This window comes from Natator depressus, chromosome 6 (genome assembly GCF_965152275.1).
Source record: "Natator depressus isolate rNatDep1 chromosome 6, rNatDep2.hap1, whole genome shotgun sequence".
Classification (NCBI taxonomy): Eukaryota; Metazoa; Chordata; order Testudines; family Cheloniidae; genus Natator; species Natator depressus.
Genome location: NC_134239.1, coordinates 122491791 through 122604697, shown reverse-complemented (window position 1 = coordinate 122604697; position 112907 = coordinate 122491791). Strand labels below are relative to the sequence as shown.

At 42.6% G+C, this 112907-nt stretch overlaps 2 protein-coding genes across 6 annotated transcripts; one reads left to right on the top strand and one right to left on the bottom strand.

Moving 5' to 3' along the window:
• Nucleotides 1-28081: 28081 nt before the first annotated feature.
• Nucleotides 28082-78276, bottom strand: WDHD1 (WD repeat and HMG-box DNA binding protein 1). The gene is made up of 26 exons (XM_074956482.1): nt 78212-78276; nt 75515-75601; nt 72147-72258; nt 66384-66535; nt 63157-63268; nt 62516-62566; nt 61469-61564; nt 59757-59849; nt 58684-58790; nt 52231-52372; nt 51846-52047; nt 51467-51651; nt 50336-50520; nt 48602-48843; nt 47621-47758; nt 45534-45690; nt 42944-43058; nt 38351-38482; nt 37284-37498; nt 35246-35376; nt 33762-33818; nt 33450-33493; nt 33152-33310; nt 32582-32715; nt 30906-31041; nt 28082-29585 (listed from the first exon to the last, which is right to left on the bottom strand). Exons 2-26 carry the CDS (start codon nt 75589-75591, stop codon nt 29382-29384), a joined length of 3378 nt encoding a protein of 1125 aa, XP_074812583.1. The 5' UTR covers nt 75592-75601; nt 78212-78276; the 3' UTR covers nt 28082-29381.
• A 25-nt stretch (nt 78277-78301) lies between these two features.
• On the top strand, nt 78302-89297 carry SOCS4 (suppressor of cytokine signaling 4). Of its 5 annotated transcripts, none has more exons than XM_074957211.1 (2): nt 78302-78431; nt 86752-89296. In XM_074957211.1, the coding sequence occupies exon 2, from the start codon at nt 86851-86853 to the stop codon at nt 88159-88161; it is 1311 nt and encodes a 436-aa protein (XP_074813312.1). In that variant the 5' UTR covers nt 78302-78431; nt 86752-86850; the 3' UTR covers nt 88162-89296. The 5 variants fall into 5 exon arrangements, with proteins under 5 accessions (XP_074813312.1, XP_074813313.1, XP_074813314.1 ...); XM_074957212.1 differs by having other exon boundaries at nt 78309-78427; XM_074957213.1 differs by having other exon boundaries at nt 78384-78502; nt 86752-89297.
• Nucleotides 89298-112907: the final 23610 nt, after the last annotated feature.

The following is a 112907-nucleotide window of genomic DNA, read 5'->3' as shown; positions in this document are numbered from 1 at the left end:
ATTAATACTTGGTGGCATGGGCCCCTGGGTGAGGGCCTTACATGCTAATTGTACTTCCTCCTCTCTCCACTGTGGCATATCAGAGCTAATTTTGATTCTATTAGGAGTCTAGTTACAGGCTGCTGAGCTCACTTTGGGCTAATGATACATCAGCACTGAGGCTCCCCTACTACAAGCTGAATTCACCTAAAAGCTGAAATCACTGAGCATTGTGTTAAGTAGTGGGGGAGCCTGAAGATATATTGTGGAGCAGTTTGTGGGACGGCTGGAGTGCCTTGTGGACAGGCTGGTGGAGCAGTTCATAGGATGGCGGGAGCTGCTTGTGGGAAGTGGAGCAGAGCAGTTCGTGGACCGGCTGGCGGAGCGGAGCTGAGCGAAGCAGTTCGTGGACCGGCTGGTGGAGCGGCAGAGCGGAGCTGAGCGAAGCAGTTCGTGGGGCGGCTGGCGGAGCGAAGGCCTATAGAGCTGTGGGGCGGTCAGCTTCAGATCATGTAAGGTGCCCCTTACCTTCCCCTCCCCCCCCCATCTCCACCCAGGTTGGGAGGTAAAGCTCTGCAGATAAACTTTCGAACTCTGGGGCTGCCCTGACCAGGGACAGAGACTTTTGGGTCATTGGACTTTTGGGACTTTGGGTGATTTGGGGTTGCTGGACTCAAGAACCAAAGGGAAAGGACATGCCCCAATTTGCTTGGGGTGGTTTTTTTCTTTTGCTCATGGGTTGTGTTACGAATCCTGTTGGTGGTGTTTCAAATCCTGTTGGTGGTGTTTCCCCAACATAATGCCACATTGTTTCTCTCTGTTATTAAAAGACTTTTTGCTACACTCAGCCTCTGTGCTTGCAAGAGGGGAAGTATTGCCTCTTAGAGGCGCCCAGCGGGAGTGGTATATATTTGTCCCAGGTCACTGGGTGGGAGCTCGAGCCAGTTTTGTATTGTGGTGTTGGAATGGAACCCCTAGATATTGAACCTGGCCCTTGTTGCTGCCAACTCTGACGGGCAGAAGGGTTACATGTGTTACATGTGTTACAGAAGGGTTACCCTTCTGCCCGTCGGAGTTGGCAGCAACAAGGGCCAGGTTCAGTGTCTAGGGGTTCCATTCCAACACCACAATGCAAAACTGGCTCGAGCTCCCACCCAGTGACCTGGGACAAATATATACCACTCCCGCTGGGCGCCTCTAAGAGGCAATACTTCCCCTCTTGCAAGCACAGAGGCTGAGTGTAGCAAAAGCCTTTTAATAATAGAGAGAAACAACGTGGCTTTATGTTGCGGAAATACTACCAACGGGATTCATAACACAACCCATGAGCAAAAATCCACCCCGAGCAAAAATCCACCCGAAGCAAATTGGGCCATGTCCTTTCTCTTTGGTTCTTGAGTCCAGCAACCCAAAAGTCACCCAAAGTCCCAAAAGTCTCTGTCCCTGGTCAGTGCAGCTCCAAAGTTTGAAAGCTTATCTGCAAAGTTTTACCTCCCAGCCTCTGTGGAAATCGGGGGGGGGGGGGAGTGTTAAGGGGCACCTTACATGGTCCAAAGCCAACTGCCCCGCCTCTCCATGGGGCTCCACTCTGCTCTGCTCCACTAGCCGTCCCCATGAATTGCTCCGCTCCACCAGCTATCCCGTGAACTGCTGCAGCCGTCCCGCAAACTACTCTGCCAGCTGCTCTGCTCTACCAGCCGTTCCGCGAACTGCTCTGTTCTGCCAGGCATCCCGCAAACTGGTCCACCAGCCATCCCATGAGCCGCTCTGCAATATATCTTCAGCCCCCCCCTTAACACAGCACTCAGTGATTTTAGCTCTTTAGTGATTTCAGCTTGTAGTAGGGGAGCCTCAGTGCTGGTGCACCACTGACCCAAAGTGAATTCAGCTCAGCAGCCTGTAACTAGACTCCTAATGGAATCAAAATTAGCTCTGATATTCCACAGTGGAGGGAGGAGAAGGTGCAATTGGCATTTAGGGCCCTCACCAGGGGCCCATATCATCAAGTGTAAGTTGGCCTATCAAAGGCTGTGATCAAGGGTCTTGATGTTTTTGGTCTTTTGGCCTCAAGATGAAAACCTTGTCTGTGTCTCTTGGACCTTGAAATGAAACAGTTATTTAAGTTATAGCTGTCCCCAACCTCTCTCAATTCACTGGGTTTTGGAACCCATGACCCTGGCCTAGCGAGTGCTTCTTAGTTGATGGTGAGTCCCTCCATCGTAACAAAATGCCAAGTACAGTTCCACTGTCCTTGATTCACATAATCAGGATAAGTTTATTCTTCCTGCCCCAATAACAGAGAAACTGGGGCTCCTACAGCAGCCAAAGTGACCATCTAGGCAGGGTGGGTGTGCCTATGCAAATAAGATCAGCTGCTGAAGTTCATTTCCAAAACCCGCCACAACTTGCCACCAGATGTCAGGGTAGAGCTCATCCTGACTCTGCTTACACATGTAAGTGAAGTTGGGGGAGGTCCGATTGCAAGTAGTTGACACTAGGTTTCTCTGCCATGTTGAAGGAGAGTTGTGTGAATGGATGCTCTGTAGTAGTGATTGTTCACATTCGGCAGTTTTAGGAAGACGTTAGTACTGAAGTCTGCATGTGTGGGCAAGGTCATATTTAGGGGCAGGATTAAGGATGTGGGTTGGTTGTTCAAAGTGAAAATGTGGGCTGAATGGTCTAGTTCAGTGGTTTTCAACCTTTTTTCAGTTGCCCACCCCTAAAAAATTTCAAATGGAGGTGCGGACCCCTTTGGAAATTGGAGACATAGTTTGTGGACCCCCACTCCCCGAGATCCATGGACCACAGGCTGAAAAGAGAAGGTTACTTACCTGTAACTGGAGGTTCTTTAAGATCTGTGGTCCCTATTTAGATTCTAAACTTGGGCATGCATGCCATGCGCCGGAATGATTCATAGCAGTGTCCATTGACATGCATGTGTGTTGTCCTCGTGTCTCCAGCCGAGGCTATAAGAGGCCGTGCAGGGTGACACAGCTCCAGTATCCCTCTTTACCACTAAGCAGTGTAGTCCCAGCAAAGGGGATGGAGGGAGGTATTGGAATCCAAATAGGGATCACACATCTTGAAGAACTCCAGTTACAGGTAAGTAACCTCCTTCTCTTCTTCAAGTGATGGTCCCTATATGCATTCAAAATGTGGGTGAGTAGGAAGCAGTGATCAGTGTGGAGTGCAAAGACTCGCAAGAAGTCAGTCTGTAGTACGGCACTTCCTATGTCTGCATCCGCAGCTGCTGCTGGGGCAATGGCGTACTGAGAAGGGAAAGATTGGACGGAGCTCCGCATGGCTCCCCGGCAAATGTCCTCCATCTGCACCCGCGTGGAGTTAGCAGTGACTCTAGGAGGTGGAGTGACAGAGAGAGTGTAGCATTTGTGAATGAAATGGGATATCCATTTGGAGATGTGCTGCGAGGAAAGGGCTTGTCCCTTGCAACGTTAGGCAATGGCAACGAAGAGTTTGGGCGAAACCCGGAAGGCATGGGTGCGTTGGAGGTAGAAAGCTAGTGCATATTGGATTTCGAGAGAGTGCAGTGTTCTGTCCCTGTGGGAGGTCTGGGGTTTGGGATAGAAGACTGGGAGGCGGATGCACTGGATGAGGTGGAATGCAGACACCACCTTAGGAATGAACTTGGGGTGCAGGTGTAAGGAGACCTTGTCCTTGTGGAAGATGGAGTGTAGGGGTCAGCCATCATGGCCGCCAGTTTGCTAATTCATCATGCCGATGTGATGGCCACCAAGAAGATCATGTTCATTGAAAAATGGGAGAGAGCACGCATGGTGAGGGGTTCAAAGAATGGCCTGGTGGGGGCAGAGAGAGCAATATAAAGGTCCCAAGAAGGGGTAGGTATGAGCACCAAAGGAAAGGTGTTGAGCAGAACTTTGAGGAAGCAAACGGTAGCCAGGAGTGTGACAACAGAGGCACTGTCCATCAGGGGGAGGAATGCATGAGCACAGTCAGGTGGACCCAGATGGAGTTGTGGGCAAGGCCCAACATTCTGAGTTGCAGAAGGTAGTCTAGTAGGATAGGAATGGATATGGAGTCCAGTGAGGCCAGGCAGTGAATTGTTTCCATTTCGCCTGACAGCAAACCCTAGTGGATGACCTCCTGCTGTGTGTGAGGACATCGCATGTTGGGGTGGAACACACCCTGTCTACATGCAAGCTCCATCCAAATACCAAGCCATGAGGTGGAGCAGGCTGAAAGGCGCCTTCGCACTCCGGGGTCCAAACCATATGCTGGGGGCTGTCTTTGGTCAAAAGCCCAGTCAAGGGGGCTGCGATCAACGTGAATCAGGGAATAATGTGCCAATAGTAGCCAACGAGTCCCAGGAACTGGCGCACTTGATGCTTTGTGGTGGGCAGTGGGCAGGCCGCCAGGGCCTGAACCTTTCCCACAAGGGGCTTCACTTGTCCTCTCCCTTTGGTGTACCCGAGATATGTGGTCTCTTGCCATCCAATGCAGCATTTTTTTGGATTGGCCATCAACTCGGCTACCCGCAGGAACCTCAGGACCGCAGCTACCCGCTCTAGGTGGTCTTCCCAATGGCAGCTATAGACAACCACATTATCCAGGTATGCAGCAGGGTAGTCTCGGTGGGGTTGGAGGATGCAGTCCATCAGCCGTTGAAACGTTGCTGGTGTCCCATGGAGGCTGAAGGGCATCCGAGTAAATTGATACAGACCCTTTGGGGTGGCAAATGCGGTCTTTTCCCTGGAGGCAGGGTCGAGGGGGATCCCTTTGCTCAGACTGAGTGTGGTGAGGAAGTAGGCCTCCCCTAAACAGCCCAGCAGTTCATCTACACGGGGCATCGGATATGCATCGAATTTTGAAATGGTATTGATGTGTCGGAAGTCGATACAGAAGTGCCATGTTCCATCAGGCTTGGGTACCAGCACTACCGGCTGCGCCATTCGCTCTGCGATGGTTCAATGACTCCCAGGTCGAGCATAGCCTGTACTTCCTCCTCAACGACTTGCTGCATGAGGTGCGGCAAGGGCCTGGTCAGCTTCCGGATCACCACTCCGGGCTCCGTCTGAATGGTATGATGAACTAGGGTCATGTTGTCCGGTTGGACTGTGAAGGTTCGCAGGAACGCCTGCAGGAGGCACTGGGTCTGCTTACATTGCTCCTCAGTAAGTGTTTCCGAGCTGGGGTCCCGCAGGGTCCTCTGTCAGGGTGCACAGGGGCCCAGCTCTGGGTCTGGCGGGTAAGGGTTAATTAATAGGCCCTCTTGCTTCCACCAGGGCTTCAGGAGGTTGACATGGTATCGCTGAGTTTTCTTGTGCCGGTAGGTCTGGTTGATCTCATTAGTGACATACCCGACCTTTCAGATCACCTCATAGCGCCCTTGCCAATGGGCCAGTAGCTTTCACTCACTCCAGGGCAGGAGGAGCAGGACCCGATCGCCGGATTTGAAGCCGTGGATCCGTGTGCCCCGGTTATAGGTTTGGGCCTGCACGGCCTTTAAGTTTTCCTGAGCTAGGGCTCCTGCCTATACGAGATGTTCCTGGAGTGGGAGGACGTACTTCAGGAGGCCCTGGGTAGGAGATGGGGCTTGCTCCCATGTCTCGCGCATGAGGTCCAGCAGCCCCCCTGGGTGACATCCATACAATAGCTCAAAGGGGGGAAAATTTAGTGGAGGATTGGGGCACCTCGCGGATTGCCAGAAGCAAGGGTGGAAGTAGCTGGGGGAAACTTGCGCAGCATGTCCTTCAGGGTACGGTTAAACCGTTCAATCAAGCCGTCAGTTTGTGGGTAGTAGGTAGAGGTGCGCAGCTCCTTAATCCCCAGGACATCGCACACCTGCCACAGCAGCTGGGAGGTGAAGTTGGAGCCCTGGTCAGTAAGCATTTCCCGGGGCAGGCCCACACGGGTGAAGAGCTTAATGAGTTCATCAGCGATGGTTCGGGCGGTGAGGCTCTGTAGCGGTACTGCTTTGGGGAAATGGGTGGCATAGTCAATGACCAGCACATACTGAAATCCAGCAATGCTTTTTGGAAGGGGGCCCACCAAGTCCATGGCCGCTCACTCGAATGGCGTTTCTACAACAGGCATGAAAATCAGTGGGGCCTTGGGCATCCATGGGGGAGCAGCTAGCTGACATTCTGGACAGGAACTACAATAGTTCTTCATCTCCTGGTGCTCACTGGCCCAGAACAACTGTGTCAGAATTCGGGTGAGGGTCTTTTCATGGCCCAAGTGCCCTGCAGCCAGGATGTCGTGGGTGAGTTTCATTACAGCTCACCGGTGACATCGAGGCACGAGCAGTTGGGTCCGGAGCTGTCCGGTGTGGGGGTCTTGTTCCACCCGATAGAGATGGTCATGGCGCAACTCAAAATGGGGCCACACCTTTGCCCGGATAGATCAGGGTCCCATCAATGGCTGCTAGCTGCTCATACGCTTGACTGAGGGTGGGGTCCTCCCTTTGGTCCTGGCAAAAGTGGGTGCTAAGCATGGATTCAATGGCAGGCCCCGGCGGGGGTCCTCAGGCTCTCCTCCCTGTCCGTTGGAGTCTGGTTGCTCCCCCTCCTCTGAGTGGGTCTTGGGGCAGTCCCCTTCCAGTGCTAGGGTGACCTCAGGGCCTTCCTCAGCATTCCAACGAAGGACCCCTGGGAAGTCTGTTCAATCATGTCCCAGGATCACTGGGTAGGCTAGTCGAGGAGCCAGGCCAACCACCATCAGCCACATGACCCCATCCACGGTTAGCTGGACTCGGGCACTGGGGTAGGGCTGTACATCACCATGGATGCATTGCAGATCGTTCCCAGGTGCGGATCAGCTGGGAGGCCTAAGTTTTAGCAGATTGATTGAGGCTGTGGCCAAATGCTAAACAGGGCCAGGGTTGGGCAATCCCTGACAACTACTGGCACCATAATCTTGATGGCCTGCAGCCATGGGGCACAGGTTTCTCCCACGCAAACGTGACTGAAGCTGCAGTCCATTTCGGTGCAGTCACGTTGCAGGTGTCCATACTTCCCGCAGGAGAAACAGGTCTGAGCTCTGGGTGCCCAGGCCAGGCGGACACTCCCACTGGGCCCCTTGGGGGGCTTCGATTGGTCCCCCTGACCTCTGGCTCAGGGGCGCTGGGGCTTGTCGAACCGGCACCTCGGGACGTCTACACCGGGGCTCCTGGCTCTGCGAAGGGTTTCGCAGTTCTGTCTGGGCTCTCCTCTTCTTCTCTAGGTTAGGGCGCTTGGGCTCTGGTGAGTGAGGTCGAATAGCCGGTCCCACCGGGGCCTCAGCCACAAGGAAATCCTCCATCAGAATGACGGCGGTGGCTAGAGTTGCAGACCGATGGCAGAGGACCCAGGCCCTTCCTTGCAGCAGGAGGATGTGGACAAATTGTTCCAGGATAACTTGCTCAATGAGCTCATCTGGGGGAACTCTCAGGCTGTAGCCACCGCTTGCATGCCTCCCTCATCTCCTGGGCCACCAACTGGGGTGCTCGTAGGATAGGTCAGGTGCCCATAGGATAGGTCAGACTCCGGAACTGCTGATGGAAGGTTTCCGGGCTATCATCCAAGGCATCTAGGATTGCTGCCTTTACTCGGGTGTAGTCCCATGCTTTCTCCGTAGATAGCCCTCGGTACACGGTTTGGGCGGTCCCAGTCAGATACGGGGCCAGGAGGGTGGCCCATTGATCTCAGACCCACCCTGCGACTAATGACACCCTTTCAAAGGTCACGAGGAAGGCCTCGGGGTCATTGTTGGGGCCCATCTTGGTCAGCTGGATTGGTGGGGCTACGCTGGATGGCCCAGCAGCGTCTCCCGGCTGGTGTTCCGCAGGACGGGGTAGCAGAGTCGCCAACTGCTGCAGACATTGTTCCTAGTGGTCCGGTTCTGGCATCCCAGCTCCAAAATCAGCTGTTGCTGCTGTGCCCCTAACTGCTGGACTAGCTGCTGCTGCTGTTGGAGCGGGGCTGCCTGCTGCTTGCTCTGGGCCAAGAACTTAATAAAGCTTGTCCATGGTCATCCTGGACATGTTCCTCCTCAGACCCCTTCTCACAGGGATCGGGGGACTGCTGCCCATGTTCTCCGTCACGTGTAGAGAGGTTTGGCCGGGGCTCATCCCTCTCCGGGACAGTGGGGAACCACACCGCCTCGCTACTTCCTTCCAGTCGCTGACGGGGAATTAGCTTGTCCACAGGAGTCTCTCGCAGCGGGAGCAAAAGAGGCAAACACAGACAGTCATTTGCGCCCGGCCCATGGCTGACGGGCAATAGTGAGGCAAGGGCTCAGGTCCTGAGGCAGGAGCTGAGCAACAGTTCATGCCATTAGCAGGCCCAGGCCCTGGGTCAGGGCAGGACAGCAGAGAGTCAATGGCTCAGGCCCTCAGGCAGGGGGTGGCAGGAGGGATGCAGGCCCACCCACTCCACTGTGTCCCAGCCCGGGGCCCTAGCAGCGGCGGAAGGCCTGCTGCCGAGTCAGTGGGGATCCTGGCCGCAATACACTGACATAGGCTCTGGCAGTGCTGCAGCCAGACTCAGGTCGGCTGCCCCCGGTCTACTTCTGAACTCCCCCTCGGGAGGTACCTGGGTCTGGATGGTGTCCTCCGGGGGGTCCAGCACTATCGGGTTCTCTGGGTAACTGGTGAGGGGCAAGCCGGGCAGCTCCTCTGGGGCGTCAAGCACCATGAAGTCCTCTGGGTAACTGGCGAGGGGCAGGCTGGGCAGCTCCTCTGGGCTCTGGTCGGCATCAGGCGTTGGCAGGTCAGCCCAGTCCTCGGGTCTGCCGTATGTCGCTGGGGTCTCCCAACCGGGAGCTAGGCCAGAGGCATCTGGCCTCTCCCGTGGCTGCCCTCAAGTGAGCTCTGGGGTTGGGCTTTTATACTTCCTGTCCTGTGCCTTGACCTCTTGAACCCGGCAGGGCTCATCCCTCTCTGGGGCAGCGGGGAACCAGACCGCCTCGCTACAGCGGGGCTTGTTGCACCTTGGTGGTACCGACAGACCCAGTGCCCGGGAGGTAGATGGAGGGGTGCTCCGCTCCTCTCTGGTAGTTACGCCAGTCATGGATCCAATTGCGCAAGTGGGCGCATAGCCTCTTCCGTGAGGAACTTGCGGAGATGAAGTTCCCCAGCTTCCCACGTGTGGGACAGGAACGAATGGCAGATGGTGCAGCTAGCGACCACGTGAGCTTCGCCAAGGCAGTACAGAAACCACTGGTGCTCACCGCTCACTGAGAAGAAGTGCAGGCACAATGCACAGTTTTTGAAGCCGACTTGATGGGGCATAATCCCTGGGATGGGAGACCTCTCCAACAGGGGATGAACTCTGGTAGAGAGCGAACCCAACTAACTACACTACAAAAAACAAGAAAAGCACTATTGAGAACAATTTACAAGGAAGAAGAATGGACAAAGCACTCTCTTAGCTAGGCTAAGAGTGTGGGGGAACAGGGGTTCTGACTCAGGCCATGTGACAGTAAGAGGGAACTGGAGGAACATTATCCTGCATGGCCTCTTATAGCCTCAGCTGCAGACATGAGGATGATGAACGACACACGTGCACATCAACCGACCCTGCTACGAATCGCTCTGACTCCAGAGCATGGCGCACATGTGCAGCTATGTTTGGAATCCATATAGAATCCATCACTTGAAGAAGAATCACTGTTCTATGGTAATGACAACCTGTCGCAGACCCCTTAGACATAGTCTGAGGGCCCCTCGGACCACAGGTTGAAAACCACTGATCTACTTCATCAGACCAGGGACCCAAGACTGATGTACAATATCCCTTAGAAGAATGTTACAGTTTAACTCCAGAAACTTGACAAAGCCAGAAAATGTAATGTTAAGGTAACAAATCCATTACTTCCGGACAACCATAACTCTGTCCTCTTTGGGATGCCATGAGAAACTTGAGTATCAATACTTTATGCTTCCATAATAGACACTACCATTATATCAGTGTCCAGCACAAACAGACAGGACTCTGATTTCACATAATCCAAAAAGTCCCTCCATAAGGCCCACTAGATACTTATTACTGTTCCCGTAGAGACCTAAATGGATGCACTGAGCTGACTTTATTACTTGTGTTCTGTACAATGAAAGACTAACAGAACTTGGGAGTTCATGGGCTTGGTCTACACACAAGTTTTGTACCAGTATAACTATGCCAGTAGTGTGATATTTTTTAAAAACCACGAACAGTTAAACCAAAAGAAGCATTCTTATATTGGATATCAATCTCCTTCCTGTATAGGAATAAGCTATACCTGTATAAGCACACACATACTAGATGAACTGTTCACATTAAGCAGTATAGCTTCTATGTTTAAACAAGGCACTAAAGTTGCCTTTCCTGGAGCTTCCATAAGGAAATTATCCAATTAAGAACAGGAAAGGGGATTGTAAGAAGCTGGGAATGAGTCCTATGGCTGTCTAATACTAAATGAGAAATGGGACAGTGCTTTCAATCCTTAGTCACCATTTCTATATAATTAGCTACATCACACTGAAGAAAAATATCGTACAAAGCGTAACTGCCAGGTGGCGGAAACAGTCACTTACTGCTGGGGCTCAACATTCTGGAGGAACAAACCCACTGATACACTTCAGCAGGCAATTTTCCATGTATTATTAGATACAGACTTACCAAGTCTGTTACTGTCATCCCTAAAAGGGCAGAGTTAAGGTTATCCAAATATATTGTGTGGAAAGTATCACCTTCTCTCTGCATGTCCTGGTTCTCAAGTTCAGGGCAAGGGGGATACTTGTTAAATTAACTTTCTTTTAAGGGAAGCACGTGTGTAAGCTAAGTTGGCACTTCCTGGTTTACATGTAAATTTGGAGATTTAAAAAGGTTAATATTCAAGAGGTACAGGGAAGAGATGATGCTGTTGTGCAGCTGCAAACTTAACAAAACTATGTGGAAATTTAACCCTAACTCGGTTTTGGAGTTTGGGGGTGTGTATGAGTGATTGGGAGAGAACTGGCAGGAGAGGAGGAGGAGAATATTTAAAGTTCTCCTTATTCGTATATGCAATACTAGAGTCTATTTACAATGTTACTGCAACTGCATAATTATAGTTTTGAATCTCACCGAGGCAGTGATAGTATGATACATAACATTCACCAGAAAGGTCCTGGACACAGATTTTCCTCCTCTATAATCATGGCTAGTTTTTATGCACTTCAGCATGAAGGACTAACAGTGCCAGCTGCTGTGTAAATTTGCTCACACTGCTCAGCCAGTGAAGTCAATCCTTTGTTATTCCACTACTGCAGCTCAGAGTTTACTGAGGGGCCTGCCTGTTGTGCAGATTTCCACCAAACCTCCCTTAGGGCTAAGAGGGATCTCCAAGAGTATAATGTGGGGGGTTTTTTAATCTAAACCAGCAGTTCTCAAACTGTGGGTTGGGACCCCAAAGTTGGTCATGACCCCATTTTAATGGGGTCGCCAGGGCTAGCTTAGACTTGCTGGTGCCTGAGGCCAAAGCCTGAGGGCTTCATCCCTGGGCATAGGGACTCAGGTTACAGGCCCCCAGCCTGGGGCTGAAGCCTTTGGACTTCGGCTTTGCATCTCCCCCACGCTCCCACCGGGGGCTCAGGCTGGCTCAGGCTTCAGTCCCCCCTCCTGGTGTCACATAATAATTTTTGGTTTCAGAGTAGCAGCCGTGTTAGTCTGTATTCGCAAAAAGAAAAGGAGTACTTGTGGCACCTTAGAGACTAACAAATTTATTTGAGCATGCATCCGATGAAGTGAGCTGTAGTGAGCTGAAGTGAGCTCATGAAAGCTTACGCTCAGATAAATTTGTTAGTCTCTAAGGTCCCACAAGTACTCCTTTTCTTTTTATAGTAATTTTTATTATCCAAAAGGGGTCACGGTGCAATGACGTTTGAGACCCCCTGATCTAAACTATGATTTAAGCTGGTCTCTGGGAAGGGAAGCTCTGCTAGTTAATCTCACCACAGTGCACTGATTTAATTTTCCATTTCTCATGGATGTGCAGTTACCATGTTAAAACATCATTTGGCCACAGCAGAGGTATCAAGGGGGATACAGCTGGGTGGTGCTGGAAAAACAACTCCCTCCTTACTTAAGAGGTAAACAAGACAGTCAGCAGGATACCATTGCTCAAATTGGGTACAGGATAGAATTAGGTCTGGGGAGGGGAGATGGCGGCAAACTCACTTAATCTCTAGAGCCTCACTTTCCCCAGGGAGACCAGGACAACCCCCCTACTCCCAGCATGGTCATTAAGTCTGTAGTTGAAGAAAAAGCCCATATGTAGCTTGTGCCCAGACTGCCTCACTGAGGCAGACTTCAGAGTAGCAGCTGTGTTAGTCTGTATTGGCAAAAAGAAAAGGAGTACTTGTGGCACCTTAGAGACTAACAAATTTATTTGAGCATAAGCTTTCGTGAGCTACAGCTCACTTCATCGGACTGTGGCTCTCTGGTCCGTCTGAGCATGGAAGACAAATCTTAGCACCAGCAAGTTAACCCCTCTCCAAACTCTGCTTCCTCCCTTTAATTTCCTGTTCTCCTGCTTATTTCCTCCAGCTGAAGGATCTATCCTCTCAACTTGATATTTATAGCTGATGTTGCAGGGGTGGAGTCTGCTAGCCATCTCATTAACCCCTTCCTGCCCTGGCCCTATGGGAGTGGGGGACAACTCCATTGTGCAAATAAGAAAAGAAGGGACCATTTACTGAACCTGGTTTTTGTAAGCACAGAGTAAAACGTGGAACAGGGATCTGCAGTGTGCAGTGAAATGAAAATGTGCTCTTACGGGATGGTAAAGTACACAGAGTGTACACTCCATCATATATTATCATAACCATTCATTGATTATTTATTTGTTTTGTGACATCACCCAAACCCCCCAGCACCCAAACTCTAGGGCTGTGGTTTTCAACCTGGGGGACCGCAGACTATGTCTAAGGGGTGCACAAAAGGTTGTCATTAGCATAGAATAATGGTTTTCAACCTGTGGTCTGCAGACTATGTCTAAGGTTTACAAAGGGGTCCGCACTTCCATTCAAAATTTTTTAGGGGTCCACAAATGAAAAAAAGGTTGAAAACCAATGGTCTAGTAGATTAGACGCTAGGCTATATCTCAGGAGACCTGGGTTAGATTCCCAGCTCTACCACCGACTGACTATGGGCAAGCCGCTTCACTTCTGTTTCCCATCCCTGCTGCAGTGTTTCCAGCTCTCCTGATACTCGGTCTTTTCCTTAAAGCGCCAGATCTTGGAGTCAGGGGATTACATGATAATAATCAGTTTTCATTTTTTTTAAAAGTAAGTTTCTAGCCTTTATGCTTATGGAAAAAAGCCTGAAAACATTGCTCATGTGTATCCTAAAGGAATAAAAAAAAAGAGCACCCCAATGTGTTATAAAATCTCATGGTTTTTAAAGTAATTTCATGACATTTGAGGTCCTGACTCACGATTTTTTAACATCTGGTAATACTGTATCTGTCTTATTTATTTAGACTGAAAGCTTTTCAGAGCAGGGGCCATTCTCTGATCACATGTTTGTGCAGGATTTAGCACACCAGGGCCCAGATCCAGGGCCCTAGGCACTACTGAAATACAAATAACTAATAATTGTGCTGTACAAATACACCACGTAGGAACACATGATCCCTTCCCTGGGAGCTTAGTGGAGATGGGGCTAAACTGTAAAATGCCAAACCAGATTTTGAGCTCTCCAATGTTTGCATCTATAGATTTGGTTCAGCCCCATCATATATATATATATATATATAAAAAACTTAAGGTCAGTCCCGAAATTCAGACCTATATCATGGCTTAGATACCATAACCATAATAAACAAATCAGTGTGCTAGTACCCGTGATGTGGTAGGAGCCTTCTAGATATTCAAGAAAGGATGGTTCTTCCCCAAGGAGCTCAAAGGCTAAGGACAGACAGATGGGGAGGCAGATCAGGGGAAAAGGTTAAATAGTTAAAAAACTATTAATTTTTTTTATACAAGTCATAGATATATTAGTTCAGCAGTTCTCAAATTTCATTGCACCGTGACCCCCTTCTGACAACAAAAATTACTACACGACCCCAGGAGGGGGGGACCAAAGACCAAGACCGCCCAAGCTCCATTGCCCCAGGTGGGTGTGGGTGGGAGGGGCAAAGCTGAAGTCCAAGGGCTTCTACCCTAGGCGGGGGGCATGTAATCTTAGCCCTGGGCAGTGGGGCTTGGGCTTTGGCCCTTGGCCCCAGCAAGTCTAAGTCTAAGTTAGGGTTCCTGACCCACAGTTTGAGAACCCCTGTATTAGATGAGTTTCAGAGTAGCAGCCCTGTTAGTCTGTATCCGCAAAAAGAAAAGGAGGACTTGTGGCACCTTAGAGACTAACAAATTTATTTGAGCATAAGCTTTCGTGAGCTACAGCTCATTTCATCCACTGAATGCATCCGATGAAGTGAGCTGTAGCTCACGAAAGCTTATGCTCAAATAAATTTGTTAGTCTCTAAGGTGCCACAAGTACTCCTTTTCTTTTTTTTGTATTAGATGAAAAGATTAGAGTAGATAACGTACATACACACTCTCCACCCTAAGTTTGGGGGTAGTTGGAGCTGCTGAGAATTTGCTTCAGGCCCATTTCTAAATTCCAGGTGGCTATTGTTTAGCTGTAACCTCTCCTGTCTCTCTCTATTTCTGCAAGCAATGGCCAGCCTGTGCCTTACCAGCAGTCCAGGTAAGTTTAGACCTTTCCCCGGCTTTATACTCATGCTATTAGCTTCTTTTGTCCTTTCTCACATGGGGTCTGTCTGCCTACATTCTCAGTATCAAGTACTGTAGTTGCCACGTGGCACCTAGGAAATGGTAAAAGGGTCAAAGAGACAAGAACAGGGCAGGGAAATGTGTCATAGAACATGACTCATTTACCCTCATCTCCCTGCTAGCACCAAAGCTACGTTCACTAAAAACAAGGTTGGAAACAGAAACACCCAAATATCGTAGCTCTGATTTTGACCTCAGTTTGCTCCAGTGTAAACACAGAGTGGCTGGTGAAGTAAGTGGAGTTACACTGACACAGAGACAATATGGGAGCAAAAATCAGAGCTTCTGTTTTCATTGTTCATGACACCGGATCAGGAATAGACACTACTGACTAATGGACACAGGGAATCAAAACCTGAACATGGGTGTATAACCCAATCCTGGGGGAAGATACATACCTCCGCAGATACTTGACGGGGGTCTATCTTGGTTTTACATTTGGCAACATTTTCGTAGCTTGTCATACCAATATCTCATTGAATTGAACTGATTCAAATTCTAGAACATCTGTCTATGTAGGCTGTGCCAGTGCCCTTAGTGCAGATGTGCAGATTAAGGGCCTAATCCAAAACTCATTGAAGTCAATGACAAGACTACCACTGATCACAGTGCCTATTTCACAGGTTAAAGATTTGCTCAGTAGGCCCTGCTTTATTTCCTCCAAGATACATAACTATATGATAAGCATTTGAAAGACTATTTTAATCAAACAAAAGATGCAAGTAAATGGGGATAGGAATGAAGAAGAGTTTATTAAACCATCACCATGTACCCACTGTGACATGCCTAATCTTTTTCATTTATTTCTTAGAAAACATGAGAACAAAGTTGTGCATGAGTCACACTATTATATGCTTAGGGATTCTAGGGTCTGGTTTCCATTTTTACTCATGGTGATTGTTCCTTTTTCAAGTTACTGCAAGTGCCTTGTGAATTCCTAGAAGAACCCATTTCTATTGGTGTTTGAGTTGCATCTACAGAAGTCTGAGCAGGATCTTGCACTGCCTTCTGAACCATCAAAGTTTTAGTGTTAAGTGTATTTTTAGTGATCTGGGTGTAAGCCATGTGCTGCCCATAGTGATATGTAGTGTCATAAGATGACCTACTGTATAGAAAACTTTACCTATATACACCTAAGTGCCTCAAGAAACCAATCACTCTGCAGCGCAGTACTACTACTGGATTGGTGAGTACCTGACTACTATTTTATACTTTATTCATTTTATTGTATTCCAATTCTTTGAAAATTGGTATTCCATTGGTAAGTGTAACTCTTAGTTAAGTGGAATATTTGATTACCTGGCACCCCGCATTTCCCCAACACGCCGGATAACAAAGCATTTACTGTATATTGTTTGCAGGGTTGTTGTAGCTGTGTGGGTCCCAGGATATGAGAGAGACAAGGTGGGTGAGGTAATATTTTTTATTTGACCAACTTCTGTTGGTGCAAGAAACAAGCTTTCAAGCTTCACAGAGCTCTTCTTCAGGTCTGAAGAAAGTGTGTCTCTTCCACCAACAGAAGTTGGTCCAATAAAAAAATATTACCTCACCCATCTTGTCTCTCTAATATATAGTTTGCATCCTACATTCTCACATGGCGTGTAATCACACCAAAGAAAGCTGCTTTGCATGATGTTATGCATATCCGAAAGGCGAAGCACAGAAACCATGGAAAGGAAGTGATAGACTGAACTTTACAATGGACAGCATTAAAGCACAGGGTAAGCGCTCATGAAGGAATCTTGCCCTTTTCTGATTGCTTTCTGCAATGTTTAATTTTTAAAAGTGATTCTTGAAAAATCTGACATAGGAAAGGGATGTAAACCTGCAAAGAATGTAACCTGGATTGTATGCAAGAATAGGAGAGAATCATCATCACTTCTTTCCTCCTCTCTGTTATAAAACAGCTCCTTAGTCAAACTATTCCCGGCAAGAGTTATTCCTGTCTTGGGGACTGAACGTCCCCTGCCTCTAACTCACAGTGTTTCTTTCTAAGGCGACATCTTCACTACAGCACTTGCAGCTGCGCTGCTGTAGTGCTTGTGGTAGAAACGCTCTAAGCCGATAGGATAGAGTTCTCCCTTCGGCTTAATAACTCTTGCCTCCAGGAGAGGCGGTAGTTATGTTGGCTGGAGAAGCTCTCCTGCTGACATAGCGCTGTCTACACTGGCACTTTGATCAGCACAGTTTATATCGCTCAGGGGAGGTGGATTATTCACACCACTGAGCGACATAAATTATACTGAAGTAACCTGCAGTGTAGACAAGGTCTAAGAGTTCTTTGGTTGCCCCTATAGAATGGGAAAGGAGTTCAGACCTAGACACCTGAAGATCACCCAATATCTTTGCAACATCCATGAGGAGTCCTTGTGTTTTCACACTGGCTCCTCCCTAGGCCCCCGCCCCCACATAAACACAGCTCCTGGAGGAGGCATGCCCCATAGGATTCTCACACCTCCAGTCAGGATTTCCCTTCATGATGGGTGGACAGGGAAAGAAGGACTCCATACATCAGGGGAGGGCAAACTACGGGCCGCAGGCTATATGTGGCCCAACAGGCTTTCAATCCAGCCCGTGGGATTGCCAGCCCTGTGGCGCAGCAGGGTTAAGGCAGGTTCCCTGCCTGCCCTGGCCCCGCACTGCTCCCGGAAGTGGCCGGCACCACGTCCCTGCGGCCCCTGGGGGAAGGGGAGCAGAGGGCTCCGTGTGCTGCCTTCGCCAGCAGACAATGCCCCCCACAGCTCCCATTGGCCAGGAACAGGGAACTGTGGCCAATGGGCGCTTCAGGGGGCGTACCCGCCGGCAAGGGCAGCACGCAGCAGAGCTGCCTGTCCCGCTCCACAGCCAGGAGCCACTGCCAGACATGCTGGCCGCTTCCAGGAGCGGTGCAGGGCCAGGGCAGGCAGGGAGCCTGCTTTAGCCCCACTGTGCGCCACTGCCACCCTGGGGCCACTCTAGGTAAGCTGCGCTGGGCCGGAGCCAGCACCCCAATCCCCTCCTGTACCCCGAACCCCAGCCCCCTGCCCTGAGCTCCCTAACCCCCTGCCGCACCCCAATCCCCTGCTGCACCCCAACCCCGGGCCCTGAGCTCCTTCCTGCACACCGCACCCTCTCCCACACCCCACACTCCCTCCCACACCCCAACCCCCAGCCCCAGCTCTAGCCCTACATTCTTGGCCCTGCATACAACTTCCCCACCCAGATGTGGCCCTTGGGCCAAAAAGTTTGCCCACCCCTGCCATACATTGATACAGGCCACTTCAATGTTCACTCACTTGGGTATTCTGCATAGTAGGGAAGGTGAGTGCAGCCATCCTCCCAGCCTCACCTCTTTCCATCTGCCTTTCCCTGTCCATCTGTAAAGTCCAGTCTCCTTAGCATTTGGGTCTGATGGGGTCACGGAGAACACCGTAGCATGCTGTGGAGCCAGCACTCCCTCCTCTCATCCTCACATTCCCACCCCTGTCATTTTTTTGGCTCTCCTCCTCTCCTGGAAGAGGAGAAGCATTGGCTTTTTGCCGCAACGTTAATAATTACAGTAGCAATAAGTGGTTGCTTTCACAGCTACATCAGTTTGTAGTCACCCTGCTGCTGCATGCTGTGCCGCTGCCTGTTTTGAAAGGATAATCAAGAGGAATGGCTGGACCAATTAGCCTTATCTGGCACAACAATAAGTCTATAATCAAACACCAGTATGAGAGCAGAGTCAGCTGACAGAATGCCAACTACAACTTTGTAGCACAAAAGGACAAGACATGCTCAATGTCACATTGGCTAGACATAGTCCTTGCTGATTTGTTAAGTTTTTAAGGAGTGGCTAGAAGGTACTGTGGGTGTGGGAATAAAGGGGGTCTCAGCACTGGATCTGGCTTACGGGATCTGGCCTGCCTTCATAATTCTCCACAGAAACTCCAGCTTGGAAGCAAGACGACCCTCAGCTGCATGGGGGGCCCCTGTCTAACAGGAAAGAGAGCAATACAAGTATTGCCTCAGGAGTAGTGTTCTCTCGTAAATTAAGCCACAAAGTTCCCTAATTTGGGGCCTTACCATAAACTAGGCTCTTCAATTACCCAATCTGCCAGTAAAATAGGGATTCAAAATGCACCATATAAGGAATCGAATAGGTAGGGTCCAGGGAAAGGTAACCTCTCCATATTAGGAAGCAAACAGGTCGGATCTGGGAAGGAGTAATCCTCACCATATTAGGAAACAAAAGGATGATTTGGAGGGTAAGGGCTAGGGCGGGTACCAAGAAAAGGGTAAGGGTAAAAGATGCTGTAACCATAACTTGGGGCTCACTTCGTTGGGCGTGAGACTGAGGGGAATGAGCAGTCTGGATGCTGTAACCGAATAAATCGCTTCTTACCACTCCACCCGGCTTCATCCATCATTCGGCCCTGCAACAGGTACCTCCTTAAGATATTTGCCCCCAAAAGTTGCCAAACTTGGTGGATTACACAAAGCAGAGAGAAGAGGCATCACAGTGGCAAAGACAACGCAGTGACTTGCAAGCGCAGACCATTTTGAACAGCACAAAACAAAATGAGACCTACAGCATTCCAAGTTCTTGGCTGATAAGGTGCTGAAAAGATGCACCTCTGTCTTCAAAGAGTATAGAATGCAAATGAGAGGAGATGTTCATTTTTGGAGAAGCGAGGCAAATCTGCCAAAAGCATTATTGCTCATTTAGGACTTGATCCTAAGCCATTGATGTCAATAAGAGTCTTTCCGTTTACTTCAGTGGACTTTGGGGCTCAATCTTGTGAGGTAAGGAGCACCCCGAATTCTGATTAAAGTCCTGGGGAGCTGAGGGGTCTCAACACCTTTCAGGATTCAAGCTCTTAAAAGAACCAAATTGTGCAATGTTTGCTAATAAAGAGACTCTCTAACTGTCCGCTGTAGTCTCTATTGCGATAATATACCATTAACAGCTCAGACGAGAATAGGATGGTTCAAATAAATGCCGCTAATAGCATTTAAGCAGAATTTAACCGGAACGTGTAAGGTGAATAACGATATACACAGGTGTACATGTTGAATACAGCAATAATCAGTGACGATGTCACAAAGTACTTACTTATTTCCTATAGACTATTAAATACACACGGAACATTTCACTCAGTGCTATGATTCATCAGTCATTTGGATCTGGATCTGTCAGTTTAAAGAAACATTGAGTTAAATGTAGTAGAATTCCAGCATCTAGAATAAAAAAACAAAACAGATGAGTATTTAAGGCACCATACCCTTATGTGGCCTTCTTCTCCCTAGGGGACAGGAAACACTGCAAGTTTCCACTCACAGTTTTCCTATAATGCACCCTCTAAATTAACTTACCTGCAAAAGTCCTCTGGTGTTAGAGGAGAAAATGATGCTGCAAAGAGCAATTTTGCTCAGCCCCATATGCTCCAAACCATACCACAGAGCTTTGGAGCAGGGACCATCTCTTTGTCCTGTGTTTGAAAAGCACCTAGCACAATGGGGTCCTGGTAAATACTTATCATAATAAAGAAATGAGAACCTCTCCGCAAAGGAGCTGCTGTGGGGATGGTGGAAGGATTGGGGGTGAAGCTATAGAGGCATACCTTCCGTCTTAGCTATTTCCCCACACCGATCTTCTGATATATAAACAAACAACAAATATAAAATACATTAAAATTAAACCACCTGGTGTTATAAACATTTCCAGCTGATTACAAGGTATAAAAATTGTAATCTGAAAACAAATATAATAAGGCAACTCTATTTACACCAAAGATTATAACTGCTCTTCCCTTAAAAGCAGCAGTCTTCTATAAACCTTCATCTAAAACAAGATCAAGCCTTTGATTAAAGGAAACTAATTTAGTAGTTGTGTCCCTGCATCTCTCTGCTCGTTTACTTTGTGGCATTATCATCCTGGGATCAATAATGTGATTTGTACACTGGACACAGTTTCCAGGCAACACACATCTTGCAACGATTCTTGTGAATTTCCTCTGTCATTCATGTCCAATTGAATCTCGCATCAAGTGGCTCATTTCACAACCTTGGTGGATATTAGTTTTGCGTGGCTTTGGTGAATGGGGGAGCATAAGATTCTCCTCTTTGCTACTGCAGTTAGTTTTCTGCAAAACTGTGTTAACAAGGTAGTAGCCTATCTTTTTACAGAATGGCAGTTTATTCTTCCAGTGGAAAAAGATATTAATTTTTTTAAAAGAAAGTTTAGTATTTTGCATAATGTAGAATGCAGCAAAAAATGTGGAGACCTTAACTTTGCGGGATACACACTTCCTTCTTTCATTCCTGTAGTTTTCTCCCATCTCTTAAGTTGTCAGGTTGAGGGGATGATTTTGCTGTATGTGTTTCCTTGAGAGCCTTAGTCTCCCTTGTATGAATTGCAGTGAAATGCAAGACCTGTCTTGTCCTTGCCTGGCCCTTTGGCCTGGATTAGGCCAACATGAGAAAATGTGGAGTGATATAAAACGGTCCAGGGACTTCATTAAAGGAACATTTTCAAAATCATGAGCCACGTCTTCTGCTTCTATCAGCTCAGGATCTGCCCCTATGTATTGTTAACAAGCCAGGGTCTTTTAAATAATCAAGAACATTATTAGTAAATACCTACAGAGACAGAGAGAGAGAGATTCATTTGTACTGGGCAAATATGATGCCAGGATGTGCAGCAATTGTATGGGTACTTGCAAAACCTTTAAGATGGGATTTTCAAAAGCACTTGTCATTCATCTATTTTAATTTAAATCAGGAGTTTTACCACTGGCATTTACCAAAGCAAATGCTAAGCGCTTTTGAAAAGTCACTCTTAAGTTAAAAATAATGTTCCTGGTGTGGTTTTGCAGTAGGCAGGCAGGAAGCTGATTAGCCTGCTTCACTAAATTTCTACCAGTCCAGTTCATTGTCCTACGTTTTCCATCATTTCACGTATCCGTTTTACTCCTTGGTAGACTGCCAAGCACAATGTTGGTACCTGGCACGCTAGGAATGAACATGTGTCAAGTCAGTGCTTCTGTAGCAGGGTTTGCGCCAATATAGAGCAGCAACACTGCTGTGCTTGGTCTTCATTTATTTCATTCTGGGACCTCTAAACACTTTACCAGCAGTATACAACTGAGCTGAAGTGGGAGAAACAAAGTGCAGCTACCTCTGAAATGGATTATCACTTTCATATACATACATACACCAGCAAAAACCACAGAATGGCAGGTATTACTACACACACACACACACACACACACACACACACACACCCCTTTGTTTTTTTTATTTCTGTGGCAAGAGGATGTCACAAGTAGGTAAAATAAGGTTCTGTTGCTCTCAGTCTAATCGCTCGAGGCCAGAATTGAGCCCAGTGCCTTGGAAATACTATAGATAGGAGCGGTAAAACAGGAATTTTTTTGCCATCCATTATATTTCATCAGAAAAGTTTCAAACATTCTTCATGAAGTGTATTTCACAACATGGAGATTATATGGCCTAATGTGAAATAGCTCTGACTAGCAAACAGAATGTGCGTTGTTGAGCCACCTCATGAGGGGTCACATTTCTTGCTCCTTTTAGGACATGCTACTACGGTGCTATAATCCACATGCACAGGAAGGGGCATGCTCATGGAGACTGGATTTGGGACACATTTCACACTGGAAAAAAGATTAAACAAGAAACATCATGTCAGAATCTGCTGTCTCAAAGCTCTGAATCCATCCCCAGCCAGTGGGCTGATAAGAGTTACGCAGCCCACAACAGCCTTAACTGGCAAATCCAGACATTTCACTTAAATAACCACTCTGCTTCTGCCATCTAGTAATAAGAACACATCCCAAACTAGTTAACCAAGCTGTCCAAGCCCAAGCAGATTGTTACAGGCTACTGAAATGCCAACATTGGCCAACGCCAGAGCAGCCACTTCTTTGAAACAACTTACAGCCCTGTAAGTTGAACTTACATCTCAGTCATGTTGCACTACTCATTCTTGCAGCAACAAAAAGGGGAAGGTAAGATTTACCCAATAGTTACTTATTTTTCTAATCAGTAAACAGAAATGCAAACGAAATCACAAGTGTGCAGGGAAGGAGCATGTGGCTTGTTGGAGTGCCTCAGTGAGTAACTATTGCAGCAGAACATAAGAACAGCCATACTGGGTCAGACCAAACGTCCATCTAGCCCAGTATCCTGTCTTCCAACAGTGGACAATGCCAGGTGTCCAAGAGGGATTGAACAGAACAGGTAATCAAGTGATCCATCCCCTGTCGCCCATTCCCAGCTTCTGGCAAACAGTGGCGAGGGACACCATCCCTGCTCATCCTGGCTAATAGCCATTGATGGACCTATCATCCAGAATCCTTTAAGAACTGATAGATTTTCAGAAACCCAATCTAGGGATGGTCTATTTTAGTTAGACACAACATGTAATGTTAAGACAGTATTTAAATGCACAGAACCAAGTTTATCCTTTATGTACAATACTAGAACACGAGTAGGTGCCCTAAGCAACCCAAACGACATAGGCAGTGGAGAGTCATTTTTCTTCACCTAATGGAGATGAGTATCTTAATTAAAAATTACATTGCTAATTCACTGATACAAGATGATGACATAAACTTCTCAGTCAAATGTTATTCCACAAAAGAACCTTCTCATTTGAACTCCCATGCCAGTTAGGAAAGAAAATTAAGAGGGCTTAAAAATCCTTGTATTAAAAGGCATTGTGACATTACCCCAGGGTACAAATTGCACTGTTGAACAGCTGTGTCCCCTCAGTTTTCCAGCCTGGGGTGCCTTTCACACTGCTTTGCTGTGAGAACAACCACTCCTGATCTGCTCTCACACTGCCTCCAGCATGTAAATTACTCCCAGCTATACTGTATGAGAGCTATGTCAAACCACTCTTGAATTACACTGCAGAGCAACACCAGCAAATTCCCAGTCCCAGACTTTCCCCCAGAAATGTGCATCTTGTACCGCCCAGCCCTCTCCTGGACAACACAAGCTCATATACAGACTAGCATTTTATTAATAGAAAATGATATGCACAAATCCTGTTATCTCAAATGGAGTTTCCCAAACACTTCAGGTGCCACAAGTACTCCTTTTCTTTTTGCGAATACAGACTAACACGGCTGTTACTCTGAATCCAAACACACTGGTTTAAATAAAACAAACGTATTTACTACAGAAAGATAGATTTTAAGTGATCACAAGTAGTGAGGCATAAAAGTCAGAATTAGTTACAAGAAAATAAAAGATAAAACACAACTAATATACAACTTAACAAGCTAAATGAATTCAAAGCAAATGTCTCTCTCACCACATGCTTCAGCAATCTTACTGGCTGGTTTCCATCCAGCCAAGATGCCTCCCCTAGTTCAGTGTTACTTTCCTTGTCCTTCAGGTGTTGTTGATGCTGTGGGCAGAGAGAAATGGGGTATTTTGGGGCATCTGTTCCCCTTTCTTATAGTTCTCTTTTCCTTCTGAAAATCATCCCCAGCTGGGGTTCAGGAGACAAAGTCAGTGGGGATGGGAACCTCCAGCTGTTTGTTTGACAAGATGTAAATTTCTCGCTCAAACCCTTTTTCCTGTCAAAGAATGGCTACTTAACCAGGTGATAGTCCATTTGATTTTGACGACACCTGCTGAGGCTTCAGTTTGCCTTTTGTCTCTGAGAAACTGGTTTGGAACCTGTCTGAGTAGTATCATACAGTAGAATCTTATAACTTTACATACAATGTTGCCACAATAGTTTACCAGGACAGTAATGATCAGCAAATTATGAGTTTTCAAATGATACCTCACAAGGTATATTTTGAACAAAATTTATCTTAGTCTTGTAAAAGGGGTGAACATAGTGATACAGACTGTCACAGGTATAAACTCTACAGTATTTTATTTGACTATATCTTGTCTAAACACCATGGATACTTAACATCCAGGACATGGGATTGATTATTGCTGTTATTTAAAGGGCAGTGAAAGAAAACAATGTGGACAAATCCAATATTCTGAGGACTACAGATACTATTTTATGCTCAGGAGTCTTCAGATTCCAAAAAAATTAATCATCACAGACTTATGTAAAACAAGTGGCTAAGAAACTGGGGAGGGAGAGAGTGAGGAAGAAGGAAGAAATACCAGGCTTTATTTTTGCAAGTACCTTGGCAGTACAGGCCAGAGAAAATTAGACAAGGCAAGCTATGCAAAGTACATTTCAACAATTCTTTGTGAGCCCAAGCATCATCCTTGGTGCCCTCAGGCAGCCCACCTACCAGATCATTAAACAGATCTATGAACCAAGTGCAGAGGCTGTGTGAGTCTGGCAGTCATGAATTTGTGCCAATGGGGAAAAAGCACATTTTTCTTCACTTGGAAGACAACACACAGACCTTCGAAGCCTCACTTCTCTGGGTTGGAAGCTCCCTCAGTTTGTGTTAAACTTCCTTAAAATTAACTCTTTCCTCTGATGAAGGATTTTGCTCTGTGTCTGAATGAGGCACTTAAAATTTAACCTTTAAAAAAAAAATTAAAAATCCCTCATTCCAGTTGGCACAGCTTGAAAGCCTTGCATAATTGTCTTGTTTTGGACTCAAATATTATGGAGCAAGTGCATGGAAGGCCAAAGAAAATGTTCCTTAGTAGGATGATTGGTGTATTTTACTTATTTATAGCACAAATGTTTCTCTCTTGAAGAGGTGTGTAGGTTATGAAATGCAATATGCCTGGTATTCAGGTATATTTTACCTGTGTTCAATTTAATCTGATCTTTAGGGTGGCTGAGTACTGTAACTCCCATTTGAAGTCAATGGGTCTCAGCATGTCTTAGGCTCAAACCTCAAGTGTTGCACTTATAAAACCCTTCTTTAAGATGGGACCTCAGTGTGTTTCTTTTAGGGATGTAAATATTGTTTAAAAAGTTAACCGTTTAATCGGTTAACTGATTAAAGGGAGAGGGGCTGGGGCCGCTCCAGCTGGTGTTGCTCTAGCCAGCCCAGGGCTGGGGTCAGCCGGCCGATGCGGCTAGAGTTGGCCGGCCGGCCCAGGGCTGCTCCAGCTGGTGGGCAGCTGGGGCTGCTCCGCCCAGCACAGCTGGGGTCAGCCAGTTGGCGCGGCTGGGGCTGGGATTTGCTGGCCTGGGGTTGAAGGTTAACAGTTAGGGTGGGTTAACCGATAAGACTAATGCTTACCTGTTAACCGTTTAAAATTTACCTCCCTAGTTTCTTTATGTAACTAAGTGGATGTGCAACCACTGAAACACATCAGCCATTAAAAGCCACCAGACAACTTTCATTTTGTGACCATTGCAGCATGATGTGTGCATCCTTACAGACTACATGGTTTTTTTTAGATCACTGGGCAAATTGTAGCAGTCACAGCTTCTCAGCAAGAAGCATCTCTGACCTAGGCATTGACAGTATGAGACAGATATATATGGTCTAATTGCAACGATTTTCCATTGCGGAAAATTGTTGTACTGAGTCATAGCTGAGACTTCACAATGCTATCAGCGGTGAAATTTTATGGCGCTCTTGCTATGAGTTACTGTGGCAACCAAAATGACATCAAAAGCAGATGCCAAGTAAACTAAAACACCTAAGGGGGTTCAGCGAAAATGGTAAAGATGTTCTTTTAGTGTGAACACTATAGTAACTGTTATCCATTTTGTCCATACAACTTCATTTTGTACATCATCTTTCTGATATAATGCACGAGAAAACAGCTTTCTGGGGTCACATGCAATGAGATGGTTGAGCAAAACAAAATCCTTTCCCCCAAAGAAATAAAGTTAAACTGACCAAAAAGATTCTTTCTTCAGCGGGGATTTGAAAAGAGGTGAAAGCAGTGAGGATAAGAGGTAGTTCACTCCAAATGACAGGAGCCACGGCAAAGACTCTCTCACCAATACTAAGGAGAAGACAGTCGCTCCTTGACCGGAGCGGTTGGCCAATATTCAGAGCCTTGCTGGGCTGTTCCCATTAGGAAGAGAAATTGATTATGTGAATCAGCTGTTTCCTCAATGCGATCCTGTTTACTTCAAAAGAATGTACACAAAGCCCTGTTTCCCTGAACACTGAATGAACAAACAGCAGGCAGTTTCCTTGCTCATGATTTCCAAGGCAGGCTTTGCAGACAGTCCTGTGCCAGACATGCCAAACCCGCGGGGAAAAATGCAGAAATTGGCCTTGTTTTTGGCTTAATTGGCTTGTGAGTTGCTTGTTGGCTAGTTTTTGGCTTGTAGCTTCTTGCAGCTTGTTGCTGCCGCTTTTTTTTTTTATTGGCTCCCGGCAAGCAGGGTCAAGGGGCAAGCCAGGGGAAGAGGGAGAGTGTGTCAGGGGTGCACAGCGGGCCCACCATAGTCCCAGACTGCACTTCGGAGGGATCTAGTCATATAGAGTGTTGGGGTTCTTAGGGATTGGCTTGTTTTGAAATGGGATTAGCTTGATTTTTGGCTTATTGTGAAAGTCGGGGTGCTTATTTACCATGTGAAAGTTGGCAACTGTGTCCTGTGCCCCAAGAAGCTCTCTCTCAGGGCCATGCTCACAAATGCTACTCTGACTTTCTGCATATGACTCCAGATCAATGCCCCAGCAATTGCAATCAGTCCCAGGGAAATCCCTCTTATTCTCCCTTCCCATGAGATCTAGTACCTTGGATGGTGGTTTCTTCTGTTTTAGCTATCTCACTCCATCAAGGAGCTCAATTATTTCTTCCATTTAACCTGAATGAAGGGTGGCTAGCACAAGGTCTGTGCAGCCATAAACACCTTCTAGAATAACAGTACACAGATAGTGCTAGAGAAGCAGACTGAGGGTATCTCTATATTGCAATCATAGGGTCTGATTGCAGCTTAAGTAGACATACCCAAGCTAGCTTAGACGGAGCTAGCTCGAGTCCTGGTAGTAGTAAAGCAGCAGCAGCAGCAGCAGCATGCGCTTCAGTACAGACTGGAGAAGCCCACCACAAACCCTGGGTAATTACTTGCCGGTCTAGCCTGTGTTGAAGCATGCACTGCCACAGTGTCACTGCTTCGGTACTCGAGCTAGCTAGATTAAAGCTAGCTCACGTATGTCTACATGTGCTGCAACCGCACCCTGTGATTTCAAGATAGACAGACCCTGAAGACAGACCCTGAGGACAGACTATGGTTGGAGATGAGATGTGGAGTGAGGTCATTGAAGGCTCCAGCCTCCTGCACTTGTCATGCTGCCATGACCAGACATGTGAGATAGGTGTATGCCTCAGTGTTTTATAGTATATACACATATAAAATGTATTATGTAAATCTTAGGAATTCAGTCAGTATTTTCTAAAATAGCAGCATTTGCATAATGATCCCAGAATGGTTTAATCTGTTTTCTCTCTTTTTACTTACTGATGTGTACAGTGCCTTATATCATTTGTTTAAAAGCATGTAAGAGTAAAAACAGTATGCAAAAGTTTGTGTTTATCAAATACAGATAGATTATTTAAGCTTTATATTAACTGGGTTAATACATCTTCAGATTTTCTTCCATTTGCTTGCTCTTACACCAATAGCTGCCAAGATCACCTCCACTTTTCCACATATAATGAAAATTGCCATGATACACTGAAATCTCAAGGTCAAGCTTTTCAAAATGAAAAACGTTAAAACGTACAAAAATTCTCACTTTATCACTAACCTTTGAAATTTAAATTCTCTAGGATTTAAGAGGTTTTTGCTTAAAATCTGTTACTCCTAGATTTTAAAATGAAAATCAATGTGTGCTTGACTTCCAGTCATCAGACACTGTATTTTATCCATCTGCAAGAATGGTGTATATAACTGGCTTCTGACTATGAGGTGCAAGTCTACTTCCTAGTGCAACATGAAAAAATTGAAAAGGAGACTTCCACCAACCTAAACACAGAAATGTTCACATTTTATTTTAAACAAATATTACATACAAAACCCACAAATTCTAAAGTTAAGAGCGCTTTATGGACCAAATCCTGGGGTAGAGCTCTTCTGCAGAGTGTAGATCAGGGGAGGAGCATACGCATGTACACACAAGACGGCTTAAACCTCTCCTCTGTACACCCACTGTTTCCAGTACAGCTTCGGTACATGGCTGGACCCTCATTACTAAATTAGGCTGCTGGAGCTCAACGGCTGGAAATCACCACAAGGAGTTGAAACTGCAGCCAAAGATCAGTATGGTACAGGGGCATCTTTCTCTCCCCCCATAGCTTCTTGTCCTTTCTACATTGACAGGAGGAAGAGTAAGTGACATAAGAGCCCCTACTTTGGCTCGACAACACCATGAGATCATCCTTACACTTTGCTGATTCTCCATGGGCTAACTAGCTGGCTTTAGGATCAAATATCACAACCAGTACGGCACACAAAGGCAATGAGGCATCACAGAATCTGGCTCCATATCTAGAAAATAATCAGTGAATTATGACTATTTGTATTAACTATACACACTTTATATAAAAACTTATTTGCATCAAGGATCTCAGGGATGCTGCATCACTTCCATCATTCCACTTTGTAAAGGAATGTTTAGGACAAAACACTTACTCTTTTTTGCAAGTGCACTTAGAGTATGTTGGCAAAATTTCTCAATACTGGAGAATCTAATGTCTTGAGACAAGAAAACAGTGGAAAGGTACCAATTTTGATTTAGCTCTGCTTGAATGCAAAGGCTGACAATCTGACATTTGTAGATGGATCTAACGGCTTCCGCTTTTTGGGCAAACTGGAGTCCTCCTTTGATTCTTCTTCAAGTTTCTCTTTCTCCTCATTCTTTGCATCTGCTGGGCGCTTCCGCTTTTTTGCCTCAGCTGAATTACTAGCTGCTCCTCCTTTGGCTTTCTCTGTCCAGATCTTAAAAAAGCAGGTACGTTAAAAAACTAAAAACCAAGCATATTATCGTGAATTCTACTACCCTACCATATAATCACAGAAAGAAAACATCTGCAGAATAGTCAGCACTGGAATAGTGACTACACTGACCACCGCTAAAGTTTGAGACACATTGGTAAGGTTGAAAATTACTTCCCGAGTCCAGCTTGTGCTACTGTGGGACTCTTCTTCACATCAATATCTTAACTAGTCTAGTTGTGAACACTAATGGTAGTATTTTAATGATCATTCTTGACAAATTATTCAATGGTCCTTTGTTCTAAATGCACACACACACACACCATGTTAAGGTTGTGTTTAAGTAATTTTGACAACAAAAAGAAATATTAGTGATACAACAATATCGCTTAATATTGTTAATTCCATATTAAGATATGTACCTATACATGTCAAGACAATGTAATTGGATGTCTTAATGTGAATGACCCAAATATCAATAAATAAAAACCCCCTCACCCGCCAAAAAAATTTATTATGTTTCTCTCAATTTAGCATGATGGATATTTAATGCCCCAGGCTTTAGAGCACAGTTATAGTCCCTTTGTTGATTTCTCTAGCCTATACATTTTAAAAGCCAGGTTTTATTCAGGCCTTGGTACGTGTGTTTTTGCAGGTGAAATTTGGACATCTAATCACTAATATTTGCACCATGAGATCACTACAGGTCCAAAATAGCAAAGTTTTCTTGCCTTCCTTCACATGTCTTTTCTGTAACAAATAAGGAAGTGCTGCACACACTATTTCACGTAAAGATGGTCTAACCAAGGCATTGTGAAGAACTATTATCTCTTTACTCTTACATGCCACAGCTTATTTATACATACCATTATGGCATTTGCTATAACTTCAAACTGTAAGTGCTTGTCTAATTTGCTGCTCATGATCACATCTAGGTCTTCTCAATATTTCTCCTTTGTAACAAGTATTCTTCCATTTTGAACTTCCGTTTGGTGTTTTCACCTCTTTCTCTCACCTTACTAATTCTTGACCACTTCTCTGCTTCCTTTACTAGTCTCTGCATCCTTTCCAAATCTGATTTCATGTCTGCAATTTACTATTGCAAACATTACTACTTCCTCTAAATCATTATGAAAATAAACAATTTATAAAGATCTGGCTGATAATTAAAGCATGTATTTTGGGTTTTGGCCTGGTATAATATTTTGAGTCCAGATGGAGAGCAGCAGCATTTAAGGAAATTTCAAAACTGGAATTTCCACAGGATTCAGTGGTAAAAGAGAAACAATTCTTGAAAAATATAGCACAACACGGCTTTCTTACCATCCTTTCATCAGATGACAGCACTCTAAATTGACTCATGCCTTCTTTTATTATTTCTGCTTCCTCCAAATCAGGATTATCTGCCAAAATACTCTCTCTGTTTTCTTCTAGCCACATCTGGAATCCTGTCTTTGGTCTAAAATTGTCACAAAAAATAATTTCCAGTGTATAAGCCTATAGAACAACTTTACAAAAATAGCATTTGCAACAAGAACCGATTGGAGTGTTTTTTATTGCCACAGAGATCCTGTCTAGAAAAGCAAGTCAGCATATTCAGCAGTTTCTATTCTCTCTTCAGAACAGTTCACCAGTAGGCTGCAGCAACAGATCAAATCTGAGTGTTTTTAAAACAGAGTACTTGACTTTAAAACAGTGGTGGGCAACCTGCGGCCCATGGTCAATGTAAACAAATTGTCTCGCGGCCCACCAGCGGATTACCCTGATGGGCCACACGCAGCAGGTTGCCCACCACTGCTTTAAAATGTCTCCAAAGATCTCTGCTAAAAAGTTCTCTTTTCAAATTGGAGACTTTCATGCAAGTCCCTTATGAATCTGGAACCACTTGTGAAGCCTTTAGATTTAGATTTTAGATGTCAGGAAATGTTTCAAATTTAAATACTTCCAGTACTTCCATCTAGCATAGCAGCATGGCTTAACCTATTGTTCAACGATCAATATCAGATGCATAAATAATACCCAGGCAGAAATCATGGCTGAGGGCCTAAAACTTACATTACACGTCGTACATGACTATCAGTCACATACGAATGCACCTCTCTCAAAGTGACACAAAATCATCTGTGAATGGATTTTCTGTAACTATCGGGAGACATGCAACGTTCTATGCTTTCACTGTGTTTTCCTTACAATCGCACGATTTGTTTTATGCAGAGACAGGTTTGACAATACATATACTATAAATAGCAGCCAGCTAAGATCATAAAAGTGGCTTCACAACTGCGAAAACTTATTAATGAATGCTCTTATCATGGTTTTATACAGCTTTGTCTCATTCCAATGCCATCAGAAATCGTTCCCACAATCTTGGTGTGTAAGGACTACCTCTAGAGGCGAGGCAGCTAAGTCTTCATACTCAATTAGCTAGTGAGACTCAGAAGATGAATATAACAGAAGTGTTGATGCACCACTTTTATAGCTCATGTTCCAAAATGTTCAAACCAAACTTTAAAAAAAAAAAAATGTGACACTTCTAGGGTACATCAACATTGCAGCCTGGGGAGCGAATGGCAGCTCATGTAGATGTAATCTAGCTAGCTCGCGAAAAACAGAAGTGAGGATGCTACAGCACAGGCTTCAGTGCGGGCTGCACAAGTCCACCTGACCCTTCTGGGTATGTACTCACTTGTGCAGCAACTGCTGAAGCCCATGCGGCTGCATCCTCACTTCTATTTTTAGTAAACTAGCTAGAGCACAGCTAGCATGGGTACATCTCTGAGAGTTACCATTCACACCCCTGGTTGCAAAGCAGACATACCCTGAGACTAGCCAGATCTAAAGCATTGAAGAACATTAATGTACAGATGAGAAAAATGAAATAGCAACAATTAATGAGCCTTATATTAGAAATGCAGACATTTCTGAAATTGTGTCAAGTGTATACATCAAAATTAAAATTAAGTGTTATGTGAGAAACAAAATCCCTTGTATTCACTCACTTTTTGTTTTCAGTGTTTTCAGTGGCAGCATCTTGGATTTCAGGCAATATATTTTCAGCTTTTTCTTCTCTTTCTTCTACTGTTTTGTCACCAGCATGGGGTGTACGGGGCTGGAAAAAAGTGGCTGCTAAAGCCTATAAAAATTTATAGAGATTTAGAAAAATCCACTGGTGATATTTACACATTGTGAATACGTCTACATCTGACAATACAAACCACATCATCCCAAGGAAAAGCGATTTGACTGAGGGTTTCTGTTGTTAAACTGATGGTTTAAAACCTTAAGATGGTACATATTTATTATTAATACGCTATTATTAAAAAAGAATAACTACTGAAGTCACTGCAAGGACATGCTTTCTACAGCTTGACAAAAAAAATCTCATATTGCTTTTTAGTCTGCACATGGTGTAGTTCTACACATTTCTGTACTCTGCTTGGACAGAGTTTACCATCTGGGTTGTTTCATTCAATCAACAGTGTTTCCTATATGCAATAAGAGCAGGGAAAATTCAATTTTACTCACTAACTTTTTGCTCACTGAACTAGTGTAAAGACCGGAAATATTACCTGCTTGGACTTGGGCTTGGGGATCAGAGGCTTTATAACTGGAGACTTTTGTTTGTTTACAGCCCGGCTGTTAGGTGTTGGGGTATTCTTGCAGAACTTGCTCATATTATCTAGAATGTTAGCTGAGTGAGCTGTTGGGTCTTTTTGATTAGCCAATACCTAAAGTAACAAACAGTTGGGAGCATTTTATTTTCAGTGACAAAAGGGAGTCTTCTTTTCCAAAGAATTTCTTTTATATGAAAATCTTAACTTTTAAAAAAAAAAAAAATCACTATCAGATGAACTGCAAAATTCTTACCTTGAAGGGATTGACTCGTCCTTGGCTGCTTGATGTAATTACAGCTTTTGTTACAGAAAAGGGAAAAAAACAACACATGAAAATCTGAGAAGTATTGTGCGTGTTCCATAAGATTAAATGGAACATTTTTCATTTTATTTCCTTAATTAGACAAATAAAAGTATTCCAGCCTTGTTAAATCAAAACTGAAAGTTCTGCACTTTTACTAGGATGTTAGGAAACAGGAGGCGAGGCAGGTGGGTAGATACTGACAACAAAATGATAGACCTGACAACAACATTTTCTTATTGGAATAAAATGAGATTTACTCACCAGATTTAGGAGTAGACATTTCTGGCAATCCTACAGTTTTGCAGAATGGATTCTGTCCTTCAGAATAAAAAGATGCATTTTAAACTCATAACAATATGCAAATATTAAAACAGCACAACTCATTTTAAAAAACTCCTAGTGAACTCATATGTAACTTTCATCATTACTTTACATTTTAGTATTTGTATAAGTGCTTTAACAGACACATTTAAATCATTATATCCCTATTTGGGCTCACCTTTTCTAAGAAGAAGGAAAGAGCTGAATATTTACTTTGCTAAGCTAAGCTTTACTTTGCCACTTTTATGGATAACCCCACTTAAACTTCCTCTTTTTGAGCAGTAGAAGCAACAGCATTTATTTAAAAGAATTTCTAGTACTTAAAGTGTTACCATAATACAGAAAAGAGCATGCTAAGAAAAAATGAACTTATAATTGCATGTCTTCAAAGCAAGTTTCAGTGTTCGCACTCTTCACTCCTTCAAACAATATGGTAAGCACGTGCTAGACTGTAGTTCAGTGATTATTTCCCCTCCAACCCCTCCATCTTAGAGTCCAAAGCATTCATATTACTATATATGTATTAACACACAGAAGGCGGGAAATGGAAAGCGCACAAGGAGATGCGTGCTAGAAAGTCTGTCTGGAGGTGATAGTGAAGATATAGCAGAGCATCACAAGCTCCCTATAACCCTTTTCCTTCAGGTGCCCCAGAAAATGGGCATTGGCAGCCAGGGAGAGGGCACAGCCAGGGTGTGCCTTCATTCTGTTAATTCAGCCCATGTAAGAGCTGAAATGAAACCAAGAAAACAGTTCCATCAGATAAGACAGAAGTCAGCAGGTGCTATTGTTAAAAATGAAACCACCAAAAAAAAAAAATGCAATGATAGTAACGTAGTTAAGTGGGATGTTCAAACCAGACAGAACATGTCTAATGGTTAGTGTCCTAACTGGAGTCAAGAATACTTATTTCTTTCCATTGACTTAAGTGGGCTTTGGATCAGGCCCTATGTGTAGAGCCCTACAAATCCACTGATATCTGCTTTGCATCCGCAGATATGGATATCCACGGACCATTTTTGCAGATTGAGGATGGATGCGGATCCAAATTTTATATCTAAAGCCTTGCAAATCTGCAGATATCAGCTTTATATCTGCGGATCATTTTTGTGTATCGCAGCTCAGATGCGGATACAAATTTTGTATCCGTGCAGGGCTCTACCTACGTGTCTGACCTGCTGTGTCACTTAACATCTGTGCCTCACTTTCCTTGTAAGATGGAGATGATACTTACCTACCTCACATTGGTGTCCTGAAAATTAATTCTTTAAAAACGTTAAACGCTATATAAATTGTTGTGTTATCATCCAATCCATTTTATAAAGTTATGAGGGGAATTTCCACAATGAAAAATTAATTCCTATTAAATCTGTAAAACAAAGGTCTGTGTAAACTTCCCAACCTGTCCCAAAAGTGTTTCTTACTAAATTTTTGCATTTCTGGCATTTTTTCCACTTCCTCAACTGCATCAGCTTCCTTGCTGTCTTCCATATCTTGTTCATGCAGAAGGTTTCTGACTCGAGGCTGGCTCCACTCTGTACCAGAGTTGCTATAACTAAGTGGAAATAATTAATTTTAATGAGGTTGTGCATGAAACTCCACCTCATCCAAAGGGAAAGAGGAACGCTCATTAACAGAAAGGAATAAAGTAAGACCAAGTTACATTTCTGTATTAATTTTATAAAATGAAAACAGTCTGGGCTTTTTTTTTTTTTGATTATGCTGTTGATTAATCTGTGGTAAGACAGTCAAAACAATTCAAGAGTTTAATAAATTAAATATCAATAACCACTTCAGTGCCACCACCACATAAAATACGTTCAGCACCACCACCACAGTACTCCTATGACACTAAGGGGGATCACAAGTGCCTGTGTTTTCTCTTAAAGTCCACAACACTGAATTAAAACAGCCTGCACTGACCTCCAATGTATTCAGAACTCAAAGGCTCAAAGACAGACCACACAATTTTACCTTACTCCCCAAGATGGGCAAGAGTAAGGTGGGCTCTGAATAAGAAGAACCTTGCAACCTTTCTGGAGGAAGAGTTAAGGAGAAAGGTGCTAACTATTGAGGAAAGGGATAAAACATCCGAGATCTCCTGCTATATAGTGTTGACAATTTGCAAAAATATAAATTGGCCAAGTTTTCAAGACTAATAATTTAATTATGCACACATGCCAATTACATACACAAACTACTCATTTAAATACAAAGCCAAATAACTGGATGCATATATTTTCAAACTGCAATTTAGGCAGAAAATGTTGAAAATATGATTTTGTATTTTACTGAAATCCCATTAAATAACCAAGTACATTTTCTATATTTATCTCTCAATCTTTGCTGATTACTAAGATGTGCGTATATGTAAACAGAAGCTCTCATTTTCCAACAAGACTCTTACAGCAATGACTGAATCTGGCAATAAGAACAATCTAGTTTTCGTGATATAATCCAACCCTAGAAGAGACTGAAATCACCAACATTAGACTGTGGCTTCCATTCATGAACCAGGAAATTGGAGCAGACTACTTGGAAGGGAGTTATCAACCTGTTTGCAGCCACATATTCCAAAGGAAACCTGCAGACATTTTTACGTATGGGCCTTGCACTTGTTGCAAAATTAAACTTCTTTCTATCAAAATAAGCTCCCTAACTTTATGCACTGTACTGTGATGCCATTATCTCAGTGCTGGTGAAAGGCTGTGAAAGCTTTTCTATCACTGGATTAGTGATACTGTTTAATACCAGCTCTAATCCTCTGTCTGTTCCTAGGGGGGACAGGTGCTGTGAGGAACATCCACTTTGGCTGTAAATCGCAACTAAGGGCTGTTCTACCACATTCTTGCACTGAAATAACTAAATTGGTTTTAAGTCACAATTTTTGTTATTTTGGTGCAAGTCTGCGTGTGGACACTAATAACAAAAGGTGTGCATTAAAACTGATCTAGTTATTTCAGGATCAGTTTGTGTGTAGACCAGCCTTAAGTCCCTGCACTGCCAACTCAGCCTAGAATCTCGAGAAATCAATCTGAGTTCCTTCAGCCTCATGCATCACTAACAGTAGTTTGCAATCAGAAATTAGTTCTATTCTATATAGGTTCATATGCCACCCTCATTACCGTGGTATTTGAGTGACTTAGATAAAAATTCTTCCAACACCACATAAGCAGGAAATGAACCAACCCACTCTCTCTAGCTTTGCTGGCTCTTCAGAGCTAATTTATTAAAATGAATCCCCAGGAGTAGAGCTATTGAACAACACAGCTCTACTTTTATATAGACCATTGTTAGAGTAGAATCACACTAGGATTAGAGCCAATTGTCACACACTAATGAATATATTGCATGTTTATAGCATCGGACAATAAAACTGTATTGACTGCACCATAATTTTGAATATATCCGTATTAACAAAAAAATCTGCAGGTTTCTTTATCATGTTGAAATTATTTTTACCCAGCATTCAGATGGTTTCGGAAATCCTCCTCCTCCTCATTTTCTTCAGGTGCTGCCATCTCTGTCGCTTTCTCTACAGCCATCTCACTAAGCCGCTGGGCTAGTATTAGTTTTCTAGAGCGAGATGCATACTTGATAGCTAAATTGACAGCATTTTGGGTCATGAAGTCAGCAAGCTCCACACAACGAAATTCACGTTCCAGTTTACAAGAAAGCTAAGAAAGAAAAACAATCCTTTAGTTACACACTCCACAAGCATGCTTCCTAGAATAACCGAAAGAGAATAATTAATCATAGTAATGGCACTAAGCACCACCAACTTAATTTCTCATAAGGGGTATAGGTTAGCCAGACACCTGTATATACACCTTATAGCGCCCTTATTTTGTAAGGACAGTAACTTTTCTTAGGCAACACAGACCTATTGGCCAATTATGTGTGTGTATATATATATATACACACACATACACATACACACACACATAAAAGCCTGGAAATTCAAAATAGTTTTTTAATAGGAGCATGCATGGGTATGCAAGCCCATCAATTAAGGCTTTCGTTTATTAAAAAAATGCTGGAAATTTAGTAATCATGACAGTGAAAATTTAACAACACACCCTTGAACAACGAACGATAGACCTAATCCTGCTCTCCTGGCTCTCTTGATTAGTGTTACTGATTTCAGTGTGCCTACTTGCATAAGAGAATTTAACAGGATTTGCACAATGTGGGCAGGAACTACGCAAACATTTCACATAGCACTGCCAACACAATTCAATTCTGACCCTGCAATACCTATAGTATTCTGGTGCTAGACATATTAGGCAGAGAGTGCCAACAATACTTAATGGTATAGCAAAAAAAGTAGTTCTCTCTGTACAACTCCTTTTCCACGATTGAGAAGCAATACTGTGGCTAAAATCATACAGTGTGTTGGGTGGATAACTGTACACATGGAAGAAAATGACAAAGTAGCTATCCATAATTAAACTGCATCAAATACCATCTACTGAAAATTAATGCTCAACAATAAGCTTTAATTTCTTTTGCATTTAAATTTTACTTACAGCAAACAATTTCATTAAAAGCTCCTGCTGTTCTTTTGCTGCCTCATTTTTAGCATTTTCATCGTATTCATATCCATTTTTGGATAAATAATCCAAGTGATTGTGAAACACTACTGAACGCCAAAATTGTTCCTGAATAAGAGAGAGAGGGAAAAAAGCATACTGAAGGCCAGGAAAAAAAAAGTGCTTAGTACTTTCCACCAACTTGTATCAAATTATTCTCTAATGTTCCTTTTCACATCCTATTGGGGCAAGAGATAGATATTTGTCCTTAAGCCTTTATCTGCAAAAGAAAAACATATCACACTAAGAACTTGGACAAATTGGGGAGAGTCTAGAGAAGAGCAACAGAAATGATTAAAGGTCTAGAAAACATGACCTGTGTTGGAAGACTGAAAAAACTGGGTTTGTTTAGTCTGGAAAAGAGAAGACAGAGAGGACATGATAACAGTTTTCAAGTACATAAAAGGTTGTTACAAGGAGGAGGGAAAAAAATTGTTTTTCTTAACCTCTGAGGATAAGACAAGAAGGAATGGGCTTAAACTGCAGCAAGGGCGGTTTAGATTGGACATTAGGAAAAACTTCCTAACTGTCAGGGTGGTTAAGCACTGGAATAAATTGCCATGGGAGGTTGTGGAATCTCCATCATTGGAGATTTTTAAGAGCAGGTTAAACAAACACCTGTCAGGAATGGTCTAGATAATACTTAGTCCTGCCATGAGTGCAGGGGACTGGACTAGATGACCTCTCAAAGTCCCTTGCAGTCCTATGATTCGAACTTTATGGCATGCTTGTAAACCACATCATATCCACACACAAAAGTGCTCCAAATAGTGTTGTCAATGTTGGTTGTATGTATTTCTGGAGGTTTCATCACATGACATAAAGATTAATCTTTAATTAAAGATTAATTCCTGGAGACTCCAGGACAATCCTGGAGGGTTGGCAACCCTAGCTCCAAACAGCTTACATGCACAACAAATGCCATTTATATTATACTTGTTCACAGCTGGATTGAATCTGGTCTAATCGGAACTATCTGAGCCTTCATCAGTTTAGTGCTAGAGTGGACAATGCTAAACCATTCAGACAAAACAGTTCAAACAGTCCTACTACTACTGTTCTACAGTGCATTGGCAGCCTTTCAAAATCCCCAGAATCCACTGCTTCTGGGAGCTGTAACAGAAACTGTAGGATAGAATACCAGAAGGCATTTTAAGCGAAACAGTATAAAACAGCACTAGCATGGACACTGGCCAAAACTGCAGTGGTCTGCAACACAAACAAACAGGGCTAACGTGCACAGTCAGAACCATTTGTGTTTAAGCTAGTCCATGCTCATTGGATCAATTGGGAACCGTTCAGTCCTGTAGTGTGTAGACCAGTGATTCTCAAACTTTTGTACTGGTAACCCCTTTCACACAGCAAGCCTCTGACTGCGACCCCCCTTATAAATTAAAAACACTTTTTTATATATTTAACACCATTATAAATGCTGGAGGCAAAGTGGGGTTTGGGGTGGAGGCTGACAGCTCGTGACCCCGCATGTAATAACCTTGGGACCCCCTGAGAGGTCCCGACCCCCAGTTTGAAAACCCCTGTAGACACTACCTAAAATACAAGCTCCCTCCAGCCAAATTAACACTTCAGGAAGTCCTTTTTCCACTGCTTGGCAAGGACAATGAGACACACATTCAGTCAGTACTGTTGAAAAATGGAGAAAAACCATTGAACACTTCACAAAAGAATACAGTATTTTTTACTGAAGCTTCTTCTGTATACATCAGGGGTCTCAAACACGGCGCTATTTCCTGCGGCCCGCCATAGGTGCCGACTCCACCGGCAGCCAAGCTCCCCTTCCCCCCGCCAGCCCCTCCTCCTCCGAGTGCGCCACATCCCCGCTTCTCCACCTATCTCCCAGCGCTTCCTGCCGCCAAACAGCTGTTTGGCGGCATTTAGGACTTTCCAGGAGGGAGGGGGGAGGAGCGGGGATGCGGTGCACTGGGGGGGGCAGAGTGGAGGCGGGGACTTTGGGGAAGGGGTTGGAATGGGGGCGGGGAAGGGATGGGAAGAGGCGGGGCAGGAAGAAGCAGGGCAGGGGCGGGGCGGAGCCTCATGGACTAGACGAGCAGTCTGAGGTATGACATTCATCATGGATGATTCTTTGCTGTGAGTAGCTGGGAAGAATGTTTGTTAAAAGTGGCAACGTATTTTGTATGAATAGTTACTTTAAAAAGTTCCTGCCATTACAGCTATGTTGATAGACTGTTAGTATAGATCATCATCAGTGTTACTGACCACATAAGGAATAGTTACAGGTATTTATATTTTATTAAAACCCCTCTTCGCATTACAGTTTTAAAAAAGTTAATACATTGACTTTTAATAGCATACTATATTACTCCTCATTTTTTTCATTTTTGACTCTACTTTTGTATCATTATATGAAAAGGTTTCAGTGATGTGGCCCTCGGGCCAATGTACTAGTCCTCATGTAGGCCTCATGGTGATTTGAGTTTGAGATCCCTGGTATACATAGATCAGTGAGCACAGATTTCAAAACATATGAACAGGTTTCAGAGTAACAGCCGTGTTAAAATAACAGAACGCCACTAGCCGTCACCTTCAGCTCCCTACTAAAACCTCTCCAATGCATTATCAAGGATCTACAACCTATCCTGAAGGATGACCCAACACTCTCACAAGTCTTGGGAGACAGGCCAGTCCTTGCCTACAGACAGCCCCCCAACCTGAAGCGAATACTCACCAGCAACCACATACCACACAACAGAACCACTAACCCAGGAACCTATCCTTGCAACAAAGCCTGTTGCCAACTGTGCCCACATATCTATTCAGGGGACACCATCACAGGGCCTAATCACATCAGCCACACTATCAGAGGCTCGTTCACTTGCACATCCACCAATGTGATATATGCCATCATGTGCCAGCAATGCCCCTCTGCCATGTACATTGGTCAAACTGGACAGTCTCTACGTAAAAGAGTAAATGGACACAAATCAGATGTCAAGAATTATAACATTCATAAACCAGTCGGAGAACACTTCAATCTCTCTGGTCACGCGATTACAGACATGAAAGTTGCAATATTACAACAGAAAAACTTCAAATCCAGACTCCAGCGAGAGACTGCTGAATTGGAATTCATTTGCAAATTGGATACAATTAACTTAGGCTTGAATAGAGACTGGGAGTGGCTAAGTCATCATGCAAGGTAACCTATTTCCCCTTGTTTTCCTAATCCCCCCCCCCCCCCCCAGACATTCTTGTTAAACCCTGGATTTGTGCTGGAAATGGCCCACCTTGATTATCATACACATTGTAAGGAGACTCATCACTTTAGATAAGCTATTATCAACAGGAGAGTGGGTTTGTTTGGGGGGAGGGGTGTGTGGGGGGGAGAAAACCTGGATTTGTGCTGGAAATGGCCCACCTTGATCATCATACACATTGTAAGGAGAGTGATCACTTTACATAAGCTATTACCAGCAGGAGAGTGGGGTGGGGGGAGAGAAAACCTTTTGTAGTGATAAACACCCATTTTTTCATAATTTGTGTGTATAAAAACAAACATCTTCTGTATTTTCCACAGTATGCATCCGATGAAGTGAGCTGTAGCTCACGAAAGCCTATGCTCAAATAAATTGGTTAGTTTCTAAGGTGCCACAAGTACTCCTTTTCTTTTTGCGAAAACATATGAAATTGCCCCTGAGATGGAGATTAAAACTCAGTGCCAATTTACACCATGTGCACCCCAACTGAAATGAGGTTTAAATCAAATCAGAATTTGGAGCAAAGTACAGATCTTTTGCAGAGATACCAAAGAATATTCTACATTTGCATCTTTTTTCAACTAGTCTCTACTTTAAGAGACAAATTAAACCTGAAGACCAAAACTTTCAGAACGACTAATAATTTTGCGTGCTTAATTAAATACTTTAAAAGAGCCTGATTTTTAAAAGTTGGGTGCTCAGCAGTGCCTGAAACTCAGACACCTATAATGGGTTTCAAGTTGGGCCCCAAACACTAAGGCAGCCAAAAAATGTTAATCACTTTTGAAAAGCAGACAGATTAGATTTTGATGATCAAAGGGAGATAGCATTTCTTAATGTGTAATCTTACATTGATTCTATCAACTTTGTTCTATATTTATTCTCCTTGGTACATACAATTATTTTAACAATAAAAAACTTGCATGAACTACCAAACCTGAACAAACTCCACACCTAGATCTCTTCTGCAGACTCTATGCTGCCTCTTTGTAGTACAGTTCCCAAATTGTTTATTGGGGTTAGATATTTTGCAATAAATTTAGTGAAAGATGCCAGACTGACAGCTCTGGAGACTGAAGACCCCTATTTATGTACAGATGGACTTCAGAAGTGGAAGCTTCCCTATACTATCCTACCAATGTGCCTCAACCTTGACCTAGGAGCAGAACACTAATTCAGTGCTGTCATGTATTCAATAGTTTGCCTCTTTGCAGTGGGGGTTTTAATAATGTGGACCCCTGTTCACTAGGAACACTTAAGATAATCTCATCCCAATTTGTTGGTAAAGTCTACATACCTCCATCTGTCCTTTTTCTGTTGTAATTTGACAGTAAGGAAGTTTAAAGGATAAAATTGCTACAGCAGGACGTGGAAGTGTAGGAGGGAACCGAGCTCCTTTACAAGGAATGCACCTGTCCAAGGAAAACAAAACACATACAAACCACTCAAAATCTACAGAAAAGCCAAACTGCAAGTCAGGTCTCCCAAGAATATAGAAGGAACGAGGTATTTTAACAGGGTTTGTCATTTACAAAAACTGTATTTTTACATCTGTACAACTGGTGAGACAAATAAAAGCTCATGGAAAGACCAGAACATATGCTCCACAATGTCAGCTACACCAGAGTTGTCTATTCCATTCTCTTGTTCACTTTAGATACTTTAAATACGGCAAACAATAAAAACATTATAGCAAATTTCTAACACACGATTTAGTATATTCTAGAAACTGTAAATTCCAATTTATCCAAATCACGGTCCACAGAAAAACAGAAGATAACTGCAAAATTTAAGCTGGCTTTCTTATTGTTTGTTTTATTTTTGGCTGAGGAGTGGCGTGTGTGATGAAAAGGGACGGGGACACACACACACTCTCTCTCTCTCTCTCTCTCGAAAGACAGTCTTGTAGCACGTTCTGCTTTTTGGCATACTGGATTACACATACAGTCCTGAATAAAGTGACTCTAGTGTTATTGTAGCACTATAATGGCATTTAAGTTGGTACTCTCTAGCAGGGTTCAGCTAAGTAAAATGTCAGTTTGGGAAAGGTGATCTATAGAGCTGCATCACTGCAGCATTAACAAAATTTCTCCTTAACACTGCATAAAAAAAAGAGGAAGCATTACTGGTCTGGTTAGGTGTGTCAGTTATTGCATAAGGTTTGATAAATGAAACACCAAACAATGAGCCTCCCCTGCTTTCTTATCTTTAGCAGTTGTAGTGGCTTTGAATAAAACGTTCTTTGCAATTCATAGAGGAGCACCCTTTTTCTTAGAGGAGCAGGAGGAAAAAACTCATGATGACTCTGACTCAGTCATCCCACCAGTTTGATACACATTTTAATGAGTTTCCTGGAGACCAGGGTTATTTAAAGATCTGGAAGAGGAAGTGGACAGCGAATTGAAGTCTGCCAGTGACACAAAATACTTTCACTTAATAAAAAACTACAGAGGAGTGTAAAAAGCTCAATTTTGAATTACAGGAGAACCTCAGAGTTACAGATACCTTGGGAATGGAGGTTGTTTGCAATTCTGAAATGTTCTGTAACTCCGAACAAGATGTTACGGACTTCAACTATGGGGGCGTTGGCGCTGCAGCCATGGGGTGGGGGTGGTGTCAAGGCTCCAGGTGTGTGTGGGGGCCCCCCCCTCAGGTCCCAGGGCTTTAAACCTGGAGGGAGTGCTGGGACTCAGGGCTTCAGCCCCATGGCTCTGCTCCCTGTTTCAGCCTCACAGGGGGAACTGGGGCTCAGAGCTCTCCACGGCTTCATTCCCGGTTTCAGCCGGGGGGGTGGGGGGGAACATGCCAGGGCTTGGGGCTTTAGCTACGGGGGAGCACTGAAGCTGAAACCTGAGGGTCAGAAGCCTCGAGCCCCCTTCCCGGAGGCCTGACCCTCCCCCACCCTGCGGCTGCAGCCCCAACCCGTTGTGGCTGAAGCCCTGAGCTGGTTGTTTTTTGGTTCTTTTTTTTGTCTCCGCTGCTGCCTGATTGATTACTTCCAGTTCCACATGGTGTATGGTTGACCAGTAAGTCCGTAACTCTGGTGTTCGTACCTTTGAGGTTCTACTGTACATTTTTTCTAAATTTATCTGCCAGCAGTCTGTAGGGTAGTGCACCACTGAAAAAACAAGCTGACGGGTTCTGAACTGGCAGGAACCTTTCTGGAAAAGGATGTAGGAGAAGTCATAGATAGCTGAACAAAGAGGCCAACCTAGTGTGGATCAGCAATTAAACAGATAGGATGCTTGGATACATTAAAAAAAGGGATAGAAAACTATCAATCCCTTAAAACAATGTTATTGTCATATATTGCTCTACAAAATGACAGTTCGCTCACAGCTCCTCACAGTCATAGGCTAAGTATTATCACACAAATAACCAGCTACGACTGGATCTGCACAGGGGTCAACCCATGTGGATGCCACTGCAGGATCTGGCAATTATTGAGGGGATATGAGGAGGAAAAGTATACAAAGCGATCAAGGTATTAAAAAAGCAATGTAGGACTGGACCAAATGGAATTGGGAGCTTATGATGCTGTTTTAGGAACCCCATAGAAGAAAGATTACAAACTTATTTGCTTTAGAAAACTGTAATTTTAGTAAGGTTTGTAATTCACGATAAAATGTAAGATGCCTGTTAGCCACACATTAGAAATTTCTTTATCAAATTATTACTGACAATTTTATTCAAGGTCAATTTAGTAATTAAATGTCCATTTTAAAAATTACATATATAATTGGATCACTTTCTGAGCATATTTATTAGCTATTTACCCTTTAAAAATCATGTTAGTTAAAGTTTCTTTACAGTTTCTATTATTCTAAAGGGGAAATGTAACATTTATACCATGACCAAGACAAACAACTCTCTTTGCAAAATCCCACCTCAGCTGCTGGGGGTTTTCATGGATGCCAATTACCCAATAATGATCAGATTTTCCTTTGCAGTATTCTCGTGTGTCACATACTGGAATCCAGGTGTTCCCAAGTCCTCTGTTCAACATCTTCACAATTCCCTCCGAATCCACATAACATGGGGTACCTATTTATAACAAACACAAGCATTGTTCTGGCAGCCCACTCAATCTAAGACCGCAATATGACTGAGGATTTATGGGCAGATGCTGCTAGACAGCAGTACATGGTTAGGATGCCCAAATATTAAGTAATGTCCTCCAGCCCAAAAGTACAAACTGTTTGGGAGAAGCTACTGTTTGATTAGAAAGCTGCACCACCTGCTAGCCAGATTATTCAAACTGACATTTAAACATGGAGATACGTAAGAGATTGAAATTCCTGAAAGATTTCAAGAATTTGACAGAAAATAAGCTACGTTAGGAAAAACCACAACTTTGGGAATAAGCACTTTTTCCTACTATAAATCTCAGAAGTTAGAAATTCAACAGAAAAAAGGTTTCTCTCTTCAACCCGAGGCACAGCAGTATTTACAGTTTATCCTGAAACTCCCAAGCAGGTAGTTCCCAAATTCAGCTACTTAGCAGCTGACAGGTTTCAGAGTAGCAGCCGTGTTAGTCTGTATTCGCAGAAAGAAAAGGAGTACTAGTGGCACCTTAGAGACTAACCAATTTATTTGAGCATAAGCTTTCGTGAGCTACAGCTCACTTCTTTGGATGCATTCAGTGGAAAATACAGTGAGGAGATTTATATACACACCCATTTTTTCATGTTCCGTGTGTATATAAATCTCCTCACTGTATTTTCCACTGAATGCATCCGATGAAGTGAGCTGTAGCTCACGAAAGCTTATGCTCAAATAAATTGGTTAGTCTCTAAGGTGCCACTAGTACTCCTTTTCTTTCTACTTAGCAGCTGTAATCATAATCTATATTTGATTCAGATGGTGCAGTCTCTCTGCTCTCTCACTATCCAACCAAAATTGGGGCCTGGATGAAGGTTAGATGGTGGAGACTCAATCCACAGAAGAAAGAGGTAATACTGGTTGGCACAGAAAATATTCAGAAGAGATGTTAGGGTTGATACCTGTCCTTGGACTCGAGGGTGTTTATCTGCGTTTAGTCAATAAGGTGTGCAAGCCAGAACCCCAGTATTTTTTAGCACTCAAGTAGCATTAATAGCCAAGAAGGGTTCTTCTCATCTGTGTATAACTAGCAGATTGGAACCTCTCTTTCTGGATGCAGAGCTGCCCAGCTATCTGGTCTTTGTTACCTCAAGCTGCAATTATTATTGCACACAAAGCTGTTGTTGAAGACCACTCACATTTCAGGTAGTGCAGAATGCAGTTTCTGAATATTTAGTGGTGCTTCTCGCTGGGAGAATGACATCTGTAGTCCACAGTGTGCTCTTGTGTCTAATTTGTGTCCAGGTGCAAGTCAAGGTGTTGGCTACAACCTATAAAATAACTTTCTAATTTTGTTCCTGACTATTGCAGAGAACACCTCTCCTCATGCTATACTGTAGCAGTTGAGGTTAGCTGAAGAACTGACTTAAAAGCCTGCATATGTAAAGTGGGAGTGGTTGGTGGCATAGGGTTCCCAGCTACGGGCCCTCAGTTCTAGAACTCACTCCACACATTGATCTGACAGAGGAGACTTTGTTGACCTTCTTAGAAGGCTACAGGGCTTATCTATTTTTCCTCACAGGCTTTTCCCTAAGCAGATATTTGGGACAGATCTCAAGTTTTTTCTATTTCAGTAGAAAGGCAGAGATGTAGCTTTTTTGGGGGGAGGCAGGAGGGAAGCCAATTGGCTCAAGGTTTTTTGGTAACATTTTAAAGTATTTTTTTAATACTGTAAATACACTAAGATTTCCAATTACCACATTTATATCAGAGGAAGATGGCTGAATCGGTGGTCAAGAGACTTTAAAAACAAATTTGAGTTACAGGAACATCTTATTTTTTAAAAATTAGGTGAACGATTCTGCAAAATTCTCCATCTAAAAAAGCCAAGATTGCTCACTGGAACTCTCATCACATAGCTGCATCATCTTACCTTCTGCTGAAAATCCTACCCACATCAGGTAGGATTTCCTTGTAAGAGGAAGTGGGTCTCCATGTAAAACCTGTCTCTTCTTTTTTCCTAACTCTATCAGCTGTACTCCAAGGCACTGGTCCCCATCAAAGCCAGTACCTAGTAAGAAAAGAAGGTCAACCCAATGACTGTGTTGCATAACAATATAATTTTATACTTGATTAGACAGAATCTGAAGGTAAAATGCATCTTCCTCTGAGTAATTCTATTTCAGGTCTATGCCTGAACTCGTAGGTCAAATAACTGAGAGCCCAATTCTGATCTCAGATATGTGGGTACATGTTGTGTGTATCTTATAAGCTCAGCTACAGCTCTTACAAACACATGCGTAATATTTGTTTTTACAAACTACAAGTTTCTACAAACTTCCTCCTGTGTATCTGAAATCCAAGTTGGATCATGGCTATCTTACAGTTACAATCCTCTCCCCACAAACTCAGCCAATTATCAAAGCATTCATTTGTTCCTGCCTAGCAATTAAATGTCTATTGCACATTCTTCTTCAGAATTCATGCTATTTTAAGTGACAGATGTGTATAAATATGCAATGAGGCCAACATTTGCAAACTTGAGTGCCTAAAATTTCAAGCAAAATTTTTTTTTGCTGATTTTCATAAGTGTTGAGCACCTACAACTCCTACTGAAGTCACTGGGAGCTGTGCATCCTTAGCACCTCTCAAAATTAGGCTACTTATTTTTAGGTGCCTAATTTAAGGCACTCAAGTTTGAATATGTAGGCTTTATTGTTTAATGACATTTGTGGGTTTGCTGCAATAAAAGGAGTTACTGGTGGAGAGGGAGAGAGGAAGCACAGAGCGAGGAAAAGAAAAGAAGAATTGGTGACCATGCACATTAACCAATACCTGAAACCACTAACAAGAGATGGTAGGGATTTAAAACAAACCAAAAAAAAAAAAAAAAGCATGAGAGGAAGAAGAGTACCTCTGTGATAAATAACCACAAGCTGCTCTCCATGTCCCGCCATTGACACCACTGGACCAGGGAGACTGAAGATCTCTTTCTGAACTCCACCAATTGTAAACACACGAGTTAGCATTGCACTAGTGGCACAAGCAGCCCAGCCCTGACCCAGACAAATAGCTTCAATATCTTCATCCTTTGGCATATCTACTGTCCATTCCTTATTGGAATCCCAGGAGCTAAAATGAACGCAATGAAGCTTGCTAAAAAATGAGAGGAACAAAAGGAAAACATTTAAACATTTAAGTCTGAAATAGACGGCATGACTTAAAATACACCATCGACTTACCTGTGCTCTGTAAAGTTTTATTATTTTCTGAGACTTGAGGGATTACCTAGAATCTGCAACTATCAGACAAGTGAAATGGCATGATACGTGCAGATTACCATTTGTAACCCTATTGCTCAGTGACTGATCATCCAATTCAACTTGCAGCTTCAGAAAGCCAGATTCTTCAAAAGCATGATGTTGAATCTGATTGGAGTCTATGGGTGGGATCTTCAGATGTGCTGAGCAACTCCAACTCCAATTAAAATTAATGTGATTTGAGGGCGCTAAGCACACCTGAAAATCAGGCCCTACAAATCTTGTCACATTTTCCTGACAAATTCAGGGTTTTTTTTATTAAAACTTTTAGTTTTTAAAATTTAAACTTTAAGAGACAGACATAAGCAAATTGCTTTTAAAATTTCAATTTGATGAGTTTATTTGCATGAATAGTTCTATTCAGTGCTGCAAGGACATAAAAAGAAATAAAAAAGACAAACTCCCACAGATATCGGTCAGAGGTAAGTAAGATCTACCCAGGGATAGGGCTACATGCTTAGGGCTTGATCCCTGTGTCCATTGGTCATTACTGTCCATTATATTCCTGTTTGTCATTTGAAAGTGGAATTCCAAGTGCAACATCTTTCATATGGCAAATTTAAAAATACAGCCGCTTTAGAGTCCTGTTACATTCAAACACCAGAAGGCAAAAAAGGCAGACTCCCAAGTATTTGACACACTTTTGAAAAAGCTTTGAAAAACGTACAAGTTTTTCAGAGCTCCTATAACTAGTAGATGCTGATCACATTTTATAAATGAAGATCTACATTTTGGCTAGTTGTACATGGATGAACTGGGTGAGGAAATGGGTGAAGATCTTTCTCGCCCCTGAACATTCCCCAGCTGCTGTTGGAAAGCATGTACTGCACATTTCATCAGCAGGTTCTAAGAAGCACTATACGGTGCACACACTTAAGTCATTCTGTCAGTGTGTGCCCTGCAGCTAAAATGCATCTACGCATCAATGCTCAGACACAATAGCTTTCTATTATCACTCCTACTACTGCAGAGGGAAGTAACAATCTTCCCAACAATGCCTTATCATGCATTATTGACTAGAGGGGACTGAAATTCTGTCATTAATATGTAGAGTTTCGTTTGAGACATCAATGCATTAAAATCTTCCAATATACACCTGGAAAGACAGAAGAACTTCAAACAACAAGAAACAAAGAAAAACTACCTGCACGACATAAAGTATTAGGATACTCCTTAAATCTACATAGCGGAAGGATGTGAAAATCTACCACCATTTTTTTTTTTTAAATTAAGATCAAGAACCAAAAAGTGATAACTTCAAAGAGCTCTTTGAACATGCTGAATTTAATTCCACAATACAGGTTCCATGCAGATGCACTATAGATTACCTTGCAAGTTCCTCTGTGCTCTCACATGCCAACAGGATAGCTTCACTGGAGAGATCAGCCATTGTGTGATTCAGAGAATTTGGCAAGTGCGTTGCATGATGTATAGAGGTATCGTGAAATTCTACATCTATAGCGTTGTCTTGCTCATCATTATAACAACGAATAATACCAATAGAGTTCCACACCTATAAGACAAAAGGTGAAGAATATTAGCAATTCCAAAGAAGCCAGTTAAATTATTCACACCTATGATCAGTTTAAAAGTGGCTGTGGCTGTCAGCTGCTGGGGCCGGAGCTGTCCCCACAGTTCCCCCTCATGGCCGGAGCTGTTCTCCCTCCCCCTGCCTCCCAGCGGCCACAGCTGGAGCTGTCAGCAGCCAGGGCTGGAGTTGGTACTGTCTCCCCCACCCCACTCCCCGCAGCAGCAGGAACTGTCAGTCCCCACCTTCCTCCCACAGTGGGACTCGGGCTGTCAGTCCCCCCAGCAGTCAGCCCCTCCTCCCGCCCCAGTTATTTTTAGTAAAAGTCATGGAAAGGTCACAGGCTTCCATGAATTTTTGTTTATTGCCCGAAACCTGTCCGTGACTTTTACTAAAAATAACAGTGACAAAATCTTGATCTCAGTCATAGTTGAAGATAAACGATTTAAAAGAGTATTTTATCTAGAATGCAATAGCACAGGTATAAAATGTCATATTCTAATTTTCCCTTAAAACAAAATATTGTGTCTACATGAAAATAAATAAAAATAGGAACTTCTAACTCATGTGTGATTTAGGCAAGTTACTTAACCTCTCTACAGCCCACTTTCTCCATGTGTAAAATGGCGATATATAGATATATAGATATAGATATATAAATATATATAACGCTTACCCATCTTTTTAGAAGTACTTTGAGATTTACAGGTAAAAGGTGCTAAGTGCAAAGTATACCATTAAGAGCTCTGGGTATTAACAGAAGGCTACTTTTATTATTTAGCTTTAGAGTTATGTCAAATTTTACAGTTTTTCAAGATAACAGTAAAAGAATTGATTTTAGTCTTAGGCAAGTCAAACAAGAAGTAGTGTCAGTAATTACAGAAAAAGTTATCATATCAATCAACACAGCCATAGATAAAATTAGACTTACCATGAAGCGGTGCGTGAGGTGTGAAGGGGTAGAACCAGACTGGAATGGCTTTTGCTGGGGAGTTGGCATTGGTCCATCATAGAAAGGTCTTTGGGTGGTTGATACTGGCAGAACTGGAATGCTACCATCTTGGTCATTGTCATCATCTTTTTCAAGATCGGAATTAACTTTCATCAGTGCAGTATCTAGAAGGTAAAACTTTAATATCAGAGGATTACCATGGCAGATGAGATAGAAAACAATTAAAGAAAACACTAAAAACTGTGCAGTGTGATAAAACAGAGGCCATATTTGGACAGAGGATGTAGGTAAGACTCAATAAAATGCTATCAGAGCCCGAAAAAACACTAAGAGCTGTAGAATCCAGTTCATTCTGTACCTAGTGAGTTCTCATCGTCCTCTATTATTGCCCCTCGTTGTCTAGGATGGCCTGAAGCTAGCATGAGGTCGTCATCATCATCATCATCTTCCTCATTAGATAGGACCTTTGGAGATGACCGTGGCTCAATCAGGTCTGTGTTTAAAAAGTCATCATCTTCATCAAAAAGATTGTTATAGTCCTTTGTCACTGCACTGGAGACCTAAAGTGAAAAAACAATCCTCAAAGAGCATTTTTCTGAACCTTGCATTCACAAATTGGATTAGCTAATAATCAAACCATACAGGGGCTGAGGCTGCTAGAGCTTTGAGTTTTTATGTACTCAGTCAAAATAAGCGTGATTGCTTAACCAATACAGATAAGGGTTAAGTAATATTTTTATTACCTTCCCACTTGATTTCTTTCCATCTCTATTACAAACATTCTCAAGCAGTCCCAGATTTCCTTCAGTGTCTGTATATGCTATTTGCCCACCTTTGGGGTGCCATGCCAGCCCACAAATTGTGTAACTTTTCTCATGTTTCATCCTAAAAACAAAAAAAAAATGTTTTTAAGCTTCTTAAGGTAGGAACCTTCATAAGTGTATTCTGCAAAGTTCTAGTGCTCCTTGTACTATAAAACAACATATAGATAAATGTAGCAACAACAAAATTACAAGGTGCAGAGAAGGGCTACTATGATGATCAGAGAAATGAAGAAACTGCCTTATGACAGGAGACTTAAGGAGCTTGGCTTGTTTAGCTAAAAAAAACAAAGGCTGAGGGAAGATATGATTGCTCTCTATAAATACATTAGAGGGATAAACAACAGGGAGGGGAAAGAGTTACTTAAGTAAAGGGCCAATGTTGGCATAAGAACATATGGATATAAACTGGCCATCAACAAGTTTAGGCTTGAAATTAGACAAAGATTTCTAACCATCAGAGGAGTGATATTATGGAACAGCCTTTTAAGGGGAGTAGTGTGGGTAAAAAAACCTAACTTGTTTCAAGACTGAGCTTGAGAAATTTATGGAGGAGATGGTATGATGAGGTTGCCTCCAATGGCATACAGCACATCCACGACTGCTATTAGCAAATATCTCCAAGGGCCACAGATGAGACTCTAGATGGGGAGAGTTCTGGGGAGAGGGAATTTTTTCCCATGTGTCTGGCTGGTGAGACTCGCTCACATGCTCAGGGTCTAACTGATCCCCATATTTGGGATTGGGAAGGAACTATTCCCCCAGGTCAGATTGGTAGAGATCCACAAGGGGGTTCACCTTCCTCTGCAGCATGGGTCACTTGCTGGTTTGAACTAGAGTAAATGGTGGATCTGTAACTTGAAGTCTTTAAAATCAAGAGTTGAGGACTTCAGTAACTCAGCCAGAGGTTATGAGCCTATTGCAGGAGTGGGCGGGGGAGAGGGTCTGTGGCCTGCGATGCGCAGGAAGTCAGTCTAGATCAGTGATACTCAATTAGATCTACCCATGGGCCGATTTGAGTATTTTATGACGAGAGGCGGGCCATTAGTGCAGAAGGCTGACAAAATAAAACACAAAACAAAACTTCAGCTGCCAATAAAGACCTTGACTGCAACATAACTATTAGTGTTTTTTTTAACAAAGTTTATAAATCAACATTATTACGTGTTTCATAGTTGTAGCCATGTTAGTCTGTATCAGCAAAAAGAATGAGGAGTACTTGTGGCACCTTAGAGACTAACAAATTTATTTGAGCATAAGCTTTCGTGGGTTAAAACCCACTTCATCGGATGTATGCAGTGGAAAATACAGTAGGAAGAGACACACACACACACACACAGAGAACATGAAAAAATGGGTGTTGCCATACTCACTATAATGAGAGTGATCAGTTAAGGTGAGCTATTATCAGCAGGAGAAAAAAAACCTTTCGTAGTGATAATGTAGCGCAAGAACAACGCTTCCTCAGCTCTCGTCCCCTAATGCCCCTACTCTACTTGCACTACATTGATGATATCTTCATCATCTGGACCCATGGAAAAGAAGCCCTTGAAGAATTCCACCATGATTTCAACAATTTCCATCCCACCATCAACCTCAGCCTGGACCAGCCCACACAAGAGATCCACTTCCTGGACACTACAGTGCTAATAAGCGATAGTCACATAAACGCCACCCTCTACCGGAAACCTACTGACCGCTATACTTAGCTACATATCTCCAGCTTTCATCCAGACCATGCCACACGATCCATTGTCTACAGCCAAGCTCTAAGATACAACAGCATTTGCTCCAACCCCTCAGACAGAGACAAACGCCTACAAGATCTCTATCAAGCATTCTTACAACTACAATACCCACCTGCTGAAGTGAAGAAACAGATTGACAGAGCCAGAAGAGTACCCAGAAGTCACCTACTACAGGACAGGCCCAACAAAGAAAATAACAGAACGCCACTAGCCATCACCTTCAGCCCCCAACTAAAACCTCTCCAGCGCATCAAGGATCTACAACCTATCCTGAAGGACGATCCCTCACTCTCACAGATCTTGGGAAACAGGCCAGTCCTTGCTTACAGACAGCCCCCCAGTCTGAAGCAAATACTCACCAGCAACCATACACCACACAACAAAACCACTAACCCAGGAACCTATCCTTGCAACAAAGCCCACTGCCAACTCTGCCCACATATCTATTCGGGGACACCATCATAGGACCTAATCACATCAGCCACACTATCAGAGGCTTGTTCACCTGCACATCTATCAATGTGATATATGCCATCATGTGCCAGCAATGCCCCTCTGCCATGTACATTGGCCAAACCGGACAGTCTCTATGTAAAAGAATAAATGGACAGAAATCAGACGTCACAAATTATAACATTCAAAAACCAGTCGGAGAACACTTCAGTCTCCCTGGTCACCCGATTACAGACCTAAAACTCACAATACTACAACAAAAAAACTTCAAAAACAGACTCCAACGAGAAACAGCTGAATCGGAATTAATTTGCAAACTGGACACCATTAAACTGCATGCAGCCAATGAAGTGGGTTTTAGCCCACGAAAGCTTATGCTCAAATAAATTTGTTAGTCTCTAAGGTGCCACAAGTACTCCTCATTCTTTTTGATTATTACCTGTGTTTCTGGCAATCTCTAATGGGAGAAGTGATATTGATGATCTCTGGCAAGCTTTATGAAGTGTGTTTTGTAGGAGGTCAGGGCAAGGCACATGCACTGTTGAAGATGCTCATCTGTCAGGCAATTGCAGCATTGTTTTTTTATAATGTTCATGGTAGAAAACCCAGATTCGCAGAGGTACATTGATCCGAACATTGTTAAAAGATAGATGAATAGATTCTGGCTATTCTGAAACTGCTCAGCATATTAAGTCCAGAAATCACAAAGTCCCACTTCTCTGAATTTTGCCTTCAAGACATCTGAGCTCTGGAGCCTTACAATTTCTAATTGAAGGGCACCTTCATCAATTAAATCAAGAATGTTCTTTGCTTTAGAAGGGCAAGGACCGCAGAAACAACAAACAGATAAAAAATAAATAAAAGCAAATCCTTTGGAATTTTAAAATTTTCAAATCACATTTTAAAATTTTCAGTCAGATTGTTTAGGAATTCTTGGATCGTTTTCATTGAAGTTTCATCTGTAACAACAACATACAATGTGGGAAAATGCAGCATCTTTCCTGTAAAGTCTGTCTGAAAGACTTCACGATTCACACACTTTTTCAAACAGATCCCCAACACTGCTTGCATGGCCTTGGAGCTGCAAGCTGAGGGAATTCAAGTGACCAATAATATCGCACAGAAAAGTTACCTGTGACATAGAGGAGACATCATTTATAAATTCCAGGAACTCACAAGCCTTGGTCTTGTGGTTTGAAAGAAATTCGATTATTTCTTTTTGAAGTGCACAAAACTTCTTTAACATGCACCTCCTACTTAACCAGTGAATGTCGTTGTTCTGCAACAGGTCACTGTATGCAGCTGAAACGTCTTGTAAAAAAGGTTTAAAAAGACGATGTTGCAAGCTGGAAGTTGAGTGTATATGTAGTTCACTAATGTCATCACAATACCCGCTGTTTTTTTCAAGTCCCCAGACAATTTACTGCATAGGACAGTCTGGTGAATGATGCAATGAAGCATATTTAATGAAGGGTGTGTCGCTGCCAAACAGGAAGCAAAGCCCTTCTCTTTCCCAGTCATGGAGGGACCTCAATCTGTAACAAGCAAATTTCCTTTCTGCAGATCTAAACCATTTTTTTCAAAAAAGCCTTTTACCTTTTCAAAAATGATCTCTCCTGTGGAGTAGGATTTTAATGGTTTTAAGCACAAAAATTCTTCCTTGAAAATGTCACCATCATAAAATCTAACAAACAGCAATAGCTGAACAGTGTCACTCAAATCGCTTGATTTGTCCACTGCAAGAGACATGTATTTGGCATTTTTTAAATCAGAAAGAAGCGCTGACAAACAACCCTCGTAAATTACCTCCAATCTTTGCATTGCCATGGAATCAGACAGGGGAATTTGCTTCACATGGTTCACATTGTCATCTTTGTTTTTATCTCCAGCAAAAAGCTCCTCCAGCATTTCCAATGGCACTCCTTCACAAGCTCGGCACCCAAGAAAGGCTTTTTCTTTTTAGCTAGTACCAACATTATCCGAAGAGAAGCAGCTGTTGCTTTTTCTTGTAGTCGCTGATGTTGTGAGAATGACATTTGAAGTGTGATACGAAGACTTCAGATTTTCAATTTTGTCACGTCTTGCAACACTGCCAGGAGGCTAGGCCATGCTGAAGTTATTGTGCTTTGATTCGAAGTGTCACCTCACATTGATGACCTTGTAGATGGATACAGTGGTTTGGCATATTAAGTGCAAAGGTTTTGCGTTTAAATGAGGTGGCGTAATAAAAGGAAAATCTGCTGTCCAGTTTGGGTTAAAAGCTTGGTTTTTGCTGTCGACTTTGCGATGTTTACTCCCACTAGCATTCATTTTTGGCTCCATTTCCATTCCTAATGAAAAAATGGGCGGCATTCTAGCTCAATCATAGCCAACGCTATCACGAGAACTTAAGATCCAGTCAGCAGTGCTTAATTTGTGCGGGGGCTCAGCCTTCGCACCTCTGGACTCCCAGCCAGCAGCTGCCGCTCTCCGGCTGCCCAGCTCTTAAGGCACCGCCATCGTCAGCAGCAGCGCAGAGGAGTGACACTACCATACCACCCTTACCTCTGTGCTGCTGCTGGTTGCAGCGCTGCCTTCAGAGCTGGGCACCCACCCAGGAGCTGCCCCTCTCCAGTCGCTTAATTTGTGTTTAATTTGTGCCAGGACTTGCTGGGGCTGAGTCCCCGGCACCTCTTTCATGACAAATTAAGCACTGCAAGTAAATTACTTACTAAGGAAATCATAGGCAAATGATAGGCAGCGGAACATTTTTTTAAGGTGAGCTGGCGGGTTATACAGGAAGCTTTTTCGGGCCTGCGGGCCCCCTACTGAGTATCACTCGTCTAGATAATCATGATGGTACCGTCTGGCCTCAAAGTCTATGAACTGAAGTGAAGTTAGCAGAAATTCGTAATATAGCACCTAGAAGTTCTTCCTTTCATATGAAAAAAATCAATTTGAGTTTTAAAACAATTAATAAATCAGAATTATATTCATGAAATGATAATTTCCCACTATAGGTGGAAAAAGAAAAGTAATTCCCCAGCAGACATGTCCTGCTGAATTGTCCAGTTACAATAGCACACATGGCTGCTCTCGTGAATCACATTTGACTAATTAGCCCTTTGCCTCTAATGTCAAATGGATTAAGTCTCTTCTCTCCCTTTGTTCTCACATAAGTGTCCTCCTACGAATCATCGGCATATAATCTTCCTGGGCTCCTAACATGTATTTTAAAAGTAATAAATCATGTTTCTTATCTGACTTATTCACATGCAAAAACCCTCCCTCCTCCTCACTTCATCAGACTTATGGAACAGAGATACTTTACTAACAAGACAGTAGCACAATCAGGTTCTGCCTTTTCTCCTTTGGGGCAAAGGTGAAAGAGTGGTTGGCTCCCTGATGAATCTTTATTTCCCCTCCTCCTGATTTAAGTATCCCATTCTTGAAGAAATGCATCACAAGAGCCACTGTTCTTGCCCTTTCGGGAGGCTCAAAGCCATATTCCCCTTACAGCCTGTCACAACACTACTCTTTATAAACTAACCAAAGGATGAAGGTGAGTAATAAAATGCATCACGTTATCCACTGTGGGCTAGATAGTGGTATTTAGTCATAAACCCACACTCAGGTCCCTGCCCCACAAGAATCACCAGGAGGCATTCTGACTCAAAGTGAGCTAGAGAATACCTCCCAGAGCTCCCTGGTTGCCCTGAGACGAAAGCATGGTGCACACTATGTGTACATATGTGATGATGATGATGATGCCATGGCTTTGCCTACTTCCCACCCTCTGTCTGGGAAGTTGCTCCTGGTGAGGGGAAGAGGTAAAGCATCTCAGGCAGCCCCTGAGCTCCCTTGAGTGCAAGGCCTGCAGTTCTGACCATCCCTTTCACAGGCTGTACAACAGTGAGGAGACTCCATGTTCCCTCGTCCCACCCACTGTGGGGCCATATAAAGGGAGTCACTAATCTAACCATGAGTGGGCCGCCTCTCTACTGCTCCCAGCTCAGGGAGCAAGAGAAAGTGGATTTTTTTATAAATCTAAATATATATCTTTTTAAGAGCTTTCTATAAGCAAATTATGTATCTATTTACATGGACAAAGTCTAAAAATAAGGGATAAGAAAAAACTCCCCTTTGTGAAAACAATAGATAAACATTTATATATTTTATGGAAAGCAATGAATACCTCTCCATGCACTCCTGAGTGTCCACATTCCAAACTGCTATACAACCATCGACACTTCCAGCTGCTACATACTGTCCGCAGGGAGACCAGGTCACAATACTCAGAGTCTAGGGAAAGTAGACATTACTATTAGTTGAGCGCTAACAATGTTCTTGGTCCCGTATAGTAAAATAGACATCTATGAAAAAGATCAAGAACTTTTAGCAAACTATATCCAGCTGTCTGTGGGAGGATTTTTTGCTACCCTCTTATAAGAGCCACTTTTTAAAAATCAGCATGTTTTTTATTCCTTTTCCTTCAGAGTACTTATTTTCAGTCACTGCATGCTATAAAGAAGTGCAACAAAGTCTGAATTTTTCAAATGTCCTGCAACACGTGGACAGGAGCAAAATGCATTTTGCAACTGCAGAAAGCAACCATTTTAGGTGGAGTTATGTACGCATAAAAGACTGTTTTATATTTTAATATTTGAAAGACTATTAAGAACTGTTCCACTGACGATACGCCCAGTGATTTACACGCGTACCATAACAAGACTCTTGTAGGCCTAGGTACACATATATCTAAATTACCATGTAGGTGAATTTGCATTCTCCTACCCAGCGATCTCCAAAGACGGGATGTTATAAGACAGGAGATCGCAAAGTTGCTATTTCCCTACTATGTAGGCAGATTTTAATTAATCAAAATATAGAGTAGAATAATGAAATCTCTATTATGCAAGCAAGCAAAGAAATATTTCTAACAGTTCTCTTTGTATTAAATCTATTTGGAACAAACATCTGGAACAGATGTTCCCAAACTCAGACCCACAGAGATCTGGCTGGTTACATGGTGCTGTCTCTCCTCTTCATTTTCTACCACATTGCATCCAAGGATACTTCAAAACACTTCAGATACTTTCCTAATATTACTATTCTATATAAACTACTGCTGTAGATTCCACAGGACTATAACAAGATTGCAAATGAGAGGGAAGTTGACCTGGAGGGTACATGTCCATGAGACAATTTCTAAGGGGATGTGTTTCACGCTATGACAAAGTTTACAAACCTATGATTTAGGGCACTTACCTGAGTAACGAAATTATCTGAAAGATCAAATTGATTATCCCAAGTTTCTCTTCTGTACAGTTTAACAACTTTCTCAACTGGAACTGCTAGTAACTATTCAGGGGGAAAAAATCTGTTAATTTAGGACAAATCAAATTTTGTTAAACAGCTTTAGTTTTATTTCACATGTCCCTTCCCATTCAAATAAGGCTAATTACAGCAGCCAACAAGCAGTATAGTTCCTTTATTCAGAAGTGACATTATAGTTGTAACTGTCACAACAGCCAATCTGACACAGTATCTTAATTAGCATCCCAACATTGTTGATTGATAAAATAAAGACAGACAAAACATTGTGAATTGTATTGGAAATTTCAAGAAACCATAAGTAAGCATAGTTGAGCACAGCAGTTTGTATTTTAATCTGCATTTATTGCTGGCAGAAGGGTGAAGAGGCTGACAGCTGCCCTTGAAAATTACAGAAATTCTGACCTTTGGAACTGCTAGCAAAATTTATAAATAGTTTTCAACAGCTTATAAATAAAACTTCCCCCAATGGACCCCTTCAAAAGTTGATATCTATAAAACCTTTTGATAGGATGTATTAATATTTTATATATAAATCTTTGAATATTTGACACCTAAACAAGATAATTTCACCTAATTCAAAGAGTATAAAAAAATAAGGAAAAAAACAAAGTTACTGCCAGTCACCCCATAGACCACTGCAGTTCAAAGTACTTCTTACATTATGTCTAAATAAGAAAAATAATATATTTGTTTAAATTTCAAGATATGAATGCAATATAGATTGTTCTGCCAATCAAAACTGTTACTGTTTTAGAACTGTATATAAAGTGCATACCTGTAAAGTAACATGCAAATCTAATGGACTGTAAGTGACATTCAAGCAGCACAAAAAAGTGATACATGGTCTTCTGCACAACTTAAGCCTCCTGGTACCAGTGATAGTGGACATGGGCAAAGAGACTCCACATAAAGCCTCAGAACAAGATGGCCTGAAATGGATTATTCAGGCAAGCTTTGTGAGGGGACAATGGAAATACATTTATGCAGATCCAGTGGATGGGAACCCCACATGGCATTTAAAAGTTGCAACCATTTTTTCAGATCATAAGTTGGAAGAGGGGTTTTGCCATGTCTCCCACTTTCACTTAGCTCCCCGTCCAAAGCTCCTTTACTATGGCTGTGTGCATGGCTGGGTAAGTTTCACATTGTATATACATTTTATTTGTAATGTAACAATCAACACTTCTTCATTCACACTAAAATCAATTTTATTCTTCTGTTGAAAATACAATAACTTATTATTTAAAAGGCTTGTTTATTTATACAATAGAAATTATTCACAGTATAAAGTTTACTTACATGAAAGAATGACTGAACCACTTTGATACCTAGTAGTGTACAAAGATGTTATTTCCCCACCAACAGGGTTCCTTCCTGTTCAGCATAACTTGAATATATAATACTGTATCAGGCTGACAGCTGGAGTATTGCCAACCTCACTTTGGCACTGACTATACAGTACTTTAACAAGTATCCATTTCCAGGGTTTGTTTGTTTTTTTAAATAATTTAATCAAAAACACTTTTCTTATTTTTTGGTGTTGGGATATGGATTGGCGTGGCTTAAATTCCGTTGTTAACAATGTGCTAAGTACTCGCAGAGAGAGAGGACTAATACAGACAGCAAAACAATGTGTCACTTACCTTCCCACTTTTAGGCTGCCAGGCAAGCCTACATATTGATTTAGCATTTATCACATCATTACACTTCTGCAGCAATGGCCAGCTTGTCACGCATGTCTGAAAACAGAATATTTAGGGACTAGGTTCTCTAGATTGCAACTGCAAAAATCCTTTTGTATTATAAAAAATAGAAAGTCTTAAAAGTGGAGTGTAGGGAAAAGAGGTAATTATACTAGAATTGTGGAAGTGAAGTAATATATCTCACCCAAATATGATATTAAGTCTGTCTTCTTCTTATTATTATTATAAAAAAACATGTCCAGGTTTTATAACTTAGTGAAAATATTTCTATAAAAATATAGCTACTTATAAAATATAAGTCTCAGACCAAGCACAAACCTTTCATTTTTATTAAATATGGTACAAATCAGATTGGTTATTCTACCCTACTAATACTTTGTAAAACCACAGTGATTTTAATAGGGTTGGACAGGGTGTGTGTCAAGGCAGGATCTGACCACAGTGATACAAAAAGGGTTGTATTGTTGTGCCCCATATTACTGCTTATACATTGAAATGCAAATCACAGCTATAATCTCAAAACATTGTATACGAAAAGTTACAGTGCCAGGATTGCTATACAAAAGGCATCCATGATCATAACTTCTAATGCTAGGTCTGACAATTTAGGTGTGTATTTGTCTTAAAAACTAGCAAGTCACAAGGATACTACTCAATCCTGCAATCAGCCCATGTATAAATTACTCCCATTTGGAGTCCCATTGTAGAGTCAATGGGATTTAAGCAAAAGTAATTCTAGACACAACTCTGCAGGACTGGGCCCTAACTCTGGAGAACTACATTATTATGAGCTATTGTTAGCATTAAATCTGCAAATTAGATTTCACCTGTATTAGGATTTTTAAAATATTTATCTTTTCCATTTATTGCCAATACACCAATTCTGACACATCAAAAGACAAAATGCATTATTTTAGTTAAGATCATTCTTTTGTAAAATACACACAGTAAAATCTAAAGTTTAACTCCAGAAGATTAGCATTTTACCTGATCTGAGATTTTCCATACTCTGACAGACCCATCACAGCTTGCTGATGTCTATATAAGAAAAAGTAGTTTTTAAAATGTCATCAACAATTCGCAGTAAAAGTAGCAAAAGTCATGCTACAATTAGAAGTTTAAGAGGTGTACAGCCAGCAATATAGACATACACTATATGAACAGCCTTTAAACAAACTCACAATAAATTTTATATGATTTATATTTTTGATATTAAATAAAATATAAATCATCTTGTTTGAAAATATATGAAACCCTTGTTCATTCCAACCCTTCTGTGTTTACAAATTCTTCACAATGAAATACTTAAAATTAGATGTAATTTTTTTTTTAAATCAACAGTTTGTTTTAAATTATGTTAGTGGATCAACTTCTCCCCTCAGCAGTAAGGACAATATAAAAATTTCACATTGAGAATGTACGTGTAGGAAAATAAAGCTAAGGTTATTGGAGACAGTTTGATATTCACATGACCCTTTTGATAGGCCGTACTCAGTAGACAAATGAAATAAAAACCATGTCCTCTGTGCCTGTGGACCATTTTATGATTTAAGATCCCATAAGAAACATAAAATATGAACTGCTGGAGGAAAAAGTACAAAGTAGAAAGTGACAGGAAAATTTTTTACCAGAAAAGCATCTTGGGGATCAAAAGACAGACTTAGGACAGGGGCATCATGTCCTCGGAATGTTTTCTGTTGGCTGCTATCGGTCACCTCCACAACTTTGACCATAAAATCACTGTGGATGAGAGCAATATACTTAATTAACCATATTACTTTAATACTGACAGGCAGTATTCTGCTTTGATTGAAGTAAATGTGAGTTCTATCTTATTGATCATTGATGGATAGGGTGCTTTTTTAATCACACTTATCACTGTAGAATCTATGTGAAAATGGAAGTCTTGCCATTTACTTCAACAGGAGCAGGCCATCAATAGCAGAATAGAATAACTTTCCCCCTAAATTAAAGAGGAAATGGAATGCTTTAGTAAGAAATCATATATGTGTCATAATCACACCCATCCACCCCATATTAATAACTATATTATTATGTAATTTTAGATTAATATCACCTAAATCTGTACTTTGGCTGTTGAAAGGTAGAGATTTATATTTTATCAGTACCACAACTGATTGACTTATCTTGTTAAATAGCTGCTACATATGCATATTAAGCTTGTTTGCTAAAAATCATTATGAAACTTTAAAATATTTCATGTAAATAATGCATTAGCTAATTTTCAAATATTTGGATTTTTTCAATATTATGACTCAATTTAGTCCATAATTAAGAATACTATCAACTTTTAAGCCATACTAGGCCCCACAATAGCATCTTCACCCAGCACTCTCCCACACACTTAAAAAATAATGTAAAATTTAAAAGTACTTGAATTGAGGTTTCTGATGTGTGAAAAAATAGAATACTAGTTAGAGACATCTGAGGCTCAAATTCAGTTTGGAATACATTTTTATGGTTGACATATGAACCACTTAAGATCAGGATTATAATGCACTTCCCTAAAAATATCTTAATAGCACTAGAGAGTTGCAATCTACATATTCATTAAATAAATCTAACCTTGGGCCTCAATCCTGCAGTTTTAAGCATAATCAACTCTTTTCAGGATCACAGCCACAGTTTCTGCAAGATACTAAGGGCTTGTCTACACTGTATGGCAAGCACTTTAACGGGTGTGATTTGTAGAATGTTCTAAGGTGTTGAGCCCTAGCTGCCCAGCATAGACCCCACTGGCACACTCTAAAAGGTACCTAGTTTGCATTAAAGGGGACAAAGTAGTCCCTGTTATCGCAAACTAGGTACCCTTTAGAGCAGTGGTTCTCAAAGCCGGTCTGTCACTTGTACAGGGAAAGCCCCTGGCAGGCCGGACCGGTTTGTTTAACCTGCTGCGAATGGGGGCTGCGGGAAGGGCGGCCAGCACATCCCTCAGCCCGCACCGCTTCCTGCAGCCCCCATTGGCCTGGAGCGGCGAACCGCGGCCAGTGGGAGCCGCGATCGGCTGAACCTGCGGACACGGCAGGTAAACAAACCGGCTCGGCACTCCAGGGGCTTTCCTGGAACAAGAAGCAGCCCTAGTTTGAGAACCACTGCAAAGTATACACAGGGCAGTTAGGGCCTAACATGTTACAGAGCTCATCAGATCACACCCCTCTGGAGCGCTTTGCCACGTTATGTAGACAAGCCCTGAATATTTTAGTCTAACACAAAAAATAGCCATAGCAAGAAGTGTATAAATTGTATTCATTCATTTCCATATTACTACTATTTTAGTATCTTTATAACATGCCTTGCAACTTTAAAACAGAACAGTTGACGAAATTTACCTTTTAAACAAACTACATAAATATTTCCAAATAGATAAGGTAAGCCTTTGAAACAGTCCATATGTAGAGCTCTGTGTGGATACACAAGTGTGTATCCACATCTGATCTGCGAACCGCAAAAATTATCTGTGGATATCTGCAGATATCCATGGATTTGCAGGGCTCTACACGGGGGCGCAGACTGAGGCTCCAAGGTGAACCACCCTCCTCCAGAGCTCGATCGGGAAGAGATGCACTGGCGGCTGTAGGGAGTCACGGTGGACCCTCCACCTGCCCTGGGTGGGGGGCCTGAGCAGATCCTGACCCCTGTCCCTGCCCCCAGGTCTCCCGACCAGGGCAGGTGGAAGATCCACGCTGCAGTTCCTCACAGCTGCTCGCCCGTCCTTAAGGTCAGAGCCCTACACGGATACAAAATTTGTATCTGCATCCACGCTGGTATCCACAGAAATGGTCCAAGGATATAAAGCAGATACCCGCGGATTTGCCAGGCTCTATCCATATGTTCTGCATTTAAGTGGAATGTACTGTCAACTCACAAAGTCCTAGACTTCAAGTAATACTTGAGAGACTTGTGACAATTAAAATAAAAACAATTTATTTGCATTCCCTTTTTTTTGTATGTCACCCTCTCTTTCAACACTATTATGGCAGAAATCTCCAGGTGGCACTGTTAAAGTCTTACAAGTTCTTAGTGTGGAAGGACTGCTCGGTCTGAAAAAATACTGTATTTTTGTTAGATCTGTGATAATTTTCTTTTCAGGAAAGCTGTTGCAAGCAGCAGGAAAATGTTCTCTGCTTTAATCTAACTAGAGTCAATTATTGGGGCAGAGCTGCTCTCTGGAAACTGGGAATTGGCATTTTGTCTAAAATTAATGAATAAGAGGACTGTTTTACCACCTCTGTTAAAGAACTGGTGTCTATAGTGTAAAATAAACAAGTTGCCCGAGATATTAACTAGACTTTGCATCGCTCCTTTCTCCTCCTCAGGGGCCGGGGGTATAATCCTGCACCCAACATTTACTACTGCTCTGCAGAGGGGTGACAATATATTATGTTAGAAAATAATGTCCCAATCCAACAAACATGCACATGCTTAATTTATTCATGGGCATTAGCGTTTGCAGTACTGGGGCCCTAAACTGTTAACAATACTGTGATTCTTAATACAAAGTTAATAACTAAAGCCCTGATCCTGAAATGAGCTCCATATGGGTGAACCCTTGTGCCGTCACAAAGTAAGTGCCTGAAGAATATAAATTACATTTGGAAACTTGATGTTGTGGGGCTGTTATTTATGTGGCCCCAACCTCTCCCATAAAAGTTTTTCTCAATGGCCTCCTCCATTTGACTTTTTTCTTCTATGATGACCTTTTGAGGCATTATAAAACCTTCACAAAATGCAGATTAGTTAGATGGCATTGCGAACAAAAGTCACATCCCAGGAAGTCGCTAATGTTCCACATTTAGTGTGGCTATTGACTTCTCCTGCATCAAGATCAAATTACCTGGATCCAGCAGCAATTTTAGTACCATCCCTGTTAAAGACAACATGGTTTGCATTCGTGGTGAAACGAGTCAGGATGCCATCAGGAGCTCCTTCAGGGAACGTATGAATCTGGACGGTATTGTTAGATACTGCAGTAACCAGTCTTCCATTCTACAAATGAAACAAATAAACTCTGGAATTGGTGGATTAAAGAAAAATATTTTGGTCCAAGGAACAGGAAGCCAGTTCTTTCCATATATAATCTTGAGTAGTTCCACAAGAGCTTCTGGTTTTAAAAAGGAGCAGCAGCTGGGAAATGTTCTTCCAGCTACATTTCTTCCTCTTCCCTCTCTCCCCCCCCGCCACAAAAAAAATTAACAGAAACCAAGAAGAAAATTTTTAATTAACAAGTACAACCCTCCACACTTTTAATTTAATAATATTACTTAACCATCTTCCTTAAACCAGTGGTTCTCAACCAGGGGTACACATGCCCCTTGGGGTACGCAGGGGTCTTCTGGGGGTACATCAACTCTCGACATTTGCCTAGTTTTACAACAGGCTACATAAAAAGCACTAGAGCAGTCAGTACAAACTAAAATTTCATATAAACAAATGAGAAAGTAAGCAATTTTTCAGTAATAGTGTGCTGTGTTGTGACACTTTTGTAGTTTTTAAGTGAGGTGAAGACAAATTAGACTCCTGAAAGGCATGCAGTAGTCTGGAAAGGTTGAGAATCACTGCCTTAAGCTATTTAAACAACTTACTCCTTTAGGCCCCAATCCTGTAAAGATGTATTCACATGCTTAAATATTTGCTCTGTGAGCAGCCCCACTGGCTTCAATGGGACTAATCACAATGCATAGTTACGCATGTGAATAGGTCTTTACAGGATCAGGGCCTTAGAGCCTTGTGTCTTTCCTAAAATAATGAGCGTGAGAGTCCAGGAATGGCACTAATGAAGTCTAATGAGATCCATTCAATCTTCTTCACCAGGAAGAAGGGGATTATGAGGCCTTAACTGTGGAGAGTATGAAGCAGGAAAACAAGGAGGATTCTCAGGGTTTTGATAGAGAGGAAAAAAGCGCACTTCCCAACATAAAAAGTTTAATCAAAATATACAGGCAGTCCTTGGACTTACGACACAATCAGATCCTGAAAATCGTGTCTTAAATTGAAAACATCTTAACTCGAATTTCCCATAGGAACAGTGTCCGATCGAGCGTCGTAAAGTCGAAACACAATGACAATTTATAAACATCATAAGTGCCGTTCGTCATAAAGTCGAGAACTGCCTGTATTTGGTTTTTATGTGCCACATGATCATGAGAGGGCGCCCTTGTCCCAAATATCACAGACTAAATGCCATTAAGGAAAGCTTGATGGTTTGTCAGCCATAGTTTAACAAATGGCCAGTTTGCAGAAATACAAACCAGAAGACCGTCACATTAATCTTTCCAATATTCCCTATTCAGAATTCCAAATTAATATATGGTCAAGTGCCATGGCAATCTTTTATGTTTATAGAAAAGATCTATTGTTAAGGTGAAAATGTATCATCCCTCTTCACGTATGTGTGGCAGCAGGTTTGACAAATAATGTAAGTTACAGGCTATATAAAATACATAATTACAGCTGCCATGCATATTTTTCTCCAAAAGCAGAGTTACATAAAGTTTATGTTCACAAATATAAATATTACAAAAAATATACATGCAGCAACACTCAGACTAGATAATCTAATGTGTGTTAAGAGATATCAATCAGACTGTACTTAACTGATTCAGACCTACTTCAATTTAAAAACTTTTTTTCCTTAAAGATAAATTATTTATGAGTGAATTAAGAATTATATCTAATTTTTAAAACAAAATTACTGGAATTAAGTCTTGGAAAACGTTTTTGAAACTCATGCTAAGAAACTCAGACATACATCTTTGAAAGCAGTGGGCTATTTAATCCAAAAAAATAAAATCAGTATTCCTCAAAATTTTCCTGTTTTAGTGAATTTTTCTTTATAACATTGAGTTTTTGCTTATATATTCAAATGTAGTCATTTTTTTAAGTACACATCAATAATTGCTTATTCATTCCCCCCCAAAAGTTACCAAAATTTAATAGCAGATTTATTTTTTAAAAATGCATGTATCACTGCAAACTTGTATGCCACAAACACTGTTTTCTATTTGAAGATTAATTACAAACTCCTGGGATCATTTTCTCATTTTCAAAAGGTGCTGTAAAATGAGAGGACATTTCAGATTTTATACAAAAACAAACAAAACTCCAAGTATTTATGTAATACATTTTAATGTAGCATAAGAATAGCTTCATAAGAAAGGAATTACTATGAAAATTGTCAACACTAATATGTGAAGTTTTCAAAAGATGCATTAATGATGTACAGTTGACCCCTGTTATAAGAAGTGATGTAACTCATCCTTATTTTCATGATCATATCCAAATAATCATTCCATCCATATTTATAAAAAATGTGAACTTCCTGCATGAGGGATAGATACAGCAAGTTATATTAGGCACTTTAATGCTAGAGCAGATCAGTTAGATTACTAGAATAGGTTCTAATCATCACTCCCACAAACTACTATTATTTGCAGTGGAAGAAGGATTCAAGACTCAATTTCTCTCTTACCTTTGAAAAGGTCAGAGAATCATCTTCTGGATACCCAAAAACCTTTAAAGCCAGACACCCACTGATTAGCAAGGGCAGAGTTATCTGTACCACTAGGAAATGACTTCTGGAATGTAATTTTTGATCCAGATAGCCAAATGACCACTACGAAGTCTGAGCATCATAATTAAATTACACTGTAGATTAAAAATAAAAATAATTTGCTGTTTCAGTTTCTCTAAGAGAGTTTAAAATCATGAAGTCAGAATATCCTGATGGGAAGTGATAGATATGTACATTAGAGAAACTCAGCATGAGGAAAACTTCTGTACTTCTTTACCCCACTGAATGGGGTAAGGAATAAATGGTCAAATCAATATACTCTAAAGCATTTTAAAGTTCTTGAATGATTTATCTAAACTATAAACCAGATAGACATGTTCAACCAATTAGATGTTTCTAGTGATTCAACATTAATCTCTCTTTTGGGAACAGATGTCAGTAGATGTGGGGGTAAAATGATATTTAAAGTAAATTGATCAATTTTTAATGGCTTTAATACCTTCACCTAAACACATTGGTGGAGGTCAGTCACTTTTGCAGTTTATGCAAGGCACAACTGCAAACTATTCTAAAGCAAAGAAAAGATAGGAAGAATAGTAAGACACCAATATGGCTCCATCAGGAGTTCTTTAATTACCTGAAAATCAAAAAGGAATTCTACAAAAAGTGGAAACATGAATGAATTGCTAAGGAGGAGTACAAAAGTATAGCACAAGCACGTGGGGACAAAATCAGAAAGTCTAAGGCACAAAATGAGTTACACCTAGCAAGGGACATAAAACACAATAAAGAAAGGTTCTTTAAAAGGAGCAAAAGAAAGACAAGGGAAAGCGTAGGTCCTCTACTTAGTAGGGAAGGAGAGCTAATAAGTGACAACGTCAAGAAGGCTGAGCTGTTTAATGCCTATTTTGCTTCAGGCTTCACTAAAAAGGTGAATGGTGACAAGATACTCAGAATTAATAAAAATAGAAGGGGGGAAAGAATGCAAGCCAAAAAGGGAAAGAACAGGTTAAAGAATATTTAGATAAGTTAAATGTATTCAAGTCGGCAGAGCCTGATTAAATTCATCCTAGGGTAATTGGGGAACTAGCTGAAGCAATCTTGGAACCATTAGCAATTATCTTTGACAACTCATGGATGACGGGTGAGGTCCCACAGGACTGGAGAAGGGCAAACATAATACCTATCTTTAAAAATGGGAACAAAGTGGACCCAGAGAATTATAGACTAGTCAGCCTAACTTTGACACCTGGAGAGATACTGGAACAAATTATTAAACAATCAATTTGTAAGCACTTAGAGAATAATAGGGTTATAAAGCATAGCCACATGGATTTGTCAAAAACAAATCATTCCAAACCAATCTAATTTCCTTCTTTGACAATCTTAGTGGCCTAGTGGATGGGGGGGAAGCAGTAGACATATCTTGATTTCAGTAAGACTTATGAGAATGTCATGTGGAACTGTATCATAAGCAAACTAAGGAAATGTGCTCTAGATGAAATTACTATAAGATGTGTGCACAACTGGTTGAAAGACCATACTCAAAGAGTAGCTATCAATGGTCCACTGTCAAACTGGGAAGGTGTATCTAGTGGGTCCTGCAGGCGTCAGTGCAGGGTCTAGTATTATTCAATATTTTCATTAACGACTTCGATAATGGAATGGAGAGGATGCTTATAAAATTTGCAGATGACACCAAGCTGCAAGGGGTTGCAAACACACTAGAGGACAGGATTAGAATCCAAAACGACCTTGACAAATTACAGAATTGCTCTGAAATCAACAAGTCGAAATTCAATAAAGACAAGTACAAAACACTTCACTTAGAAAAGAAAAATAAAATGCACAACTACAAAATGGGAAATAACTGGCTAGGTGGTAGCACTGCACTGCTGAAAAGGATCTGGGAGTTATTTCAGAGTAACAGCCGTGTTAGTCTGTATTAGCAAAAAGAAAAGGAGTACTTGTGGCACCTTAGAGACTAACCAATTTATTTGAGCATAAGCTTTCGTGAGCTACAGCTCACTTCATCGGATGCATCTCACAAAATGAGCTGTAGCTCACAAAAGCTTATGCTCAAATAAATTGGTTAGTCTCTAAGGTGCCACAAGTCCTCCTTTTCTTTTTGGGAGTTATTGTGGATCACAAATTGCATGAGTCAACAATGTGATGCAGTTGCAAAAAAGGCTAATATTCTGGGGTGCATTCACATAAGATACAGGAAGTAATTACTCTACTCAGCACAGGTGAGGGCTCAGCTGCAGTAGTGAGTCCAGTTCTGGGCACCACACTTTAAGAAAGATGTGGATAAATTGGAGAGAGTCCAGAGGACAGCAACAAAAATTACAAAAGGTTAACAAAACCTGACCTATGAGGAAACATTAAAAAAGCTGGGCATGGTTAGTCCTGAAAAAAGAAGATTGAGGGGGGAATCTGATATGTTAAGGGCTGTTACAAAAAGGAAGGGGATCAAGTGTTCATGCCCACTGAAGGTAGGACAAGAAGTAATGGGCTTAATCTGCAACAAGAAAGATTTAGGTTAGATATTAGGAGAAACTTTCTAATTATAAGGGTAGTTAAGCTCAGAAATAGGCTTCCAAGCAAGGCTGTGGAATCCCCATCACTGCAGGCTTTTAAGAACAGGTTAGACAAACACCTGTCAGGGATGGTCTAGGTTTATTTGGTCCTACCACAGTGCCAGGGGCTGCAGCTGTTGATCTCTCAAGGTCCCTTCCAGCCCCACATTTCTATGATTATATGATTAAGACAGATCTTTTTAATATCATGTAAGATGTGTCTGTGACAACATTAAGAAAAAAAGTTAGCTTTCAACAAATACAGTAGTCTATGTTATGTAAGTTGACGCAATGGGTTTTATGTGTAACATTAAATCAAGTTTGCTAAATCCAATACCATTCTAGCTCCAGTCCTGCAAATATTTCCAACACATGCTTAACTTTATGCACATCAGCAGTCCTATTGAGTTCACATGCATACAGTTAAGGACATGAGGAAGAATTTGCAGGATCAAGGTATATATCAGCACCCGCATTGCACATTTCATAGGAAATGTTATACTAATACCTTTAAAGCAAATGAATATGCTTTTTCTCCCACATTAATGGACTTAGGATCATCATCATCCAGGTTTTGCCAGATCCTAACATCTCCATCACTGCCACAAGTTACAATACAGCTGTTAAGAAAATAATATTATTTACATTTGTGTATAGCAGGGTTATTTTGATTTTCCTCAGCCCGAAACATGGGGGGAAATGTTTAAAAATTCACATTTTTATTAAATGAAATACATTTTATAAGTGTATTTATTCTTCAAATAATATGAGAAAGACACTCATATTATACAACATGAAAAACTTGTAATTCTGCTAGCATAACACAATAATTGAGTATAAGTCTACTAACTAGGTATGCCCATCCCTCTTTTGTATCTGCCCTTAGATACTCAGACACTAACCAGCCAATTCATTTTTCAGCATCTAGGAGGAAATTTTCAACAGCACAAAGGAAAGTTAGGATCCCATCTTGCACTGACTTTCACTAGAAGTTGGGCACCCAACTGCCCTTTGTGCCTCTGAAAATCTGCCCCCTATCCTGTCACAAAGTTTTGACCTAATCCAAATGTGCTAAACACACCTGATTGAAGCTGAGATGGCTGTACAGGAGGGCAGGCCTTTTAAAAACTGTCAAGATTCTGAATTCAACTCTCCTGTCGTTCATGATTTCACTTCTACAACTTTGATGCAACAAATTGTTACACAACCTTCTTTACCAACAGAAATTTGGAGCAGAAATCTGAATCTCCAATTTTAAATATTAGAAAAACATGAATGATTTCAGGATTCCGTTATATCAGCAACGCTTCAGCTTCCTCTTAGTGTCCTTAGCTCAGACTATGACATTTGTATTTGCTATCAGTCATGCTGACTAAGTAATGCAAAGGTTTTACAACATCTGTCAATCATTTTTTGTATTTTGTCCTTTTGTGATTTTGGTTCTTTGTTGGTAGATCAATCCCCATACCATTCTGACCCTGATACCCTTTTTTAACACACACAGACCACGTCTACATAACAAAATTAAGTTGACCTAACTTATATTGGCATACAGTCACTGCAGTAATTACATCGCTTGTACATGTCTACACTTTGCTCCATGTGTTGGTGGTGCACATCCGTCACCAGGAGTGCTTGCACCAATTGAACTCCTCACTGTGGGCATTGTGGGATGGCTTCTGAAAGCCAGTGACATCAATGTAAACAATGCGCTGTCTACACTGATACTGCATCAACCTAACTACATCAACATTGATTCTACACCTCTCGTGGAGATGGAATTATTAAGTCGGTGTAGCAGTGAGTTACATTGGAGGGAGTAAAATTTTAGTGTAGACACTTATATAGTTAGGTTGATGTAAGCTGCCTTGCATCGATCTAACTCTGTAGTGTAGAACAGGGCTCAATTTCAATTCAGCAGCATTATCACACTTCACCTTTAGTAGACCTCAGCATAGCTATGTCTCTCACGGTTGTGAAAAATCTACACCTCTGAGAGATAGCTATGCAAACCTAACCCCTGGTGTAAACAGTGCTAGACTGACAGAAGAATTCTTCCTTTGATCTAGCTACTGCCTCTCAGGGAGGTGGATTAACTACAGCAATGGGAGAACCCCTCCCGTTGCTGTATTGAGTGCCTGCACTCAACACTACAGCAGCACAGTTGCAGCACAGTAGCTGAACTGCTGTAATGTTTTAAGTGTAGGCATAGCCTACTTCTCACCACCTTTAGCCTGACCTGTTTGTTACTTTGTTATATAACATAATATGTATATGTGTAAAATGAGTAGGTATGCTTTTGTTTAGCTGTGTGTACCATATAGTTGAGCTGATTATTTTAAAGTCATGTTAATATACAGAAGTTTGCATTTTTAATACAGTAAGAAATTGAGTATGTGACCGAACTTTGCATTCTTTTCCCTGCAACTGGATAGTACACTTGTACTCCTACAATTATAATTAAATAAGTAGCACTGGAATGTAGGAGTTGTGTGTTTCTATGCAATTTTCAGTTCTTTGATGTGTGCATGCTGAGATCCATAGTATTGCAGAGCAGCAGCTGATCATGTTACTGAGGGTGTTAGTGGAGTGGAGTGTGATAAAGGTAGCGGGCTAATGCTTGTAGGCTGCAATTCTGATTTCCTTGTTTTTTAGCATTTGACTTGTGATAAACACACTTAAGAAACCCCAACTCTAAGTGAACACATTTTTTTGTTGGGAAGATTAAAGTTATCTGGCTAAATCTTCACATAAGGTCTGATCCAAAGCCCACTGAAGACAATAATAGTCTTTCAAATGACCTCAGTTGGCTATGGAACAGGTCCTTAACACACTTAACGCTTGCTGCTTGAGTTTTTTGTAGACTCAAGTTAATGGAGACTGTTTGGTTTATATCCTTTCAACTTCAATAACATAGTCCAAGATCTATACCAAAGAGAACACTGAAAGATAGCAAGCCAATAGCTGGACCTATGCAGTTACATTTTGGATTTCCAATGTCTGTATATACATAACACTTTTCCTCACACTGCCCCATTTCTACTTCAACCTATGGGACTACTCATGGATGTAAAGTTGATTTAATGTGTAAGTCATTGCATGATTGAGGCATCAAAATGTAAATTATAACCAACTTTCAGGAAAGTCACAGGAACATAGGAATTGCCACACTGGATCAGACCCAAAGTCCATCTAGTCCAGTATCCTATCTCTGGCAATGGTCAATACTAGATGTTTTATAGATAGGTGTAAGAACCATAGCAGATGTGGGATAATCTGTCCTTCACATTATATCTCATCTTGACCTCTAAGATTTAGAGGTTGGTTTAAAGCCTGAAGCATGAGGTTTAATATCCCTTCCAAAATTTGTATCATCATTAATTAGGACAACTCCAGATATTCTTGATATGAATATCGGGAGCTGTCCTAATTAATGATGATAAAAATATATAAATATCCAATAACTTTTTGAACCTTGTTAAGATCTTGGCCTCAATGACTTCCTATGGCAGTGAGTTCCATAGTTTAATTGCACATTTGTGAAAAAGTATTCTATTTATCGTTTTGAATTTCTCACCTTTCAATTTCATTGAATGTCCCCTTGTTCTCATACTATGAGACACAGAGAGCAGAAGCTCTTGATCTACCTTCTCTATACCGTTCATTATTTTAATACACTTTTATCATGTCCTCTATTACTCAGTTCCTTTCTAAGGTAAATAATCCCAATCTTTTCAATATCTCTTCATACGAGAGTTTTGCAAGGCCATGAACATTCTCATCACCCTTCTCTCACCCTGTCTAGTTTTGCAATATCAATGGCATTGCTTGCAGACACATGAACTACTGAAATAAGCCCTAGTTTCAATAATTTACCTTCCAGTGTCATCAAAGCAGACATCCGTGTGGCCTTCTGTGTGTCCATAGCGCATTGGCTTTTGTGTTGAAGGCATCCTCTCTTATCTATATAATTAAAAAAATGTAAAAAGCTTTATAAAACAAATACAAATGATTTGTTAGTGTTAATAACAGGAAAACACTATTGAAACTTCAGTAGTTAAAACATTTTGATACAGTGATATTTTTGCATGTTTTTTTCCTGTTAAAGAGCTTGACAATGTTGATAAGAATCACTACAATATATGTATTTTGAAAAATATTCCTGAAAAGTATGATGAAGGGAAATGAGGAAATTTAGAGGGGGGATTAGCAAATACTGCAGTATTTCTGGTTAAACAAATATAAACCGAGAGCATACACCACCACTTTACTGTATGAGAGTTAAATTGATTAGAACTTTATTAACAACTGCTAGCCTATGCCAAAAACGTTAGTGCATCCCCAAGTCCTGTAACTGTATCCACAAAGGCAGAACCTTGCACCCATGTAGAGCTCCAATGACTTTAACAAGGTCCCATGCAAGCATCAGGGTTCACCTGGGTAGATCCAACTGAAGGACTGGGACTCACATAAGCAACACCGATATCTTTGTGACAAGCCTATATCTTTATTATGAGGGAAATAAATATGGATAAACATCAGCTCCAAATAATAGTCATTTCAAAGTATGTAGTTGCAACAAAAGGCATTTTTTAAAAAGCCATCTATTCTAAAATTCTACATATGTTCTAAGTTGTATTGATATAAGCAGAACAGTTCTGTATTTTAAATTCTTCATGAACTGACTGTGACTGAACAACACACACAGTGCACTTCACTTTTGCTTCTATTTTTTGAAGGTCCAGAAGGATCATAGTTAAAAAAATATTAATCACTTGGGGTATGACTATACTACCGCCGGATTAGCGGGCAGCGATCGATCCAGCGGGGGTTGATTTATCGAGTCTAATCTAGATGGGATAAATCGACCCCCAAGCGCTCTCCCGTTGACTCCTGTACTCCACCGGTGCAAGAGGCAGGCAGAGTCGACGGGGGAACATCAGCAGTTGACTCACCACAGTGAAGACACCACGGTGAGTAGATCTAAGTATGTCAACTTCAGCTATGTTATTCACGTAGCTGAAGTTGCATAACTTAGATTGATCCCCCCCAGTGTAGACCAGGCCTTGAACTTGGTTAAACACAGTGGCTCTTAAAATAAGAAAACTGCCTCCACATGTCTGCTTTTTTGAATACCTCTGTATTTTACCCTGCCAGCAAATCTATAAACTGGATAGAACCTTAAAACACACAATTCATACACGTCTGTTACATTGATTCGATATATGTTTTACCTTTTACAATATATGGAAAAAGTGACTTTAGCAACCTCCCACGGAACTAGTGAAAGCCACTTCCCTAGAGTGAAAAGAAAAGGAGTACTTGTGGCACCTTAGAGACTAACAAATTTATCTGAGCATAAGCTTTCATGAGCTACAGCTCACTTCATCCGACGAAGTGAGCTGTAGCTCACGAAAGCTTATGCTCAAATAAATTGGTTAGTCTCTCAGGTGCCACAAGTCCTCCTTTTCTTTTTGCGAATTCAGACTAACACGGCTGCTACTCTGTTCCCTAGAGTGGTGGGCCTTTGGCTAATGGTGAAACAAAATATGGCTGCAGGACTTGGAAGTACAGTGGCTGCTTAAGACAGAGTGTTGCCTATTGGAGGTGGGGACCTCACTGCAAGCATCACTGGATAGTCACTGGCAATAGAAAAAATGACCAGATATCAGATTCAGGTCATTCATTCAGTATGTAGCATAGGGCTAGATAACCATCATCCCCTTCCAAGGAGCAAAATACCTCTTGGAAGGGGCAGATCATTCCACCAGTTCGGAATGAAGTTTGTCCCTCAAGCAATGAGCTGTATCCATGCTGCAGAATGACAGGGCTTGCACCCAAGTCACAGTGGGACGTGGGCTCTGAGCCACCCCCCTAGCAGGGTCCTAGCATCAGGGTTCTTTGTGCTCACAGACCCGAATCTGACTGATTTTTGTGTGGCTGGCAGGAGGACTTGGGCTCAAACCCGAGTCAGAGCCCAGGCTTAATATGCAGTGTAGACGTACCTAAAGGCTTCCCTGCTGGCCCCTGGCTGCTCCTAAATCCTCCACATTAGATCAATATGGGGGGCAAGATGGGGAGAGATCCCCTCAGAAATTATACAGCCCTAAGATAGGATTACGTTCTCCACAGGAATGGTGATGCAGGGGGAGATATATCCCCACGCTCACCGTGTGTAGGTCCTGAACCCCAAGGAGGAGGCAAAGCCTAGGGTGGCTGGTATCTAGAGGCTACTGCGTCCATCTTCTATGTGTCGAAGGGGAGATCTGCACCCAGCCCCTGAGGGGTGATCGGGCCCAGTGCGGGGGTCACAGTGAGACACCCCACAATCCTCTCGCCTGCTTTCCTGCACTGCCTGATGTGTGCATAGCCCCCCCACTTCCCCCTCCTCCTCCACCCCACCCAACCCAACCCAACCCAACCCCTCCTCTCCTCCTCCCCCCACTCCACCCAACCCCTCACCTCCTCCCCCCCACCTCCCCTCCCGCACTCAACTCCTCCACCCCCCCACACACATACCCCCTCGCTCGCCGCCACCGGCGAGACCCAGCCACCCGTCAGCCCGGCACTCACCAGCCACGGTCCCGCCCGGCCCCGCTTCCAGCCTTCCCGCGCTCCCTGCCGACGCAGCTGCGCCTGCGCGACCCTGGCTCGGCTCGGCCCGCCCCCCGCGGCTCGGGCCTGCTGCTCCCGTCAGCGGCCGGGGCGGGGCCGGCGGGGCGAGCCCGGGCCGGGGAAGAAGGATGGCGGCGGCCGCGAGTCAGGCCGCTTCGGAGCTGCTCTGCCCAGGCAGGTGAGGGGATCGGGGCTTCGCCGAGAGGGGAGCGCGGGGAGAGGGCCGGTCCCCCCCCGCCACAGAGCCCGGTAGGCAGCTCCGTACCCTGCGCCGTCCTTCCCGCCCCCCCTCAGCCTACCCTCCTGCCCCCCTCAGCGTGCCCCTCCTCAGCCTGACCCCCGCCCCACTCCCCCTCCTCCTGCCCCTCAGCCCCCTCCTCAGCCTGCTCTCCTGCCCCTCAGCCCCCTCAGCCTGCCCTCCTGCCCCCCGTCAGCCTGCCCCCCTCCCCCCCCCTCCTCCTCCTCCTCCTCCTCCTCCTCCCCTCAGCCTGCTCTCCTGCCCCATTCCCCCTGCCTCCCCCCTCAGCCTGCCCCCCTGCCGCAGCCTGCCCCCCTGCCCCACTCCTCCTCCTCCTCCCCCTGTCCCCCCCCAGCCTGCCCTCCTGCCCCCCACTCCCCCTCCTGCCTCCCACTCCCCCTCCTCCTCCTCCTGCCTCCCCTCCGCCTGCCCTTCCGCCCCACTTCTCCTGCCTCCCCTCCGCCTGCCCTTCCGCCCCACTTCTCCTGCCTCCCCTCTGCCTGCCCTTCCGCCCCACTCCCCCTCCCTCCTGCCCCTCCTCAGCCTGCCCTTCCTCCTGCCCCTCCTCCCAAACTTCTCCCACCCCAGCCTGCCCCACTCCTCCTTTTGCCCCAGCCCCACTCCCCCTTCCTCCTGTTCCAGACTCTTCCTGCCCCCCTCCATTCTCCCTTTCTTCTGCCCCAGCCTGTCTCACTCCCTCTTCCTCCTCCTCGCTCCCTGACTCAGCCTGTCTCATTCCCCCTCCTCTGTATCTCAGCCTCCCCCTCCCTCCTTTTCCTCGTGTCCCCTCTGTGCCACCAGGCCTCCCCCTCCTTCTTTTCCCCTCCCTGTCCCACACTCCCATTACTTCTCCTGCCTCTCTCATTTTCCGCCAGTCCCCTCTCTCCTCGTCTCCATTCTCTCTTCTCCAACCCCACCCCCATATTCTTCCTCCTTCTGATCTCCGCTTCCTCTCTCCCTATGCCCCCTCTGTCATTCCTTCTTCCCCTTGCAACCCATCCAGCTGTTCAATTAATCCAGTCTATCTTTGTGTCTGATGGTGAGTGTTATCTGCTGCTGCCTGGCATGAGGTCGGGCTCTGAGATTCCCACCTGCATATTCCCCTCGTAATGGCTCTGCTGGGGAGCAGCAGGTAAGTAATGTTGGCTGCATTTGCATTAGGACAGTGCTATTCTTTTATTTATTGCTCAGGAGCAGCTAAAAGAGAAGGGCTCAAAGCTTTGATCAATTCACACCTTTTAGCATGTGCCTTAAAATACGGTGGGATGCTGGGTTTTTAATACTGCTCAGAACAGACTGTGACAGAAGCTAGTGTTTAGAACTAAGTATGCACAAATTTATGCTTCATTTCAAATATGCATTGTTTTCCATTTATACTCCTTCAGGGTAGTCCTAAAGGAGCAGTTATTTAGCTTTTAAAATAGTTTTAGGCTGAACTTTTAATAGTGGGGTAGTATCTTATTTATGGAGTGAAAGCTCTTGTATCTCATTCATGGAGTGAAAGCTTTACAATGTAGATAAGTACAAGTAATGGTGTTTTCCTTCTGTTGTTAATTCCAGAGAGTCAGGTATTAAATGCCTGTGATTTCATAAGCACTAGGGAGACGCATAATAGTATTTTGAGGACACGTTCCCTCTTTTCTCATACTATTGTCTTCGTGAAGGGGAGAATAACAGGAAATCGAACTTGTCCTCCTAAGTATTTTGGTGCAGGTTTGTGGCTGTAGATAGTTGTGACGTCTACAAAAGCAGTTAAAATAAATGTTGATGTCTTATAGCCTGTGTTTGCAGAACACGTTTTATGTTTCATGCTGACTTATATAGTCATTTTTACTAAAATAGACTTTCTCAGAATACATTGACATATTTTTGTAAACACAAGTCGCTGTCTTACGCTATTCTGAGTGATGCTTCTGTTATAATTTTTAGCTATAATAGCTTGACTGTACAAGTCAAACCTGCAGTGTGGTGTTGGTAGTTTAAAAAAAAAAAAAGTTGTCCCTGCAAGCACATTTGGTCCTTTATAACCTTCATTAATTAGTATTCATTTTTAAAATTGAACTAAAATTTCCCTTTGTGATCTTAACTCCTCCATTCTCAATGAAATTGTGGGAAGCTCCAGTTAAAGAACAAGTCCTTATTCAGGCATCATATTGATGTTGGCGGGTATTGAATAAAGAGTGCAAGATCTGACCGATTGTGGGATCATTCTCAGAATCACGAGAGACTAATCTGTTACTATCCTATAACTAGCGTATCTTACTGATACTGTACTTACGATGACTGTACAGTTGTAGTTAAATGAATAGCTGCTCCAATACATAAACCAATAGGCTGTATTGCTTTGAACCGCTGTATTCAGCACTAAAGGTGCAATACAGTTTTATTTCTTTAAGGACGAAAAAAATGGCTTGTCTTAAAATCACAAAGTATCTGAAATAAGAAAACAGATCTCTGTTTCCCCTTCCTGTCCCTTTAACCATATGGCCCATTTTATTCATGCTTCCAAGAAAAATTGCTTATAGGCTGAACCCTTTTATGCCCAGTTTTATTCTGCATTTGCGCTATCGGTGCCTGGCGGAGGGAAATAATTTTTGTATTGGAACTGTTATTGGGCCCTTTGTAATAGTGACATCATTAGTGCTTTCATGTTTGAGTCAGTGACAGTGTTAGACTCTAGGCTTCCTTTATATTTTTTATTTTTTAGTATTCTCAGCTCTCATTATGGAACCTTGTAGAAGCTGTGCAGAGACATGATTTTCAGTGGGGATATGGGGTAATATGTGTTCTAACAAATTATTCTAGTAGGAACGCCTAATCAGGTGAGTGGGAAGGTAGAACTACTCTCTTCAACTCATAAATTTCTTATGGGGCTGAGGGAATTTCGTGTCAAATGTTTTAAAACAATTCAGTAGTCTTATGCATAGTGTCTTTCATAAACGTTTTAATGATTTCAGCTAAAATGCTTTATACTGCAAAGGATGCTTTAAGTACAAAATCAGGTTACAGCTAATCTTACTGAAGCTGAATCCGTATAAGATTGATATAATGTTGTTAGGTTAGAAAAGCCATCAGAAGATATAGCGAGAATTGTCTGCCCTCCATTTGTTGTAAGTACAATCTGGGGGCATTATTGGATCCTCAGCTGCTGTTAAAAAATTGTCTAGCTGTAGTTTTTCTATTAAGGCTTGTTTCTTTTTTGCTTGGCCAAGAGGGTGCAACCATTTTTTTCCAGACCTTGCTACTGTCATCTATGCATTTGTTGTCTGAGTATTAGATTATTGCAGGGCACACTAAACGGGGCTACACTTTAAATCTACTTGGACGGTGAAGCTTGTGCATGTTGCAGTAACTGACTTATTAATTGCTGTAAATTTGCTGGGAGCATGATAGCAGTGCTCCATGATTTGCACTGTCTACCTATTTGGTTTCTGTGTGGAATTTAAAGGCTTAGTCTTGCGCTGTAAGGCCCTGAATGTCTTGGTACCTGCCCACTTGAGATACTGCTTTTCTCCCTGTGCCACATGACCACTGCTGTTTAGTCTGCAGAGGCACGTTTTCTTTTTTGGAGCTCCTTGAGTATAAAAGAGAGGGAACTTTTGGTAGGGCATTTTGCATGAGTAGCCCTGAACTTTGGAACCTACTTCCCACACACGTGCACATACTGGATATGAAATAGCTCCGGTATTTAATCTTTGGGTATGGTGCAAGGCCCATCTACCCAGGGTTTTGGCGGAGAAAAGGGCAGGGTAAGAATCAGGATTTCTTCTTGGGGTAGAGGTATCATCTGGGTATTGATTTTATCTCTAGTAAATTATTTTCTGGTGTAAGGGTGAGAGGTAGCTGCTGGTTCCATTTTTGAGTGGGATTGTATCTATAATGTATTACAGAGGCACCCAGAGATAAGGTTAGGTACTTTTAGAATCTGAAACATAAATCAAAATAAATAAATAGTTAGAATTGAGACAAATCAATGGAGACAAGGGAATTGAGAGTTAATGCTGTGTTTAACTGGGTTTATTTCAGAAGTAAGTCAACAGAGTCCCACCTTCAGTGGAACTGAAAGTGTTAAATTAAAATGAGGTGTGATGGCCAAAATAATGACTGGGCAAAGATTAATGTGAACAGCAGTTTGATCAATGAGAAATATATAAATAACTGAATATATTTTTGTATATAATAACTAGGACTGGATGACAGAGGATGGATCACTTGATGATTACCTATTCTGTCCATTCCCTCTGAAGCATCTGGCACCACCTGCTGTTGGAAGACAGGATACTGGGCTACATGGACCATTGGTCTGACCCAGTATGGCCATTCTTGTGTTCTTAACTTAAATCATTTGTTTTAAAAAAAAATCTAAAAAAAATAACTAAAAATACTAATATAAAGAGATGACAGATAAATATAGACCATTCAAATAATATATTTAATTTATACAAGTTATTGAAATGTAAGCAGTCTGAAACTATGGGCGGTAGTTAGCATTCAAATCTATTAAATATTTTTTCCTATAAGTTACATAAAAATATCAACTTCCACAATTATGACTGAAATTAACCTTATTGGTTAGTAGTATACCAGTGGTGGGGTTGTGTCATTTAATGAGAGGAATAATCAGATGGAGACGCTTGGATTTTTGTATTTGAGTAGAGAACTGTCCTAAATAATTAATCACATGGAAACTATAACTAACAACTTGATTAGAAAGGTTTTGGAGGGATTGGCAGTGGAGTGCAGACAAACATTCACGGTGACTGTAGAAAAAGAATATTTTAGGAGAGGAACACTCAAGTCATTCAGAACAAGACTTCCCTGTGTTTGTTATGGCCCTGATCCTACTGCTTCTGAAGTCTATGGGAGTTTTGCCATTGACTTCAGCACACAGGATCAGGTTCTCTCTCTTCTATATTTTCACTGGCTGGTGATTGTTGCCTACTGTCTGATTGAGGGAAGCATTTTCACTGTATAAATGCATCCGCTAGAAGATGTTGCTTTTAGTTGAGATCCTGAAGTTTATGCCAGGACACCGTGTAGCAATGACCCTGTAGGGATTTTAAAGCTATGATGATATCTAATAACCTTCAGAATCCGATGGCCTGACATGAACCCTGCTTTATCCATGCATGTTGTTTTGTCTTGTCATTTGTTTAGGAGGAAGAGTTTCATGTTTAAGAGTCTTGTCAGTTGTATCTGCTTCTAACATGCCTAAGGTATATGCACTTTACAAGAAAGCCTCAGGAGACTCTACTCTTATGGGTATAATTTGTAAATGTAAAGTTCTCAGAGCTGATGTGCATAACTTGGTATACTGGATAGCTTCTTCATTTAACATTGCCCGGTAGGTAAAAGTATGCTCTATATCTCTGCTGCCTTTCTCTTTTTCTTTTTCCTTGGGTTGCATTTTAATCACTAATGGAAGTACAACTACGTGGTATTATTTGGTTAGAAAGTCTTCAGTTTATGGATAGGATAGTTAAGTGTACAGTACCTCTCCAAGGTTCTTCTATGACCCCTATCACTATAGTGTCTGAGCACCTCCGAATCTTTTAAATCTCACAATGCCCCTGTGACTTTGTTGTTCACCTAATTTTACAAATAGAGAACTAAGACCTGGTCTGTGCTAGAAAATTAGATCAGTTTAACTACGTCGGAGAGGGGTGTGAAAAATCTCCCCCCCCACCCCCCTTGAGCAGGGTAGTTAAGACCGACCTAAGTTTCCATGTAGACAGAACTAGGTCAACAGAAGAATTCTTCCATCAACCCAGCTACTGCCTCTTGGGGAGGTGGATTGGCTATGCTGACAGGAGAATACCTCCCGTTGGTGTAGGAAGTGTCTACACTGAAGCAAAGCAGTGATGCAGCTGTGCCGCTGTAGTGTTTTAAGTGTAGACAAGCCCTGAGGCATGCAGAGACTGAGGGCCAGTTTTTTTAAAGGTATTTAGGCACCTAACTTCTATTGATTTCAATGGGGTTTAGTGTCTTGCTCAACTTCACACAGGAAGTATGTACAGAGCTAGGAATTGAATTTGGGTCTCCCAAATCCCCAGCTAGCCACTGCATCCTGCTTTCTGTCCTTTTATCAGGCCAAGTTCAGATCTGGTTTTGAGAGGGTGCAGCTCCAGGTACTCTTGCATAGTCATATATTTTGAGTAGCAATTGCCTTTCTAATTGGCCTGACAAAATTAGTCTGCAGTAGCAGATGAAACTGGGAAAATAATATTCTCTTTGGGGCAGGGCAACCTTTTCATTATGTGTATCTACAGTGCCTACCACAGCAGGAGCCTGAGCCCTGATTGGACCTTCTAGGCACTACTGAAGTACAAATGCTAATTGTTCATCATATACGCATATGGATGTAAATGAAAACTGAGCCAGTGAATCTCTTAAACTTACTCTCCAGGCCTGTAGTTTCCATTCTCCAATAGTAGATATTGTTGAGTTTTTAATCATCAAGAGTGCTCTGTGAAAAGTATTCGATTAAACTTCTGGGACTTCCTGTATATTTCCCCTACTCGACATAAAACGTATGTCTACACAGCAACTGGGAGTGAGCCTTCTAGCCTGAGTAGACAGGGTGGGGCTAGTGTGCTAAAAATAGCTGTGTAGATGTTGAGGCATCACCGGCAGCTCAGGTTTGCCACCTGAGCCTGGACTCAGGAAGTAGGGTGGGTGTGAGCTCAGGCGGCTGGGCCGAGCCTCCTCCAGTGCTGCAGTGTTCACACAACTATTTTTAGTGTATTCGTGCAAGCCCTGCTCCCATATATCTGTCTATCCAGGCTGCAAAGTCCATACTATGCCTGTGGGAAATACTTTCTAGTAAAATGAAGTGACTCTCCAAAATTCCACAGTGGAGTTACATCAGGGACGAATTTGGCGTATTGATTAAATTTAAACATCTTGCTAGCCTAATAGTAGTGCTGTATAGTTCTGTATGAGAGACATAGGTTTCATTTATCATCGGACTCTCTTGCTCACTCACTAACAGAGGAGGGAACTCAGCATGCAGAAGTGTCAGCGTGCTCAGCCCCACAGGGAATGCAGAGCGATGGGGTATAATACTGGGTAATTCTCATGATGAGAATGGATTTGATGGAGAGAGGAAGCGTATGCCTTTTCTTCCCCTTCTTTGTATTCACCATCTCTATCCGTTTTTAAACAGTTGAGGAGAGGACGCATATCCTGATTTTGGGATGGAAAAAACCCACCTCAGGTTATGACAGACCTGGAATGCTCAGGTGCACCTTGCCATGCATATTGAAAAATGTACTACTATACTTTCAGCTATGTACTCAGAAGGAGATTTTTTCAAGATGCTCCCCTCCCTTCCCCATTGTACGTACACACACACAAACATTTAAACTCTTAAGAATACAATAAGCCTTAGGAAGCAAACATAAGGAGTGAAATAAGCATGTATAAGTCTCAGGAAAATGCTTATTTAATGTAAATTTTCCTCCACAATGAGTAATAAGCAGTTCCATCTTTCATGGCCTTTTTTCAATTGCTTTTAGTAAGGGATCTGGATTTGTTTTAATCCTTTTCAGTATGTAAAGCTCCAGATATTTCAGCCCCCTGGGGACCTAATGTTGTGTTTAACTCCATTTTGAAAAATAAATGAAAAAAGCATTCAGAGATTGGCAGAATCTGTGACTTATTTTTAATTTCTTTTGTATCCTGAAAGTGACCCAAAAGTGTCAATTAAGAATAGGATCCTAGGCATCAGACTTTGTGGATTAGTAATAAACAAACATATCATCTAGGTACAGTAGCTCTTTGTACTCTTTGACCTACTTTGTTTCTGTTCTGGCTTGTTCTTTCCTGAAAGGCTGATTGAAATAGATGCAGCATTTGCTCAGTGAACAACTAAAGCAATATAACCTAATGCATGTGATGTGCCATTTTAAAATCTACCTGGTGCAAAATTATTGTCAGCAACCAGGTCTTTCTGCTATAAAGCATGGTTGAATGTGTGCCTTATTCATACTCAAAGAGATGGTAATTACTGGGAAATATTAATAATGGAGAAGGATTAAGAGTGTCTAGGTCTGCGACCAAGGCAGTGTTTGTGAAGAATCTTCCTAATGAATTGAGCTTGATGTATATTATTTATACATATGCCAGCAGTTAATTGCCATTACGTATATTATTTATACATATGCCAGCAGTTAATTGCCATTACTGTCATACAGTTGCGTTGGTCTTGTGTTATGAGCTTGTAAAGCTGTTAACCTAGCTGTGTTTTCTATTTCCTTAGATACTTCCAAAAAATGCCTGAAAGACACTTCAAGCTGTAGAAACTGTTACAGAAAAACACAACATATAGCTCTGGGACTTTTGGAGTTAAGCTGTCAAAATGGAGGAAAATAAAGAAAGTAATAGTAAAAATGTCGATGTAAGACCCAAAACCACCCGTAGTAGGAGTGCAGACAGAAAGGATGGTTACGTATGGAGTGGAAAGAAGCTCTCATGGTCAAAAAAGAATGAGAATTGTTCTGATGGTGAAGCAGCAAGTAGTGCAGGAAAACCACTGGCTGGTTTTAGGAACCAAGAGAGGAAGCACAGCTGTTCATCTATTGAACTGGACTTAGATCGTTCATGTGGCCACAGATTTTTAGGCCGGTCTCTTAAACAGAAATTGCAGGATGCTGTGGGACAGTGTTTTCCTATAAAGAATTGTAGCAGTCGGCACGCTTCAGTGCTTCCATCAAAGAGAAAAATTCATATCAGTGAATTAATGCTAGATAAGTGTCCTTTCCCACCTCGATCAGAGCTAGCTTTTCGATGGCATTTAATTAAAAGACATACTGCCCCCATAAGTCAAAAATCAGAAGATTGGATAATCACTGATTTATCCCAAAGTGAAGAGACAGATGATCAGCTGAGAGATGGAGAGAGCACAGATCGGGGAGGAAACACTTTCTCACAGCCATGTGACATTACAGATAGCAACTCCTGTAAATGTGATCCTAGGACTGAATCGGTTATGAGTAAGGTGTTAAAGAACAATAAAGAGGAGAGTGATATGGACTCTGATGATGAAGTTATAACACTTTGCACAAGTTCTAGAAAGAGGAACAAACCCAAATGGGAAACGGATGATGAGCTGCTACAGTTGGAAACTCCTCCCAAATACCATACCCAGATTGATTATGTCCACTGTCTTGTCCCAGACCTTCTCCAGATCAATAATAATCCATGCTACTGGGGTGTAATGGACAAATATGCAGCTGAGGCACTACTAGAAGGAAAGCCAGAAGGAACTTTTTTACTACGAGACTCTGCCCAAGAAGACTATTTGTTTTCTGTTAGTTTTAGACGCTATAGTCGTTCTCTTCATGCAAGAATTGAACAGTGGAATCATAACTTCAGCTTTGATGCTCATGATCCTTGTGTCTTCCATTCTCCTGACATTACTGGTCTCTTAGAGCATTATAAAGACCCAAGCTCTTGTATGTTCTTTGAACCACTTTTATCCACTCCCTTAAACAGGACTTTTCCTTTTTCCCTTCAGCATATATGCAGAACAGTTATTTGCAACTCTACAACATATGATGGCATTGATGCTCTTCCTATTCCTCCATCTGTCAAGTTATATCTGAAGGAATATCACTATAAATCAAAAGTTAGAGTACTCAGGATCGATGTACCAGAGCAACAAAGCTAGAATGTATTTTTTGGGGGGGAATAGGGGTTGTCTCTTGATCTGATAACGTTTGTGTTGTCCTTCCTCCCTTGCATTTTTTTTCTATGGCAATTTGAATCTTTTCTGTAGATTAATTACAGTCCAAATTGACCTCTGCCTGGGTCTTTCTGTCCAAATGTACTTTGACTCTTCCTTCCACCCCTTTTTAGTCAACTCACTAGAGTCTGGTTTTTTGGTAATGTTCATACCCTAGGGTTTTATGGAATTTCAGGTAGGTTTTCTAGGGTTTCCACTTAAGGATAGTCTTTAGATTTAAAAATAAAAATTCATATTTGAATTTGATCTGTCTTTTTATATTGTAATTTGCATATGTTGCAGGCATGTTTGAAATGTATGCACTGTAAACTGAAGATTGACTAATCTGTATTTTCTATCTTTTAAAATGAGTGCTAATGACCTATATATAAAGTAAAATTAATCAGTCTATTTCTAACACTATTACTGTGTTAAAATATTATTTTGATGGGCAGTTATTGCTATGCAGTTTTTTCTACTTTTTTTTCTTTAAACACTTGTGACACAGCACTGTTTTATCTTGCACTGTTAATCCTGAAAAGAAGATGGATAACCTTCTTACTTCATTCGTAGCGGGAGGGCTTTTTGTTTAAATATGGTTTAGAAGAAATAGCTACAGATTGATCAAATGCTACATCTCCCCAGACAAGATTGCTTGCTGCCAAATTCTGTGTGCAAGGAAATTATGCATGGATAATCCTCCAAAAAGCGGCACCATTTTACATTATGTTTGTGTGGTCATTTACAAACATCAAACTCTTGCCTTCTTTTCAATAAAGTTATTCTGCTCATACTTGAATCAATGGCACAATCCCAGTGAACTTCAGTGTGTGCAGGGTTAGGCATAGAATTAGTCACTGTATATGGCAGAGCGGCCCAGTTCTGTAAGGTGCTGAGCACTCCACCATCTCATTGTCTTCATTGAAGGGACTCACCACTACTTATGGCACTGGGCCCAGATTAGCCAATCTGTCAAATGTGATAAGTAATAATATAGGTAACTAAAAATGAGCATATTGTTTTTCCCTTTAACCATGTGGACAGTTTTGACATGTTGAATAATCCCTTAGGAATTTGGGCCTTGATCCTTTCATACGTGATTAACTTGACTCATGAGTAGTCTCTTTGACTTGAATCAGATCACTCACATGCAGAAATGTTTACAGAACTGGAAGCTAAAATAGCATTTACATTGTTTCTTTGGCCATTTTAGTTTCAGCTGTCAGAAAATTGTGAATTTGTGGGCAGCAAATCTCCCCTCCCACCAAAGTTGGAGACTGAGTAATGCCGGGGTGGTTGTGCAAACTTTCCCCCACAGCTCCACTGAAGCACAGCATTCCTTGCCTAAAAATTCTTCTGTGACATCATCTTAGGGTTCAACCCAGACCAGTTAGGGGTTGTGTCATCGCCTCCCTTGCAACTCTGGATACCTTAAACGCTAGGCTGCTGTGGGTCACAGCCTGAATGCCAACAGTCAGTCTACAAGCATGCAGGTTACACCCGGGCTTCCACAGCCCAGTTACTGTTTGCAGAGTGATGCCAGTGCCCCCCAAATGACAAATTTCTTTAGCTGTCTCCCTGCAGCCCGCTCCTGGAACAGTCACAGAAGTTACCTTTGTTGTTCCTTTAAAGAGAATATGCTGCAGCTTGTTAATTTGACTGAGGTTTGACAAACGCTCTTACTTTAGTCACAGAACTGAATTAAGTTTTAGCGTTAGAAGGGTATTTTTACCTATGACTTTTTGTTTAATAAACTTGTTTTACTTTTACAGTTTATTAAACAAAAAGTCATAGGGTCAAATTATACACTATTCTATTTGTATACAAAATACAGATAGAAAGGGTTACAAGCAAACAAAAGTAAAAATACCCTTCTAAGACTAAAACTTAATTTCAGCACGATACAATCATTGCCGAAGTAGGTTTCTCACCTATATTCAGTTCCTCAAGTCTTTAACCCCTATTGAACATTTGACATTGAAGGACCCAATGTTCTTTGATTTCAAAAGCTCTGGCCCCTTGAATCACGCAAGTAATGGATCACTGTCTTTTTGCCCCCTTATATCACTCCAAAGTTCATTGTCTTTGTTTCAAGAGTCAGGAAAGTTTCCTGTGGACTTCCTATCCCCATGCTGATTTGTATGATAGTAGGGCTTCTGGTTTTTTGATTCTGGATTGCTTAATTTACATTGGAGACTGGTATAGAGCTCCTTCCCTCCTGGCTGAGAGAGAACTTTTTCGTCCCTGGGTTTGGTCACATACTTTAAAGCATAATATCAGTGAATATCCAAAATTCCTCATAGTGTTAATGAATACATTTCACAATGATATTAATCACCAGCATGTCATAGGCTTTCATAAGACTTTATTCAATATACTTTTATAATACAGCAATATTATTTACAATCAATTGATTCAATGGCTTATGATTTGAGGTTCAGACCCCCTGTCTTTATAGACCAATAAACTTTTGAAATGTATTCTCAGATAAAGTAACTTTTCTCCTATGGGGAAGAGATGCCATGCAGTCTGAGGAAGACTTCATACTGGTTCCTCCCCATGTTAGCTTGATGGCTTTGTTTCCTTTTTACGTAAAGTACCTTCAGTATTTCTGCCTGAGGACCAGGCTTGTCAGACAAGCAAATTCACATTCCTTCATCTAAGGCAGTCTAGGCTTACGCATTTCTTGCCGAACACATTTTAAGAACATAATTCTAGCACCTACTTATAACTCTTTGTACACATCCCATACATACACCACTCAGGAATTTTAATGATCAGTGAGTTATTAGTTTTCCAATGATAGATTACTTGCCACCTTTTGGGTATACATCATGATGTTAGGTGTAGCGAGTAGGGCAGGCCTGACGAGTTGCTGACAGAATAGCGAACCACTAATGGGCCTTGGTGTCACATCTCCTTTTCAGGCCTCAGCCGTCTCAGCATAGAAAACGCACTGAACTAGTCTGGTGTCCTTGTGATGTGGACATTTTTCAACTAGAGACTAAAAGGAGAACATTGTGTTTGTTTTCACTTGTGGTTTAAATTGGTTTTGAACCAAAGTCTCCAGGAATAAAATATTAGTGCATCAATCCATGTTGTTGTATGAACATATGTTGATGAATACGCTATGGGGCAGATTCTCAGCTGGTGTAAACTATCATAGCACAATCGATGAGTATCAAAAGTTTACATCAGTTGAGCCTCTGCCCCTGTATGTGCAAATGGCTATTAGGGAACTGATATTTATGAAACTATCCATAGCCATCAATGCATACTTCCTTGTACTGCTTCAATTCAATTAACTTCATTGAATAGACCAGACATTCTCTTAAGAGGATTCATGATTTTTTTTAAACTAGTTCATATTAGGAAATCTATTTCTTCATTATCTATTGCTGCCATATTCACATAAGACTGGATGAAAAACGGGAATCATCTTTTGTTCCATGTGTGCGTATCATCAAGCACAATGGGATATTGGTCCATGATTGACTAATAAATAGTCCAAACCTAAATTTATCCAAAATTTGCAGAGGCACTTTGTCTGCTTAATCAAAGTGGTCTCGTTCAGAAACTCCAATATAAGCCAAGCACTTCATAACTAAAGGATTTCTTACTTAAGTGGAATTGTTCATCATGTTTTCCACAACACTGTACAAAAACGAGATTGCAACCCATAAAAATGATCTAATATATTTAAGTTCTTACCGTTAAGAAGAAAGATGAGTGCTTTAATGAAAGCTTACAAAGCGAAGACTATCTTCATTTTCAAGAACAAAAATTGTCCCTTCACAACGAAAGGCCATCAGACAAATGTGTCTTGGATGCAATTTTACAGCCTGGTGCATTTTTTCAGCTTTGTCTATGTATTTTTATGCAGCCTTTATAATTGTGGCATCTGTTATAACACTGAAATGAAACAGTAGCTTGGTTTATTCCAGATTTTTCTACAATTTTGGGAGAGTAAATAGTTAAATAGAATAGCTATTTTGTGTGTAAAAACAGAGCCTTTCATGTGTGGGTTAATTAATCATAACTGTTTAACTAGATAGGAACAAAATTGCTGAACAAAGTTTTTTGAAAATTTGTGCAGGTTTTTGTTTTGTTTTGCCAATTTAATGTGATTTTTTTGCACCCCTGGGATCTGACTGTGGGCGTGTAATTTCACAAGACAAAACTTTTTTTTACTGTGAAGCATGTGAAAACTCAAAAAGCCCCTTTTGTTCAAAAATTCAAACTGTCAAGTTTTTGAGAAAGAACCCTCTAAGAGGCTATCTGGTTTAGAACATCCCTGAGTTCTTTTTCCACCTCTGCCACTAACAAACTTGCTAATATGTTGTCTTAAATACAAGGCCTAACACCACCTCTGTGACCATGCAATTCATCTAACTTGTGGAAGGCACTTTCAGTCCAAATGCAGAAACGCCCAACATGGCCACCTGGAGTAAGTCTCAAAAGATTCAGCTTGTTTACATTGAGAAGAGTAATTCCTGGGATATTTCTAAAAGCCCTGATGATGCCATTGTCCTCATTATAGATAATGCAGGGTCCCCTGTGCTGGATGTGACAGCAATTCCTCATTTTACCCTTCCCAGCACGCATACACTGAGAGGCATAAACCTTTTTTATGTCATTCCATGCTTTAAGCTTCTGAAGTAGGCAAATATACCTGCTTCAAAGATAACTGGGGCTGACAGAAGTTAAGTGACAGGCTCAAGATCACACAGAGAGTTAGTTTCAGAAGCCAGATAAGAAATCATCTTTATGATTCCCAGGTCCATGCAAAATCTAGTAGACCTGGGCAGGCCATTTAACCTCTGGGGCTTGATTTTTTTCCCAGGGTAATCCTACACTATACCACGCTGGTCCTATTGTCTGAGGCTGCAAACCCTGGCATAAGAAGGTCTGGTCTGCTGATCACCACTCCTCAGCTTGTGCTATAGATCACACAGCGTACTCAGTGTTAGGAAAATCCACATGCACAGCTGAGTACTGCTGTAGTACTGACACTACAGTTCCTACTCCTAACCCAAGACTCCTCACCTAAAGCTGACCCAGTGGATAAACTCATGTATATGTCAATAGTTTGACAACTGGTCCATATGTTTGTCCACCCTTGCTTCCCCAAGTCAACAAATGAGTGCCAGTAAATTATTGTTTGTAGGTCACAATCTAGTGACACATTGTGTTAGGTACTGTACATACACATAGTAAGAGACTGCTGTCTTCTCTATTTAAGTTGCAGACACTAGCTTGAGAGGGGAAAAGGGTACAGAGATGTGAAGCAATTGCACAGGCTTATACAGCAGGTCAGTGGCTAAACTGGGAATACAATGACAGGTTTCAGAGTAGCAGCCGTGTTAGTCATGCATCCGATGAAGTGAGCTGTAGCTCACGAAAGCGTATGCTCAGATAAATTGGTTAGTCTCTAAGGTGCCACAAGTACTCCTTTTCTTTTTTTGGGAATACAACACAACTCTCCCGAGAGCAAGCCCAATACCTTATTCACTGGACTACACTGCCAGTCTTGCCATAAGCAGAATGACTGTTGGGGGGTGGGTACCACTTTGAAGTGCTTTCTTTACCCCTACATTAGAAACATGTCAAGCTGATTGTAATAAATGTGAAATGCTTTTAACTTTTGCTAGTTAGGCCTCCCATCTGGTAAGGAAAAGAAAAGGCCTGGCTATCATTATCTTCAGTAAAATAGTTGTTTGGTAAGAAAGCATAGGAAGGAAAGTCAGGCCCTGTAATGCACAGTGGACAAATTTCAGATATAAGCTTTTCCTACAGAAAAGATAGTTTTGGTTGTTACTCTTTACATTGGATTTTACTCCCACTGAGTTTATATTGCTCTCTGCAGCAATGTAAATTATTTGCCTGACATCAGCAGTGCAGAGCCCTGGTAACTCCCATGGAGTGAGTGAAGGTTTTGGGTGCTCAGCATGTCTGATAATCAGGGGCATATATTTCTTGTCGATTTTACTACTCTTCAGCAGCTTCAAACCAGTGAAATCTACGGTGCAGTCATTTGTTACAAGCTATATCTCTTTAGTAGCACATCCAGCTGCAAAGAAATACAGGGATCATAATTTATATGCTGTCCCTTTAAAGAAGCTGCCCACGTTTCCAATATAAAGAAGGAATATTTGTATGATGCTGTCATACATGGCCTTACTGTAAAACTGACATGCTCTTAAATAATTAAAAAGGGGATACTTTAATTTTGAAAAAAGACCCCATAGGAAGGAGGTTGAAGGAAGCTTTTAGTCAGCTTTGAGGCTAGATTTATTGATCTGGTGATCAATCCCATCTTCTTTCCTGAATTTAAAGCTAATGGGAGATTGTGGTCAAAGATGAGTGGCTTTTAGTTAAGGTTTTTGACTCTGATAAATAATACAACAAATGTCTTAGTAAGTAATAAGAAATAAGGAATTCACTCATTCTTTTAAATAGAACAAATGTGGCAAACAAGACTCAACTGTAATTTTTGAAGTCATTTATTAGACAAATTGCTCTTCCCTACTTTTTTACAAGAGAGAGACATAAACCATTATATTATTTATTCATGAATCATAGCCATTAAGATGATAAATCAAATTATCAGCTTCCTGTCTCTTCAATTTTAATCATTTTTTATAGTTCATGTAATATAAAGACAGCTTCCTTCCTATGAAACAAGAGACCTTCAGAGACCTATTTATTGTAAACGTACATTTCCTTCCCATTTCTAAGTATATCCTAGTGATTTTCTCTGTCAATTTTAGCTGTAATAAAAATCCAATAAAGAACTTGTACGTTGGTCCGGTGTAGCAAAATTAACTGTGAAGAAAGTGTTTTTTTTAATCCCTGAAGTACATTATAATAGAAAATGCTGTTGAGGTTTGTTTGTTTGTTTGTTTGATTTTTTTATGTGTATGGGATGTGATAAGTTGATGGCATAATGAGACACAAATCTTGACCACAGCTCATATACTGCTGATGGGAGCTTTCTCAGATGGTTTGGGATTTTAGGTTGATCTATACAATATTCTCACTTTCTTTGATACTGGGAGCCATCTTCTTTCTCGGTCCCAGCACTGCAGTCATATATCTATTATATTCTGCCTCTCGGCAGGGTGCACAAGAGCTAATGCCACTCCTAGTCTGGGAACCGGCTAGCACTGGAGAATGAATGATGCAAACACCATTTCAAACATCCTCTCCTCATTGCTTTCCATCTGCATCAGCCTTCGTTTGCTTCAGAAGCCAAACGTTTGATTTTAAGTTGTAGATTGTGATATGTGTAGAGTCATCTGGGGGGCTGAGTATCTATTCTGACACAAGCTGGACTACAGTCGGGTGGCAATAGCTGTCTCCATTGCCCTGTGTGAGATTTGACCTCCTGTGTACATTGATTTCCTTTTGAAACAGAGGCTGTAGCTGTTAACTGATTTTTAAACTTGATTGTCCATATTAAATGCTACTCTCAGGAAGCAAGGGTGAGGGCATAGTTTCCAAGAGTGTCATGAAAGCCTTTAGAATGGTGGAAATATTCATCATGTGCTACAGTGTAAAAATCGATACAGGTTTACTCACCTCTGCATGATTTGCTAGGGCTGCATATAAAATCAATAGTACGTGCATGGGGTGAATTGCAGTAACTTCACCCCCAATACTCGTCGTAATTATTGCCTCAGTGAATGTCGCTGATGCATTATCTAAATGTTTCCCCTCTGATAATAAAGTCAAAGTGCTGAGGAGTGCATGCATTTTTAAAGGTGTTTGCTGCACCTCTAAAGATTCTGGTAAACTTCCCCGGATTCCAGATCTGCTCCTACGGATGCTCAAAAGGAGTTTTGCTATAAGACCCCTTGGTCAGGTTGTCTGCAGAAAATGAACTAGGGACAGCTGGATCTACAAGCATGAACCTCTACTGCTAGAGCTAAAGAACCAACTCCATAGCTTGAAGGCTGTAGCAGGCTTATAAGCCTCTTTATGAGGTCTGGCCATGAGAAAGGACAAAAACACACTTGGCCAGCGTGTTACACCATTGGCTTTAAAGGGAGCTGAATCAGGCCTTAGATGCAATCTCTCTTCTTTCTCCATCCACCCCCCTCACTCCATCCACACACAAACATTCTTGGCAAACTCAACCCTCCCTGATCTTTTGCCACATATTCTAAGAGTGGCAGTTCCACCCTTTTTGAAACTGTTTTGCTCATTTTATTTTCTCTACATTATGTAGGTAAGTGCCTGTCTCCAGTGGAAGTTGGCTTTCATACCCCTAATAAAGCCTGAGTGCTTCTTTATTTTCATTAATTCTTCTGTGGGATCTCTGTCCCTGATTCTGTTCCCTGAGATGTCAGTGGCAAAAGTTACACTGACCTTTATGTATCTGTTAAAGGTGCCAAGATTCATAAATTCCCAGGCCAGTGTTTCTCAACCTGGGGCTCACGGGACAGGTTTAGGGGGGTCTCAGACAGGGCTGGTGTTAGGGGGCAGGAAGCATTGTGTCTGGGGCCCTGTGCCACAGGGGTAAGTCCAAAGGGGATCGCCCGCACGAAAGGGTTAAGAAACACTGATTTAATCTGACCTGTATAACAAAGGCCATGGAACCTTCCCCCCAAAATTCCTAGAGCACGTATTTTAGAAGAACATCCAGTCTTGATCTTTCAGACAGACTCGCCATTGATGTTAAGTGTATTTAATCAGCTAATCTACCTATGGAATTTATATCATCCTCATTGAGAATAGCCCTGCAAGGACTGAAATCCTCTCTGGATCTGCATATCTGCTATACTGCAGACAGTGCCATTGGACCCTTCCTGATCAATGTGATTCAAACTAATGGCACAAACACTTTTGAAGGGGGTGAGCAGTTCAGCCTTTAAGTCCATGTGGCTTCTCTGTTGTGATAGACAAGATGGGTGCCAGCTGTGCTGGTGGTTCTTGTATATGGAAATGGAGCCCAAAAGTCACCACGCTTGTTTCACATACTGTTGCCCATGACGAAAGAGCAATCAATGAATCCATTCGGTAACAATTGCTGGAAACTGCCAACCTGATCAGGATTTGAACAAATAACCTAGAGGTGCATGGCTTTGTATCTGCAGCCTAATCCACCTCGTCCTGCTTTATTTCTTTTTCTAACCTATCAGAGAGAAATGATTTCTTATTTACCTTTTTACTCTGTATATATAGGCAATTTATTTAAAAGTGTCATTGTGAGCCAACAGCTAGAAAAAGCTCTGGGTTTGCATCAGCTGAATAGGTCCTTTTTACAGTGTTTTTAAAAATACGTGTTAATTAGCACCAATTGCAACCTATTGCTTGCATTAACCATGTGATTTTTAAAGGAATAGATTGCAGTTTGTCCTCCTGCAGCAGCTGTGTAGTTATATTCCCAGGACAGGCCTTTAAAAAGTTACAAGATGGCCAAAAAGCCCTGTAAACGTCTCTTAATTTTTGATGCTGGTCTGACTAGAAAGTGGCCGTATCAAATTTTGTTTCCAATTAAAAAAAAAATTGAATTAGCTCTTGGGCTGAAACCTACTGTGTCATTTTTATTCTGCAGGTAAGGACCCTCTGAAAATAGAGCTGCATAATGTAAATATGCTGATTGGTGCTGCTGGGATGGTCAGGGAAATACATTAGCAGATCAAACAGGGTAATAAATCTTCTGCCACAACCTCCCTCATTAAACTAGATAAATTGAAATTGCCTCTGGGGTATTAAACAGTTCATTATTTTGTAGGGGAGTAACACACAAGACAAATGGACAGCGTTATTTTAATTGATATTCAGACCCTGACAAATTGATCAAGTAAACTTAGTTGGGTGAAAATTAATCTGAGCTATGTCACAGAGACTCCCAAAACTCATTGTCTCATTGGTTCTGGGTCCTCCTCCACCCCGAAAATAAATGTTCTTTAGCAAAATAAGCACAGAAGAATTGTATGTATGTGTGTTAGCAGTGTCTCAAAGCCTGACAGAGGTTGGTGACTAAATGCTTTTTTGTTGTTTTGAGCAGTTGTAAGCGGCTTGCATTTATAAAAGAATGGACCTGGTTTGCATTGTCAAAGTATTGATATAAATACTAGAGGCCCCTGATGCTCAGTGCACACAAAGCGTTACTGGCCCAAAGTAAACAGAACAAGGGAAGACACAGCAGATATCTGAATGGAAAACTGCAGCGATAAGAGAGAGGTGTAGATGGAAGGCTGAGTGTGGTGCGGGATCAAATTGCAGGAACCACTGAATGTTTCTTTGTAGCAGGGCATGCTCTGCTCCTGCCTTCTTGCACCACCTGCTCCACACTGTGCTTTTCGTATATGCTTCCTCCACCAACACCTTTCAAGTTTCAAGCAATATGATTTACCACATCCCTTGTATCCTCAGCCCTTCTCCCAGGCCCCAGGAGAAGTCGTCTCACTTCCAGGAGATCTCTCTGACCTACGACACAACCTCACCACTCTCCTTCTCTTTCTTGCACTGACATCCTGTGCTTTTATCAGTCTTGCACTGATGGGCTAACTGGCTCTTTAGCTCACCCAGCCTCCACTTACCTGATTAGATCATTAACTTCAATTACCCAATCAGCTCTCTCTTGTGAAGCCAATTAGTGCCAGAGTGATCAGAGTCCTGGCTCCACTGTTAGTTCCTTGCACTGTCACAGTATTTCATTCATAAAAGCAGGAAACCCCTCTCTCATATTTCCTGTGGGGGAACTTGATACTGCAGCTCTTGAATGCTGCTCAGAAATCCCCCATCTATCTCCTTCCAAAAATCTTACAGCTCCAACAGCTGTAGACTGAGGGTCAGGCTGATCCTGTTAAGATCTTTTGTTGAATGACAACATTTTTGCTTTGGAGCTTCGTTTAAATCCAACCTCAGTCACTCTCAGATGGGATTAATGAGGCCATCTACTGGCATTTTTAAACTCTGGGATGAAATTAATCCTTGGTGTAACTCCAAAGGTTTCAGAACATTTACACTGTGGATGGATTTGACCCAGTGTTCAGTCAGGTGGAGTAGGTGTGATGGTGAATAGGAGATTAATTGAGTGGGTTAGATACATGCCAGGGTGACATTGTGTGGGTTTGTGTGACTTTAAACATATAAACTGTATAAGGCACTAGGATTTCAAAGAAAATCTCACTCATGATTGTATTTATATAAACCTCAGTGAAAAGATATGGAAAGGAATAGGAACTGCTTAACGACACAGGTGCATTCCCTTGGTAGAGATTAGAGGTGTAGGTAGCAAACTCATGGCTAGACAAAGATTGGCTGATGAAATCAGAGGTTTCTTTCTTTTCTTCTTTTACGTGGGTCACGGCCATATATTCAATACTTTTATATTTTTCTTCATTTAATGACAAAAGCAGGAAATAAACTACCACCTTCTTGTACCCAGAATGCTCATTTCTTTGGAGTCAAAGTAGCCAGGAATAGTTGGGAGGCCGGGTTCGGGGGGAGGGGTGAAAGCACTTGACTCATCCATTTCCAGCCACTCATCAAGCCAACAACTGTGCCATTGTTATTTAACTATAATGCCTTCCGTCCCCAAAACTGCATCCTTAAGCAATTAAACTCCTACACTAACATGACCAAATAGCACTCTAGAAAGCATCTTTTAGAGCTCAGCCTTTCAACACTTTCCAAGGTTCCAATATAAACTATACTGTGGAAACTGGTGTAACCCTTTGTGATTCAAGAAAGATGCATACCCCATTTCACACAAAGAGCATATTGTATTAATGAATAAAAATTACATGCAGTGGCAGTTAAGGTTGTGACAAGACACACTCCATCCACCCACAACCTTAAAAATATTAAAATAAGAAGTTAGGGGGAAAGACTTGTGCAGTCCTTTCCACCATCATCTGGCCTTCAGCCCTATCAATAACATGCTCCAATGTCCCATAAGGCTTTAACTTCTGTCTCCAACAGGTACCCAAAAGCAGAAGCCTCAGCTTCCCCAGACTTTTACTCTAATGCAAAACCATAACCATGACCTCATCTGCCTTCATATCACTTCTCTGGCAGACATTCAGAAAGGACATTTGTATAGAAGTGTTGTCCTACATGCTACATACTGATTTGAATGGAAGTTAGGTGCCTAAATACCTTTGAGGTTCTAGGTCATAGTGCCTAGGAGCCCCAACCAGGAATCAGAACTCTAAGGTGCTAGGTGCAGTACAAACACACAGCAAAAAATCGTCTCTGCCCCCAAAGATGGATACAAACAGATGGATGGAGCACAAGGTAACAATGAGATAATTATGGACAGCCAAATAAGCAGTAGCCACAACACAAGAGCTGCCTAACCAACAGTGCAAATAGTAGCTTAGTAGAACTAAGCTCTGGGCTAGCTATATAAAATCTCTCTTTGCACTTCCTTGACCCACCTACTCTTTAATGTAATTTTAGAGGGATTAGCAGCAACCTGGAATAAGAATATTTTGGGTAGACCACATGATAGCTAGTTTAAATGCAGGAAGATAGTAGGTCTCATGTCCTTTGGCATTAATTTCCTTTCACATGTTTCTGATTTTGCTAACCTTGTAAAATATCACTTTCCTATTAGCCAATACATTTTCTTCAACCACAAATTTGCAATAAAATATATTTTTATTTGGGAGTATAATATGGATCATTGAGACCTGACCATATTTCATAAGCTTTGGTTCAAATACCATAAAGTGCAAGGGGAATAGACTTTATGGTTCAGATACTGAATCTTTGTAGTAAATAATGATTTAAAATGATCCAAACCACTATTGCGTGGTCTAATTTCAAAATGAATCAGCAAAACTAAATTCTCTTCCTACATCCTGAGTCAGCAAAGCACTTAAGTACTCGTTGAACTTTAAGCACATGCATAAGTCCATTGAGGCCAATGGAACTTAAGCACTTGCTTAAAGTTAAGCATGTGCTTAAATGCTGTGCAGATTTGAGGCCCTAATGTATAAGATTTGGTTTCTTGTCCTGCAACCTTTATTCACATAGTAATCTTTCTATGAAGTTAGTCTTGTGAGTAAGGACTCTTCATAGGATTGCAGTATTGTGCCCTTTGCTCTTAACTCGCTGTTATTTGATTTAAACAACCACATAAATAGTAATATCACAAAATCTTGGGCTGCTCTTTGGAAGCACTAAAAATAATTGGTACTGAAGGGAGAAGAGTGCTTTGAAGCATCGGTAGAGTTAGGGAAAGGTCTCCCTCCCACTTAGGGAGTTGGTCCATTCTAGCTATTTTGGCAGCAAATCTTGTTTTCTCAAAATGTATTTAGCAAGAGTAGTGGTGGGGAAGGGAGAGAGATTTCTTTGAACTGTTCCAGAATGTGACTAGTTTTCTCAGGTCAGCAACCAGCCCTGATGTTATGTTTTTCTGCAAGAGATCTCCTTTCTATATGTGATACTAGACAGAAAAGATGTAGACAGCTGAGTGTTATTTATATTAATTATTTGTACTGAGATAGCACCTACCTAGAGGATGGGGGCAGACAACTGGAGGCTCAGGGTGGCTGGAGCCCCTCCAAAATTTAGGGATTGCATGAATAAAGAAAGAAAACTCTGAGCTTGGAATTTAAGCTAATTTATTTCACTTTATTAAAAGTGGACAAGTTTAGTCATGGTACAAAACTACTCATTAGAGTGATATTTAACAACTATTAGTTTATTGTTTCTTAACTTTATTACCCCCCCACCCCAAATAAAAAAAGTTGTCTATGCCCCTATAGAGGCTGCAGTCCCATTGTTCTAGGCACTGGAAACTCTAATAAGATGGTGTCCGTCCCAAAGAGTTTACAATCTAAGTATAAGCACCAACTCTGTGGGTGCTCCAGGGCTGGAGCACCCATGGGGGAAAATTAGCGGGTGCTCCGCACCCACCGGCAGCCAAGCTCCCCGCCCGCCTCCTTCTCTCTCCCACTTCAGAGTGCACCACATCTCCGCTCCTCCCCCCCTCCCAGCGCTTCCTCCCCCTCCCCGCCACCTAACAGCTGTTTGGCAGCGCTTAGGACTTTCCAGGAGGGAGGAGGAGGAGCGGGAACTTGGGGGAATGGGGGCGGGGACTTTGGGGAAGGGGTGAAATGGGGGCGGGGTGAGGGCGGTGCAGGGGAAGGAAGAGGCAGGGCAGGGCCAGGGCCAGGGGTGTGGAGGGGTCAAGCACCCACCGGGCAGAGGGGAAGTCGGCGCCTATGAATCTAAGTATAATTCAAGGGAGAGGAGATGAATGCAGCAAACAGCTTGGGGAACACCAGGTAACAATGAGACAGTTACTAGGCTAATATAATGCTGGAGTGTATTAAAAGGAGTGTTGTATGTAAGACACAGGAGATAAGTGACCTGCTCCACTAGACACTGGTGAGGCCTCATCTGGAGTGCTGTGCAGGGGCACCAGAACTAGGGTGGGCCAAGGGGACTGTGTCCCCCCTTTTTAACTTGGGCATAGTTTGGGGGGCTGTGTTGCTCCCCCAAACTGCAAGCTTCGGGCAGGTGCTGAACAGCACTGACAGGGGCTGCGCTTCACAGCGGGGGAGATGATCAGCCTCTGCTGGCATCTCCAGCCTCTTCCCGGTGCCGGGAGACCGAGGTTGGCCTTAGCACCCCCTCGCCATGAGGTCCCCCCTCGCTCCTCTTTTTCCCCTGAGGCCTCGCCCGCTGGTCAGGCCAGAAGCCAGAGTCAGGGTTTGGTAAGAGCTGCCCAGGGAGCCTGGGCCACTGTGGAGAGCTCTGGACCCTTCACCTGCCCTGGGTGGTTGCCCCAGAAGGCAGGGACATGGGCTAGGGGCTGCTCTCAGGCTCCCCTAGCCCAGGACAGGGGGAGGGTCCAGAGCTTCCGCCTGGTCAGGGGGTGGGGCCTCAGGGGAAAGAGGAGAAGCAGGGCGTGGCCATGGAGAGGGCCAGGGACATGGAGCCACCCACACACCCACATGGGGCCACCCACACACACCATCTCCTGAGGTTCCAGCTAGGGTTGCCAGGCATCTGGTTTTTGACCAGAACGCCCAGTCGAAAATGGACCTTGGCGGCTCCAATCAGCACTGCCAACCGGGCTGTTAAAAGTCCAGTCGGCGGCACAGTGGGGGTCCAGGGCTAAGGCAGGTTCCCTACCTGCCCTGGCTCCACACGGGTCCTGGAAGCGGCCGCCAGGTCCCTGCGGCCCCTAGGTGCATGGGTGGCCAGGCAGGCTCTGCACATTGCCCTCACCCCCAGCACCGGCTCCACAGCTCCCATTGGCCGGGAACCATGACCAATGGGAGCTGCGGGGGCGGCGCATTCAGGCCCCAACCTCCTTACCCAACCTGGATCCCTCTCCCGCACCCCAAACCCCTCATTCCCAGCCCCGCCCTAGAGCTCGTACCCCCAGCCGGAGCTCTCGCACCCCCCCTGCACCTCAACCTCCTGCCCCAGCCCGGAGCCCTCTCCCGCACCCCAAACTCCTCATCCCTGGCCCCACCCTAAAGCCCGCACCCCCAGCTGGAGCCCTCTCCTCCCTCCTGCACAACCCCCTGCCCCAGCCTGGTGAAAGTGGGTGAGGGTGGGGAAGAGCGGGTGACTGGGTGGTGGGGGGCCTCAGAGAAGGGGTGGGTGGGGCAGTGCCTTGGGGAATGGGCGAGGAAGGGGGTGGGGCAGGGGTGTTCACTTTTGTGTGATTAGAAAGTTGGTATCCCTAGTTCCAGTGCACATAAGAACATAAGAACGGCGATACTGGGTCAGACCAAAGGTCCATCTAGCCCAGTGTTCTGTCTTCCGACAGTGCCCAATGCCAGGTGCTGCCTATTAATTTCATTTGGTAACCCCTAGTTCTTGTGTTATGAGAAGGGGTAAATAACACTTCCTTATTTACTTTCTCCACACCAGTCATGATTTTATAGCCCTCTATCTTATCCCCCCTTAGTCGTCTTTTTTTCCAAGCTGAAAAGTCCCAGTCTTATTAATCTCTCCTCATAAGGCAGATGCTCCACACCCGTGATCATTTTTGTTGCCCTGTTCTGAACCTTTTCCAACTCCAATATATCTCTTTTGAGATGCGGCGACCTGGTGCTGTGTCCAATTTTGGGCGCCACACTTTAAGAAAGATGTGGACAAACTGGAAAAAGTCCTGGGGAGAGCTATAAAAATGATAAAAGGTTTAGAAACCCAGGCTGTGACTGGGTGCTCTCAGCAGCACGCTGATCACTGACAGCGCTGCAGCCTGGAGGAGGCTGCAGGCCCACCTGAGGGCAATTACACACTTTCTGGTGGGGAATTGTGAGCATCTGGCTGACAATCACGGGGCTAACACGGTAACTGTGGAGAATATAAGGGGTGGAAATGCAAGAGGAGCTCAAAAGGAAACTCAGAGGGGACGCCTAGTCAGAGGGTGCGGGCTGTAGGAAAGCCTGTCCTTGCCGTAAGCCTGTGCTGCATAGTATCGTTATGTCAGAGGGAAATAAATGCACACCCTGGTGAAAGATAAATGGCCTGGTGTGGATTTGTTACTGTGAAATCATCTGAACAGGCCAGATAGTGAGGTTCACTGGGTGGTGATGGAGGCGTCCTGTGACTCTGACATATGAGGAAAGGTTATAAAAACAGAGGATGGTCAGTCTTGAGACAAGAAGGCTGAGGGGGGACTTGAGAAGAGGATTCTACTGTGTTAAAGGCTGCTCTAAAGTGGACAGGGATCAATTGTTCTCCACGTCCATTGAAGGTAGGACAAGAAGTCATGGGCTTAATCTGGAAGGGAGATTTAGGTTAGACATTAGGAAAAACTTTCTAACAATAAGGATAGTAAAGATTGGGAGCAGGCTTCTAAGGCAGGTTGTAGATTCCCTGTCATTGGAGGTTTCTAAGAAAAAGTTAGACAAACATCTGTCCGGGTTGGTCTAGCTGTTTCCTGCAGCTCCTGCCTCAGTGCAGGGGGCTGGATGGGATGATCTCTTGAGGTCCTTTCCAGCCCAATGTTTCTATGATTCTATCATGACATCCTCTGATTCCTGTGACAGAGCTATATATCAAACCAAATGTGTTTGCAATGTGCTTTGTCGAAATCTTCAGTTCTCTTTCTTTCTAACATGATTGCTATAAATATTTATATTCATTAATTAGGCTCAATTCTCCCTTTGCAAAAAATTTCCGAGGGAATTTTGAATCAGTGCAGACAGACAAAGGAATGGGCCATGATTTTCAGCAGACAGATAAAAGAGCCAGGATAGCATCTGCTGTTCAGTATCATACCTCATAGTTAAAGGAAGACTATGCGGTCTAGTAGTTAAAACAACATTTTAGACACTAGTAAGATCTTGAGATCTTATCCTGGCTGAGCTTGAATGAGCATAGGGAGGCCATTTGATTTGACAACAAGTAGGTTGCTGGTGTGTTGAGACGATAGCCTACCTGGCTGACCACTATTGACTCATTGGTTCCTGGTACTCCCCCATCTGTCTGTTGTCTCTTGCCTTATACTTAATTTCTAAGCTCTTTGGGGGAGGGACTGTCTTTTTGTTCTGTGTTTATACAGTGCCTAGCACAGCAGGGTTCTGGTGCATGACTAGGACTTATACACATGATGATAAAACAAATAATAATTCTCTGAGATCCCAGTCCAGCCAGCTAGAATGCTAGGTAAACTGTAAAAGCAGGGCCTTCTTAAAAGGTCTGTACTTGAGAGCAGAACTTTAAAATCAAGATAAAAAGGAGGCACAGACATGAAGACAGAAATCTCTCTATTCATATAGACAAGAATATTGTTAGCACAAATTGACCATGTGCTATACTCTACCTTTTTGAAGAAACTGATAAGATTAGTGTCACAGATGAATTCAGTGATCCTGAAGGAGATGAACTGAGTGGCACGGCAAGCTCTCTCTTAGAAATTCATTAATTTCAGTGTATGCAATCTGACTTCCCAGAACATAGCCCAAGGTTGGTTTAACATTTCTGTAATCCCCACTGTGAAACCCAAGTTGTTGCGAGCTCTGCCCACAGAGAAAGCCTTGGCAGCATGGCTCCACCAGATGAGACCTGTTCATCGTGGACCTTATCCAGAGCCTTGAGATCAATGTAAAGATTCCCAGTAACTTCAGTGGGCTTTGGATCAAGCCTATTAAGAATGTTCAATTATCCTCTTTTAATTTATCACTGAAATGTCTATAAAACTCCCCAGGGATGCGAGCTAGGGTTTAAAATACTCCTACCCTGCATAATTTCTTCCTCTTTTCATAAAAAGGAAGAGGAACTGGTGATTATGCTAATTGCCTCGAGAGTCGGAAGAACAGAGATTTTCATGGAATTTGTCTGAATTTATTATCACTGCTATATATTTGACTAAAGAGACCCCTAACATTAAAATATGTTCAGGGTTTTATTATGGGTCTTTTGGCTTGAACTGATTGTGCTTTCAATTAATTGCAGTCTAATATCTGGATTTTAATAGCTCTGTCAAACAGGTATTCAAAATATCTCAGTCTCTTATTTATTTACAGGAATCATTCATCCATTGATGGCTATTGATTTGGCAAATCCATTTGATCTAAAAATGCTGCTGAACAAGTATCACTGTGGTGTTTTTATTAGTTGAGAAGAAAAGCCTTTCCCAGGCTATCCTCTTTTCTTCCTGAGCTTTTCCTGAGGGCTGACGTGGAAATAAAACCCAGCTATAGAAGCACGCATGTGGGTTTTCAGAAGCAATATTGTGAGAATGCTTCCCCCTGCCAACCCTACAGCACTTTCACATGGATTGAAGATGCAGGTTGGTATTATCAGCAGTAAGAGACTGATTCAACAAAGCACTCAAGCATATGCTTAAGTGATTTGCCAAAGCAGGGCCTTAAATCTGAAAAGGGGAACCAAGGAAGAATAACATGGGTATTATTTATCCAGATTTGCTTTGAATGGTGGAATGCCCTTTAACTTTAGCTATGTGGGAAGAAATGTCCTTGTTAGTGTTGATTTGATGAGCTTTGAGAGCAATATGCCTGTTTTTACAATTTGCTCTTTAAGGGTTGGAAACTGACAGAGCAATGTAAAAAGTGGCTGAAGTACAGGGAGTGCTGTGGAGTTGGCTCCTGCATTCCTGGCGGCATTGCAGTGCAGCCATCAAGTTACGAGCCAAAGTGGGGAGGATACAGCTAAGCATCTCAGCTTTGCTCCCACTGTGCACTCTTCGGGTATGTCTACACTACGAAATTAGGTCGATCTTATAGAAGTCGATTTTTAGAAATAGATTTTATACAGTCGATTAAGTATGTCCACACTAACCGCATTAAGTCGGGGGAGTGCGTCCTCACTACCGTGGCTAGTGTCAACTTTCGGAGCGTTGCACTGTGGGTAGCTACCCCACAGTTCCCACAATCTCCGCTGCCCATTGGAATTCTAGGTTGAGCTCCCAATGCCTGATGGGGCAAATACATTGTCGCGGATGGTTTTGGGTACATGTCGTCAGTCGTCCCTCCCTCTGTGAAAGCAATGGCAGACAATTGTTTCACACCTTTTTTCCATGCAGATGCCATACTGCTGTCAGCAGACGGTGCAGTAGGACTGCTAACCGCCGTCGTCATCCACCACTTCCACTGCAACTCTGCTCTCCTGCTTTCCTGGTGCCATGAATCCACCTCGCAGGTCCTCTCATTGTTCTGTATAAATATCTATTCTCGTGGCATCCCTCATCATCCACTGCTTCCGCTGCAACTCTGCTCTCCTGCAGATGCCATACCATGGCAAGCATGGAGCCCGCTCAGCTCACCACTGCTGTTGTGAGCATTGCAAACACCTCGCGCATTATCCTGCAGTATGTGCAGAACCTGCAAGAGCAGGCGAGGAGGCGACGACAGCGTGATCACGATCATGATGAGGACATGGACAGAGACTTCTCTCAAAGCACGGGCCCTGGCAATTTGGACATCATGGTGGTAATGGGGCAGGTTCATGCCGTGGAACACCAATTCTGGGCCCGGGAAACAAGCACAGACTGGTGGAACCTCATAGTGTTACAGGTCTGGGATGATTCCCAGTGACTGCGAAAGTTTCGCATGCGTAAGGGCACTTTCATGGAACTTTGTGACTTGCTTTCCCCTGCCCTGAAGTGCTACAATACCAAGATGAGAGCAGCCCTCACAGTTGAGAAGCGAGTGGCAATAGCCCTCTGGAAGCTTGCAATGCCAGACAGCTACCAGTCAGTCGGGAATCAATTTGGAGTGGGCAAATCTACTGTGGGGGCTGCTGTGATCCGAGTAGCCAATGCAATCACTGAGCTGCTGCTATCAAGGGTAGTGACTCCGGAAAATGTGCAGGTCATAGTGGATGGCTTTGCTGCAATGGGGTTCCCTAACTGTGATGGGGCGATAGATGGAACGCATATCCCTATCTTGGGACCGGACCACCTTGGCAGCCAGTATGTAAACCGCAAGAGGTACTTTTCAATGATGCTGCAAGCTCTGCTGGATCACAAGGGACGTTTCACCGACATCAACGTGGGATGGCTGGGAAAGGTGCATGATGCTCGCATCTTCAGGAACTCTGGTCTGTTTGAACAGCTGCAGGAAGGAACTTACTTCCCAGACCAGAAAATTACCACTGGGGATGTTGAAATGCCTATAGTTATCCTTGGGGACCCAGCCTACCCCTTAATGCCATGGCTCATGAAGCCATACACAGGCACCCTGGACAGTAGTAAGGAGCAGTTCAACTATAGGTTGAGCAAGGGCAGAATGGTGGTAGAATGTGCATTTGGATGTTTAAAAGCTCGCTGGCGCAGTTTACTGACTAGGTTAGACCTCAGCAAAACCAATATTCCCATTAAGAAAAGGAGTACTTGTGGCACCTTAGAGACTAACAAATTTATTTGAGCATAAGCTTTCGTGAGCTACAGCTCACTTCATCGGATGCATTCAGTGGAAAATACAGTGGGGAGATTTATATACATAGAGAACATGAAACAATGGGTGTTACCATACACACTGTAATGAGAGTGATCACTTAAGGTGAGCTATTACCAGCAGGAGAGCGGGGCCGGGGGGGGGGAACCTTTTGTAGTGATAATCAAGGTGGGCCATTTCCAGCAGTTGACAAGAACGTCTGAGGAAGAGTGGGCAGTGGAGGGGGGAATAAACATGGGGAAATAGTTTATTTTGTGTAATGACCCATCCACTCCCAGTCTCTATTCAAGCCTAAGTTAATTGTATCCAGTTTGCAAATTAATTCCAATTCAGCGGTCTCTCGTTGGAGTCTGTTTTTGAAGTTTTTTTGTTGAAGTATTGCCACTTTTAGGTCTGTATTTGAGTGACCAAAGAGATTGAAGTGTTCTCCGAATGGTTTTTGAATGTTATAATTCTTGACGTCTGATTTGTGTCCATTTATTCGTTTATGTAGAGACTGTCCAGTTTGACCAATGTACATGGCAGAGGGGCATTGCTGGCACATGATGGCATATATCACATTGGTAGATGTGCAAGTGAACGAGCCTCTGATAGTGTGGCTGATGTGATTAGGCCCTATGATGGTGTCCCCTGAATAGATATGTGGACACAGTTGGCAACGGGCTTTGTTGCAAGGATAGGTTCCTGGGTTAGTGGTTCTGTTGTGTGGTGTGTGGTTGCTGGTGAGTATTTGCTTCAGGTTGGGGGGCTGTTTGTAAGCAAGGACTGGCCTGTCTCCCAAGATCTGTGAGAGTGATGGGTCATCCTTCAGGATTGGTTGTAGATCCTTGATGATGCATTGGAGAGGTTTTAGTTGGGGGCTGAAGGTGATGGCTAGTGGCGTTCTGTTATTTTCTTTGTTGGGCCTCTCCTGTAGTAGGTGACTTCTGGGTACTCTTCTGGCTCTGTCAATCTGTTTCTTCACTTCAGCAGGTGGGTACTGTAGTTGTAAGAATGCTTGATAGAGATCTTGTAGGTGTTTGTCTCTGTCTGAGGGATTGGAGCAAATGCGGTTGTATCTTAGAGCTTGGCTGCAGACAATGGATCGTGTGGTGTGGTCTGGATGAAAGCTGGAGGCATGTAGGTAGGCATAGCGGTCAGTAAGTTTCCGGTATAGGATGGTGTTTATGTGACCATTGCTTATTAGCACCATAGTGTCCAGGAAGTGGATCTCTTGTGTGGACTGGTCCAGGCTGAGGTTGATGGTGGGATGGAAATTGTTGAAATCATGGTGGAATTCTTCAAGGGCTTCTTTTCCATGGGTCCAGATGATGAAGATGTCATCAATGTAGCGCAAGTAGAGTAGGGGCATTAGGGGACGAGAGCTGAGGAAGCGTTGTTCTAAGTCAGCCATAAAAATGTTGGCATACTGTGGGGCCATGCGGGTACCCATAGCAGTGCCGCTGATTTGAAGGTATACATTGTCCCCAAATGTGAAACAGTTATGGGTGAGGACAAAGTCACAAAGTTCAGCCTCCAGGTTTGCCGTGACATTATCGGGGATAGTGTTCCTGACGGCTTGTAGTCCATCTTTGTGTGGAATGTTGGTGTAGAGGGCTTCTACATCCATAGTGGCCAGGATGGTGTTTTCAGGAAGATCACCTATGGATTCTAGTTTCCTCAGGAAGTCAGTGGTGTCTTGAAGATAGCTGGGAGTGCTGGTAGCGTAGGGCCTGAGGAGGGAGTCCACATAGCCAGACAATCCTGCTGTCAGGGTGCCAATGCCTGAGATGATGGGGTGTCCAGGATTTCCAGGTTTATGGATCTTGGGTAGCAGATAGAATAACCCTGCTCGGGGTTCCAGGGGTGTGTCTGTGTGGATTTGTTCTTGTGCTTTTTCAGGGAGTTTCTTGAGCAAATGCTGTAGTTTCTTTTGGTAACCCTCAGTGGGATCAGAGGGTAATGACTTGTAGAAAGTGGTGTTGGAGAGTTGCTTGACAGCCTCTTGTTCATATTCCGACCTATTCATGATGACGACAGCACCTCCTTTGTCAGCCTTTTTGATTATGATGTCAGAGCTGTTTCTGAGGCTGTGGATGGCGTTGTGTTCTACCCTGCTGAGGTTATGGGGCAAGTGATGCTGCTTTTCCACAATTTCAGCCCGTGCATGTCAGCGGAAGCACTCTATGAAGAACTACAGTCTGTTGTTTCGACCTTCAGGAGGAGTCCACCAGAATCCTTCTTTTTGTAGTCTTGGTAGGAAGGTCTCTGTGGGTTAGTATGTTGTTCAGAGATGTGTTGAAAATATTCCTTGAGTCGGAGATGTCAAAAATAGGATTCTAGGTCACCACAGAACTGTATCATGTTCGTGGGGGTGGAGGGGCAGAAGGAGAGGCCCGAAGATAGGACAGATTCTTCTGCTGGGCTAAGAGTATAGTTGGATAGATTAACAATATTGCTGGGTGGGTTAAGGGAACCACTGTTGTGGCCCCTTGTGGCATGCAGTAGTTTAGATAGTTTAGTGTCCTTTCTCTTTTGTAAAGAAGTAAAGTGTGTGTTGTAAATGGCTTGTCTAGTTTTTGTAAAGTCCAGCCACGAGGAAGTTTGTGTGGAAGGTTGGTTTTTTATGAGAGTATCCAGTTTTGAGAGCTCATTCTTAATCTTTTCCTGTTTGCTGTAGAGGATGTTGATCAGGTTGTTCCATAGTTTCTTTGAGAGCGTGTGGCACAAGCTGTCAGCATAGTCTGTGTGGTATGTAGATTGTAATGGATTTTTTACCTTCAATCCTTTTGGTATGATGTCCATCTGTTTGCATTTGGAAAGAAAGATGATGTCTGTCTGTATCTGTAAGAGTTTTTTCATGAAGTTGATAGATTTCCACTCCATACGGCTAAATTCAGTGCCTTGCATAATGACAGGTTTCAGAGTAGCAGCCGTGTTAGTCTGTATTCGCAAAAAGAAAAGGAGTACTTGTGGCACCTTAGAGACTAACAAATTTATTTGAGCATAAGCTTTCGTGAGCTACAGCTCACTTCATCGGATGCATGTAGCTCATGAAAGCTTATGCTCAAATAAATTTGTTAGTCTCTAAGGTGCCACAAGTACTCCTTTTCTTTTTGCGAATACAGACTAATACGGCTGCTACTCTGAAACCTGTCAATATTCCCATTGTTATTGCTGCTTGCTGTGTGCTCCACAATATCTGTGAGAGTAAGGGGGGGACGTTTATGGTGGGGTGGGAGGTTGAGGCAAATTGCCTGGTGGCCGTTTATGCACAGCCAGACACCAGGGCAATTAGAAGAGCACAGCTGGGTGCCCTGAGCATCAGAGAAGCTTTGAAACACAGTTTCATGACTGGCCAGGCTATGACGTGACAGTTCTGTTTGTTTCTCCTTGATGAAAACCCGCCCCTTGGTTGACTACTTCCCTGTAAGCTAACCGACCTCCCCTCTTCGATCACCACTTTCAGAGGCAATAAAGTCATTATTGTTTCAAAATCATGCATTCTTTATTAATTCATCACACATATGGGGGAAAACTCACAAGGTAGCCCAGGAAGGGTGGGTGAGGAGGGAAGCACCGGGTGGGGTGGTGGATGAGGGAAGGCAGGAAGGACAAGGCCACACTACAGTTCAAAACTTATTGAATGCCTCCCTTCTGTTGCTTGGGCAATCCTCTGGGGTGGAGTGGCTGGGTGCCCATAGCTTCCCCCCGCATTCTTGGGCGTCTGGATGAAGAGGATATGGAACTTGGGGAGGAGGGTAGGCGGTTATACAGGGGCTGCAGCGGCGGTCTGTGCTCCTGCTGCCTTTTCTGCAGCTCCACCAGATGCCTGAGCATGTCAGTTTGCAGTTTGCTCCC

Coding starts and splice junctions, on each gene's coding strand:
- WDHD1 (XM_074956482.1), bottom strand. CDS start 75,591: ATGCCTTCAACACAAAAGCCAATGCGCTATGGACACACAGAAGGCCAC. Junction 37,499..38,350: donor TTTTAATGAAATTGTTTGCT/GTAAGTAAAATT, acceptor TTTCTTTCTTAG/CTTTCTTGTAAACTGGAACG. Junction 31,042..32,581: donor GAAAACACTGAAAACAAAAA/GTGAGTGAATAC, acceptor TGACAATTTTAG/ACCAAAGACAGGATTCCAGA.
- SOCS4 (XM_074957213.1), top strand. CDS start 86,851: ATGGAGGAAAATAAAGAAAGTAATAGTAAAAATGTCGATGTAAGACCC.